Here is a 144,179-nt window from a genome sequence, read left to right as displayed (position 1 = left end):
TTCGAACAAAGGGCACTGTGCATTATTGAGCTTCAGGAAACCAGTGTAAACTCTGCTTGTCTGGTTGGGACCTGATATATACGCTTAGCTCTTACCTTGTTATATCCTTGAGCCAACAATCAGGCTATACATATGTTTAAACATTACACAGTCAGATGCACCCATACGCCATTCATACTCACTTATCTAAAAAAATAAAGACATGGACAACTGAATTATGGGCATGAAGGGGGTAGGCTTTTTATTTATCATTTATAAAGAGGAAGGCCTATTCAAAAACTAATTTAGAAAAAAGTCCCTGACTGTAAACTAAGGTGGCGGGGAGAAGCACGAGTAAGAGCAAAAATATACATAAAATAAAACTTTCAAAAATAAAAATAAAATTAATTAGTATTCAGTTAGTGTTTTATTAGCTTATGAAGCTGTGCTTATTTTTTAAATTTCCTAGGCCAGTGGTTCCCAAACTGTGCAGGGGTGCCTTGGGTTGGGGGTCCATGACCAATTCAAATTATTTATGGTCAATGTAATAAGCAAAACTAGTGTTTGTGGCTTCCAATCATAAACAAATATGTGAAAAGTGAATCCAGTCCCCCACCACATAACTGAGCCTAAGGATGTCATCTTAACATGATTTGTTTAATTTAATATTTTGGTACTTGTGGAGTATCACGGCTCCCACGATGGCCATCGCATGGGAAAAAATTGCGATTTTTAACAGAAAAGCATCCAAATGCATTGAAATTAGTATCAAACATGTTCAATGGCCCCCAAATGTAATTTTTGAGGCTGTACCACCCCCACTATCAACGTGAACCCGAAGCGTGGCGAGCACAGCGGTACGCATCCTACGACCTTTTCATACCCCCACTATCCACGTCGGCGTGGAGTTGAGAATAGAAAGTGTGGCGAGCGCAGCCCAAAGCGTGGCGAGCGCAACGAGCCCAGCGAGGGGACACGGATACCTTCACAGGTATACGCGTCCCCTCGCGGGCTTCACAGGTGTCCGCGTCCGCTCGCTGCGCTCGCCACGCTTCGGGCTCGGTGGCTTGCTACACTTTCTATTCTCAACTCCACGCTGACCTGGATAGTGGGGGTATGAAAAGGTCGTAGGAAGCGTACCGCCGCCCCTCGCGGGCTCGCTGCGCTCGCCACGCTTCGGGTTCGCGTTGATAGTGGGGGTGGTACAGCCTCAAAAATGACATTTGGGGGCCAATGAACATGTTTGATACTAATTTCAATGCATTTGGATGCTTTTCTGTTAAAAAACTCATGCGATCAAATTGCATGCGATGCGATCAAATTGCATGCGATGCGATCGCATGCGATGCGATCGCATGCGATTTTGTAAAAACTGCAAAAATCGCATCCCATCGCATTCCATCGCATGCCACTATATATGGCATGCGATGGCATGCGATGGGAGCCGTGATAATTCACAAGTACCAATATTTTTTTCTAAAGTACTCAATAGGAATATTTTGGGCTAGGGGTTCTACACATTTTTTTTCTGATACTCTAGGGTGCCGTGATTTGAAAAAGTTTGCGAACCACTGTCCTAGGCATTTGCAGTGTGGTGCATCATGGGTTTCCTAGTACCGGACTGGCATCACTCGCCAGCCTGAACATGTGACTTCCCAGAAGCTACACAAACACAGGGGGCACTTCTTTTAAGGTAAGAAACGACACTGTTCTGTTGGTTTTCTCACATGTTTCACCTTGAAATGTCACCTATTCTGATGAAAAGGCTTGCAGCATTGAAACATTGACGTCTGTTTACATGGCTTTATAATCACTGTTTGCCTAATATACATTACTACTGAAGACCATAGAGTGGTGCCTACTTCTTTTTATGGAACAGTATAAAGGTTGGAACTATATTTATTTATAGGGCAGCACAGATGGTATAATGGTTAGCATTACTGCCTCACAGATGGAATCGATTCCCACCATGGCCCTAACTGTGCGGGGTTTGTACAGTAAATTCTCCCCGTGCTTGCGTGGGTTTCCTTCTGTTACTCCGGTTTCCTCGCACGATACAAAAATACACAGGTAGGGTAATTGGCTCCCCACAAACAAATTAACCCAAGAATATATACGTGTGCACATATACATGTGGTAAGGGAATATAGTTTGTAAGCAGAGGTGGATTAAGAGAGTAGGGGGCCAATAAAAATGGAAACATTTAAACGTAACAGTTTTATTCAGGGTATATAATAGGAAAATTTGAATCCACATTACATTCAGGACATTCTTAATATTTCATGAAGCTAATACAGTTTTTCACATTAAAATAACATTCAGGATTAATCTCTGATTTCAGACGGAATGCAGATAGTGGACCTCATACCCTATGTGTTTCATCCTAAGGACTTCATCAGGGGTGTGTTCAAAATAGATATTGAATTGGGGTTCCACCTAATATGTATTCATTCATATGGCATTAGGTTTCCCCATTATATATTTACTGGCATAAAGTATGTCCACTTTGTATAAACAATCAAGATAACTTGCAGTAAACTGCATCCCACAATGACTGAGTAATCTACAGGGGATAATAGTTAAAAGAGCAATTTAAAAGATAAAACCAGGATAACTTGTAAAAATCTGCATACAGTGATGCTTGGCTGTTCTTATGGGAGAAATACAGCTTTGAACAATTAAATTAATAAGGTAAATCCAATGATTCACCTTCAGATGTGTCTCCTCCAAATCAGATAAATCAGCTTTTACAAATTCAAAACTGAATTAAACACCAAGACACAAGGGTCTAGTTCAGTATATAGTAAATGCCTCATCAGCATACATAGCCTTTAATTGCAGTGCAGCAGGTCTCTCTCAGCTACATTACTCATCTTTTGTCATTGCACAGTTATTGCACAATTCATGTGTGCATTATCCTTATCGAAGAGGAAGTCGCTCACAGTCAATATTATAAAGCACAATAAATCATAGAGATGTCACTACAAGCACATGTTATTGTTCCAGAAATCCCTAATTGATGGCAAGTTCATGTGGAAATAGTTTCCTAATACATTTTGCATCTTCACTTATGACTAATGACTTAGCTGGACTAGCTTCGATTGCAGTCTAGAGGTGGCCATACACTTATGCGATATGACACGTTTGGACACAATTTCAATGCGTTGGGATGATGAATCATGTGACAAGTCTAATCTCGCATCTCATTTACATTTCTGATCTGATGCACAGTCCATTGTCACTGCTGCAATAAGGATACATCGTATCTTGGGATCGTGAATGGGGTTGCATGCGATACATCATAGGTAAAACAACATACGATGTATTACATGCGATCTAGCGTCCGGGGGGTCAGGCTCCCAGACCGGGCTCTCAGGTATTGTATGTGAGGCTGCATGCAATATCTTTGCCTAGTCTATTGGGGCCTTAATGGGCTGATTCTGAATCACATGCCAAAGGCTGGCTATAAGATGAGATAGCGCAGTGGTACTCTGTTTTTTCTGAGAACCTTTTCTCTACTTAGGGGCCGATTCAGACCTGTTTGTTCAGGTCCAAATTTGGCCCCGTATCCAAAGGTGGGGGATTTTACATGCGCTTATGCAATAAGGTGCAAACCCCCATTTCAGGTATGAATCGGACCCTTAAATGTTTCTGTACTGTATTATGTTCGATAGGCAAACGCAGGTGGGGTTTCTGGTTCCCCGGAAACCCCTCTCCTCCTGGCAAGTGCCTTGAAATGATGACAACAATAGTACTGGTATATAATATGATCGATAGAGCTTCCACCACATCATGCGAAGTAGAAGATTTTGGATTACCCCCCTCTAAAAATCCTGCATTTGCCACTGTGTTCATCTGTTGCCTTTGGGTAAATTTACTAAGATGGGGGTTCTGGTGAAGATGGGATGTTGCCCGTAGTAACCAATTCGACTTCTTATTTATGTAGCACCTTGTAGCACCTTGTAAAAGATAATAGATATTAAATGATTGGTTGCTATGGGCAACAACCCATCTTCAATAGCATTCCCATTTTAGTATATGTCTTCCATTGGAGTCCTACTGAACAAAAAACACTATATAAATACAAGAAGTAGTAGCAGTAGTAGTAGTAGTAGTGGTAGTAGTAGTGGTAGTAGTAGTAGTAGCAGTAGTAATAGTAGAAGTAGTAGTAGTAGTAGTAGTAGTAGTAGTAGTAGTAGTAGTAGTAGTAGTGGTAGTAGTAGAAGTAGTAGTAGTAGTAGTAGTAGTAGTAGTAGTAGTAGTAGTAGTAGTAGTAGTAGTAGCAGAAGTAGTGGTAGTAGTAGAAGTAGTATTAGTATTAGTAGTAGTAGTAGTAGTAGTAGAGGTAGTGGTAGTTGTAGTAGTAGTAGTAGTAGTAGTAGTAGTAGTAGTAGTAGTAGCAGAAGTAGTGGTAGTAGTAGAAGTAGTAGTAGTAGTAGTAGTAGTAGTAGTAGTAGTAGTAGTAGAAGTAGTGGTAGTAGTAGTAGCAGTAGTAGTAGTAGTAGTAGTAGTAGTAGTAATAGTAGTAAAAGTAGTAGTAGTAGTAGTAGTAGTACACAATCTGTTTTGCATCAACGTAGAGAATTCTCTCTGTGCTTGCGTGGGCTTTCTCTGGGTACTCCAGTTTCCTACCACAAACCAAAAATATACTGGTACAGTAAATGACCCAACAAAAATGAACACTAGAATATCTGTGTGTGCGTGTACATGTGGTAGGGAATATAAACTACCACATGTACATGATTATTCAGAGTGCTTCCCTTTTTCCACATTTTGGAAAACCTTAGTTTTCCCTCAAAATTCTACACACAATACCCCATAATGACAACGTGAAAAAAGTTTTGGGTAGATTTTTGCAAATTTATTATAAATAAAAAACTAAGAAATCACATGTACTTAAGTATTCACAGCCTTTTTGCTCAATACAAATTGCGTAATAAAGCAGAAAGTTCACTTTATTGCAAGTCTCTGAGTGCCGCTTGTCCATATTGGAAGTGTCTGCAATTGGGCTGTTTAAGCCCCCCTTGAGGGCACCGGAGCCAGTGGGTCTGGGGAGACGCCAGAGGGCCGAGGCCACATTGCTGCATATATATATATATATGACCATGTTCCTAAACCACAGAGGGGTGGTGATCGTGATCTAATGCTCAAAAAGAGGGAAGCACGATGGATCTTTGATCTAGATACAATATCCCCTAGAGGGTTAAATGTATACAATCAGCTCGCCATCTTTTTGAAATAAATGCCAACTCATTTTGAACCCCTAGTCCTGTTTTTTAATTTTTATGATTATTTTTACCATTTTTCTCAGATTTGATTTTTTGAGTCAAGTGTCTCTGGGCTGTTCACAATTTATTTTGTTATTTTTGTAATATTTGTTGATGTAGTATTGAGATAAGAGGATGTAATCCTGCAATTTACAGAAATTTTATGTTTATACAGGAGTGTATGGATCGTCTTGTATCATGCTACTTTATGGATAACAGATATCATTCTTAATATCAGTTATAGTTTATTATATTTTAATATAACTTACAAACTCCCTTGTTAAAAATTATATATATTTGAAAACTTCTATATAAAAATGTATAATTTTTCCATAAAAACCAAAAATTTAGAAGTGTACATTAATGATGGTAACAGCCGTGCCTGGAAGGCCCGACAATGGCCCTTATTCTGATCGGTGCGTACTTTCCCGACTTCTCACGGAGCGGTCCGCACGCCACGCTATGCGGACATCGTCCGTAGAAACGCCCATTGAGCCCCCGCATTCGGACGGACTCACTCTTTAAGAAGAGGGCGTGTGTACGGACGACATATAAACCCTGCGTGTGCGGAGGACACGTACAGATTCTGCACGGCTTTACCGCGTAAGCACGGTCTAACCGCGTCTGAACGTATGGGAAGCAGCCCGTACGCACCGATGCGGAGTATTTACGCACAAATCAACACTATTCTCATAAGACCCAAATCTGTGCCATTACCCGCTTATGCAATTAGCAAACCTCATTCAAAAGGGAATGTTTTTAATGGTCATCTATTATTTCTCTAATTGATCATTAAACACTTTACTCCCACTTTACATTAACCCTTTCATCATGCTAAGTGCACCACGTTTTTTCATGCCCCTTTACGCCCATGTGTTATCTATGAATATGTATATACATTTTGCACCTTATATAACTAAACACCATTATTTAAAGATATATATATTTATAGTTATATTTATACTGTAAAATAAAATAATAACACACATACCACTTCGAACTGTCAACACAAATATTTATTATAAATTTACAACAGAGTAAAAAACCAAAAAAATTCAAACAAGCAGGTCACACACAGCCTCCACCTCTGCGACCATCACAATAAGGAGCTGCCGCAGCCTGAGTAGGGCCCCTCTTAATCTGTCGGCTTGCCTCTGTGGATCTGTGGGCATGTTAAAGGGGGAACAACATTAATTATGCTATTCAGGTTGACCTTGTACAGTCAATCTTAAGTACCTACAGCATGAGAATTCATACATAAAAACAATTACATAGCCAATACTATTTGTATTGGTAAAAATAAAAATAGCCCCCCCCCACACACACACACACACTGGCTTACACTAATGAATATGTGACTGAAAAATCTCCTGCCTTAACACTCACCTTAACACTCACCAATCTACTCCAAAGCTACATCCAATACAACATGCCACATTTTGCCATACATATATACCTGCATGTCACTGCTTAATAGCTGAACTGCATGATAGATAGAAACATGGATGGATGGATGGATGGATGGATACATGGATGGATGGATGGATGGATGGATACATAGATACATGGATGGATGGATACCACATTTAAAGGCTAGCCTAGTCCCTCTACCCCTTACTTCCGGATTCATAGTCACATTGCCAGATAGGTGAAGCTGCTGCACTAAGCTGCTTCCTTACACCAAACAAATAGAAAGGCCCTCCATAAACCAAAACACATCACCTACCTGAGGCTCTAGATTCCACCTTTGCAGCTTGGGCCTATAACCCCTAAGTGTGTCTGTTGTAACCCACTTTAGTTTATTAAATAATAATAGAGTAAAACACACTAGATTCACCAGTGGTACCTAACAAATAGTACTACCACCAATTATTAATGATGCCTTATGTTTACCTACCAATTACTGCTTCCTCCACCACCTCGCATGGCTCTTCCTCTTCCACCATCTCCTCGGCCACCTCCTCCTCTGGCACTTCTGTGGCCTCCTCTTCGCCCACTTCTGGGGCCTCCGCCTCTGCCATTTCTATGGCCTCCTCCTCGGCCACTTCTGCGGCCTCCTCCTCGGCCACTTCTGCGGCCTCCTCCTCGGCCACTTCTGCGGCCTCCTAATCACCCACTTCTGCGGCCTCCTCCTCTCCCACTTCTATGGCCTCCTCCTCGGCCACTTCTTCAGGGGGGGCCTCCTCCTCCTGGGCCTCTTCACGGGCCCGTCTTGCACGGTCACGTGCTGTAAGGGAAATCAAAATGCAGAGTGTTAAATAAGTCACATGAATTGTTCATTCATCCTGCATTCCAAAAAATGACATATTACACACACATTACAGCATGTCTAACATGAGGTACCACACAGATAGAGTATGTCATGGTTAACTCATGATGAACCAGGTTACCTTATTGTGACAAAAAAGGTCATGTAAGCATTAATGTACAATTGACCATTTAATGTGTAAACACTTACAGCGTGCAATGCTGGCCCTTATTTGCTGGAGCTTTTCGGGCTCCCGGCGCCTCAGATCAGACCATCGCCGCTCCAGCTGGGCGATGGTCCTGCGCACCTGTGTGCGCGCGAATATGCGCCTGCGGGCAGCCGCATACGCCAGGCGCTTCTGCCTATTTGTTATGAAGGGCCCCGCACGCCCCAGCCTGGTCTCCATAACGGAGACCAGTGCCCTCAGCTCCGCGGCAGAGAAGGGTGCTGCTCTCCCATAGGCCGCCATTTTAGCAATGGCACAATCCATACAATCATGTCCTGTCATTGGTTGATCAGAGTGATATTTGGTATTAACTTTATTGTTCATTTTGTCAGTAACAGCGTGTATGCGCCAGGACAGACGGCTATCCCATTGCATCGCTGTACCTGTGCATAGTTTAGCAGACCATGCCATTACTTACTATCTCCTAAACAGACACTGTACAATAAGATGGTAACCCATTATATATAATCTATTACATTCACCAAACATGGGTATAAGCAACAAGTGAAATAGTCTGCATCACTAGCCGCTTACACCTAACTCCACAAGGTACTAAACAGCTTTTTTATAGTGAAAGCTATGCAGCTGAAACATAGCAAATAGTGCCAGACCTTTTCCCAAAATTAGGCCATGCTGCCATGTGTAAACTTACCTTCTACTGGGCCATACTAGAGAGGTGGAATGAAAAGTAGCTAGCATCAAGGCTAAATTTGGAGATCTTTCACATGTGATTTGGATGCTAGCACTGATTACTTGTGCCTAAGTGGTGGACTGGATTTACATATGGAATGGGTATTGTCAGTTGTACTACATACCAAACAAGTGCACAGTACAGATGTACATTCACATATACATTTCATGTTTGACCTCAGTTTTATTTGGTCATTGGTGTTCAAATCTGCATTTACCTACTAAATCAGACTTACTCAGTTTGCCAGGTTTTTTTTAAATATTTTTGCGCAGCAAGGGGCGTGGCCTATGCGCCGCACGGTTGACGCTGCCGTACGGAACGCGGCCGTACGGAACGCGGCCGTACGGAACGCAGGGTGTCGCTGATGTACGCCAATTACAGAAATACTATATAAAGGTGTGTTTGCCAAATGCAATGTTGTCGCACACATGTCTGCATCTCTATCTTAAGAAGAGCAGGAGTTGCAAGACCTATTTGCTCAGATGGACTCCAGCACTACCTATGTCCCCATCAACCCAGAACAGCCATTGGTGGAAGAGCAGACAGATGGCCCATCGACATCAGGCCAATCGGCAGCTGGCCCATCTTCAGCATCAGCAGAATCATTGGGAACACAGCAGGTGGCTTCCCAACAGAGTAGCCTGGCCAGCACTTCAAGTACAGCGACCGGTGGCCATGGCCGTGGCCAAGCCAGTGGCAGTGGCGGTGCCAGTGGTCGTGGCCGTGGCCGAAATCGGGCAACAGAGGAACCACCCACCAGAAATTTGGCATTCGAAGCGCAGGGGCTTGCCATCCTGGTGCCCCGGGCACGGGATTGGATCGAGTGTCCACAGGACAAGTTGACACACACAAGGAGATGGAAGATCTGGGAGGACATAACGGCGGAGATTAATACGGTGGCTCCACAAGTTCGTGAGGCGGAGCACGTTAAGAAGAGGCAAGTTCATGTGTGTTACATTTGAGCAGTACAAGTCCAGTAATGTTTACATTAGATATTAGATGGAGTTGGTCAATGGGCGGTGACGTTGCTTGGAGCCACAGACATGTTTGCCATGTCATTGAATTGATAGTTATTGTAGGGTGAGTGTGAGTGTATCTTCTAAGGCTTGGTTTTCAAAATTAATATAATATAAGTTTGGTGTCATGAGGCACATGTTGTATTATGTTTCAGATTGCAATGGGTGCTACAGCAAACATGAGGAGTGACATGTATTAATATGTACACTTTGATTCCAGGTGGCACGACTTCAAAACGAACCTCAAAAAGAAATTGACCCAGCGGTGGGAACACAGCCACACCTCTGGGGCTGGCCCCATGCCTGGAAAGCTGAAGCTCACCCCCCTGGAAGAGATGGCCGAGTGCTGCATTGCAGTGGAGGAGGTCCGGGGGGTGAGCACCATGGACAGCGAGTCCCCAGCGGAAGTCATGGCTTCTTTGCTTGAAGGTAATTATTTGCCATGCCATAAGTAGCTGCTTCTAATTTTTCATGGAATGTGTGGTAATTGGAATGTTCTCTTTCACCAGCATCCCCACCGCTTGGTCAAGAATCTCTTGAGGAGGTTGAGGAGTCTGTGCCACCTGGCCCCAGTAGCAGGCCCGTGCAGCAGCAGCAGCCAATGTCCGCGGCTGAATTGGCCACATGGGGGCATGTGCTTGGCTTCAGCAGCAGGGAGAGTCGGCATCAGAGCGGGTGCGTAGGACCGAGGAGGTGTTGCAGGGTTTGATCAGCAGCCAGCAGGCTATCGCTGGGAGCCTGCAGGCTATTGCTGAGGAACAGCAGGCCATGGCTGGCACCCAGCAGTCAATTGCTGCTAGCCTGCAGGTGCTGTGTGATCAAGCCCTGCGGCAAAATGAACTCCTCCTCCACCATAATGATCTTATGGTGGAGCTAGTTGCCAGCAATAGGGTCCTAATGTCACCCATTTCTGGTGCATTACCACCATCAGCACTCCCTGCTGCCAGAGGGGGAAGACAATCCACCCCCTCCCCAGCATGTGCTCCACCTGGGCCACCATCTGACCGTGGCCGTGGCCGTGGCAGAAGAGCTGCTGCACGCGGCAAGGAGCCTGCCAGGGCCAAACGTGCCCGCAAATGAACTTGTGTCCGCATTAATCTCCACCGTTATGTCTTCCCAAATCTTTCATTGAGCTGTGTGTGTCAGCTTCCTGTGTCCAATTCCGTGCCGAGGGTACCCACATTTGCCCTTGCTTCGAATGTCATTTTTGGTTCTCCTGTTGCCCTGTTTCGGCTACCATGACTGTGTGCTGTACTTGAAGTGTTGGTGCTATACTTTTGTTGTGAAGCCACCTGATGTGTTCCTAATGATTCTGCTGTGGCTATGTATGTCTATAATACATGTATTTATTATATATTATTTACTTTTATTGCTGGTATGCTACCTTTTATTTTGTGCCGGTTTCTAATTTATTTTATAAGTTCATGTAATAAATGTTTTTTTGTTTCCCTTCAAATGTGTGGTTTAATTGATACATGTAGAAGTGACATGTGTATTTGTATTATTAATATTAAGTTGTGTCCATTATTTGCAGTGTAAAAGTGTGTGAAAAATGCAGCATATATGTGTGTGTTTAGTAATGTTCCATTTAAGCTGCAATGGTTCCAATTGAAGCAGTGACAAGTGTGTAATTAACAAGTAATGAGTAAAGTAGATGATTGTATTGTGTTCAGCTGACATTGGTTGAGGTGCGTCCGTCCTGATTAGGCGTTCCGATTGCCTAGCGCATGACCGAGTGGTGTCCGCAAAGCAATACTTGCTTATGAACACCGCATATTTCTTCCCTTTTTGTTCGCGTGCATTCGGTGTGCTGTCCGAATGCACGCCCACCAAAATAAGTGCACTCCCCCGTGTCCGCCCATGTTTCCGCCCAGTTTAGCCCACTTTGAAAGTACGCCCCTGTGTCATTCCGAATGACGCCCATAATACGCCCATATTTTCCGAGTGTTTGCGCTGCACATTTCTGTACGGGATTATTGAGTACAAGTACGGAGACCATGCGTGGCACATGCGCATAGCGTTCCCCAAGCATGCACAGACGGCTAAAAAACGCCATCCGAAAGTATACGGGAAAGTACGCACCAACCAGAATAAGGCCCAATGTTTGGAAGGCTAATCAGGATGGGCTTTTCCAATATAAAAAGTTTTTGTTTGTTGTATTTCTTTATATATTTATATTTCCTGCATATTTGTATTTGGTATGAAACTTTAGTATTTAGTTAATTTTTGCACATAAATGTCTTTATTTACTTTAACTGCAGATGGAGTCCTGCCACCTAGGTCAACTTATATACTTATTCCCACTTTGTACATACAATAACACATTTAAGTGCAATGGAACGTATATAAGATGGCCGCCGTTTGCGTGGAACGCACAAGTACAGAGCACAACACGGAGTACAGTATATTACTTTTGTTAAAGTACATACATTAATCCCCCAACATGGAGTAAGTTTTACTACTCCAATGTTCTAATTACTCCAGGGTGCCAGAGAGCTGATGCGTGTCCCGATCCCGGAAGTCTATTCGGGGCGCCGGGTGGAACATGCGAAGCATGCGGCAATGGGGGGAGGGGGCACGGGGGGCCGTCCATCCGGCCGGACGGGCGGGGAGGGGGGAGCGCCCCCCCCCCCTATTAACGGCGGGGGGGCGCCTCAAACAAAGCTACGCCGCTGATTTGTTGTACGGATTTGTATAAAAAAAATCCAGACTGAAGAGGTGGATTTATTGGTCCTCTGCCCAGGCATGACGATAGGCATTTTCATCCCATGGACAAAAACTGTTTCTCCCCTGGTGCCTCATTTAAGTAAACTACCTCAGCATCCTCCTTGTCAACTTCCTCCCCAGCGCCAGCTACATCAATATCCTCCTCTCGCCCTACAATATTGACACCGTCATTATCTAAATCAGGAACTTCTCTGTGGGTGATCCATCCAGCATATGCAGAGGGAGTTCTGAAAATGGTGGAAGTAGCCACCAGCAGAGAGATATTATATATACTGCAGTAGATGCACCAGTATATTGGTATTATATATATGGTAGTAGATTAGATGCACCAGCAGAGAGGTATTATATATATTTATGGCAGTAGATGCTCCAGCAGAGATATATTATATACAGTATAGGGCAGTAGATGCACCAGTAGACTGGTATTATTTATACGGTAGTAGAGTAGATGCACCAGCAGAAAGGTATTATATATACAGCAGTAGATGCACCAGGTGCACTGCAGGTGGGGCATACAGTATGTAACATGTGCACAGAGAGTTACATTTGGGTGGTGTGTGTTTAAACTGAAAGATACATTGCAATGTAAAAATAAAGCAGCCATTATTTACTCTGCACAGAAACCAAATAAATCACCTAAATGTTACTCTCTGTACCTGTTACATCAGCCCCCCTGCAGTGCAGCATGGTTTTGTTAAAAGAAGAAGTTTGCTTTTGCAAATCAACCAGAATCACCCCCGTTTTGGAATCCAAGCAAGGTAGGAAATCCCAAGGCGATGTTTGGATTACCTCAGGAACTGAAACATGTGTCAGCTCGGTGTCTAGAGCAAGCACATCCCTGGAAGACTATTGACTTTGATCTTTCATTGACCTAAATCCACTAGGTGTCAGTTACTACTGTAAATATAATTTTTATAACCATTTAATTTTTAATTGATGTTTATTGCTATATTTTTTACTGTTTATTTTTACTATTTTTTATCCAAACCTGACAGATATATCTAATGTACTAGGAAGACCGACCAAAGTCACTTGCTGTTGTATGCTGATGTTTTCTTGTGTGTTTAACCTAGGGATGTGCACCGGCCACTTTTCGGGTTTTGGGTTTTGGGTTCTGATTACCTTGAGGTTTTGGGTTCTAATGGGTTTTGTCAAAACACCTCCTAAGTGTTTTGTGTTTGGATTTTTGGGGTTTTGGGTTCTGATTTTTTGTTAAAAAAACATAAAAACTGCTAAAATCTAAGAATTTTGTATTTTATTTTTTGCTTCTACGCTATATTAACCTCAATAACATTTATTTCCACTCATTTCCAGTCTATTCTGAACAGCTCACACCTTACAATATTGTTTTTAGGGCAAAAGGTTGCACCGAGGTAGCTGGATAACTATGATTAGCCACACAAGTGTGCGGCACAAACACTAGACTGATATGGCTCACTTAGCATCCCCACTAGGCTGATACTGCACACCTAGAATTACCCCTGGACTGATATGGCACAGGTAGCATCTTCCCTGGACTGATACGGCACATTTAGCATCACCCCTGGACTGATATGGCACACTTAGCATCCCCCCTAGTCTGAGACGGCACACCTAGCATCACCCCTGGACTGATATGGCACGCTTAGCATCACCCCGGGACTAATACAGCACACTTGGCAGCACCCCATGAATTATACTGCAGACTTGGCTCACCCCAGGAATTATTTGGCAGACTTGGCTCACCCCTGGACTGATATGGCACACTTAGCATCACCCCTGGACTGAGACAGCACACTTAGCATCACCCCTGGACTAACACAGCACACTTGGCAGCATCCCTTAAATTATACGGCAGACTTGGCTTACCCCAGGAATTATATGGCACAGATGGTGGCACCCCTGACCTGATACAGCTCACATGGAATTATACGGCACAGATGGCGGCACCCCTGGACTGATACGGCACACATGGCGGCAGGCATGGAATTATACGGCAGACAAATTCCTGCAGTAAAAATAAAAATTTGTATTCTTTTAATTATAAAAAAGAGCAGCACACCTTACTTAGCAACACCCCATGAATTATACAGCACTCTTGGCTCACCCTTGGACTACAGCGCATTTAACAGCCCTTGCAGTAAAAAAAAAAACACCTTATTTTTATTTTCATTAAAAAAAAGGGCAGCTCCCCTTGTCTGATATGTGACACATGGGGCACCCCTGGAATTATACGGCACACATGCGGGCACCCCAGGACTGATACAGGACACATGGGGGTACCCATGGAATTATATGGCACATATGCGGGCACCCCTGGACTGATACAGGGCACAAGGGGGCACCCATAGAATTGTACGGCACACATGCGGGCACCCCTGGACTGATACAGCACAAATGTGTGAAGAGAGATTAGGGGGAGGAGCTGAGTGTCACAGCTGCCTGACATACTATATAAGTAGTGAGAGGACTCATTAGAGCTTGCTTATTGAGAGAGAAGCTTGCAGACTAAAGTGAAGCTTGAATACTTAAGTGACTTGTGAGTTGGAAACAGAAGCAGGTGAGTTAGATCACAGAAAAAGGTGAGTTTGAGCACAAAAGCCTAAACACATATTATTGTTAATACCATACAACTGATACAATGTTTGGCCGGGTGCAGTGCAGTGGATGTAATGCATTTGTTTTGAGGGAGACATTCTGGAGACTTGGCTACTGTCAAATCTGCAAACAATTTTCTTTGCTGCAGGAGGAGATAGCTAAACTGCATGCTGAGCTACGTAGGATGTCTGTGTCCTTGCAACCACCACTGCCTCAGAGAGCCCCCAGAAGACATTCTGCCTGGACTGCTGTGGGCTCTGAAAGGAAAAGACTTACAGAGGGCATCAGACACATTCCCCAAGTGGTCACACTGCAAAACTCATATGCTGCTCTTGCAGGGTTGGAATGTATGACTAACATAGGCAATAAAGAACAGGAAGATATGAGGACTTCTACCTCTACTAACTGTAGGACCAGGAAAATTTCACCTCCAAAAAGGACTGCACTTCTTTTGGGAGATTCCATCATTAGAGGAGTTAATCTGGGAAATGCTACTCAAGTAGAGAAACAAGTAAGGTGCTTACCTGGAGCCACAGCTCCAAGAGATAAAGAACGCATGCTAAGAATTGTAAAGGCAGCTAGAAAAGATGGGGAGGTGGATGTCATCGTCCACCTAGGCACAAATGACCTGGTTAATGCTGAAGTCATGGTCGTAAAAGATGAATTTAGAAAGTTAGGAACTGCTCTAAAACAGGTGGCAACCACTGTAACTTTTTCAGAAGTATTGCCAGTACACCAAGGGGAAGATAGAACTCTGAGAATCAGAAACTTCAATGTTTGGCTAAGGAATTGGTGCAATGAGGAGAGATTTGGATATTTAGGTCAAAGTCAAGCTACCTGGCAAGACAGAGCCTTATATAAAAGTGATGGCCTGCACCCATCTTCAAGGGGAACGAGAATATTAAGTGAGATGTTTGGAAGCTTCATAAGCAACTATTTAAACTAGCAGAGGGGGGCAGTGAACCAAATGAAGAAATCTGCTCCCCCAACCTAGAGGTATTGTCTCAGCAGGAAAATGGAACAGGAAGCCTATCCACTGCAACAAAAGATAGTACCAATCAAAACCGAATAGATATAGGCAGAAAGATGAACATAGCTAGCAGCAGGAGAAGCACAAACACAACTTTAAGAGCTATGTGTGCAAATGCTAGAAGCTTAGGAAATAAAATCCCAGAACTAATTGCAATAATGACAAGGGATGAACTGGATATTGTGGCTATTACAGAGACATGGTGCAATGAAAATCATGACTGGGACATAGCTATACCAGGATATACTTTATTTAGGAAGGACAGAATGGGAAGAATTGGGGGAGGGGTTGCAATATATGTGAAAAAAAGTATAAAGACTACCTTAATACAAAGTATTGAAGAAAAAACTGAGGCCCTTTGGGTGACCATAGAAACAGGGGAGAAGGCGATTTTTCGTATAGGGGTGATCTACAGACCACCAGGTCAGGAAGAGGAACTTGACAAGAGCCTATTGCAGGACATCAATAAAATGGCATTAAAAGGAGAGGTGATAATCATGGGAGACTTTAATTTACCTGATGTAAACTGGGAGCTGCCTGTTGCAAGTTCCACCAGAAGTAGGGACATGCTGAATTCCTTGCAAGGAGCATCCCTCCAGCAATTGGTGAGGGAGCCCACTCGTAAGGACGCAATATTAGACTTAATACTTACAAATGGTGACAGAATATCTGACATAAATGTGGGTGAAAACCTGGGATCCAGTGACCATCAAGCAGTATGGTTCAAAATAAAGACAGAGACTGACTCATCGCACACAAAAACAAAGGTGTTAGATTTTAGGAAGGCTGATTTTGTAGAGATGGGAAACTCTGTAAGGGATTCTTTGGCAGAGTGGAGGAACTTGGAAGGAGTGCAGGATAAGTGGGAAAAATTAAAAAGTGCAACAGCAAAAGCAACAGAACTTTGTGTCAAAAGAGTTAGGAAAAACACACGAAAAAGGAAGCCATTGTGGTTTGCAAAAGAAGTAGCAAGTATTGTGAAAGCAAAAAAGTTGGCCTTTAAGAAATTTAAGAAGACGCAGAAGAATGAGGACAAAGAGGTGTATCTTGTTAGACAGAAGGAGGCTAAGAAGGTAATCAGATGTGCAAAAGCACAGGCTGAAGAGAAAATGGCCCAATCAGTGGGTAAAGGGGGGAAAACTTTTTTTAGGTATATAAGTGAAAGGAGAAAAACAAAAAGTGGAATAATAAGACTAAAGACAGAGAGTGGAAGTTTTCTTGAGGGGGACAATGTAATAGCAGATAATATTAATAATTATTTCTGCTCAGTATTCACTGCTGAAAGAGAGGGGAAGGGGCCACAATTAAGTTGCAAGTATAGTCAGAAAACTGAGGGAGAAACAAGTACATTTACAGAGAAGAAAGTCCTCACAGAACTCTCAAAACTGAAAGTGGATAAATCAATGGGGCCAGATGGGATACATCCAAGGATACTAAAATAGCTCAAAGGGGAGCTGGTAAAAACCAATAACAGAATTATTCAACCAGTCACTAGCTACTGGAGTAATCCCAGAGGACTGGAAAACAGCGAATGTAGTCCCACTGCACAAAAGTGGAAGCAAAGAAGAGGTAAGCAACTATCGACCAGTGAGCCTTACATCAGTAGTAGGGAAATTGATGGAAACACTCTTAAAAGAAAGAGTTGTAGAATATCTCAAAACCAGCAATTTACAGGATCCAAAACAGCATGGGTTTACTGGGGGAAGATCATGTCAAACAAATCTTATTGACTTTTTTGACTGGGTGACTAAAGTAATAGATCAAGGTGGGGCTGTAGATGTAGCTTATCTAGACTTTAGTAAGGCTTTTGACACTGTCCCACATCGCAGACTGTTAAATAAACTTGAAAGCTTGGGATTGGATTCTAAGATAGTTGAATGGATAAGAGCATGGTTGCAGGACAGAAAACAGAGAGTTGTAGTAAACGGAGTACAGTCAAAGGAGGGAAAGGTTACAAGTGGAGTACCCCAGGGATCTGTACTTGGACCAGTGCTTTTTAATATCTTTATTGGTGATATTGCAAATGGAATTGAGGGTAAAATGTGCCTTTTTGCAGATGACACAAAGGTATGCAACAGGGTAGACACACCAGGAGGGGTAAAACAAATGATTGATGATCTAGGTAGATTAGAGGAATGGTCAAGAGCATGGCAACTACAGTTTAATGCCAAAAAATGCAAAATCATGCACTTGGGTTGCAAAAATCCAAAGACTAAATATAGTATAAATGGCACTATAATGGAAACTACTGAGGAAGAGAGGGATCTAGGTGTCACTATTTCAGGGGACTTAAAGGCAGGTAGGCAATGTAACAAAGAGAAAGGTTTTGTGAGAACCCAGCGCTGGATGAGGTGCAGCTGTGTACTATGGAGAGGGTTAACGCCCTAACCCAATTTGAGACATATACAATACAGAGAATTTTCCAAAGTACTAGCGCAGTAGTGAATAATTTTCTTATCACTTGGGATCTTCTATTTTCTGTATCAGATCCTTTCTGGTGTCTAATGGAAACTGACTTACAGTGAAATTCTAGCAGGTGTACCCGTAGCAGTTTCTTTAAGGACACTTCAATTTCTCAGGAGAACATACAGCATGAAATAAACTTACATGAGCTTCCATTCACGCGTGCACATCAAGGTTTCTTTGTCTTAGGATGATGACGGACCCAAATTGCAGGTAAAGTATTTATTTGCACAACAATCCAGGTATTCCAACATGAAAAAAAGGTAAAAAAATAGTCTCAAGCAGGTGGGTGGATCACTGACGGCTGTTATCCTCTGTCCTGGGTATGCTGCAGACAATGCCGGACGGGAGAGGAGAAGCTTGTGTACGCCGCTGCAGGTCTGTCCTCACGCTGCTTGTAGGATGCGGCCAATCAACGCGTTTCGGATAGTAGTCTATCCTAAAAGGATAGACTACTATCCGAAACGCGTTGATTGGCCGCATCCTACAAGCAGCGTGAGGACAGACCTGCAGCGGCGTACACAAGCTTCTCCTCTCCCGTCCGGCATTGTCTGCAGCATACCCAGGACAGAGGATAACAGCCGTCAGTGATCCACCCACCTGCTTGAGACTATTTTTTTACCTTTTTTTCATGTTGGAATACCTAGATTGTTGTGCAAATAAATACTTTACCTGCAATTTGGGTCCGTCATCATCCTAAGACAAAGAAACCTTGATGTGCACGCGTGAATGGAAGCTCATGTAAGTTTATTTCATGCTGTATGTTCTCCTGAGAAATTGAAGTGTCCTTAAAGAAACTGCTATGGGTACACCTGCTAGAATTTCACTGTAAGTCAGTTTCCATTAGACACCAGAAAGGATCTGATACAGAAAATAGAAGATCCCAAGTGATAAGAAAATTATTCACTACTGCGCTAGTACTTTGGAAAATTCTCTGTATTGTATAGGCAATGTAACAAAGCAATGAAGAAGGCAAGTCAGATGCTTGGTTGCATAGGGAGAGGTATTAGCAGTAGAAAGAAAGAAGTAATAATGCCACTGTATAGGTCATTGGTACGACCTCATCTAGAGTATTGTGTTCAGTTCTGGAGGCCATATCTCCAGAAGGATATAAATACATTAGAGACTGTACAAAGAAGGGCAACTAAAATGGTGCATGGCCTACATCACAAAACGTACCAGGAAAGACTAAAAGATCTTAATATGTATACTTTAGAGCAGAGAAGGGAAAGGGGGGACATGATAGAAACTTTCAAATATATCAAGGGTTTTAACAAGGTACAGGTGGGAGACATTCTTCACAGGAAGAGGAGCAGCAGAACACGAGGACATGCACTGAAACTAGAGGGAGGAAGATTCAGGGGAAATTTGAGGAAGAATTACTTCACAGAAAGAGTAGTAGATAAGTGGAATAGCCTCCCATCAGAGGTGGTAGAGGCAAATACAGTAGTACAATTTAAACATGCTTGGGATAGGCATATTGATATCCTTACAAAAAAATAAGGATCAAATATGGTTTGAGGTAACATGTTTAAAAAAGGGGCAGACTAGATGGGCCAAGTGGTTCTTATCTGCCGTCAAAAAAAAAAAAAAAAAAATTCTAAATGTGGGCACCCCTGGACAAATACAGCACACATGTGGGCACCCCTGGATGGATACAGTACAAATGTGGGCACCCTGGACTGATGCAGCACACATGCGGGCACCCTGGACTGATGCAGCACACATGCGGGCACCCTGGACTTATACTGTGCACTGGCAGCAGTCATTTAAAAAAAAATTTTTTTTTTGCTTAATTAAAATACTGTAGCCCCCTCTGTAGCACTAGCAGCAGCCCCCTGTGCATAAATCATCCCCCCAACATTTCATCCCCCCAGCATGTTTCCCCAGCAGCTCAGCTCAGCAGACACCACGGACACATCCGTGCTGTCTGAAATCACCAGCCTGTCTGAAAATGGCGCCGACCGCCGGGAACTATATATCCCTAGGTCTCGCGAGAATCCGACAGCGGGAAGATGATGTCCGGCCTCGTTTTGAACTCAGAAAAATGGCGGCGACCATCGAACTCCCTGGATCCGGCCTCAGATCAGGTAAGTTCGTGGGGGTTCGGATCTCTAGGTTCCGAACCCGCTCATCTCTAGTTTAACCATACATTTAACAGGTTGCTATGATAAAGTTTATTTGAATACTTATGTAACATGGAGAAGCTTGCAGTACGGGTGGGATGTTGAAAATAAAGTGCATTACTGCACAGACTCCATGTTGGCTCCTAAGGGGAGGCTTCATTTTCTTGCCATGATGGACATTGAGGTTAGTGCTACACATGTGCTGCACCCAGGGCCGGCGCCACCACTAGGCAAGGTTAGGCATTTGCCTAGGGCGCCGGCCACTGGAGGGCGGTAGTGAGCCGGCCAGCAGCAGTAGCAGCAGGAAGCTACTACACACGCTACCGCAGTCCGCAGAGGAGAGGTTTAAAAAGAAGCAAGCTGCCTGCAGGACTACAGCAACAAGTGTGCAGCTATTATGTAAGTAATTATTCGGTCCCCACCCCGTCTCCCCCGCCGGAGCCCGCCCGTGTACTACCTTGCCTAGTCAGTCAGTCGCAAGTCATCAGGCCTGGCTGGCCTGCAGCTGCAGCAGCCAGCGGGAAACTTCGGCGGCGGGCGGCGGCAGCCCCTGCCCCCGCCGGCAAGTCAGCGGCACAGACAGTGAGTGAGCAATGCTGTCTTGTAAATCTCTGGGGGGTGGAGCAGCCGCCGCCGCCCGCCCCCCTCCCCCCGCCCAGCTGCTCGGTGGCACAGTCTGAGCTGTGTCATCCTCTCCCTCTGGATGGTGGCAGTGATTTTTTTTACAAGGTGGTGCAGGGGGGTGTCGGGTGTCACTGGCAGTGATTTTTTTTTTACACGGTGGTGCTTGCTTCCCCCCTCTATGGGGGGGGGGGGTTCATCCTCTGGATGGTGGCAGTAATTATTTTTACAAGGTGCTGCAGGGGGGGGGGGTGTGTTGGGTGTCACTGGCAGTCATTTTTTTTTACACAGTGGTGCTTCCTCCCTCTATTGGGGGGGTCACTGGCAGGTAACAAGAGCAGATGATGTTACTTTCTCCCCGGTGACCCCCCCCCTTCCTCCCTCTATTGGGGGGGGGGGGGCGCGGTATCCTGTAGGTTTGCTTAGGGTTCCTAGATGCCTTGCACCGGCCCTGGCTGCGCCATCTTGACTCATTGCAGCAGTGACATACAGGTAGTGGGAATTTGACATCTGCTTAGCTTCATTAATACCCCTTTTGGACAGAAAATCTACAAAAACCCAGGTATTTCCTGGATACAAAAGCCCAGGTAGAACTAGGCTGAAAGGTGCTGACCCTCTTTCACACAGCAACAAAAACCTGGGTATTTCCCATGTCAACCCCTTTTACACAGAAGCCGGATTTTTCCTGCAAATCTCTGTGTGTCATAAGAAAAGGACAGTTTCAAAGGCACACAGAGATGAGGTCATGAAGAGTGGGAGGTGACTGCTCACTGCATTGCATTAAACAGTTATCCGTAACACACTAACTGTTAACTTATACTATGACACAGTAGAAGGACCAGGGTTGCCGACCCTCCCGCATTTAGCGGGAGTATCCCGCTTTTTGATTCTTTCTCTCGGTCTCCCGGGAATGTATTGGATCCTCCCGGATTTTAGCCTGCATGGCAAAAAAATCAATGAAAGCGCAGCGCCGATGGTAACATCTTAAGTGCGGCTGTCCTATTAAATGACGGCCGGGGACCAGATGTGGTCACCATCATAGCGGCAGCACAGCATGGGGCAGCACAAGCGACAAGCGAGCAGCAGAGGAGACAACAGGACTCAGTAGAAGTAGAGGGCAGGCCGGCAGCGCCGCAGATGACATGGTAAGATAGCGGCTGGCTGCTTCGGCACTTCCCTCCTGCTTCTCTCCCTCTGCTCCCGCTGTTTACTTTAATAGGGCTCAGGCTGTATCTCAAACCCCCGCCCCCCTCACTACAAACCCCATGCTGCCGCTGCTTCATAAAAATTGTTCCCTTCCCCACTGCCTTATAACATTTTTATGAAGCAGTAATGAGGGTGCAGGAGGAGAGGAACAATTATTTTTATAAAGCAGCAGCGTAGAGGGAGGGAAGAAACAAAAAGGATTCCAAGTTTGAAAAATGTACGTAGCGCTAAACTTTCTAAAGTACTATCTGAAATGTACTTTGGATAGCTCCGCCTCATGACCCGCCCCATTTACATGCCGTAAATGGGGTTGGGCCATGGGTGGAGCTATCCAAATTACAATTGAGTGCTTCCACGCCCCCTCTCTCCCGCAAAGCCCAGCTAAGAAGTCGGCAAGTATGAGAAGGACACATGGGTTGTATGTTTGAAAGAGCTTTTTTATTTTGTTCAAAATATGTTTTATGCCTGTTAGTTAACTTTAAATATAACTTTTTTCCAGTTTAAAGACATAAATAACAGATACTCTTTGAAAATATAAAGTGTAAAACATATATGCATTTAACTATTGCAATACATTAGAGTATAGGGGAGACACACCTAGTCTGACTGTCCAGCAGCCCCACCCTTTCAGCCAACACTAAACTGTTTTTTTGGTACTTATGTAGTAACTGGGCTGCCGATTTTGAAATCGGGTCCATCGCATCGCATCGCACCCGACCATATCGCATGCGATGCGATGCGATGCGATGCGATGCGATGGACCCGATTTTTCCATAGGATTCAATGTTAAAATGGACTCTGTCCATTTTAACATAGAATTCAATGGGAAAAGGGGTCCTTTTCATACCCCTACTATCCAAGTGGGCATGGAGTTGGATATAAACCTGTGGCGAGCGTAGCGAGCCACCGAGCCCGAAGCGTGGCGAGCGTAGCGAGCCCCGCGAGGGGACACAGAATACCGTCCCCTCGCGGGGCTCGCTTCGCTCGCCACGCTTCGGGCTCGGTGGCTCGCTACGCTCGCCACAGGTTTATATCCAACTCCATGCCCACTTGGATAGTAGGGGTATGAAAAGGACCCCTTTTTCCCATTGAATTCCATGTTAAAATGGACTCAGTCCATTTTAACATTGAATCCTATGGAAAAATCGGGTCATCGCATCGCATCGCATCGCATGGTCGTATGCGATGCGATGCGATATCGCATCGCATCGCATCTGATTGTATGCCTTAACTTAAGGCATACAATCAAAAAATCGGCAGCCCAGATACTACATAAGTACCGTTTTTTCTTAAATTACGGTGCCATTCGTGCAGCAACACACACACACACACACACACACAAAAACAACAAACAGAGAAATATGTGTGTGGCTCTGTACATAAAGAACAAGGCATATTGGGCCTTTTTCTAGTTCACTCTTTCTGACAAAATCCTTCTTAGATGGACAAAACCATGTGCACTGCACATTTAACATCTGTCCCCCTGCAGTGCACATGGTTTTGTCCATCTAAGAAGGATTTTGGCAGAAAGAGTGAACTAGAATAAGGGCCACTGTGTACACATTTTAGATTATGTTCCCTCACATATCTACAGTATACTGCAGTATATTCTAGCAGCCAAAAAAAATGAAGAACATTTTAACAATATGGTAATATTAGTACAACTGCCTATAGGCATTGCTGATTACAGTGCTAACTGGACTACTAGGATTAGTGCCTTTAGAAAATCTAGACCCTGAATCATCTGCATAATTATGCACATTGCCATATTGCCTACTATATCCTGTGCCATTGAGACTATTATTTATTGGCGTTCTAAACCAATTCTGTCCCCAGTTGTGGCTCACAATTTTCCATGGCTGTGATTATACACAAATGCTAGTAGCATCCCTTCCAATGGTGTACAATAGTGTATCTGCAATGATTAAGATGTCTACTGTCAGCATCTCTGCAGGCTGTAATACCAATCTGATGTCAGTGCACCATCGACCACAAGACCAATGACAGGTTCAGATTCTCCATCTAAATATGATCTTGTAGGATTACGGGGTCTGTGACCACAAATTATTTCACTGACATGTCCTGGACACTCGCATTACACACACATATGTGCATTTCCAACTCTTTATTAACCTTCAGGAATTTTCACAGACGAAAAGTTGAAAAATATTGCTGAACTATGTAAACACTAGCATTGCTTTCCAATTACGTGTCACTCATTTCTCTTCCACCTACATATCTCTCTTTACACTGCACCTGCTCTCTTCCCTCCACAAATGCATGCCGCCTCTCCTGCCAATGTGTTACTTCCTCCCAATCCTGCCTTCAAGATTTTGGCCATTGTGTTCATTCTCACTTCTGTTTCATTCCTGTCTGTCTCAGTGGCGTAACTAGAGCCCCGCAGCCCCCACGGTGGCGGGGAGGCACTTAGTAAGTGAGGGTACCAGGGGGGGCTGCGGGGCTCTAGTTACCCGCTGCCTCCACTTAATGCCGCTGCTGGTACCTGCCGCTGTGCTGCATCAGTCTGCGGTCCCGGCCGGGTCTCCCTGCTATCCCTGCTTCGAAAACTGACACTTAGAAAATGTCTGTCCCCGTACCGCAGACCTTTTTTGAGGATGCTTGAGGAGGCCTAGCATCCTTAAAAACGGTCTGCTGTATTAGGGCAGCCATTTTCTAAGTGTCAGTTTTCATTAGCAGGAGCCGGGAGACCCGGCCGGGACCGCAGATTGATGCAGCACAGCGGCAGGTACCGGCAGAGGTATAAACGGGAGGGGGGGGTAAAGGGGGGGGGGGGGGCAATAAAAAATTTCACTGAGGTAGCTGGGTGACTATGCTAAGCGACAAAAGTGGGCGGAGAACATGTGGCCCATCTAGGAGTGGCACTGCAGCAGCAGACTTAATTTTCAGTTTGAAAAATTAGGCCCCAAAGAGCACATAATGCCAAAATGTGCAAGATGGAATTATCCTTGGGCCCTCCCACCCACACTTATGTTGTGTAAATAGGACATGCACACTGTCTTTAACATACCAATCATTTCAGCAACAGGGTCTGCCATACGACTGTGGCTGAAATTATTGGTTTGTTTGGGCCCTCCACAAAAAAATAAGCAAATCATCTCTCCCTATCTAACTGGCTCTACAGAGGCAAGATGTCATCCTCATGCTCCGATTCCTCACCCCCTTCAGTACGTACATCCTTATTCTCACAGATTATCAATTCATCCATGCTGGAAGCACAATCACAGATACCTCTGTAGTCTCTGGAGGCAATTGCTGGTCTTAATTGATACAGGTTGAGTATCCCTTATCCCAGGGGTTCTCAAAGTTGGCCCTCAGGACCCCACACAGTGCATGTTTTCCAGGTCACCCGGCAGGTGCACAGGTGCGCTCATTACTGACTGACACGTTTTAAAAGATCCACAGGTGGAGCTAATTATTTCACTTGTGATTCTGTGAGGAGATCTGCAAAACACGCACTGTGTGCGGTCCTGAGGACCGACTTTGAGAACCACTGCCTTATCCAAATATCAGTTATTCAAATTATTCTGAAAACCATGCATTCCAGAAAGTGAATGAAAAAAAAAATTCTTGCTAAAAGCACTACTGGGGACATCTGTAACAGCACTACTGAGGACATGATACGTAACTGGCACTAAATACTGTATGTGCAAGAAAATGATTGCTTGCCATTCAAATTCAGTACCTGAGATTGTACACAAATGTTATTTCATGTTTCGAAACCTTGTTTTATACACAAATATAATATATTTGTGTTTATTTCATGTTTTGGTTTGTTTATACGACATAAATGCAAGATACCTCAAGATACATCATTGAAATATAAAAACCTGTAATTGCTGTCACCAATATAATCCTCCACCATTTTTTCAATGGTGACAGCATCTTATGCAGCAACAGTAGACATGTCAGCAATCGTTGGCAGGTCCTTCAGTCCGGAATAGATGTCCAAACATGCTTCTGCCTGCCAGTGGGTTGGGTTGGAAATTTGAGCTGTTTACTCGCAGCCACATGTATGGGAAAAAGGAGGTGCTGTTGCCATGTCACGGTCCACTTCAGATGACAATCTCCTGGCTGCTGTAGACTTGTGCACGCCGGAAACAGAGACACATTATACGCTTTAAACCTTGGATCGAGCACTGTGCCCAGAATGCATTCATCTGACTTTAATAGACTGACCAGCCTCATATCCTGGCAAAGCGTATGAAGGGCTTCATCCACAAGAGCTACATGCTATGCAGAATCACAATGCTTTAGCTCCTCCTTCACTTTCTCCAGCTGCTTCTGCAACAGCCTCATCAGGGGAATGACCTAATTCAAGCTGGCAGTGTTGGAACTGACTTCAAGTGTGGCAAGTTCAAATGGCTGGATAACCTTGCGGGTGCCGGACAGGGTCCCGACAGTCGGGATCCCGACTGTTAAAACACAGATGGCCAGGTTCCCGAAGGCCGTCGGATATTCTCCCTCTTGGGGGTCCACGACCCCCATAGAGGGAGAATAGAATAGGTGGCGAGCGTAGCGATTCACCATGCCTGCAGCGTGGCGAGCGCAGTGCGCTCGCAAGGGGCTTTTTATTGCCCTGGCCACGCTGTCTGAGTCCGGCCAGTCGGTTAATGACTGTCGGGCTCCCAACTGTTGGAACTGCATACCACACCCAAACCTTCCACAACACAGACATCAGCCTCCACTGCACTTGAGTCAGGTGCATCCCCTATGTTATAGGTGGCTGTGTAGGTTTAAATTACCTTTTGCTGCTCCCCCATCCTCTGCAGCGTATAGAGGGTTGAATTCCAGCGCATCACAACCTCTTGTTTGAGATGATGGTAGGCAGATTCAGGAAATTTTTATGTTGCTCCAACCTTCAGCAGACAGTGGCAGAATGGCCAAAGTGTCCCACAATTTTGACTCAAAAAATTAGACGGATTTAAAATAATATTTTATTTTGGGGTTATTTATTATATGCAGGAGGCACAGAAGAGTGTACATGGCAAAGCCTTAAAAAAAATTAGACTGATAAAAATAAATGGTACTTGTTTCCTAACACGGCGCCCAGATTTCCTACATACGGCACCGTAGGAAAATCGCATCTCCTGGGACATTATAACGGCATGCGATGCGATGCGATTTTTTAATGTAACTTTTTTATAGGCTCATTGTACCCCACTATATCGCATCGCATTGCATGTCCCGCAAAATCGCATGCGATCGCTTTTAATTTTATAGGGTGTGCGATGCCATGACATTAAGTATACAATAATATGATTGTATGTCCCAAAAATAGGTTTAACGCACCCCACCCCCCCCCACCCCCGACTATACACGCCAGCCCGAAGTGTGGCGAGCGGCGGCGGAACGCGTCTTCTGACCTTTTCATTTCTCCACTATCCACGTCAGCGTGGAGTTGATTTTATATAGTGTGGCGACCGCAGAAAGCCACCAAGCCCAAAGCGTGGCGAGTCACATGTATTCCGCGTCCGCTCGCCACGTTTCAGGCTCGGTGGCTTGCTGTGCTCGCCACAGTATATAAAATCAACTCCACGCCGACGTGAATAGTGGGATAATGAAAAAGTCGGAGTACGCGTTCCGCTGCCCCTCGAAGGCCTCGCTGCGCTCACCGTGCTTCTGGGTGGCGTGGATAGTGGGGGGGTGCGTTAAACCTATTTCGGGGACATACAATCAAATTATTGTATACGTAATGTCATGGCATCTCACACCCTATAAAATCGCATGCGGCAGATGCAAAGCGATGGCCCGGGGCAGAGAGAGCAGTGAATAAATTACATTGGAAAATCGCATCGCATCTCATCGCACATCGCATGGCCCTAAAATGGCCCATGCGATGCGATGCGATTTTCCTACGCAGAAAACAAGTTCTAGGAAACAAGTTCTAAATAAATATTTATTTTTTTACAGTGTACACTGGACTGTCACAAGACCTATACCTCTGTCGGCTGTACCTCTGGTCTTAATGGCAGTACCACTTGACTTGCAGTACCACTAGACTTAGCAGCAGTACCACTGGACTGGACTTATGCAGCAATATCACTGGACTGGACTTAGTTAGCAGTATCACTGGACATTAATGGCAGTATTACTGGACTGAACTATACAGCACTTTCACTGATCTGGTCCATATACAGCACTATCACTGGACTGGCCTATACAGCACTATCATTGGACTGGCCTATACACAGTGATGTGTATGGTCTGTAGAGTGCTGATATAATCTGTGGTATCCGCAGCCCCAGTGGCGAAACCCGAGTCCCGGCAGCGTCTGAGACGGCCCGCCCTTTGGCGAAACCAGCGTCTGAGATGACCCGCCCCTTCGTGGATTAGCGCTGCAGGAGATGTTGTAGTGTAATGTCCTGTAATGTATTTCAGGTCAGTTCAACCCCCCTCCACCCCTGGGGGGAGGGGAGGAGGCGGTTGACTTCAGCTGCATACACATTACTCCCTGGAAGAGACAAAAGTGCAATGGTACTGTACTGTAGCCAAATCAAGTCCTCTTACTCTACAGTACCAACACTTTATGAACACCTACAGTAGCTGGGGCACAGGTGTACTCGTTACTGACTGACACATTATAAATGATCCACAGGTGGAGCTAATTACTTCACTTACAGTATGATTCTGTGAGGAGACCTGTAAAACATTAACTGTTTTATTTGTCTAGTTTTGTTAAAACTGTTACATTTCATGGTCTAGTTTTAAGAAATATCACTCTACAAAATATTCAAATAAAAGAAAGAAAAAAAAATTGACACCGTAATCGAACACGGGTCTCCAGCATGAAGACCCGTGCAGCTACCCACTACACTACGCAACACAGTAATGTGTATGGTCTGTAGAGTGCTGATATAATCTGTGGCATCCGCAGCCCCAGTGGCGAAACCCGAGTCCCGGCAGCGTCTGATACGGTCCTTTAATGAATTAGCGCTGTAATGTGATGTAATGTACTGTACTGTATTTCAGGTCAAGTCGACCCCCTCCACCCCTGGAAAGCGAGGAGGCGATTGACTTCAGCTGCATACACATTATGCACAGTACCAACAGTTCAAAATATTCAGCATCGGCTACGTGAACGTGAAGCTAAATGCTTGTAAAGGATCATGACACTACACAGCCCTTTTGCGCGCTCCGATGTTCACGAGCGACTCATTTGCACGAGCGTCTCATTTCCTATGAGCGTCTCATCGCGCACGAGCGTCTCATACTGTAAGTGCGTTCCGTACGGCGAATGGCGGGTTTTTATTGGCACATTGCAGTATACCACTCTGACTCTAGCTTGATGGAGCATTAGCCACCCAGTGGTGGCGGATTGTATTGCATGGCGTGCACCCACGTCCCTTGGCAGACGCCGGCGCAAGAAGAATTATTATTATTATTATTATTAATATAATTTTATTTATAAGGCGCCACAAGTGTTTCGCAGCGCCGTACAAAGGAACAGGGTACAGGGAAACAAACCTTGGCATAACATTGAATAAATAACAAAAATACAGTACAAATAAAGAGCGCCACAGATCAATACACATTACAGCTTGGATATAAGTAGTGAGGACTCAATCAACATACAACTAGAGGCTTGAGGCCAATGATGGAGAGGAGTATGCAGACGAAGATGGTCACTGAGTGTTGGAGTAAAGGAGAGCTGTGAGTGAAATGTGAAGAGAAGTGGGCTTTGACAACAGGAGGGAAGAGGGCCCTACTCGGAGGAGCTTACAATCTAGTAGGAAGGGGAGACAGACAGATTACAAGAGGTGCAAGCGAGGGGGTGGTGGTTAGATAGCAGGATGTAAACAGGAAACAGGCAAGGGGTCGGAGAACCAGCTGGTTTATGCAGTGGAAGGGTACGCTTTGATGAAGAATATAGAAGCACCAGAACCTCCGCCATGGCGGCCTGGCGGCAAGGATGGGACCTGCCCCATCTGTAGCACAGCACTATCACTGGACTGGCCTATACAGCACATCACTATCACTGGACTGGCCGATATACACTACAGCACTGAGTGATGTCTATCACTGGACTGGACAACAGCAGTATCACTGTATAATAGTAGTAAAAACTACTAAGTATCAGCAGGACAGCAAGCGAGCAGGCATACGGGCAGGCAGGCAGCCAGAATACATGCTGCCTATTCACTCTCATAGACTAGAGTGAAGATGTCGTCTGGCTGCCCGCACCTTTACAGGGTCCGGAGACCGACGCTCTGAATCTGGACGGGAATACCCGAACATGATCGGAGAGTGAGTTCAGATTTTGGGTGATTCCCCCAATCCGAACTCGCAAATCCTAGGGAAAATCATTCAAAATCACTCACCATGAAATGGTTTTACCGCTGTTTGTCAAGACTTACTCAATGCTGTGATGGCCGTGAGGAGATGGAGGCCACTGCTGACATCAGCCACTCTGCCTGGCAACGCCTTTGTTTTCCAGGGCACTCCCATAAAATGCCAGGCACCTGTTACTCAACTTTCAAACGGCCAGCGATGGCCAATCAACGCAGTCTTTGTTTGCATGGATGGATCATGCATGCACATGCATGGCCATTCGATAATCACTCGGGCTGCAAATTCACAGTCCAGCGATCAGTTCTGAATCAGGCTCAGTGGGACAACTGCAATTAAAAAAAAGTTAATAATGTACCAATGTTTCTTTTGGGGGTTACAGGGTCGAGTCTCCTAATTCCAAAAGGGTGGGGATCAGATATTTATAGATTTTTTGGATTTGTTTGCAGTGGTATGGTGTGGTCCATGGTACCATCAGCCTCCGTAGGCAGTCTGGCATGTACTGCATGGCTCTGGTTGGGTTTATGTGTACTTCGACATGTATTGACATGTATTGCATTGTGTGTTGTAGTGGGTCCAGTTTGCATTGTGTCTGGAGGGGTGGAGGAGTATTTCACGAAGAGGAGTATTTCACGAAAATAAAATGGCTACATGCCACTCCTACACTGGCAGTTATTGGCCACTAGTGACTTCATGATGTCACTAGTGCCCTAAAATATTCTGGCTTTTGGTATAAGCGATACTCAACTTGCACTATAAATATGTTTAGTTCTCCTTTAAACAATCTTTTAAAAATTAGCTATCAGGTGTGGTAAACTAAACATGAAATGCAAACTCACAATTAGTGCCAATACAAATTGTACAGTTCTCTTATTTTGTTTATTTTGCTAAATTCTATCTGGAATGTAAATCTGCAATCTGACAAAGTATTCATGTAGTAAGAAATGTGTAATATTGTTATATCATGCTGCCAAATGACTACATAGAAGTGTGCAATGTGGTTGGATCGTGTTGTTGGACAGCTTGGCAGCATAACAGGATCACATGGTGTCGGCTGATAACAGCAAACATTACAGGATTTTTGGGCTTATAAATAAAGTTCTACCTGCACTATTTATACTAAAATAACTTACCACATACTGTAGGCGATAAAGTTCTGATTGCTGTAGGACATTTTAAAGGGCAAAACAACAAGTCTGTGGGCCAGACTAAGCTTGAAAAGTGAAAAAATGGAGAGTGAAAAACAGCCAGCCAATCAGCTCATAACTGCCATGTCCCAGACTGTATTTGAAAAATGACAGGTAGGAGCTGATTGGTTGGTGGCTTATCACTCTCCATTTGATCACTTTTCAGGGCTTAGTACATCTCGCCCAAAATGTCTCATAAATTGACTAATAACAGTGAGCAATAGTCTACACTAATGTTTGCCAAACTCAGTCCTCAAGGGACTATAACAGTCCTGTTTTTTAGGAATATACTTGATAGTATAGTCAAACTGAGTTAAGTACTAATTAAGTCACCTGTGGCTAAGCATGAATATCCTTAAATCCTGGCCTGTTGGGGTGTCTTGAGGACCGCGTTTGGGAACCACTGGCTTATACGCAATTAAATAACAAATGTAAATGAACAAATGGAAGTTACTTATGTGTAAATTATTAGTAGTTCAATAACAAGCAGATGTTTGTTTAATGGATCTTTCAACTTTAATTAATTAAAGAGCATTTTGGATAATGGATACTCAACCTGTATTTGCATTCTGTATGTATCAGTCCATTTTGCTTCATATACCTATCAGTAATTTTTAGGTCATGTGTATGTATGTACTAGTGGAATGTCATAATGCATATCATATTTAAAATATTTTTTTAAATATACTTACCTCAGCCCCTGATGGTTATACTTACCTCAGCCCCTGATGGTTCTGCAGCATCCACAGTGTCCCCGGACATCCACACCGGCCTTCAGGATCCTCTTCAGCAGTCCCAGGGGTGCATTTTGCGAGGTTACAGGCATGCCGGTGACGTCACCGGCGCACCCGCGCATTCGATCCTGAAGCCCGCCGTGGATGCCGGGGATGTGGTAAGTATGAAAAAAGGGACAAGGGTGGGGGGGGGGGTACAAAATATTCTGAAAAACCACGTTTTTTGGATATACAGATAAGGGATACTCAACCTGTATATACAGTAGCTTTACAAATAGTGAATATTAAATAGAGGACAAGCATAATTTATGTCGCTCCCATGTTTGGCAAGTAACTTCATTTGTTTGTCCAGCAGAACAAGTGCATAACTGTAGATGTAAAAATGTGTGATGGTTTGATCTGTAAATGCATTTTAGACTAAGAAAAGAATAGCAATAATAGGATACAAAGGTTGTGTTTGCATAGTTCTTTTCTTGGATTTCTTATCAGCAATGCAGGTATATAGTAGTGTGCTTTTATAGGGAAGGAGGAGCTGAAGTGCCAGATATATAAGGGGTTATACACGCAGTACATGTGTTTCTGCTGTCCGTTTTGTGCATTCTGTTCAGGTCCATATTCACCTGCTCCCTAGTAGAAGCCAACCATGTCCTACAACACAGTCACATACAAAAGGCTGGCCTCTGTAGATCGAGCACCAACTTTAAGTGGAGGAAACTACAGCAAAGTAGTTTCCACCAGATATGCCGGCAGTGTCTACGGTGGTGCTGGTGGATATGGCACTAAAATTTCAAGCAGCTCAGGTTATGGTGGTGGCTTGGGTAGTAGCCTCAGTAAACTTCAAATTAGCACCAATAATGATGTCCTACTCAACGGAAATGAGAAACAGACAATGCAGAACCTGAATGACCGTCTTGCTTCGTACCTGGAGAAAGTACGATCTCTGGAGACCTCCAATGCTCAGATAGAAATCCAGATCAAGGATTGGTACAGTAAGAATTCTGGCAGTGTGGAGCGTGACTATCAAAACTACTACAAACTAATTGAAGAACTGAAGGACCAGGTGAGTCACTGATGTTTAATGTCATTAAGTTCCTAAAACCATTTTTTTTTTTTAAATCTACAATTAATAATTTACTTTACAATTAAATGTAAACACTAGCCACCCACTTAGTCTTTATGTATGTAGACAACAATAGATACATTTCATGTAACAAAGGCAGTCTTTTCATGTTGTATTGGTTTTGGCAGAACCCTACTCAGTTACAGGATAAACAATATGAATAATTACTTCATGCATTAACAGTATTTCAGCACAGTGGTGACTAAGAATAACTGAAATTTGTAATAATTCTCCTTTTATAGGAACAGCTTAGAACTGGAAAGTTCCAATCCAGTTTTCCACATAAACTTTTTTTCATTAACATAAGTGTAGCGAGTGCTCTTCACTTCTCATATCTGATTTGTATAAAACTGTAATAGACCCAACATCTTAAACACTTGTGAATATGGGCAATGTCTTATAAAAGAGTGCACAGGACTATTTTCTCCATGTATTACTGAAAACAATAATAATTGTACCTACAGTATTCATCATACAGTATGTTGTAGGAGAGTGCAAAATCTACAGCCACTTTGTGTCTGAAAAAAAGAATGCATTTATTAAGTTTTATTACCCGAGTATAGCTGAACATGAGGAGCTGTTATCTAAGTATGAAGACCTGGTTCTGACTTGGGAATAAAGTAAGATAAAGTTAAAAAAAAAAAGCAAAAAACTCTACAGTAGTTAACACTGTGCTGCACTGCAGATGAGGTAGATGTAACATGTGCAGAGTGACTTAGATATGAGAGAGGAATGTACAGACTCAAATTTAAGGGGTAAATTGTGCAGAATTTCCAACCAACCTATCAGCTCCTACCTGTCATTTTTTTAAACACAGCCTGTGACATGGCAGGGAGGAGCTGATTGGCTAATGGTTTATCACTCTCCATTTTATCACTTGTCAAGCTTAGTACATCTTGCCCAGTAAGACATCATTGTACACGTTGCTGTTCCTAGTGTCTTTCCTGGAATAGTCTCTTGGGGCGAGATGTACTAAGCCTTGAAAAGTGATAAAATGGAGAGTGATAAACCACAAATCAGCTCCTACCTGCCATTTTTCAAACACAGCCTGTGACATGGCAGGTAGAAGCTGATTGGCTAGAGCTTTATCACTCTCCATTTTATCACTTTTCAAGCTTAGTACATCTGGCCCTTAATGTCAATGTACAAAGGGTGTGGCTGTATACGGACAATTTACCTGCACTAAACCTCATTTCCTCCCACTAACCATTTCTCATCTTGTATAATGTGAAAACAAACCCAGAACATTCTCCTTCCAGTGTCAGTTATTGTTTTATATAATACCTACAAAAGCAGCTATTATATAAATATATTTATTCCATTCTGCACATACTGTATACAAAAGTAATGTTATTTCCAAAGGACCAGGCTGTTTATATTTATTAAATATTCATGTGAGGAAAATGTTGCAACGGGTTATAAATAGAGATAATATCACTGATGACAAGTTTCCAATTGACACTGTGTAAATATCCCGATATGACTTATTTATAAATGTAAAAAATACTATTTCTCTTTTACCAGAAGCGGATTACTGCTTCAGTATAGGTACCTACAGACGCCACCCCGCACCATGGATAGTGGTGCACATGTGTTAGAGACGCTTGCACGCCCCATTCCAAGAAATGGACGAATGTAATTAAAATCAGTTAAATTAGCTAAGGTGCTAATACATTATTTTGACCTATCTTAGCACAGGACTATATATGAACAAATGAAGGATACTGAAGTGAAGAGATGAATGAAATAAATGAGGAACTAGAGTTGAGATGGCTCAGTGTAATATAATTAACTATAGCCACCAATCAGCAGCTGTTCTGGCTATATCCCAGAAAATCAGGACATTACGAATGAAATCGGAAATTGAACCACCAGTATTCAGTTTTACGTCACAGTATGATAACAAAACTGTTGTACACTATAATACCCCTAATCCAACCTTTACACCATAAGCTATTTACATTGATGATTATTAGGGTAACTTTAAGTACAATCATTTCCTTTGCAAGGTCCTGTGGGATTACTATTTTCACAACATATACTGGGCCAGATGCACTAAGCTTCAAAAGTGATAAAATGGAGAGTGATAAACAGCCAGCCAATCAGCTCCTACCTGCCATGTCACTGAATGTGTTTAAAAAATATCAGGCAGGAGCTGATTGGTTGGTTGTTTAGCCCTCTCCATTTTATCACTTTTGAAGCTTATACATCTAGGCCAGTAAACGCATAATCACTGTTGCCCACGAGTCCTTTGAACTGAATTGGCAGGTTGTAATAGCACAGGCATATAAATGTGTCCTTAAACATCTAGGGGGAAACTTGCTAAGATAAGAGTGCTAGTTCACATTAGATGTTGCTATGGGCAACAACAGTGGCAGTTGCAGAGTTGCAGAGCTGCAGCACAATCCAAAATTCAGTTAGGGGAGTCCCACCAACTACCTCCACAAACACCACAGTCCAGGACTCACTGGGAGGTGTGGCTCCCCTATTTGAATTTTGGACAGTGGTGCAGTCCCTCCTTTGCAACTGACACTGGCAATTAAGTCCAGGAACAGAGCAACTTGTCCCTGGAATGGGTCATATTGGGAGGTATGGGCAACCAATCAAATAATATCTATTATCTTCTAGTAGGTGCAAAATAAATAAGAAGTAGATTCTGATTGGTTGCCTATAGCAACATCCCATGTGAAATAGATCACCCATCTTATTAAACCCCCCCCCCCCCCCCCCCCCCCCGTATCCAAATGTGCAGAGGGATGCTTAAAGCAATTTAGTGGCTCCAAGAGGTGAAGCGTACCATCTATTTCTTTGCATTTTTTTAAATCTTTTTTTGTATAGCAGACACAGCAAAACACAACTCACAGTGTGCTAGAATGCTGGGCTGTGACTTTAACTGCCCAGAAATTAATTTTAAACATGTACAAAACATGACCAGGGCTATTCAATTGGATTCCAAAATTCCCCCGCTAGCTTTGCTTCTGCCCCTTAAAGTATCGTTTTAACATGGCATTAACGGGCACTTGCCCAAATATGCAATTTGGCATAAAAAAGCAAACATTTTTGCTACAAATAAGATTATTATACTATATTATAAAATACTGTGATGTTGAAAATGAGTTTTCTGCAATTGCATCCTTAATTATCTTACTTTCAACACAAGAATTTTATACAGTAAGTCTATTTAAGCCAAGCAATAGTTCATATTCACTTACATCCCTCTTACTACTTACAGTACGGATTCATTATGTAGACAACAACATTGTCGTCAGTCAGTAATTCTACAAAGTCAAAATGTTGACACATGAAATGGTGATCCAGTCAAAATGGTGACACATGAAATGACTAAACAGTCAACAATATACATTTTCGGTTATGGGGTTAGAGATATGGGTTACAATGATGGTTATTTGTTAGACTGTAAAATAGGTATCAACACGAAGGTCTTGTTGATATTTTACCAGTGTTAATATTTTTCATGTCAATATTGCGTGCTTGTTGACATTTTTTATAGTATACAATTATTTCATGCTAAGATCATTTCAGCTCGCTACCACCAGGGAAAAAAGCCCATATGAGCCCTCATAATGGACATTTTGCGTTGTACCCATATGCCACAATGGGCATGTACAAAAAAAAGATTAATTGAATATCGTCTCCCCCTGGCTTACCTCCTGGACCCGGTAAGTAAACTCCTCCTCTCCCTAGCAACGCAGCCGGACATCCTTTTGGCTGCAGGGGGGAGGAGGAGGCACCGGGGACAGCCTGCTTAGGAGGAGGTGCCCAGGGATGTGACTCCCGCATATCATACCACAGGTATCACGGGGGCCTCTGACACTGCACTGCGATGCTAGTCGCATATGTTAATACATATGCACTAGCATCGCTTTGGTCAGGCGGCGAGGGGCAGCGATGTATTTTAATACATCCCGCCCTTACTCTGTAGACATATTGGGGGAAATTTACTAAAGGAAATTTGTAAAATATAGGTGTATTTGTATCCAGAAATACACTTAGGGGGTTATTCTAGTTCATTCTTTCTGACAAAATCCTTCTTAGATGGACAAAACCATGTGCACTGCGGGTGGGGCAGATGTAACATGTGCAGAGAGAATTAGATTTGGGTGGGGTTTTACTTCAAAGTGAGAGCTATATTGCAGTGTAAAATCATGCAGTCAGTATTTTCCCTGCACAGAAACAAAATAATTCACCCAAATCTAATTCTCTCTGCACATGTTACATCTGCCCCCCTGCAGTGCACATGGTTTTGTCTATGTAAGAAGGATTTTGTCAGAAAGAATGAACTAGAATAAACCCCTTAGTTTTGACATTTACTATCCCCAAAATACGGCAATTCATATTCGTATTGATAGCACATCAATATGAATACGAATTGCCGTATTTTGGGGATAGTAAATGTCAAAACTAAGTGTATTTCTGGATACAAATACACCTATATTTTACAAATTTCCTTTAGTAAATTTCCCCCATTGTACCTGTTGACATTATGATGTCTAGATAGTTAATTTTTCCATTTTGAATGTTGACAAAACATACAGTATCCCTCATTTATGTGCCGAAAGAGGGGAACAAGCTGCGCAATGGGTACCTAGACACAGGTGCAGGAGTTAGGGAGAATTGTACTTCTCCAGGCTGCACCGCCAGCAGCAGCTACATATAATAGCGACCACTGTGGTTCGGAATCCCAACTGTCGGAGTGTCATACCACACCCGTTTCATAAGGCGTACTTTATTTTTTGTATCAATGTTTTCTATTTCCTCCTCCATTTCAAGGTAGATAGATGAATAGATACAAAAGATAGATAGGCAGACAGGCAGATTGATTGATCGATAGATAATTTTTCAGAAATTAGCTATAATCAATGAGTTCTAGTCTTATCGCTGCAAAGTTAAAAAGGGGAATTTATGTATAATTCATGAGAATATAAGTAACCAGAGAGTTTTGTTATCTATAGCACTTGATCTATGATCTTGTGCATTTGCATGTTCAAAACACTCTTTGGAACTGGGTTCTTATAATCTAAATAATAATTTACAGTAGTGAGTTCATTATACCACATATAATTCATTGATAAATAGGTCCACCCTTATAAAGACTGAATAAAAAAAAGTTAGTTGTACAGTAATTGAAATATTACCAGCAAAAACATACTGTAAAAAGCAGTGATGAAGTTACAGTATGAAAGACTTGCATGGTTCCACTCTAGTATACCATTTTTGCTACCAGTGGTGATGCGACGAGGGGCAGATCTATCAAAGTTTAGAGAAAGAGGAAGTGGTGAGAAAAGTACCAACCAATCAGCACAAAACTGTCATTTTAAAGTCTGTGTTTGAAAAAAAATTAGACTGTATAGTATACAACTGGCGCTTCGCCCTGTTTGCCCAAAATATAGATGTATATACCAAATGGTAGACAATTATTATATACCGATATACACACAGATAGAAAATTCACAGGATGATTATCTATAGTATATCTCCCATGTGTACAGGGTTCGAGCAGCGTGTAAGAGAGGAATTGCCTATTCCTAATGTATAGACAAAGAGATAGGGGTATATATACATGCGCTGGAAACAATGTAAAGATGGAGCCGCCTTGTCTTTGCAGGGGATGACGGCAGAATCGCCAGCCACCATCCCCCGCCAGCCGCCATCTGTGCGCGCGTCCCCTTCCGACGGCGCTTCCTCCGGGTCCCCGCCGCCTCCCCTAACCCTGTCCGTCTCCCTGAAGCGGAAACTGAGACGCATGTGCGTGTAAGACACACGTGCGTCTCAGTCAGATGGAGCACGGGCTGCTGGCGGATCGTCAGCGGAGACAGTCTGGCGATTCGCCAGCAAGAGGGAGCCCGGCTCCATCTGTATGTAAAAAAATTGTAAGAATTTATTAACCACTTAGATTGCACTGGCCAGTGCTATTCAACATTAAAAATCACACCTACAATATAGATGGAAACACATTTTTGGCTGTCCAACAGTTGGTTGTGAGTTCTAGCCAATATGAAACTCTCTATGGTAGTAATATCTGGGGATTTTTAGTCACCAAGAGTCGTTCTAAATGTCCAATGTCTGGCCAGACCAAGAGGAAAAAATGAAAAAAAGTCCAAAAAAATGCAATAAAAAGAGTAAAAAGATTAAAAAGTATATAAAATGGGGGAATGGAGTCCCGGACTGCTGCTGACCTACTGCTAGTGCAGTGGTAAATTGAGGATGTAAAGTACTTGCTTTTTAAGGGCAGGCAGATGTGGGATCCTTTTCTGGAGCTCCAGAAGGTATGGTGAGGATATTTAAAAGCTGTATGACGCGTTTCTCCACCTCCTATAAGGTGTCAGCAGCTTCATCAGATATCATATGCATAGAGGGTCGACAGTAATTAGGTCGACAGTCAATAGGTTGATATACCGTTCCTGGGGACATCATTATTGCGTATGCCCAAATCACCAGAACAACGAGAGTATATTTAATGGTACTAGGGGTGTTACCCTGGATCCAGAAGCCTGTGTGAACTGTACACCTTGCTCCAGTTTTAGATATGTCAATGGGCCTTATTCAGACCTGCTTGTTGGGCTGTGAGTGTTCTGAGCCCAGCAAGCAGCAAGATTCCACTACGCCGAACTCATGCCCCACCAACCTCCCACTCCCCTGTGCACTGCTGCAAATGCTTATATAGCCATGCACACGAGGGGAGGGGGGGGGGGAATCATTTACCATCAAAAGATTCCCGCCCCTGCTGCAGCGCCTGCTTCAGCTTTGCAAAGACCTTGGGGAGAAGGAGGCTGCTGATGACATCAGAGGCCCTTCTTCCCAATGGCTGGGGAACACATAAATTTTATGGAAAATGCCATTGGCATGCCCCCAAACATCCGCAGGGTGTCAATATCTCCTCGAGCAGCGAGCAAAGGCTAGCCTTCGCTCATTACACGATTTCGCAGCTCAGTTAATGGGTTTGAATCAGACACAGGCCCTTATTCAGATCTAATCGATGTACAAATTTGTTCTCAAAATGGGCAAAACCAAGTGCACTGCAGATGTAACATCAGTGGCAAATGCAGGATTTTCATGGGGGGGAAACAGCATAAAAATATTTACCTTTACAAAGCTCCTAGAGGTGGACCGAAACGTTGATCCTTTACCCTGCCGTGTTGCCTGATTAAAAATATCTGCCCTGAATTAAGACTGGTGAGTGACTCCACTTTGCAAACTATTTTATATATATATATATATATATATATATATATATACATACATACATACATACATACATACATACACACACAGGATATGACTGTTGAGGGGGATTACACTGGGCTTTTACTCTTATTTTACATGCATATACACATACACACATAGCATACCTACACACATACATATTTACACACATACAAATGCATACACACAGTACACAATTTATAAATACAGACACCCCACCTCAATAACACAAAAACATCCCCCTCCCTGCCCCTGCACAGCCACATGCTGTTTACCTGCCCCTATCCCCCTCCCTCCGGTACAGAAAGCGACCTTTCTTTTAGAACTGTAGCCAGGGATCAGCCACTGCCCCCGGCATTCATCCTGCCTCCGGCTCCTGCAGGACCCGGCATAGCAGGCCACTGACTGCATCACGTACCTGCGACCCCCATGGCGCCGGCTCCCCCTTCCTTGCCTGCCGCTGCCGCCGCCGATGTCCCGCCGTTGCTTCCATGGGACACTCAGAAGCCTGCCTCTGCCAATGCCGACATTACGCTGCTGCTTCCACTGGACACTCAGAAGCAGCAGCGGGCAGGAGGTCAGCAGCCCACTAAAAAAAAAAAAACTTGGCCTGTCTGGGGGGTTTCTTTGCAACCAGAAACCCCCTCTGCGTGCGCCACTGAACATGTATAGAGAGAGTTAGATTTGTCTAAATTATTTTGTTTCTGTGCTAAATACTGGCTGCATTATTTTTACACTGCAGTTTAGATTTCAGTTTCAACACACCTAACCCAAATGTAACTCTCTCTGCACATGTTACATGTGCCCTATCTGCAGTGCATATGGTTATGTCCATCCTGAGAACAAATTGTACTGCGATCAGATCTGAATAAGGGCCACAATGTGTACAGATCAAAAACATGCAAGATTTTTTAGCAGTATTAACTTGCATGCAACTCAGCATTAGGGCCAGATGTATCAAGCTTCAAAAAGTGATAAAGCCGGGAGTGATAAATAATCAGCCAATCAGCTCCTGACTGTCATTATTCAGACCCAGTCTATAACATAAAAGTTAGGAGCTGATTGGCTGGCGGGTTTATCACTCTCCATTTGATCACTTTTTGAAGCTTGATACATCTGGCCCTTAGTCTCCTAGTAGTGCACTTGGAAAATAACTCCATATACAGTATGTTCAAATGTGTTGACTGTCGACATGAATTTACAATCTGCAATGAAAGCATAACTTTGACACACAGACATTTGAAAAATAATAGGCAGTCAAAATTGCAAAGTGTTTGGTCACCGTGAAATAGCTGCCATACGGATGTGCCTGTTTAACGTATATGACACCAGGCAGAAATGTATTGGTTAAAGTATAACTTCTCTTCCTCCACACCCAACAGTCACACACCTTGTTCTTTAGAGTTATTTTACCATATATGGACATGAAACACCACAGTGTTGCTGAAACCAATTTGACATACAGTGAAGTACTGTATACACTATGTAACTTACAAGAATATTTACCTTAACGTATGACATCATTTACCAGGCACACAGTGGCCTGCTCCTTCTTTACTTAGTTGTATTCCATTTGAAACTTGCATGAGATTTTGCAGTATGTCTTTTGTTCTTTTATTCATTTATTCTGTGAGGTAAAATTACTGTTCCAATTAAGTTCCAAGTAATATCAGTAAAGGTAGATACATCAATTCTTTAGTTTATTCACTATGGTTGTGTGAAAAGAAATGGACCAACCTTCTCTTTAAAAATGTCAACTGTACTCTGTAATGACATGTTTTTCTATACACCATACAATACCGTACATTGAATAGGGAATAACACTTAAATGACTGATATCTCCCATATAGAATGACATACTGCAGATGTAGTTACTGACATTGCATGACAAACACAAAAATTGGAAAAATGAAGATTTTGCACTTTGATATATGATCAAACACAGACAAATAATAAGACGTCAGAATACAAAGAGCTGAATGATTAAGGGAGGGAGCCATCACTGTGAAAAGAGCATTGTATGAGGAAACCTTAGTAATATTAGAGAAGTATTAGCGCACCCTTCCACACCTCAGCCCAGATCAGACATAAATAACTAAAAGAAAACTTAACAAAGAAATCATTGTCATTAGTCAATCCATTGATAAGTTATGTTCTATAACTGGTGTCTGCCAGCTTTTTAAGTGTTAGGCAAATATAATTTATTTCTGGCAAGGGAATTTGTTCTGTTATTAGGGCACGCTCACTTGCTTCCTACAGTAAGGGAGACACTTTCTCTTTAATCAATAAACCGCTTTCTAATTAAACAAATAATTACGCTTCTGTTTACTTCTGAAGCAAAGCTCTAAGATGCCGACTAATATTAAGAGCTGGAAAACCTACTGACGCCTATTAATGAAACGTATGGTTCACAGTTGCCTAATTTTTATCTAGAAAATAGATTCATACTTTTAGTCTGTTTTAGCATTATCTTGCACCTTCACATAGGCATTTTTCTCATTTTGAAATTTTTGCTTTCTCTTAATGGGTGGTATTCAATTGTTATATTGCGCCCATGTACAGTGATGGAAGATCATGGGGCGATATTTAATTTATCTAGCTTTTGTGTATATTGCGCTCATTATAGTCAGGTTTAGCCACGCACTTGTGTATTTCAGCCAGCTGTTCCATTCGTCAGTTTTAGAACCACAGAGTCTTCCTATTAGAAAATGAATGATGTCTATGAGGAACACATCCTCATTGTACTTATTGCAGGTGGCAGCTGTGGAACTTCTAAAACATGGGTCTTCAAACGGCGGCCCTCCAGATGTTGTGAAACTACAAATCCCAGCATGCCTTGCCACAGTTTTAACACTTCCTTATAGCAAAACTGTGGCAAGGCATGCTGGGATTTGTAGTTTCACAACATCTGAGGGGACGCAGTTTGAAGACCCATGTTCTAAAATGTGAGCTCCACACTTTCACTTGAGGGTCTGAAAAGCTAGGGTACCAAGTAGCCTTAGACCAGCCCTGATTTCAGCTTACAACCCCAGGGGATAGCACGCTGAAATGCTGGTTAAAAACAATTGAATACCACCCAATATGATGTATTTTGCAGATACACCTACTGGCTTTAAGCTTATTACAATCTTATACTTTCTGGCTTATTGCTATATAAATATGAATATGTATATAAAAAAAAACATAAATGACAATAATCAGAATATATATTGTGAAAAGAAGACAGACTTTTTAAATATAAAACAGTGGCGTAACTACTGTAAGGCAGCCCCAGCTGCCGCTAGGGGGAGCAAGCCACAGTGGGGTCTGTGTGGGCGCCAGAACCCGCTCGATGCACTGATATACTGCTGCTTGCCGTTGCCCACTGGCTGAGCAACGGAGGCCAGTTAGCCACAGTGCGGGTGCGGCCATGGCAGAGATGACAAATCCCTCCACTGATTCAATTGACTGTACACAGAGCTGGCTATTAGCTACTGTGTACAGGATGGGCGGGCGGACGGGCGTGCTAGGGCAGCCTGGGGTGCGTCGGAGCCAAGGGAAGCAGAGGTGTATGCTGGTCTCTCTTTCTCTATCCTGCTTCAGCTTCTCCGTTATGCACATCACACGCTGGAGAGGAGTCCGGGTGAGGGGGGGGGGGGCACAAATTTTTTGGCAGGGAGGAGCAAAATTTATAGTTACAGCACTGATATAAAATATATAAAATGTTGCACAATCAGCGGGGACGCCAATGATACTAAGGTTGATAAGTACGGTACATTTTAGGATTCCTAGACCACTTAAAATGTAGCATGTAAGATAAAAACATATACTGTATAACATTTTGGAAGAAAAGCAAAAAGCATTTAAAAATGTTATGATTTCACAGATTGTTGCTTACCCCTACACAGATTAGCTCAAGCAGGGGTAAGCAACTACCGTTCTCGAAAGCTACCAACAGTTGGCGTTTACCAGGCCACCTAAATGGTACACAGGTGCACTCATTACTGTAACATTTTGAAAGATCCATAGGTGGTGCTAATTACTTCACTAGTGATTCTGCGAGGAGACATGGAAAATGTTCACTGTTGGTAGCTCTCGAGGACTGGAGTTGCATAGGGATGTTTTTACAACAGAGTAGGTCCCTGGACAAAGCAATGAACAGAGGCCCATACCGGTGGCAGCTGTGTTATCCTGGGGGGGGGGGGGGGGGGGGGGGGAATACTATCGCCGTTGGCTTAGGTTGGGGGAGTTGGTACAAACAGCATTGTATAAGATGTCAAGGGGGGCTGTTGGCAGTGCCCTTCCACTTGGCTGTCCCAAATGGATCTTTCTGGGTCCTTCGGCTCCCAGCTCCCATTGGCAGATACAGAATAGTCCTCCTTGGAATCCTGGGACTCTTGGGGCCCATGGAGCTCACTGGAAGAGATTTATTTATTTATTTACAGCTTCTTATGTAGAGCAGCAGATTCCGTTGCGCTTTACAATTGTAGACAATGATAAAACAAACTGGGTAACATACAGATTTGAAAGTAGGAGGGCCCTGCTGCAAGCTTACAATCTATAGATTGTAGGGATGGCTTCCTGTACAATTTGGGGGTATAATGGCATTCTGCTTACATGGAACCAATAGCAAGGCAAATTTACATTTCCCATTTTACTAATGTTAATAACAGTATCCGACATACAGATGCGGGTTGTGTGACTGAAACAAAAGCTGTTAAGCCATTGACACTTTGACATAAATAGCCTATCTTTACAATACAAAAACAAAGTTTTACCATTAACTGGGTTTTCTTTTTTTCCAGATTCTGAATTCCTCCCTGGACAATGCACGGATCCTGTTGCAGATAGACAATGCTAAGTTGGCAGCAGAGGACTTCAGACTCAAGTAAGCACGCCACCTACAGAATAGTATGTGGTCATTAGATCGACAGTGAAAAGGTCGACCACTATTGGTCGACAGTTTAAAGGTCAACAAATGAAAAGGGTTGACATGCATAAGGTGGACCTGGTCAAAAGGTAGACACAAGCAAAAGGTCACCATGAAAACGGTCGACATGTAAATTGATCGACATGAGTTTTTCATGATTTTTCTTAAAGCGATACGTTCATACTTTACCATCCAGGTGGGTATAGAGAAAGAATATAATAGTGTGCCAAGAGCAACAAGGCACCATGCCTATAGCATGGAAACCGCAGCGAGCCATCTGAGGGGCAGGTTACACTTATATGGTGTCCATGTCAACCTACGTCAACATAGAATCCAAAAAAGTGAAAAACCCATGTCGACCTTTTCCCATGTCGACCTTTTATTTGTGTTAACCTGACAATACCAACCTAATGCTTGTCGACGTGTTTTATGTGTCAACCTTTTGACTGTTGACCAATAGTGGTCAACCATTTGATTGTCAACTTAGACACTGACGACCTAATGACCCACGCCCTTACAGGAAATGATGTGTACATATGCTACTGTTACCCAGCATGATTATATTCAGTACTGCTAAGTAACCCATTACGTCATAATCCATTACTGTAATTATCTGAGGATATTCTCAGTAAAAAATTGCTCCTCTGGAACAAATACATATAAGACATACCCAGAACAGTGAATAAATGCATATATAAGCATATACGTTTCCATGTAGCATTATCTTCAGAGTAGTTATTTTAAATAATTTATGGATTGGTTACACAATTTGCAATAAACGGATGTGTGCTCCCAACTGACACAATACAGATGACGTTATATTATAGTTGCACAAACAGCTCAGATGTAGCTACAGGTTAAAGACCTGCAGTAGCTAGACCGTGCCCTATGGAGCCTGCAAACTAATCTTAACTCATAAAAGAAAACACCTACAAAGTACTCAGACCATTCATCTGATGACGTGTCTTATTTTCTGTGTGTCACAAACTCTGTGGCTGCTCCTTCTTGTACAGTACATGTCTGTCTGCTTCGAGTATCCCTGATCCAAAATATTTGGGGCCAGAAGAATTTTGGATAATGGATTATTCTGTATTTCAGAATATTTTTATACTTCAATAAGGTATTTTGAGGTAGCTTGCATTTATGTTTTTTAAACACATCAAACACATGAAATACGCGCAAAATATATTTTACTTGTGCATAGGTTTCAAAACATGAAACAAAGTTTGCGTACTTGTGTACACATATTTAGTGCCAGTTACATATCATGTCCTCAGTAGTGCCAGTTACAGTTGTCCCCAGTAGCGTCAGTTACATATCATGTCCCCAGTTGTGCCATTTGCATATCATGTCCTCAGTAGTGCCAGTTTCAGATGTCCCCAGTAGTGCCAGTTACATATCATGTCCTCAGTAGTGCCAGTTACATATCATGTCCTCAGTAGTGCCAGTTACATATCATGTCCTCAGTAGTGCCAGTTTCAGATGTTGCCAGTAGTGCCAGTTACATATCATGTCCCCAGTAGTGGCAGTTACATATAATGTCCTTAATAGTGCTGTTACAGATGCCCCCAGTAGTGCTTTTAGCAAGATAAACTATTTTTTGTTCACACAATTTTGAGGTCTGGCACTCCCAATAAAATATCCACTTGGGCAGGTGCCCTCACAGGGGGAATGATATATAGGCCCTTATTCAAATCTGATCGCAGTACAAATTTGTTCTCAAAATGGGCAAAACCATGTGCACTGCAGGTGGGGCAGATGTAACGTGCAGAGAGAGTTAGATTTGGCTGCGGTGTGTTGAAACTAAAATCTAAGTTGCAGTGTAAAAATAATGCAGCCAGTATTTACCCTGCACAGAAACAAAATAACTCACACAAATCTAACTCTCTCTGCACATGTTACATCTGCCCCACCTGCAGTGCACATGGTTTTGCCCATTTTGAGAACAAATTTGGGTACTTATGTAGTATCTGGGCTGCCGATTTTTTGATTGTATGCCTTAAGTTAAGGCATACAATCAGATGCGATGCGATGCGATATCGCATCGCATCGCATACGACCATGCGATGCGATGCGATATCGCATCGCATCGCATACGACCATGCGATGCGATGCGATGCGATGCGATGACCCGATTTTTCCATAGGATTCAATGTTAAAATGGACTGAGTCCATTTTAACATGGAATTCAATGGGAAAAAGGGGTCCTTTTCATACCCCTACTATCCAAGTGGGCATGGAGTTGGATATAAACCTGTGGCGAGCGTAGCGAGCCACCGAGCCCGAAGCGTGGCGAGCGAAGCGAGCCCCGCGAGGGGACGGTATTCTGTGTCCCCTCGCGGGGCTCGCTACGCTCGCCACGCTTCGGGCTCGGTGGCTCGCTACGCTCGCCACAGGTTTATATCCAACTCCATGCCCACTTGGATAGTAGGGGTATGAAAAGGACCCCTTTTCCCATTGAATTCTATGTTAAAATGGACAGAGTCCATTTTAACATTGAATCCTATGGAAAAATCGGGTCCATCGCATCGCATCGCATCGCATCGCATGCGATATGGTCGGGTGCGATGCGATGCGATGGACCCGATTTCAAAATCGGCAGCCCAGTTACTACATAAGTACCCAAATTTGTACTGCGATCAGATTTGAATAAGGGCCATAGTGCAGAGATGCGGCACTTGGTCTCTTTGAATAATACAACGTTAAGCAGAAATTGCTGGTTAAGACAACTTTTCATTTGTTTATTCAACTGTTTTCATGTCACAAATAAAGCAAACAAAATGACATACCTATATAGAAGTGAATCACCCATGTGCAGCGTTCAGCAGCAGCTGGGCGTGCGGTGTCCGGCAGCGTCAACTACTGATGACGTCACCATCCCGGCCAGGCTCCCTCTGCTGTTAGTGTACCATCACCATGACAACAAACTGGCAAACAACTGTGGAGCAAGAAATGCATTAATTTGAATGTATATATCATGCTATAAACAATATATCGTGCTTAAAACAATATATTCGGCAGGCAAAGGCATAAAGAATACTTTCATTAAAAAACCAATACCTCTCCTGAAATAAATACATATATATATGCATTTAACGGAAACAAGCATTTATTTATTAACAATTTCTTATATAGCGCATACATATTCCGCAGCGCTTTTACAGAGTATATATGAACATTCACATCAGTCCCTGCCCCAGTGGAGCTTACAATCTATATTCCCTACCACATGTACATGCACACAGACACATTCATTCTAGTGTAAATTTAGTTGGGAACCAATTAACCTACCAGTATATTTTTGGATTGTGGGTGGAACCAAAGTACCCAGAGGAAACCCACGCAAGTACGTGGAGAATATACAAACTCCGCACAGTTAGAGCCATGTTGGGGATTGAACCCATGACCTCAGTGCTGTGAGGCAGTAATGCTAACCATTACACCGTCCCAAGCATAAGAAAGGATTTAAAACTCCTACAGATATATAATAAAATGAAATGTCCTGTTAGAAGTTTAGTTGCTTAACTAATTATTTAATCTCATGATACTGTATAGAAAATGTTTTTTTTTTTTTTTGGTACTTATGTAGTATCTGGGCTGCCGATTTTTTGATTGTATGCCTTAAGTTAAGGCATACAATCAGATGCGATGCGATGCGATATCGCATCGCATCGCATCGCATCGCATCCGATATCGGATGCGATGACCCGATTTTTCCATAGGAATCAATGTTAAAATGATTCCTATGGAAAAATGGGTCCTTTTCATACCCCTACTATCCAAGTGGGCATGGAGTTGGATATAAACCTGTGGCGAGCGTAGCGAGCCACCGAGCCCGAAGCGTGGCGAGCGAAGCGAGCCCCGCGAGGGGACGGTATTCGTCCCCTCGCGGGGCTCGCTTCGCTCGCCACGCTTCGGGCTCGGTGGCTCGCTACGCTCGCCACAGGTTTATATCCAACTCCATGCCCACTTGGATAGTAGGGGTATGAAAAGGACCCATTTTTCCCATTGAATTCCATGTTAAAATGGACTCAGTCCATTTTAACATTGATTCCTATGGAAAAATCGGGTCATCGCATCGCATCGCATCGCATGGTCGCATGCGATGCGATGCGATCTCCCGATCCGACCCGATTTAGAAATCGGCAGCCCAGATACTACATAAGTACCTTTTTTTTTTTTTTAAATAATGTATTATAGATTTGAAACTGAACTGAGCCTGAGGATGGGTGTGGAACAAGACATTATGGGACTGCGTAAAGTAATTGATGATCTTAGCCTGGCCAAAGCAGACCTTGAGGTGCAGATTGAGTCCTTGCAAGAGGAGCTGGCCTATATCAAGAAGAACCATGCTGATGTGAGTTTACCAGAACATACAGTAAATTATACAGTGAAAACTATGAACTTTGTCTTGGTAAAACAAATTGCAGACATTATGCGGGTTGGGATCATTTGGTCTACACTGCAGCATGATGGTCGAAAGTCATTAGGTCGACACCATTAGGTCAACATGAGAAAAGGTTGAAATGGGTCTAGGTCGACATGGGAAAAGGTCAACATGTTCCTAGGTCAAAGGGTCATTAGTTCGACAGGTCATTAGTTCGACAATGTTTAGGTCGACAGTCAAAAGGTCGACATGGGGTTTTTAACTTTTTTTAACCTGGATGTCAACACAGTCGACATGGATGTCAACACAGTCGACATGCGCTCGCAGTGCGTCGGGCACAATATTTTATTTTCCCACCACGCCCTAGTGGATGGGTGGATGATAGGGTATGAAATACCGCCTGTCGGCACATGTCGGCTCAAAAAAAACCAGTGAAAAGCCCCATGTCGGCCTTTTGACTGTTGACCTAGACAATGTCGAACTAATGACCTGTCCAACTAACGACCTGTCGAACGAATGACCTTTTGACTTAGAACCATGTCAACCTTTTCCTATGTCGACCTAGACCCATTTGACCTTTTCCCATGTTGACATAATGGTGTCGACCTAGTGACTGTCGACCATCATGCTGTAGACCAAATGACCGCATCCCCATTATGCTACATAAGTGATCTCACTTACTGAGTGTCATTACAATATATGTCAAAAGCAGTCGCAGAACTCCCAGAGACATTGGAGTTTCCTACTGCTGGGCAACAAGCCCTGAAGGGGTACCTCCATCTTTGGCATGTACAGCAGCATTTGAGTTACTGCTGTCCTTCCCTGCAGTTCGGAAGCAGCACACCTGATGCAGCACTGGTCATCTGTAGCTGGGTCGGGAGCAGCCTTCGGTGGTCGCTGACGCCAACATAGAGCCTGCTGCTACCCATTCCCTGGCTTGTAGTGCCACAGGGGGTCTGTGTGTATGGCTTAACGTCCTGCTGGTAGTGCCACCGGAGTCTGTGGGGATATTTTTCTGAGCTCTCTGGTTCTCTGCTCTGGCTATCCTGGTCAACAGAAAGGACGTAGGTAAAACTTTGTTTGTCTCCGGACGACTTGGGAAAACCCAGGGCATAAGACATCCGAGACATTGAGACATTCCAAGATGAGTAGCATATTATATTTTTCATTACTTTTTGGATCTAGTGGTGCATAAACACTGAAATTGAAGGACAATGTCAGCATTCTCGACCTATGGGAACGACCAATCGTTCAGTGCATCGTTAGCGATGCGCATACCCGACGATCGTTAACGATGGTCTATGATCTTCCTGCATGCGGGAAGATCATAGACCAATCTTTTGTGTATCAAATCGTTCCATGTGTGCGCACGATGAACAATTAGATTCACTCCTGAATGATGTCAGATTGCTTCCGGCCTTTAGTCGCATCACAGACACCTCAAATAGCTGCCCAGTGTGCTAGAGACATTAGGCTGTGACAGTAACCACATAGGAGTTGGGCTTGCACATATATAAAGTTACAGATGAAACGCAATGGAATATGCCATGCACTCCCAGCATTTCATTGGGCACGCCTCCCGTTGTTTGTGGGCACACGCATGAAACGCAGGGGATCCACCCCAAGATGCTCATCCCCTGTTACTCAGGCTGTGAGCGCCTTGCAGATACAGAAATTTGCAGAAGGTGTTTGCAGCCAGGCCCTGCACATGGGAATTTTGGAAAATGTGCATGTGCAGTCCTCAAACCATCAGACAGCAGCTGAATTTTGACCTGTCGAACAGGCTGCATACAGATGTATAAATGTTGCACACCACATTGATCAGTGTATGCTCAAATTGTAATTTTGATGGTTCTATATTGTATACAGTATTTATGTGAATAAGGCACTCTGCTTGGCTTCGTGCCTTCTGCGTGGCTTCTGTCGAGAACCTGGTACACCAGAGGCCATTTGACACAATTGTACTGTAGCAATAGTAAAAAAAAGGACATATCTATATACTAAAAAATGAAAACTGCCAGAACAATCATGGATTTTTGTGTATTTGATTTGTATTGATGATGATAATGATGAGGATATGGGGTGGGGGGGAATCTATCAATAAAAAATACAGACGGCTCTAAAGTTAGAAACTGTTCTGCATATTATTGCCCCTAGATTTATTTCTGTATATCTGTGTACAGGAGGTTGGAGTTCTTCGCCAGCAAGTTGGAGGCACAGTCAGCGTAGAGTTGGATGCAGCCCCCTCTCTGGATCTAGCCAAGGTCTTGGCTGACATGCGAGTCCAATGTGAAACAGTAGTAGAAAAGATAAGGCAAGATGCCAGGGAACAATATGAAAGCCAGGTATGTATGCTGCACAGGCAGTAAGAATATGTGTGATCCTGAATAAAGGCCAAACTTCAACTATGAATGCATATTTTATTTTTCAATTGTCAAGCAAAATCAGCTTTTACAATACATAAAATCAGGGCTGTAATATGGCAACATTTATGGGGAATATAGCAATGCAGGCCCATTCTTCTGTGAGCCCTGATGCTAAACTTAAAAAAAGTCCTTGATCTGCATTTCTGTGCCTTGAGAAGGTGGGCAGACATTGTTGTGTCCCCTTAACGTTTGGAATCTATAACAGCTGAACCCCTACAGTGGAACAATTCAATGTACAAATAATTTACTGTATCAACTGACCCCTGAAAATAAATGATATATCTAGCTATAGTAAGAGGTACATATTTCAGATTATCAGCATTGCGCAGTTGGATAACCTATGCTAAACAATCCTTTATATTCTACTTAATGATGGCCATTAATAATAATAATAGGGCTTTCATTTCATAGGGTTGCATCAGCACTGGTTTTACCTATCATGTTGACCATAAATAATTATATTTGGTTTAGGACCACCAAAACAAGGATACACCGGATGTGTCTCATGGCACCTTAGAGTGCAGCCGGTTTGGGAACCACTGTCCTATAGCATAATGCAAGTTCCTTTATCATTCTAAATAGTATGCTGAACTGAGATACAACAGACTTACCGGTTCTATGTAACTACAGCTTACTCCAGGCCTGGTCGACCGGTGGCTCTCCAGCTGTTATTAAACTTCAGAACCCAGCATTCCTTTCCGCAGTTTTGCTATTAGGGAATTCTAACACTGTGGCAAGACAACAGCTGGAGAGCCGCAAGTTGGCTAGGCCTGGCTTACATGCTGCGCACAAAGAGACCCAGTACTGTAGGTTTGTATGGAAGAGCTGAATATAGAAAACTTTATGTCTACAAACATCTTAATACAAGTATACAAAATATAGTTATTCAATTTGCATGCGCAATATTTTTGTTTCTTTTTCTAGGTCGAAGTGATAACCACGGATATAACCAGGAATACGTCTGAGCTGGAACAACACAGAAGTGTACTTATAGAGCTACAACGCACCACACAAGGGCTGGAAATAGAGCTACAAGCAGAACAGAGCAAGGTAATATGTCACAATCAACATAACAACCATTGTCATTACTTCTAATATAAGTAATATACGGCAATAAGATCATATTAAAATATAGTGAATTGTTTCCAAAATGATTGTATAATTATGTTAAAATGTACTTATGTTGTACTACATTGTTTTCTATTGCTATCTTCATTGTGTGTACTAGTCAAGGGTCTTTTGGATGGACAGTACATAGTACTTCCAATAAAACCTAGTCCATCCTACTTTATAACACATCTGATGTATCTGTTTTTACCTGCAGAAAAATGCATTAAGCGCCACCCTTGAAAATATAAACGCTCAGTATGCTACAAAGCTGAACCAGATACAGGGATTTATAAGCAACATTGAAGCCCAGCTGCAGCAGATTCGATTGGACATAGGGCGTCAGACACAAGAGTACGAGGTTCTCCTGAACATCAAGATACGCCTGGAAATGGAGATAGAGACTTACCGTCGTCTACTAGAGGGGGAAGAGGCAATGTGAGTAAAGGTTTTTGTATGTAAAAACTAAACCAACCATTTCTAGCTATAGAGTAACTTTATTCCAAAGCACCACACATACAGCATGATTCAAGCTTGTTCAGAAGGGGCTGAATTTGTCCCCGTTCCAATGGTGGGGGGTCTGCTCATGCATGCATATCCCCTATGTGAATGTCTCCGGCGAGTATCACACTCAATGAGGCGTTCCCATGGGTAGGGGAGGGAGAAGGGCTGGGGGCGGCATCAGGGGAGGAATGCCCAACATTTTATAGGCGTCCCCATGAAAACACTGGACGTTCCCCTGGGAATGCAGGCAGTCCAATGCTTGCTCAGGGCGGGTTGGCTGACAGCACATGACGTCAGCATCCACCTCCTTTTTGGCGGTCTCTGACGGTAATAAAAGTAAATTCTGACTGACTTTTATAACCGAAGGGGAGAGAAATCTTTAGATGGTTGACGACCATTGAATTAATTCTCTCCCCTTGGACCACATGTGAGGGGATGTTCTTAGACACATTCCCTCACATGCTATCGAGGGGATGCCGGAGACGCTGGCGGCTGGGGGGGAGTTTGGCAGGGTGACACTGACCTGTTCGTTAGGCTGTGTAAATTGGGTTCAATATTCCCAGGACATACAGTATAAGGCCAGATGTATCAAACTTCAAAAACTGATGGAGTGGAGAGTGATAAACAACCAGCCAATCAGCTCTTGATTGTCATTTTTCAAACCCAGCCTGTAACATGGCAGTTTTTATGTGCACTACATAGGGTTACACTGGGCAAAATAGGCAATGCCTGGACAAGATGAGACATAGGGGGAAATTTACTAAAGGAAATTTGTAAAAAATAGGTGTATTTGTATCCAGAAATACACTTATTTTTTACATTTTCTATCCTGAAAATACGGCAATTCGTATTCGTATTGATAGCACATTTTTTTACAAATTTCCTTTAGTAAATTTCCCCCATAATGAGGGAGATAAAAAGTACTAGGCAATATCCTTGCTAAATCAGCAGAACCATGCATTGTTTATTCTGTCAAAGGATTACCGGGTGAAGCAGCCATGTTAGGGGCACTACATTGAGTAGCCAGGTAAGTATGGGTGCAAGATGGTTGAAATTCTTTTGAGATGATAGGGATTACTCCAGTAATCTTCAAAGAAGTTATATTTATTAATATACTTCAAGCAATAAACCAATTCAGTTTTTTTATGCAGTCACACTGGAATCCAAGCTGCTTAAGGCAAATTGGTTAGCTCAGCGCTGTTCAACAAAATGCTCTAAAATGACAGAAAATAGTATACCGAAACTAAATGATTATTTTGTAAAGCACAAAATAAGCAGGATTGTATTAGCAGAACAAATACATTTGTTACAAAATCATTACCAATACATTACAATGTCACATCACTCAAAAGTAAACATCTTCTCCAAATGTTTAACTCTTGCTCAATATAAATGTCTAGCTAATTTAACCAATTTGCTACCACACAATGCAAAACATTATTTTCAGTTCAGTGTACAGTAACTATACAGTATGTTTGCAGGGTAACAATTGAAGAGTCAATTAAAGTGACACTATCTTACATCCATTATGGGTCTCAATGGTAACTGCCAGTGTGCAGCACTTTTTTTTTCTTTGAGTCTAAGGGGGATAGCCTATTGTGCCTGATGCTGCCTGGTCATTATCGTGGTATCCAATTAGAGCCCATTTTTATCATCCGAAAATGGACCCGCCATCGGGCAAAAACTCAAGGGATTGGGAATAAGTCCTCAATCATCCAGCCGTACAGAGCATTGTCACAGTTGGGGAGTGTCCCAGAGGGAATGCCACCTCCCTCCATTTGTAATAGCTGCCTCCCGCCTGCCTCTAAAGGCCACCTCTGAGATAGTCCAATCCATGTGAAAGAAGGATCTGCCCTCTTCACTACAGTATAAAACATTGTGTGGTCAACCAGCACTCAAATAACAGAGTGTAGCTTTCAAATAAAAAGAGGAAATCCCTCCCCACCTCCCAAGAATTGCAGAATAATAGAATCCTTGATGTGTGGTGCTTCTTTGATGTTCATACTGTATATTCATGAAGAGAAACAAAGAATATTTCATGGTGTAGTATGATCTATATGATTAAACATTCCCCCTCAGGTGAGAGCACTCCTCTATAGACTGTGCAAAAATACAGGATAGTCCTACACACCTCATGGTTAGCATTGCACACCTTATTCACCCCTCTGGGGACTACGTTACCTTTTAATTATCCTCATAACAGAGATTTTGATCACTTGATATTAAACTTAGAAGGTAATGTGTTGGAGCAACAACCCAAGCAAGATATTTTCATACAGAAAACATCTTAATATCCCATCTTGCACAGCGGTTACCTTTTTATGTTCCCCACAAATGAGGATTAATCCACATAAATAGTATCCATGGAGGACAAACAGCTTATGTCTAGTTTTGTTTTTAGAAAAGTCCCAGGTGTAATGGAATGGCGAAATAGAATGTCTCTGCTTTATGCAGATGGACCATGCCAACTTCCATACAGATATATATGGGATGCAGTTAAAATCCCGGCGGTCGGGATCCCGGCATTCAGAATCCCGACGCCGGAATCCCGACCGCCGAAATCCCGACACATTCTCCCTCCGTGGGTGTCCACGACACCCCTGGAGGGAGAATAAATTAGTGTGCCGAGCGCAGCGAGGCACCGGGCCCGCTGCGTGGCGAGCGCAGCGAGCCCGCAAGGGGGGGCGATCCACGTCCCCCCCTTGTCGGGATATGGCTGTCGGGATTCCGGCTTCGGGATTCTGAACGCCGGGATCCCGACCGCCGGGATTCAGTACTGAATCCATATATATATATGCAGTAATAGTGTGTACACGTGGTGATTTTGACTATATACTGTAATTATAATCGACTCGCCATTGAATGTTCTTTTGCAACATGATGCAGATTCGATATTGATGCGTGCTCCCGTGTAGTGTAAATTGAATAGAAAAGTAGACTTGCCAGGCAATAATGGTATAATGGTGTGTACACATGGTGAGATCTGGTTTTCAATTTCATTTGGTCTATTTGATTTGTACTACTTGATTTCTCTACTGCTTTTCGATTTTCACTTTTTTGACCGATTTTTGCTATATAGTCTTGCCTGGCAAGTCTACTTTTCTATTTGATTTACAATACAGAGGAGCACGCATCGGGATCGAATTTGCTTCGAATGTAGCAAAACACATTTGATGGCCATATGATTTCGATTTGATGTCGATTCTATATGAACTACTGTATATACGGTAGTCAAAATCGAAGGGAAATCTAAAAGTAGTAGAGAAATCGAATAGTACAAATCAAATTGGCCAAATCAAGTTAAAAACCATGTCTCACCGTGTGTACACACCATTAAGCGTTAGATATCTTTTTGCAAAATAATAATAAATAATAATTTTGTACCTTACATGTACAGTTTTTTGCTTATTTATCGGTTCTTGCCTCTAAGCAGAAGGGTTGAAGGCAGACCAAATTGCATAACTCCCATACTTTCTATTAGCTGTGACTGAATAGATCAGCCCCAGCCCCAGCCTTCCCATTCTATTTATTGCATTCCACCTGCTAGGAAGAAGTTACACTAGAGGCTATTTTTCTACATTATCATGGGTAAGAAATAAGAATGGTATAGGTGTCATTTACTATAAGTCCTTGTATTTGATGAGCAGTACACAAATGCTTTTAGTTATATCTCCAGATATTTTACATATTACTATTTTTCATTTATTTTACAGGACACTGGAATTAGAAGAGAAGCTAAGAGGTAATATAATCAGAATTTATATGAATTTCCTCAAAGTAAACATGAAATAAAAATGTGCATAAATCAATTCCATTAGGAGGCCACCATAAAATTGGTAATCTAGCTCAAAAAAATATAATTAGAAAATGTTGCCTGGATTATGGGGGTTATTCTGATTCACTCGGAAAGGCACAATCACTCTCTAATGAAAAAATGAACTGCAGGTGGGGCTGATGTAACATGTGCAGATAGAGTTAGATTTGGGTGTGGGGTGTACTTCAAACTGATATCTATATTGCAGTGTAAAAATAAATCAGCCAGTACCCTGCACAGAAAGAATAAAACACCCAAATCGAACTCTCTCTGCACATGTTACATCAGCCCCACCAGCAGTACACATGGTTTTGTCCATTAGAGAGTGATTGTGCCTTTCCGAGTAAATCAGAATAACCCCCTATATGTAAATTGCACCAATACATAAGGCGCACATTATACAATTCTGCTCAAATAGAACCAAAGTTTAAAAATACAAAAATATAATTTCAAGCCACTGTATTTAATACCATTATCTATGTTTGTTTAGTTTTATTTCAAGCAAGGAGGTATAATGTATGAAATGTTTGTGAAGGGCTTAAATAGTACAGACTACATTTTGTAGCTTGTTGGGCCTGTTCCTTAGCCACCTCCATAAGACTTGTACTCAGGGCAGTAGAGAGCCTGGTCAAGCCCAGGTACTTTTCAGGGGGCCCAATTCTAAAAGACGTGGCCATCCACCCGTAGAATAAAATAGCATAGTAAGCACCTCTCTGGCCATACTACAGCCCAGCATACAGCAGAATGTGCTGGGTTGAGAAGAGTTGTTGCAATGGTTACAGCCAGACAATGCACTAATACAGAATGCTGGACCTCAAACTCTTCCTCTCATTCCAGAACAAAACAGAAGCAGAAAGATAAAGACTATTGTAGAAGAAATGATTGATGGAAAAGTTGTAACTACTGAAGTGAAAGAGATCGAAGAGAAGCTACCAAGTATATTCCAATAAAAATGATAAAGTCATGCAAATGCAATATTGAAAAGAAGACATATTTTTGATGAAGTTTTCCAAATAAAATGTCTTAAACCAACTGTCTGATTTTTTTTTTTTTTGTATGATAAGGAATTTGATACATACAGTAAGAGGTATTTTACTAAAGTTTCTAAAAATGAAAAGAGGGGATGTTGCCAATAGCAACCAATCAGATTCTGTCTATCAATTCTCTATGGCATCCTGCAAAGTGATAGACAGAATCTGATTGGTTGCTATGGGCAAGATCACCTCTTTTCATTTTTAGAAACTTTAGTAAATTTTTTCCATACTGTCAACATTGAGGGGAAACATAATAAAAAATCTAAATTAAAGAAGTTGACATTTTACAAAGTTTGATACATTTTCCCAATTGTCCTACATTATTTTGTTAATCTTATATATTACTAGTTATTTACATAGCGTGCACATGTTATTCAGCACTTTACAGAGAATATTTTAACATTCACATCAGTCCCTGCCCCAGTGGAGCTTACACTCTAATATTCCCTATATTTTGTTGAGATTTAATTAACCTACCAGTATATTTTTGGATTCTGGTAGGAAACTGAAATACCCGGGTGTAACGCTGCGGAGGTGGGAAAGTTTAAAGTTAGGCTTTGGGGAAGGAGGTTTAGGGATAGGAACTTAGAAGAGGGATTAGGGTTAGGCAGAGTGGGAGGGCCTTAGGTTTTGGATGGTGGGGTATAAGGGTTAGAATTAGACACTAGCAGGGAGGGTAAGGGTCAGACTAGACTGTGAGGGGGAGGATTATGGTTAGGCTGCTGGAAAGAAAGGTTAAGGGGGCAGGGGAGGGGTAAAGAAAACCGAGGGCTGATTAAGAAAGAGGTGACATAAACCACAGAAGGAGTCTGAGCTTCCAGCACTTTAGGTTGTGTGTTGCTAGGGTGTTATGACAAGATCAGTGATAGCTAATTAGGGATCAAGGGAGAATTTCTTTGAGCTAGGAATAGGCAGGAAGTCAGGTGACCTTCCTCTCTGGTCGGAATTTCCCCACCCTCCCTCCCTAACTTTCTATTTCTTGGCGGTGGTAAAGAACGGTCCTTGTTTAAATGAATATCGTATGAAGATAGTGGGTGCGCTGTCCCGACATTGATATGTCGCTAGCCCATGCCCTTTGGACAGGGGATGGGCTGCACCATCCGCACGGGTTGTGATCTTACCCCTCTCTCTTTTCTATGACCGTTCTTTAGGGCCGCCACCCTTTATAGTCAAGTTATAGCTGTCAATTAATACATTTGACATCATATTTTGAAACGCCAGCACTTGTGTGTGTCTCGTTATTTTAGTGTTAAGTTAGTTTTAATGTTTTAGATAAGTTTATTAAAGTGTGGGGCATAAAGATTGCAGATTGTGGGTTTATTATACTTTCCTGACCCTTGTTGGGATTCCCCCCTTTGGGATGCCAGCGGCAGTATTCTGACCATCGGCATCCTGACCATCGGTCATCCATATGTATGCTATTGTATATCATAATGCGAGTGGGGGGTTCTATTTTGCAAAGTGTGTACTGACAGCCCTACAATGCATTGTGCCCTAATGTCACCTAGGGCCCTACTATGGTTCATAAAATAAAGTTACTATACTAAACATTACTATAGGGCATAACTTAACTAAGTCACTACCATGCTTTAGAGAATAAATGAGAGCCCTATATGGGGCATAAAATTAACAGCTGCTGTGAACAGATGTCTCACTAAAAGCAATGGCAGACTGCTCTTTTAAAATTTCGCCATGGGGCTCACAAAGTTCTTCCTATGCCCCTGATAATGATGTTTAGTTTTTAATCCAATGGTTATGTCTAAAAATCACGTGATTTGCAGTAATCTGCAAGTGTTTATTACTGCACACAGCAGGATTCAATCTTATGCAACACAGAGATGATCAAACAGTGCTGTGTGTTTTGAAATGGCCTACAATTGCAAACCTAACCTAACCTAACCTGATAAATACCGTGGCTCCCTCCTATCTATAACAAGGTAATGTCCAGGCAATTTCTAACAGTCATCATGCTTTATTGAAAACACTGAGCATGGTGCACTGAAGACCGAGCTCTATTTACTACATTAATAGATACCAATGCTCACCAGCCTACGTACAAGAGAAGTAATTTAAAATTCCAATGTGTTAAATAATTTATTAAGGTTAAGCTTCAGCGACCATGAGGGGTGGTCAAAGTTTAGCAAAGATTAAACACAGTGTCATGGGAGCATCAGCTTCAGGATGATCTCATACATTCCATTATTACTGAGTGAGTTCTGTAGCTAAAGAATAAACCAGGCATTCCCAAAGCAGACCATTGACCTACAGGGTATGAATTTGGAGGTTGCTGATACCTGCCAGCTTATCACTCTTTAAACATCGGTGTTTTTACTATTTAAATATAGCATCAGCCTTTTGTAAAATTCAGTATCATTGCCTAATATATAGCATATAAAAGACAGAAACTGAGTCCAGTTTTTAGTTGATCTTCACAATGTACAGTCACGTTACTGTCAAGAGGGTGAACGCTATCAAAACTGGCCATGTACAAACCGGCAGCCTTAGTGGTGGAAGCTATTTGAAAGTATCAGCAGGGGGCTATGCCTCCTCTGTTTATGGTGGAGCAGGAGGTCTGGGCACCAGAATTTCTTCTACTTCACAAAATGTAGTCGTCTCAGGGAGGCCCATGAAACAATTGGGCATCGGGAATGAGAAGGAGACCATGCAGAACTTGAACGAACGCTTGGCCACCTACATAGACAAAGTACACTCTTTGGAGAAGGCTAATGCCCAGCTAGAGGTACAAATCAAGGAGTGGTACACCAAAAATTCTGGAACCCTGGAAAGAGATGACAACCATTACTTTCAAATGATTGACGATCTGAGAAAACAGGTAATAAGTTATTTCTTAATCAAAATATTACTGAATAAAAAAAACCAAACTTATGTTTTGTTCTTATAATATGTACTGAATATGTTTAAAAAAAAAAAAACTTAATATGCATATTTTTCACCAGATTTATATTATCCCCCAATCTTTTTTTAAATGTTTATTCAATTAGACACTTTGGATTATAATTCTGGGCTTCTGCTACAAGATAGTAATATGCGTGCATGAAGAGGTAACAATATCATCCCAAATTATTGCAAATATGATGATAAATTAGACAAATGTCAACACAAACGAAGAAGAAATGACATAGCTGTCTTTTGATTCTTCCTTAATTTGTAAAGCGGAGAACTAGTCAAACACAGTGCAGTGATGCATACTGTAGAATGTAAGTAGACATGCGTCAAAAAAGTTGCTAAATCCTAGTGGAAGAAAGGACCTTGATAACTAACCACATGGTATGCGACACCATGGGGAGGAGCAAGGTCAGTGAGCTTGAACCAGGGCCGGACTGGCCATCTGGCACTTCTGGCAAATGCCAGAAGGGCCGATAGCCTTGTGGGCTGATTTAGTGCAGCCCAGTGGCGGAACAATAGAGGGTGCAGGGGATCTGCACCCTCTTGATTTTTTATTTTTTAACATGTGCCTCCTACCTCAGCACTGCTGGCAAAAGTAAGCCGGGCTGCAGTCCCCCAGCGCTTCTGACAGCTGTAAGCTGACCTGAAGAACACCCACCCCCTGTGCTGCTGGCAGCGGAAAACTTAAATGGAGTCTGCTGTGTGCCCACTACCAGCACTGCCAGAGTGGAGATGCTTGCATCCCGCATCCCCCACTCCTGCACCTGCGCCCGCCCCCCACACGCTGATCGGGAGCCGGAGACTGCCACATGTGAAGAGACCCGTCGCATCAAGCAGCCTCTCAGTACACTACTGGCTGCTTGGCACTGGCACAGCCACGATGAGTTTCTTATCCCCCTCAAGCTGCACCACGCCAACATGGAGGGCAGGAGAGTCAGCAGTGATGACAGCAGCTGCACCCTCCAAGCAGCAGCCAGAACTGTAATGTGCTTGGGCCAGGTCAGTGCTGCAATCCCCCATCCCCAACTCAGTGTTCCATTATCTAACTAACAATCCCCTATATTGCTGCCTACCCCTCCTCCCCCTCACCATCCCAGTGTCTACCACCCTGCCACCTTGCCCTCCCCTTTCCTTCCCCAATGGGTCAACTGCCCCATTACATGGGCCCAATCTATCCCACAGCCAGTACAGTAACAGTGCCCCTTCCTTTCCAGGCTAGTGATTGCCCCTCCCATTTTACTGCCCCTCTTCTCATCCAGGCCTGTGAATTATGTGTAATGGACATTACTGGGGGTATAATATGTGCATTACTTGTGTGTCATAATATGTAAAAATGGGCAACACAGTGTGTGTCAATGTGTAATGGGCATAACAGTGTGTTACATAATGTGTAATGGGCATTACAGTGTGTTCCATAATGTGTAATGCCTCATTTTTGTGATGCCATGCCGCATCTCCTTGAGGCCAGAACCCCTTTTTGCAGTGCAAGGGTTCCGCCTGCTGCAGGTGCGCCTGTGTGCTCAAAATACCAGGGCCGTTTTCTGGTCCCAGTGCGGCCCTGGCTTGCACTACTATCTACGCCACCATCTATTCCCTTTAGTAACAAGGTGGCTAATTAAGCGGAGCGAACCACTGTGCCCGAAGCACAAGAGATGTGAGCCTTTGAGAGTATTATAAATGTGAGCTCCTATGTTCAGACCTTAGAATGTAAGCTCTCCCCTCATGTGCTTTTTCTAAGAATATATCTGTACTACTTTTGGTACTCTTTACCTAGCACGGCACCCGCGATTGGCATCGCGGTCATCGGGGGTAAAAAATCGCGGGCATCGCGGCCATCGCATGCACTGATTTCCGCGATTTCCCATAGGGATCAATGTTAAAAGTGTCAATGGACGCGATTTTTGTGTTCAATGCCTCAATACCCGCGATTTGTCCATAGGAAACAATGTTAAATGGGCCACAGAGCCCTAATAGTCCCCCTGAAGTCTGAAATGGCCCCCACAATTGTTAACGCCACCCCACGATCAATGTGAACCCGAAGCGTGGCGAGCGCAGCGAGCCCGCGAGGGGCGGCGGTACGCGTCCTCCGACCTTTTCATACCCCCACTATCCACGTCGGCGTGGAGAATAGAATAGTGTGGCGAGCGCAGCAAGCCACCGAGCCCGAAGCGTGGCGAGCGGACGCGGACACCTGTGAAGCCCGCGAAGGGACGCGTTTACCTGTGAAGGTATCCGCGTCCCCTCGCGGGGCTCGCTGCGCTCGCCACACTATTCTATTCTCAACTCCACGCCGACGTGGATAGTGGGGGTATGAAAAGGTCGGAGGACGCGTGCCGCCGCCCCTCGCGGGCTCGCTGCGCTCGCCACGCTTCGGGTTCACGTTGATCGTGGGGTGGCGTTAACAATTGTGGGGGCCATTTCAGACTTCAGGGGGACTATTTGGGCTCTGTGGCCCATTTAACATTGTTTCCTATGGAAAAATCGCGGGCATTGAGGCATTGAACACTAAAATCGCGTCCATTGACACTTTTAACATTGTTCCCTATGGGAAATCGCGGGCATCGCGGCGCACCCGTTTTTTAGTGCATGCGATGGCCGCGATGCCCGCGATGGGCGCCGTGCTAGGTAAAGAGTACCCTACTTTTATAACTGCATCAATGGCCACTGCTGCTGTCTTTTATGTACATGTCCTAATTTGCATATGTACTGTAAATCATTATTTTCTTCGAGTTTTTTTTGCTCATCTATGTATTGTCAGCCACTGCGGAACACTTGTGGCGCCATATAAATAAATAAATAATAATAATAATAATAATAATAAATACTCCTCCTCCTGTTGTGATGTGTTATTGTTATATCAGGGGTCCTTTCTCAAAACTTGAATATAAACTTAACCATTAACTAAGGCACCTATCTATAGCCTTAGGTGCTCATTCATTTGTGAGTGTTATCTGCCTTATTCTTCTCTGCTCTGGACTCCCTTCTCTCTTGCATCTTCAGCCAGAGGTATTTGAACAGAGGAGGTGGCCCATGTGCAGACTCTGTGTGGGGCCCCTCTTTACGGTGCATTAAACTTTTGTGTTGTGCAGGAGCAGAGGTCTATTGAATAATTGAGCCCACCATGTTCTGGAGAGAGAATTCTTACTGTGCATGTGTGGTGGTCAATGCACCCATTATAGAAACGCCAATATCTTCAACCTTCATGTCCTGCCAAGCTGTCTCCCTCTATAATGCCTTACCTTTACATTCTATTGATTCTACTGTCCAAGCTGTAACAAAAAAATCATCAATTAATCTTCCTCCCAACCCCAACACTCATAGTTTTGCTAAGCAATAGTAATGTTCATTCTAGCACTCTCCATCTTTGAAAACCCATGCAGTTCCTGTTCCCTGCCTGGGGTGTTGCTGCCTGTGAAGCACTACAGCAGACAGCGACACCCCAGGCAGGGAAGAGGAACTGCATGGGGTTTCAAAGATGGCAGGTGCTAGAATGATTACTAGCAATAGTTTAGAAAGCTATGCTCTCACACCATATTTATCCATTTCAAATTCACACTATCCCCCTACTGCTTTGCCCATCCCAACAGTCCTTTTTAAAGGTTTTATTACAGAGGTGGGAAATGAGCAGCCCTCCAGCTGCTGTACAACTACACATGCTCTGTGCTGACCTCCCAATCTGCATTCACCTTCACTGCTTTCCTAACTCCCTTTAAATTCAGTTTAGACCCCTAAACCTCTCAAAGAAAGCTCTTAATAACTCTGTGCCCTCCTACATTATCTGACTACTGCTTCTGCTCCCCCTAATAACTTCCTCTTACATCTGCATCCAAGACTGCACCTGAATCAATTCCCCCTTCTGGTACACACTCCCTCACCAGGAAATACTTTTTGCCAATCTCCCCATCTTCCAACATTCACTCTTCCCTTATCGTCTGATCTTATCTTCTCCCCTGTTCAGTACCCTTATCATGTTCAATGTCAAGGCAATAGGTCATTAGGGTCAAAATGTTGTAATGAAAAATGTTGACACATGACAAGGTCAATATGAGTTTTATTAATGTTTTTTTTTTTTTTTTTAACTGGCTTGCTCTTACTTCACCATTCATGCAAGCATAAAGGGAGAATACAATAGCATACCAAGCGTAGCAAGGCACTGAGCCCAAAGCATGATGAGCAATATGAGCCATGCATGAGTATAAGTTACATTTATGTCAACAGTTGTCAACATTGACACAAAAAATGTGACAAACTCATGTCAACAATTTCACGTGTCTAACTTTCCCATGTCGACATTTTGACCCTATCGACATATTACATGTCAGCCTTTTTATCCTGTTGACCTTTTGACTCTGTCGACATGTCAACCTTTTTGGGGTGAACCTGACTATCTAGACGGTGTCTGTCTAATAATCAACTCCCTTCCAAACAGTTCAGCAATATTGCTTAATTTGCTTATGTAATATAGAACACTTGTAATGAGTTATAATGTTTTACAGTTATAAGTAAACTGGTAAAATGCTATTTGGGAAATGAAGCTTTGGAATCTTGCTTATGTTCCCAAATCTGTTCATTTGACAGTTTTATAAACTCATTATTCTTAATAAATGTGTTTATTGGACATACTGTACTGTAGTGCTCTTGTAAAGGTAATTTCCCCCAGCTGTCATAAGTTAAACTACAGTAAGTTTTGACAAATGTTACGTAATGGGTAAATAAGTGCTTGTGTGAAAAATGAAAACAATTACAAGAGGCATGAAAGGTAGAAGTATGTGGTGACGAGATCTGTTCTTATGATTTAAATGATCTAAAAAGGAAAGTGATCAAAATATAACTTTTTATGAAAAACTCCATTGCCCAGATTTGTACTGTACAGCAAATTCATTATGCAGCCAATTCACCCTTTCCAGGAACAAAGACAGATTCTAAAATGCTTTCCCTGGTTTTGTGTCCCCGGAAACATCCTGATTGTGTCATTTTGGTGAAATGCATGGAATTTTAGAATGTTGAGTGCAGTTCTTGCCATATATTCTTATTCTCTATGTTTAACAGTATAATGTAAGCTTGTAATAATTATAAAATGCTAAAAAGCAAAAACATTATAAAACGACTCCCTAAACCCGTCATTGTTGGGTATGTATTGTGCCAAGATATTTTTGATACTTGATATTTTGTATACATGCTTAAGGTGGCCATACGCTGCTCCAGCTTGTCTGAGGCACATGTCTGACCTGAATTTCCCAAGAAGAGTGATTCCATCCAATTTGCGTTTATTGTGAAATTTTAGCATGTGATTTATCGCATGTGAAAGACTACCGGGGAGCTGCCGGGGGAGTTCAAGGGAAATTGGATGCGATACATTACGGGTGCTAAAAGCACCCGCAATGTGCACCGACAGCTGCTCATCCGATTTATCTTATGTGCAGCACGTCCGACCTCCGACTCCAAACTGATGTACACAGGACCTTTCATTGGATCAGATGGGTTTTCACACGTGCAATTTGACCATTTTTCACCCAATCTTTCGGAATCAGGTTAACAACAGGATTGCCTACCCTCCCGGAATGGCAGGGAGACTTCCGAAAATCAGGTCCCCCTCCCAGCCCCCCGGAAAGGTGGGCAACCCTCCCAGATTCTGAGGGACCCCTGCTCCACCCCCCTGATCGCGCCACGCCATTTAAATACTGCAATCCAAGGGTCTCAGAGGATGGGGCAGGGCTAAAATTTTTATAATTGCATTATTTTAGCCCCATCCCCTCTGCGGAGATCTTCAACTCAGGTTATTTTACATCATGGGGCTTAATGACATCCCGCTCAAGCCCCACCCCCCAAAGTGCTGCTGGAAGTCGGCAACCCTGGTTAAACAGGCCACATTGCATCAGTGTATGGGCACCTTTAGTTTAATCAATTTAGAAGCATGTATAGTGTGTCATTTCCTAAATAATATGGCGACATGAATAGCAAGGTTTTTAAATCCCGGATGCATCTACAGTATCTAAAGCAGGCATTGAGAAATCATTTGCAGTCAACATTTCGTGAAAATCTAATTAATAACTGCATGTGTTTCAAAGCTGAAATAATTTAGAATTGAATGGTTGTTCCCTAATGATTACAGTATGTTTCTTTTCCAGATTTTGAATGCCACTATGGAAAATACCAGCATATTGCTGCAGATAGATAATACTAGGTTGGCAAGTAGTGACTTCAAAATAAAGTAAGGAACAAAGTGATCTTGTATAAAATGTATCTTAGTTGATTTCAAGGTTTTAAATTAAAGTCCTCCTACCCATTACTTTTGCCCTAAAGGAATGGTAAATGTTCGGGTGAGATGGCAAACTCGCTTTGCTTTAAGTTATTCTTCCCAAATTCTTCTCTAGATTTGAACAAGAGCAGGCAGCTCGAGCCTCAGCAGAAAAAGACATATTTGATCTGCGGAAGGTCATTGACCATCACACCATCTTAAAGACAGAAATAGAGGCCCAGATAGAGAACCTTCAAGAGGAATTAATTTATCTCAAGAGAAACCACACTGAGGTGAGTATAGATATAACAGGGATTCTCCTAATAAAGTAGAACAATGTAATTTCTCAGTAACTTATACCATCCAATCATGTTTTTAGCCACAATAAATCAATATGAGTTTATTGCTGATTGGTACATCTTAGCAACTCAACATGAACATAAATATTTTTTTTATTTACTTACTTATTAATCCCTGCCCAGGAGATAGATGAGCTGAGTAAACGATCAAATGGTTCCATAGATGTGGCGGTAGACGTTGCTCCCTCTGCGGATCTTGGAAAAGTCATGGAGGAGATGAGAACACAGTATGAGCAGCTGGTGGAGAAATATCGTTTGGAAGCCAAATATCTGTTTGAGAAAAAAGTGAGTTTTTGTCTGTAAAGACCTTGTTGTAAGTTTACACGTGACTTTCAAAACAAAGTAGGTTAAATATTGCATTGGTCTAACAGAATGACATATTGGTGTACTAAGTGATTGATATAAAGATATAATTTCATTCAGCCAATGTAACACAATAAAAAAGTAGGCAGATCTGTGTAAGGGTGTTTATACATTAGGTAGTATATACAATATCATTACATGTATATGCTTTATGTGTACCATGTGGCATAATGTGTATATTATTCAAATTATAAAATATGTTATACCAATGTACACATCCTTATGTGAAGGTTGTGTATGATATATTATAGTGTTCATTCTAGCACCCTAGATCTTTCAAAATCAGTGCAGTTCCTCTTCCCTGCCTAGGATGCCACTCTCTGCTGTGGTGCTTCTAGCACAGTGTGGTCTGTATTTCAGCACTGATACACACAACAGACCAGTACTAGAAGCAGGACAACAGAGAGCAACACCACAGGAAGGGAAGAGGAACAGCACTTGTTTTGAATTATGCACAGTGCTAGAATGAACACTATATTAATAAATTTAAAATTAATAAATATATTAAATAGGTAGCCCATGCAAAAATTTCACATGCAAATAAAATACAATTAATTTTATAGCAAGGTTGATGGGGTGTAGTAGGATGAAAGAAGAACCGGTTCATTTGTTGCTATTTCAAGTAGCCAAGCAAATAATCTTAGCCATGGGGTGTCAATGCATCCAGGGAAAGAACTCTAGGGCCAAAAGTCCATTTTTAACTTCGTGTTTTAAACAAACAATACAATTCTAAATTAACAATTCGTCAGAAACAGAGAACCTCATTTATCGATTTATTTTAAGTATGAAGGGTTCGTCACCAAAACACCTTCTAGAAATAATATATATGATTGCTGTGTACTCTATGGAAGGTATTCAATCCCCGTCGCTATTTCTAATGGGAGAAATAGCAGCAGGCATCTATTCAATGTCTTTCCTAACAGCATTGAAGAGGCAGATTGACAGAATGGGCCTGATTTTAAAAGCGATCTAGCCCGTTTTCCAGAGAACGGCTGTGGATTGTCGAGCTCATAGCCGTATTTCGACAATCCATGGCCATTTACACAGCCACGTACCCTTTTCGCAGATTGTTCGGCAGGACGTTAAATCCCGCCTGCCAATAAACACGTGAGTGGGCCGCAAACGGGCCAGGGTCACACCTGCCGAGACGTCCCGACAGTCGTGACCTGGATTGAATACTCCCCTATGGTTTTTTTTATATGCTGCATAAGCCACATTCGGTATATGGGGACAACAGGAACAGCCTAGAAGAGAAATCCATTGCATTTGTGGAATTGTTGCACATGTTTTGATCGACAAGTTGACATCTAAGCATGTATTGGGAATTACTGTAACACAGATTTGTAGTAGGGCTGAGCAGGTTTGGTTTTGGATATACTCGGATCCAAAACTGCATTTGAGTTTGCTGCAGGTACAGGATCCTGGCCATACGCAGACATTTCATTTAAGCAGCAATCATTTGCAAGGCATGGTCTTGCGTGAGTTTGGCTGGCATCCTGCACTGCCTATTACATCCCGCCAATTGTATTTTGAATCCTCTCATCCATGAAGGTTTGATTCAAAAATAAAAAAAAATAAAGCAAATGTAATATTGTTTGGAAAATGTGTTTTCATTTCAGGTGGAGGAATACAATATGGAGGTGCATAGTAACACAAGCGAATTGGAAAAGTATAGGAAGGAATTGACAGAATCCATACAAAGTGCGCAAAAGCTGGAGATAGAATCCCAGGCTGAACTCAGCAAGGTCAGTAGTAAACTTTGTGCTTGGTGTATCCCAGCTGATGCGTATGCTCAGTGCTGGATTTATGTAAATGGTTTGGTGGAGTTATGTTGGTGGATGGTGTATTGTAGTAATATAGTTGCACTCATTTATACACTGGGTCTTGGAAGCCGATTCAGACCTGTTCAGCCAGGTTTATGCAGCCAAAGACTACACCTATATCAGCTCTCCCAGGAAAATGAGGTCCCTCGATACTCGGATGCCCCCAGGTCTTAACAAGGACAAGGCTGCTATTAGAAGCTGGGCAAGGCAAGGAAAGCAGGACTGAAGTCAGGCAGGGACACAGGAGGAAGGACCAAACACACAAGACGAACAGTAAAAGTAAGCAGGCTACTGTGTGCGACTGGCACCGGACCACTGTGGCGGATACTACACACTGCATCACTGTACTGTAGATGTAGCATATATGCACAGGGAAGTGGATCGCATGAAGTGCAGCGTACATTGTTGCTAGTAGTATCTGAGTACATTGCTGAGGGAAAATACAGGTGACTGGCAGACGGAAAAATGGACCCAACTGCAGAGCTGAGCTGGTATAATACATACAGACACGTACAGCCAGAATGCAGGAATAACCGCGAATAGCGATTACTACTGGTAACCCTGGCTGTGGAGCAGATCCGATACAGACAGGCAAATAGAGAGGAGTTGCCACTAATAGCCACACAAATAACTAAACACAGAGACTGTGCTGAGGAGCAGATCCAGTAGCAGTCAGAACACAAAATGAAGCTCTTATACAGAATCAGTTCTAGACAGACAGGTACACACACAGTTAGGGTCATCAGGCTTTGTCGCGATACAAGATCACATAGGCTTGGACAATATGCACCCAGACAGGACCAAGGTTTGTCAGGATATAACCAGCATTAAGTTAAGAAGGACTGGGTATTATAGGGAGCAAGACCCAAAAACCCTGGGAAAGGACAAGCCTCCTGATTTGCACCTGGACAACCAAACACATAAAGGTAATGTCCTAATTATGTAGCCGCTGAGACTGGAAAGACAACACATACAGGATTCAAACGGCAGTTACACGGACCCACCAAAGGCAGCTGGTAACAGTGACTCACTACAGCTGGCCAGACAGAGACGGCGAGTAACAATTTGCAACGTGAAAGGGGTATCAATGATGCGGTGCTAGCCTTCTACTCTGCCTCCCTTCAGTGAATGATAGCTAGGAGGAGCAAGAGGATTCTAATTGGTTTGGAGGAATCTTGCGGTGGTACATGACTACTATAAGTGCTTGCAAACAATGGCCATAAACAATGACTTATTGAATCAAACACATGCGCAGATACATCTGTGTACATCCTACATCTGCAATCTCCCTGAAACTACTTTTAGTTGCCAAGTATGCTCCCCAGGCACTTCTATAATTCCCTGTTATCGATGACAGTAGTCAATTATTTTGCTAATTATTCAACCACATCATGGATGTTTATGCAAATATTTGAAATTATCAAATTATTTAGGCTCTAGTTGTGTACACATGATCATTGTTATTTTTTTTTTTTTAACATACTACCATATTTAAAGATGTTCCCCATTGTGTATGATTCATTGCACAGAATCAAGAACATGTTGTCTAAATTCAACTTTAATGCACTAATATACAATTATGATTTAACATGGTATATTAATGCTAATTCCTTTCTTTCCAATGACATTACTGTCTGCTTCTATTTGTCCTTTTAAATAACTGACAGCCTATTGTTGTATTGGCAGAAGAACGCAGCAGATGTCACTTTGGAGAACGTAAGCACCCAATACGCCATGCAGTTGGCAGAACTGCAAGACAATATTAATAACCTAGAGACGCTTCTTCAGCACACACGAAAAGATGTCAGTTACCAGATCTCTGAATTTAGTATCCTGCTGAGCTTAAAGTCCCGGCTGGAGGCGGAGATTGCAACCTACCGCAGTCTCCTGGATGGAGAAGCTAAGTAGGTAATGCATTGTCAAATTATCTTACAGAATTGATTGATCTCTTGATTTGATTTGAATTGATTGATTGATTGATATTCTTAGGAATAATCTGAGTACTCATGCACTATTGCTGCAAGTAGCAAGTCATCACTACCCGAGAGAGGGGGGGATATTGATATAGAGATATTACCATGGAGGGGGCACCTGCACTTTACATTATAAGGACTATTAAGTGTATAAATGGTTCAAAAGCTAGTAGATGTAGTTTCACTTGCTGCCAACAGATTGCAGTGTTTTGGAGTCACAGGGACACTACACATACATGCGGGCCACAGCGCACCCCCATTTTTACCCCTGTGGTATTTATAGCAAGCGCTTTGTGAGCTGCTGGACATGAACCCTGTCCTTCTGTCTCATTAACTAGAAGCCGTGTGCACATACACAGTGTGTATTGCTGCTATGCAGAGCAGCGAAGGGCAGGGGGAGACTCTTAACTGCCCCCCCCCCCCCCCTTTACCATGAGACACTGCCGGCCCTGGGGATGCGGGACCATTTGTCTACAACAAGAAGATAGACAGCCATTAGGTCGACACCATTAGTTCGACAACTCAATAGGTCGACATGCTTTTAGGTCGACATACCATTAGGTCGACATACCATTAGGTCGACATGTCAATAGGTCGACATGCCATTAGGTCAACACTGCCATTAGGTCGACGGTGTCTAGGTCGACAGTCACAAGGTCGACATGGTTTTTTTTCACTTTTTTTACCCAAATGTCGACACAGCCGACATGGACACAGTTTGAAGTGAACCGCAGCCCCTCGCATCGCTTGCTTCGCTCGCAATGCTACGGGCACGGTGCCTCGCTGCGCTCGGCACACTATTATAATCTAACTCCACGCCCTAGTGGATGGTAGGCAATGAAATACCGCCTGTCGGCACATGTCGGCTCAAAAAGCAGTGAAAAAAACCATGTTGACCTTTTGACTGTCGACCTAGACACTGTCGACCTAATGGCAGTGTAGACCTAATGGCATGTCGACCTTTTGACATGTTGACCTAATGGTATGTCAACCTAATGGTATGTCGACCTAAAAGCATGTCGACCTATTGAGTCGTCGAACTAATGGTGTCGACCTAATGGCTATCTATCTTCTTGTTGTAGACAAATAGTCCGGATACCGGCCCTGGGTGGTACAAGAAAGTGATATGCTAGCGCTTTAGATACCAGTTGTATCGAGGGGGCTGCCGAGCTGGAGTGGTCCAGACTCCTAAATAGCAATTTAATAGGATAGTAGCTCTGCGCTCACCCTCCAGTGTGGAGAAGAGTAAAGGTGCAATGCACAGCTATTCCACTGCAAATGAGAGATGTGACACGCTGGGTTAATATTAATATCTATTTATTGTAAAATAGTGCTGTGCTGTCATACAGATGAATAACCAGTATGCCTGTGGCTCGTACTTGAGAGCAGTTTGCAATTGCACTGATGCTGGGCAGTAGTGTAGATAGCACAGGAAAAGGGGGTGGGTGGCAGGATCACCCCCCAAAACAAACGGGACGGTCCCTCGAAATTTGGCACAGTTGGAAGGTATGCATGTACATATAGTATAAAGTAATTTAAAATATTTAATACCACATGTATCCCAATGTTTTGACAATGAAAACCTCAGTTCAAAGGGACAAAAATAAATTAAAAAATATTTTACTGCAAGTACAGTATATTTGATAATCAATTTTCAGCAATGTCAGGTCTGTCTTTTACAGTATGTCTCCAAGCTTTATGTAATTTCCATGAAATGAGTTTTGTAAGGACATGGGGATTAGTGTGCCATGACTCACAATTACACCACTGCATCTTTGTAACCATGATGTCATGTTTGTTGTAAAGCAGGATTAGGAACAAGTGTGAATGACATTGCTCTGACTGCTCCTACTGTAGACCTGTTCTCACTGTAAACAAACCTTTTTATTTTGCAGCTCAATATCCAAATGAAGATACACTGAAAGATTAATGAAAGACATACAAAAACTGGCATGTGTAAATAAAGCTATACAGCATTGCTGGTCTGTTTTTTGGTTATGGCATTCTTAAATTATAAAATGTTTTCTGAAACCATAGAAATACAGTACTGTCATAGATAGACACACTTGGCACGGCCAATTTGTCTTTTACTACACACACAGCTAACTACTGTTTAAGCTTGCATCTTGGACATGGCATTAAAGATGAGTGGGTTTGGTTCTTAGAGAATGGTGTTCATTTCCCTTGATGTTGATACTTCCTGTGCCTTGCATAAAACACTATACATTTTATTTCTGTGAGAAATTGTGTTTATTTCCCTGGCTGTGGAAACTACCTGTGGTTTATCCTATCCACATTTGCATATTACTCCTAAAAGTATTATTCAGCTGCCATAATGGAATAACCTGCGTTACGTCTCCAGCTCTAGGTGTTTTATGTTATTGTGCAGGAATTACATTACAACGGTACCAAATGTTTTAAAAATAATAACACTTCTTAAAAAAAAAAAACTATCAAAATGTCTAAATTTAAAAAACAAACAAACATAGGGAAACAGGCCTGTTGGGGCACAGGGGTTAATCCCTGGTGTGCAGTAATGCCTCGGATCCATGCCCTCTACAAAAATTTTTTGTAAATCAATTGACCATCATATTCAGTACAATTGAGGTGTTTGGAGGGGTGCTTGCAATGGTCCAGGCTATAGCTGGCCATACACTACTAGACCATGTCCTTTTTCCAGGGTTTGGGAGCAAATTGTTGTTTCTCATTTTCTCACTTACTGTATATTTATTTAGTAACAGTTTCTTATATAGTGCAGCATATTCCGTATGTATGAATGAATTGTTAATACAACCAACTAGATTGAAATGTATTGTTATATTGAAATTGGTCTAGTGTATGGCTTGCTTTGCACTAGTGCAAGGATAAGAAAAACTCTGGGCCAGATTCTCTAAGCTTCAAAAGTGATAAAATGGAGAGTGATAAACAGCCAGCCAATCAGCTCCTACCTGCCATGCCACAGACTGTGTTTGAAAAATATCAGACAGGAGCTGATTGGCTGGCTGTTTATCACTCTTAATTTTATCACTTTTGAAGCTTAGATAATCTGTCCCTTTAATTGTTTGAAAGACGTACTTTATTTTCTGTATCAATATTGTCTAGGAAAATTGAAAACATTTTAGAACTATTTCCTCCTCTAATTCTAGACAGACAGACAGACAGACAGACATAATGCTGATCTCAGGATGTTTTTTTTTTTTTTTTAAAGTGAAAACTAATACACTGAGCAAAGACCAATGGGAAAAAAAGCACTTAAACCTGTTTCATAGAGCTAAATAAGTACTGAGATAACCATTACACCTTTGTACACCAATAGGTAAGGATTATGTATATCTGTCCTAATCCTTACATCTGTCAACACTAGATCTCCAATACTTTTAATTGTCAGGAATACATCTTTTTAAAACAATATAACAACATACTGTAATATGAGCAAAGCACATCAAGTTTCAAGGATCTCCCCATGGCTAGTAGGGTAGCGTGCCAAAATCTCTGTATAACAGGAAATGGAAAGTGACAGCTAATATCTTCAATTTCGCTGAACATTATTGTTTACTGTACACCAAGACAACACCCAAGAATCATAACATTTTGCTTAATCTGGAACCAAAACACAAGCAATGGTTCTACTAACAATGGCCAGGAGAAACTATGGGGCCTAGTAGAAATTAAACAGGTGGGGCCACCCCACCTCCTTGATCAATGCTATGATGCACTCCCCTTCCGTAGGGGTAGTGGTGCACTTTAAACTGTGTCCATGTCGACTGTGTTGACATTCAGGTAAAAAAGTGAAAACCCCCATGTAGACCTTTTGAGTGTCGACCTACACATTGTTGATCTAATGACCTGTCGAACTAACGACCTTTCGACCCATAACCATGTCGACATTTTCCCATGTCTACCTAATGAGGTCAACCTAATGACTATTGACCATCATGCTGTAGACCAAATGATCCCAACCCGCAGAGGGTGACAGGGAGAGAAAGAGGGAGACATGAATAGGAAGAGGGAGAGAGGGAGACTAAGAAGGAGACAAGGAGAGAGCAATTACAAGTGAGCAGAGATGAGGGTATAGATCAGTGGTTCCCAACCCTGGTCCTCAAGTACCCCCAACAGTGCACGTTTTCCAGGTCACCCAGCAGGTGCACAGATTATTCAGGCACAGTTTAAAAGATCCACAGGTGGAGCTAATTATTTCACTGATTCTGTGTGGAGACCTGGAAAACGTGCACTGTTGGGGGTACTTGAGGACCAGGGTTGGGAACCACTGGTATAGATCAGTGGTAGCCAACCCTAGCCCTCGAGAGCTACCAACAGTTCACATTTTCCAGACAACCTAGCTTCTGCACAGCTGCACTTATTAATCACTGACACATTTTAAAAGATACACAGATGGAGCTAATTAGCTCACTTGTGATTCTGTGAGGAGACCTGCAAAACATGCACTGTTGGTAGCTCTCGAGGACTAGGGTCGGCAACCCCAGTTATAGATGGTTGCTGGGAAGGAGGGAGCTGTAGTTGAAGTGCAAGAGATGAAGGCTGTGAGAACAGGAGGGAATAGGGATGCTCATTTTATAGTTATTTGCTATAGTCACTGCTGACACAGTCCCCCTAGCCTGGACTCTCAGAATGTGTGATAACAAATAAAAGTGTTCATTTTGTATATTGAGCTACAGCTTTTCTGTTGTGTCCTAGATGATGAAAAAAAGGAGAGCATAAGTTGTTTTAAGGAAATTAACTAATTATAATAAAAAAAAATTTGGTTCTCAACCTGATTTCAAAGACCACAGGTGTCTGTAGTATACTGCAAATAAGCAGGCTTTTATCATTAGCATTAAAGAGCAATGCATACTAGCGATGAGGGTGCGAGGGGCACTAATAATTACCTATGCTTGATGTCACTGTACCAGAGACTGCCCTTTACTCTCAAGTGCACATGCACCACCTTCCCAAATATCACTCGGAAGATGGCAATGGTCAAGTGTAAATGATCTGCTCCCTACAGCAAGGTGAGATGCTGTTGAGACTCACCTCCTCCTCCCCAAAAGAAAAAAAATCTGGGTACTCTTTACCTAGAAGGGCGCCCACGATTTTGATCATAGGCATCGCAGGTAAAAAAAATCGCGTCGGTCGCATCGCATGCGACCAAAAAATCGCATGCGATGCGACCGACGCGATTACTGCGATTTTACATAGGGAACAATGTTAAATGGGTCAATTGACCCGATTTAACATAGGGAACAATGTTAAATGGCCCACAGACCCCAAATAGCCACCCTGGGCACCCCCAATTGTTAACGCCACCCCACGATCAACGTGAACCTGAAGCGTGGCGAGCGCAATGAGTCCGCAAGGGGCGGCGGTACGCGTCCTCCGACCTTTTCATACCACTATCCACGTCGGCGGGGAGTTGAGAATAGAAAGTGTGGCGAGCGCAGCGAGCCACCGAGCCAGAAGCGTGGCGAGCGCAGCGAGCCCCGCGAGGGGACGCGGATACCTGTGAAGGTATCCGCGTCCCTGCGCGGGGCTCTCTGCGCTCGCCACGCTTCGGGCTCGGTGGCTCGCTGCGCTCGCCACACTTTCTATTCTCAACTCCACGCCGACGTGGATAGTGGGGGTATGAAAAGGTCGGAGGACGCGTACCACCGCTCGCCACGCTTCGGGTTCACGTTGATCGTGGGGTGGCGTTAACAATTGGGGGGGGGGGGCAGGGTGGCTATTTGTGGTCTGTGGGCCATTTAACATTGTTCCCTATGTTAAATCGGGTCAATTGACCCATTTAACATTGTTCCCTATGTAAAATTGCGGTAATCGCGTCGGTCGCATCGCATGCGATTTTTTGGTCGCATGCGATGCGACCGACGCGACTTCCAGGTACTTGTTTCCTATCTGGGCGCCCACGATTTTAATCGCGGGCATCGGGGGTAAAATCGGGGCCATCGCGGGCATCGCGGCCGATAAAAAATCGGGTGCGATGGGCCAGACGCGATGCCCGCGATTTTCCCATAGAGAACAATGTTAAATGCCTCAATTTACCCGCGATGACCGCGATTTACCATAGGAAACAATGTTAAATGGATCAATTTCCCCAAATTATCATAGGGAACAATGGGAAATGTGGCAAAAACACCCCTGAACATAAAAATGTCCCCCCAAAAGTAGTTGGCGCCACCCCGCCATCAACGTGAACCCGAAGCGTGGCGAGCGCAGCGAGCCCGCGAGGGGCGGCGGTACGCGTCCTCCGACCTTTTCATGCCCTACTATCCACTAGGGCGTGGAGTGAGAATAGAATAGTGTGGCGAGCGCAGCGAGCCACCGAGCCCGAAGCGTGGCGAGCGCAGCGAGCCCCGCGAGGGGACGCGGATACCTTCACAGGTAAACGCGTCCCTTCGCGGGCTTCCCAGGTGTCCGCGACGCCATGGACACCTGGGAAGCCTGCGAGGGGACGCGTATAACTGTGAAGGTATCCGCGTCCCCTCGCGGGGCTCGCTGTGCTCGCCACGCTTCGGGCTCGGTGGCTCGCTGCGCTCGCCACACTATTCTATTCTCACTCCACGCCCTAGTGGATAGTAGGGCATGAAAAGGTCGGAGGACGCGTACCGCCGCCCCTCGCGGGCTCGCTGCGCTCGCCACGCTTCGGGTTCACGTTGATGGCGGGGTGGCGTCAACTACTTTTGGGGGGACATTTTTATGTTCAGGGGTGTTTTTGCCACATTTCCCATTGTTCCCTATGATAATTTGGGGAAATTGATCCATTTAACATTGTTTCCTATGGTAAATCGCGGTCATCGCGGGTAAATTGAGGCATTTAACATTGTTCCCTATGGGAAAATCGCGGGCATCGCGTCTGGCCCATCGCATGTCATTATAATGACATGCGATGTACCCGCGATGCCCGCGATGGGTGCCCAGATAGGAAACAAGTACCATTTTAAAACGCATTTCTATGTAAAATCGCGGGCATCGCATCGGTCGCATCGCATGCCATTATAATGGCATGCAATGTACATGCGATGCCCGCGATGGGCGCCCCTCTAAGTAAAGAGTACCAAAATCTGAATGCCCCCCCCCCCCTCCTGTGGACTATGTATGGCAGCTACATATATTTATGGGGACATGGCCACACCCTTACATTACTTGGACCTGGTGCTGCTCTCTGTGGCCCTGACAATACGTCATCCAAGATTTGTGAGTCAAACACAATTTAAGATCATTTTTAACAAATATATAGTAAGTTGTAACTGATGATTCAACAGAGAATTTTTTTTTTTTTTTGGAGACTTTTACATCAATGGAACACATCAATGTTCTGGACAGATTCCAGCATTTTCCTACCTGGCTGAGGAGGCTAATTTACATGTTACTTTCTGTAATAGAGTATGTTGCTTCACACAAACCAGTAACTAGAAACCTATTTCATAAATAAGGGCAACGTTATACAACAAGTATGCTTTAACACTGGAATACCAAATCTATAGACCTCTGGCATCATTTACAGTAAGAACAAGTAAAACTATATGTGTCATTCTCCCAGTATTCTGCTTCTTTCTATCGTACTAATGTTTCTTTTAACTGTCTACAAAGATAGATTTTGGGGCTGCTAATATTTCAAGTGCAAGATTTTATTATGCGTCTGATATATAAATTGGTTTTCATTGCATATTTAGGCTTATTATTTTATCTTATTATATATCTAATGCATAGCTCAGGTGACTTTGTTGACATTTTATGAAAAGTTCTCTGAATGCCACTTCCAGAATAACTTAAAGTGTCTGGTCATTTTGTGTGACACAACACCATACCTCCCAACTTTGAACGAGCCGGAGGCGGGACACAGCTGATGCGCGGCAAAGGCGCGCTGAAATTTTCGGGGGCGTGGCTTAATTTCGGCCGCGTGGGACAGCGGGACAGGCCCTGATAATCGGGACTGTCCCGCTAAAATCGGGACTGTTGGAAGGTATGCAACACTGTGCAGTACAACATAAACACAGGAAGATCTTTGTACATGCAAATACCTCTGTGTTGTGCATCATGATGGTATCCTGCATGATTGTACTTTATATATTATATATCCAATGTTCTGGTGCAGTTCTTTAGATACAAGTGCATAATCTGGCCAAAACAGTTTGTGAATCATCATGATGGGATTTGTGGAACATTAGAAAGGCAACTTGACCAATTAGGTCTACTGTAAAAGGAGATACAGATGACCGGCAGTGGGAATGCCAGCGAGAAGAGTATCAATGCCAACATTCTTTAGCAAGGAATTCCTTCAGTGGTCTGGCAAGTATACCAACCATCTCCTTGCCCTTCCCTAACCCCCCCCCCAACACACACACACACACACAAAGCCTATCTCTAACCCTCCACGCTAGTGCCTAACCCTAACCTCCATGAATCAAAACTTCATACCCTGCTGCCTTAACCTAACCACCCCCACAACCTAACCCTAACCCACACTTCTAAGTTTTCCCCTAGTGCTTATATCTAATCCCTCGCCCGACCCCATGCTGCCGCTCTTCACATGTTTGGGGTTCCAGCAGTCAGGCTTCCATATTGATGTCGACATTCCAGGGACTGTCTCCCGATAAAATTCAGGGTGCCAGCATTGGTATTGTGACTGCTGGCATCCTATATGCTGGGATTTTGATGCATCCGAGTTTATACAGAGCTGTCTTAACAGCACTGTAGGCCTACTGGGGGCCCTACCCAACCATTCACGGGTGCCAAATAAAAGAAACAACAGCAACTTGTTCCTCCAGGAGTCCTGCACCATCTATCATCATGCATCTATACAGGGAATGGCTGTCAGCACTGTTATTAGTGAATAGCTCCAGCCCTCAACCATTGCTTGGAGCTCCTAGATAGTACGCCTATACCATATGTTAGGATGACCAGTCTATAAGGGGTAACATTAGTAAAGCTCTTTAAAGTAGACATGTGGTGGTGTTGCCCATAGCAATAAATCATATTCTATCATTTTGTAGCATGCAATAGATATAGGATAGCTAAAATCTTGGTTGCTGTGGTCAAAACCACCAATTTAGGAAATCTACCCTACAGTAAGTCCTTGAACTTATAGGAAATGCAGTTACTGTACATGTCCAGAAAAGATTTTACCAAGTTCTTTCTGGCTCTCGATAAGCACAACAAATACATACATAACACTGGTGAGCCTTGTCTGTCAAGCATATCATAGACTAACATACAGCATATTCATATTTATGCCTCAAGCTTCCTACACTAAACAGCACCAGACAGTTCATAGACTTGGTTCACATTATTATTGTCTATCTCATGTGTGTTCATGGCTGTCTGATTCTGAATAGAAGATCATTTCATCAAGTCCAAAACTGGTTTTCTGTCAGCTTTATAGAAAGCTGCAATAACTTAGAACCTCGCCCATTATAGCGATAAATCATCACTCTTAGGACGTTTTGTGGCTTCACATACCAGGAGACTAAATTGTTCAACATATTGCCCCCACCCAAGCACAATATCATTATCTCTTTTACTTCTGTGGAAACTTCATTTCACAATTTGAAATCACAATAAGAAGGAATGACAGAGAAAGGTGATGAAGCAGTAAAGGAATGGCAGATGTACAGTGTTGCAACCACACCCTGGCTGCACAAATTATGATTAATTATTGCTACATTGCTAAATACATATCCGATTCCATACCCTGTTTCCTATTGTAACAGAACCGTGGATTTAAATATTTCTTTTTCTGTTTAATGAATATTTCAAGTGTTCTAAATGGGTTTGAAATAAGAACAATTTCCGTAATGTCAGCTCATGTCCTGGAGACACTTACACAGCAAACAGCTAAGCAATGCTCACGGATGAAATGAAATTGTGAAAGAAAGTTTGTCTTGGATCAGCCGTTTAACTATTACTTGCTGAGCCTCAGTGCCAAATTCCAGCTCATGACTCAAGTTATCATGTAAGAGATGATCAATGGGCAGTAAAAAAGCATGAATAACAGCATAGATTATATGACATATACTAGTACATGTATATTACATCAGCATAATACTAGTAATAATATTAATAATAATATATTAATAGGGCCAACTAATTTTGCAGTGAGTGTGGTTCATACAGAATAGTCCTGTTACTATAGACAACCCCACATCCAACATCACCTTGCAGCGTGTCTTTGGATTGTGAGGAGATTCTGTAGTGCTCAGACAAAGCCTATGCAAACAGTGGAAGAATACAATACTGTACAGAACATAAAGCACCCAGCCAGTACGAGACCCAGACACTGAAAGTGACAATCCTGACCTCTGCGCTACAATGCCTCACTTTAATCCACCCTCTGCACCTGTATAAACAACCAAAGTTATAATTTGGATAACATATCATAGCCAGGGCAGTGCTGACTAGTTGGGGAATATACAGGTGGACTTTACATTCCTACACTGCAAAATATTGCTTGTGACATACAAGACTTTATTATCAGGAGCACTAAACCAGATGGAGTGAATAAGAGAACGATATTTCATCCGCAACAGAGTGTTGGTCAGGCAGGGTAGACTATAATTAAAATACACAACTAATAAACTGTCTGTTCTCTGGCCCTAAGGCATGAGTTCTAAAGCCACAAAAAGCACAGGATTTTAGTTAAGCCAGTATATAAGAGGTGAAGTATTCTTGTAAAAGTTAGATGTCACCCCGCCTCTGTTCTGTTGTCCTGGACTACAAAATGCTCCAGGCACCTTTCTAAAGAGATGCCTGTTCCATCTGTTGTTTTAAACAGGTGGGCACAGGATGCTTAGCAGGTAAACAGACCATTAAAAATGCCTAAATAGAAAAAGAAGAATGTGCACAATGAGCATCCAGAGACACACCCACTCTGATCGTATAAAGGTGAGACAGACAGTGCTCAGCACAGTCTCTTGCATCCTCTCTGCAACAGGGTGATACTGCTTCTTATTAAGCAATCCTCTAATTTCCATCAACACTGTTAGTGGTGCGTGTCTGTACACCATGTCTAACTCAAGCAGTTTTCAGATTAGATCTTCCAGCCAACGGGTGCAGAGTGGCAGTAGAGGCAGTAGCTATGGAGGATTCAGCAGTGGCTCCTTGTCTGGAGTTGGCTTTGGAGGAGGATTGTCATCCCAAAGTGCCATATTCAGCTATGGTGGCTATGGTGTTGGTGGGAGTGATGGACTCCTGCTTGGCGGGGAAAAACAGACCATGCAGAATCTCAACGACCGTCTGGCCTCCTATCTGGATAAAGTGCGAGCACTAGAGTCAGCCAACTCCGAGCTGGAGAAAAAAATTAAAATATGGTACGAACAGCATAATGCACTCAACAACAACCAAAACCGAGACTACTCCAAATACTTCCAAATCATCGAAGACCTGAAGAATAAGGCAAGTTACTACTATTTTTATCTCCACATATAGTAGGGCAAATTGTATATTTCTGAATCACTAAGGTGCAAAAATAAATGATCGTCTGCAGTGTAAATTGTAAATTTATCTCAATCTATAGGTGAGATGTACTAAACCTTTAAAATTGATGCTCCTGCCTGTCATTTTTTCGAACTCAGCCTGTGACATAGGCAGTTAGAAGCTGATTGGCTGGTGTTTATCTTTCTCTCCATTGTATCACTTTTCAAGATTAGTACATCTGGCCCTATTTTCTGAATGGTAATTCTGGCAAATGTACACACACACACACATATGTAATGTTTCTTTCTTTGGGGAAGATGTACTATGTCTTGGAGAGTGATAAAGTGGAGAGAGATAAGGTACAAACCACTTAGATCCTGTTATTTTTCAAACACAGCCTGTAACATGACAATAAGTAGGGGGTTTTCTGGTACTTTATTTCTCTCCACTTTATGACTCTAAACATCATAGTGCATATCACTCTTTATAATGAATAGTACAATAAAATACTAGCCTAGAGATTGAGTATGCCTCATCCGAAATGCTTGGGACCAGGGCAAAGGAATTATTCCATATTTCAGAATATTTTTAGTTTCATACTCACCTGGTTCAGAGACTTTCCTGGCGTCTGGCTTCAGAGGCATCCCTGGTACCAATGATGAATTATGGGGTGCACGGATGACTTCATGACATCACCCGTGCACCCCTGCAATGCTTCATTGGGACTGATATTGCTGAATAGCCGGGAGGGCAGCAGACATGGAATCGATGGAAGGTAATTGCAGAATGGGAAAGGGGGTTTTAGAAACAAAAATACATTCTGGTTTTCTAAATAGTTCAGATAATAGATATTATTTATTTATTAACAGTTTCTTATATAGCGCAGCGTATTCCGTTGCGCTTTACAAAAGGAGACAGTGATACAACAAACAGGGTATTTACAGACAGTCAAAAGGTAGGAGGGCCCTGCTCGCAAGCTTATATAGGATATGCAGATATGGGATACTCAGCCTGTACCACCAAATTTAATAGTAACCACCTCTGGTGAAAATTTGTTTGCCTATAAATCAGAAGGTACTATGGAAATGTTTTAAAAGATTACTAGAGACAAATTAAATATAATGAAAACTCAAATACGTGTTAAAGCTAATTGATGATTTTCTATACAGAGAGACATTATGGAATAATTAGTGACAGAAACTTGATAGACAAATGCTCTCCCTAAAATTGGATGTCTGTAAATTGGATGTAAAAAAATTGTCCTATGTTATTACTGTGTATTGCAGGGATGACACATGATAGACTGCATTGTGGGGCAGAGATACTACATCTACTGTTCTCAATTGCTCAGAACGCATTGAAGCAGGATATTCTATATTGACATACAACTGCCATGCTGCTGCCCCAGGCTCTCCGTCTTAGAGACTGTTTCTATGTCTGAAGCTTTTTGTAATGAAAACATGATCCCATAGAAAGCAAACAATACATGTGTTTGTGTGTTATGAGAAACAGTATCATAGGGACGACCTAATAACTGACAGTAATCATAGAATATAATATAATTAGTCCAAGCACAGACAAACATAATAAACATAATTAAAAAAAAGAACCTCCCTTTTAACTATGTTCTTATTTTGATGGTTTATAATATAAACATAAAGGCTCTCAAACCTTAAATCCATGATGACATGATGTACTGTAGAGGCAACCCCGAAAACTGGTGTGATGGTAAAATTGTGGTTTCCCAACCAGATTCAAATTGTTGAGGTTTTTCTCAGTTGCAGGTTACAAAATAATTACAAACATCTGATTTAAAGCAATGGGCAACACCACAATGTTTTTATCTTACTGATCTTCATAAATGTCCCCACTGTTTCTTTATTGTTATTTGTACACTTTTCTACAACATGACAAAGTTAAACTGTTTCATTCCATTTGGGTGATATTCATGTGACCCCAAATTTATCACTGGCTTTTCCGAAACATATTTTAACACTTTGTTTTTACTATGCCTTAACTAAGTCAAATATATTTGTGACTCTTATAGCTACAGTAATTGCTTTTGTGTATAGTGCTTTAATCCCTTTCTATTGTTCAGAGTCAAGTTATTCAATTGGGATAGTCTAGAAATACTAAGATTTGTGAATGACTGGCACATCAACCCAGTCAAATTGTGTTATGGAACATATTTACATGAAAGCTGATCAAGTACTTTGCATGGCAAATCTTTGTGTCCTACAGATTATCGCTGGAAGTACAGACAATGCTAGAGTGGTCCTCCAGGTAGACAATGCCAGGCTGGCTACTGATGACTTCAGAATGAAGTGAGTATGACTTAATTCATAAGAGGAATGTTACTTTGAACGTATCATCCCATATGGTAATTTCCATTAAACATACTGGGTCTGACTCTGGTTGGCATCGGCTCACCCACGTACCCATGGATACGCCAAGGGACTCCCATAAAACACTGGGCGTTCCCATGGCCCAGCACCGATAGTATTAGGTTTCAATTGAAATTAGTCAGTTTTCAGTTCTCAAAACCAAAAACCATCCTTTTGGCACAATCTTTCCAAAACACAAGACTCTGACATATAGAGCTCTTAGAAAACCCTGCGGCTTCCACTAACTATACTCTATGGGGTAAATTTACTAAAATGGGAGTTCTATTGAAGATTGGTTACCCATAGCAACAAATAAGATTATATCTATTATTTTCTAGAAGATACTATATAAAAAGAAGTACAATCTGATTGGTTGCTATGGACAACATCCCAACCTATGAGTTCTCAGTTGTCTTAATCTTTCTCTTCTCATCATGACACTGCCGACGTCACATCAAGCACCATCTTCCCTACCATATAATCACATGAAGTGAGGACTTGATGTATGTGGACAGGACTCAGCATTTATATATTCTAGACTGCTCTAAAAATGACAATGCTGTGATTAGTTGCAAGCAGTTTTACATCTCTTCTCTTAAAAACTATGTACATCTATAGAGGAGCTGTAATACAATAAGACCAGGACCTAGTAAATTGCAGCGTTGTTCATGTCATAATCGATTCATCCAAATTTGTATTGAATTGAGTGGGTGTGTTTTTACTTAGGATGCCTCCTGCATCTTTTGCATTATTTTGCACAGCCTCTGCATGCAAAGATTCATCCACCACTAAATCACCCCAAAGTCAAATAAGCATTCCCTCATTTGACATAATTTAATTAGAGAGAAACCTACTGTAGGCTAGGAATGCCAATTCCAGAATTTGAATAGGATCCTGGAATTTAGGGCATTTTCAGATGGGATTTGAACCCTGGGATTGGAGGCTTTAATCCCAGGGTTTTGGGATTAAAATGTGCATGTGCATTTGATCCCTTTCTGGTGAGCAGTGCTAGGCTCAGTTGCTGCCCAACAACTGGGTTGTGCGGCCGCACAGCATGTTGTTAGAGGAAACGCTGTGCAGCCACGCACTGGCATGCCATGTCTACCCACTACACTGAGTCCCCCTGGTGTCATCTTGCCTCCTCCCTGCCAGCCCCCACACAACAGCGGCTGAGAAAAGATGGTGCGCTGAGCGCTGCCATGGCAGGGACCATCAACTGCCCAAAGTCTCCCTGCTCCTCCTCTCCTGTGGCCATGGCAGAGGGAACCATGCACCAGGTAAAAAGATACAGCAGCCAGCTCCAGAGGCAGCCCCAGCCCTTGCACTGACTCAGAAAGCCAATCCTGGGATCCTGAGAATCCTGGGATTTAAAGTTTTTCGATCCCCAATCCCAGGATTTTTAAAATGGCCTGATATTGGCCTCCCTACTGTAGGGGATACTTCTGAGTCAGGTGCAAAGTAGCTGTATCTGTATGATTCCTCAGAATCTTTTACTAATACAAGTGTCTGTAGGGATAATGTGATGTCTGTGCTCTGCCCACTATTTCTCCATTAACAGCAGCAACCATCCTCATTATTACTGCAGCAGCCACATGCTAGGTACAGGATATCCACTCGAATCAGTCCTTCCTTCTTTGTAAATACAACTCAGAATAGCATGAAACTCTATCTACATGTCCTTCCCATGACAATTCCACAGGATGACATAGTTACATGCATTTCAAATTCCCAGTTTCCAGTCTAGAAATGCCTAGAAAATGCAAATATACTTATATCTGGCTGTGAGTCGGCTGTATATATGAATGTGTATGTGCACTATGCTAAAACTCACTATTTACAATCATGTTAAGGTGTGTCTGACTCATTATCTTCCCCTAGTTCTCTAACACAACTCATTAAGGGCCAGATGCACTAAGCCTTGAAAAGTGATAAAAAGGAGAGTGATAAATCACCAGCCAATCAGCTCCTACCAGACATTTTTCAAACAAAGTCTGTGACATGGCAGATAGAAGCTGATTGGCTGACTGTTTATCACTCTCCATTTTATCACTTTTGAAGCTTAGTGCATCTGGCCCTAAATGCCTCTGTATAGAGCAAAGTACTCATAATTTCATCATTGCCATTTTAAGTAAAATATAATTAAAGTATTATATGATAACTTATTTTATTTCAGGTATGAGAATGAACTGGCCTTACGCCAGAGTGTGGAGTCTGACATCAATGGTCTCCGACGTGTACTGGATGAACTGACCCTCTCAAGATCTGACCTTGAATTGCAACTGGAGTCCCTGACTGAAGAGCTTGCATTCCTCAAAAAGAACCATCTGGAGGTAACATGCAATATTACATGTTGTAAATAGAGCATGTCCATCCTTTATGGAGGCCTAGAACATATGAGAACCATGTATTGTTGTAGTTTTTCCACTGTACTAAGCATATTTACACACCTGTTATTGATAAATATTTATGTTTCACCTGATTAGGAAATGAATACCTACAAAGGGGGATCTGGCCAAGTGAATGTTGAAATGGATGCTGCCCCTGGTGTGGATCTTACCAAACTTTTAAATAGCATGAGAGCAGAGTACGAAACACTGGCTGAGCAGAACCGCAAGGAAGCTGAAGACTGGTTCCTGAAGAAGGTAAACTGTCTGTAAATTATCATGTTCACATTTCTGAATTATTGTTTTAAGAGGATAATCTTAAGCTTCTATCTTTATTATGTAATTACAGAGCAGTGAGTTGAAAAAGGAAATTTCCGTTGGCGTGCAAGAAGTCCAAACTAGCCGCTCTGAGATAACAGACCTGAAGCGCACATTGCAAAGTCTTGAGATTGAATTACAGGCTCAGATCTCCATGGTAAGTGTTAGACAATGTTATGCATCTTTATTTCTCAAGAGGTCAAATTACCATGACTGTTGAGCACCACAATATCCAACTTCCACAGGGTTTTAAAACACACCGAATAGCCATAATTGTTATTTAAAGCATTCATCACTTCTTTAACATGAATGCTTTATTTCATTTGACCAATACATACAGTAGAGGGAATTTATTATTGGTTCACCTGACAATGAGTAAGAGGTGTCTGATACTCATAAATAACTTAAATGTGATTACTATCACTGATAGCCTTGCACATTTCAGGATGAGTTTTATAGTATTTGCAACAGACTAAAATATTTATATGGGTATACAGATGAATTATTATGGATGGTATTTAAATTAAATGAACAGAAAATGTATTATATGCAGCTTACACAGCTGTCCTTACAACATAGGTCTGGGAACCTATAAAAGATTATTGGAAATTTAGGTTTAGAAATTCATCAAATATGTATTGATTGGTCGATTCAACTCTACACAAGTATTAAAAAATAAATATAAACATTTAAATAAATCGCAATATGTGTCACACCATTCTTTAAGTAGAACCTACATGCAAGTGTATTTAAGCTGTATAAATGAGCATAATGTATATTCACTGGTTCGTAGTATGGAACTTGCACCATCCTTCTCTGAATACATTATGCACAGGATAAACCAGCTGTAAATGTATTTCCAAGATGCATCTAAGCATAAGCTTATTCTGGCCCTTGGTCCCTCCTTGGGCAAAGACCACTACTTAGAATAGAGTATCCAGCTGCTGAATAGCCCCATGTGTTTGAGGAATAATGAGAATGCCACTGTTCAAGATGCCACTTTGCGTACCAGCTTCTGGTTTGTTTATAGTATTTCTACAGTATATTCAGAAATTGGAGAAAAAAATGTTTTATTTAATCTTTTTTCCACATTGGTCTCATTTGTAGAAAAACTCGCTTGAGGGAACATTATCAGAGACAGAAGGTCGTTACTGCGCTCAGCTCAATCAGCTCCAGCTTCAGATTTCCAGCATTGAAGAACAGTTGCAACAGGTCAGATCTGATATGGAAAGACAGAAGGCAGAATATCTCCGTCTTATGGACATCAAGACCAGGCTGGAGATGGAGATTGAGACCTACAGACGCCTGCTGGAAGGAGAACTAGGGTAATCTTAACGTGTCCTCCACAAATGTATTGGAGAGGATAGTATGAGAAAACGACTTTAATAACCATGGTTATAATAATGCACAATTTAACAGAACAGAAATTTGACAAAACTATTCTTAAAGCAAATTTCTAAATTAAAATCTGAGAAAGATAAATATATTGGTGTGACAATTTATAATGTGGTTTTAATTATCTTAAGTAAAATCATGACAATAACTCCATATAATTATCAATTTAATCAGAAACTGACCTACTGGATCAAACCACGAGTAGCCAGTTTAATTGGGCAAAGACTATAAACTACTACTTCTTCTACTACAACTACTTTTAGTATTATTACTAATACTAATAATAATAATAATAATTTGAGTTACAATTTTTATATTCATAGGAGTTTCAATGCTCAGCCACCCAAGTCGCAAGCATCATCAATAGATTCAAAGAAAGGTAAGTTCTGATTTGGTACATAAACCTAACCTGCATTCAACTGAAGCTAGAGTAACATACAGTACTGCATTTAACCCTTTGAGTGCCAACGTTGCAGTGAGAGATGTGCAAAATATCTGCTAAAAATGCCAGGACCGTAGTCAAAGAATATGAATAACTTTAGTTATTGCCGGCAAATGATCTGAAGTCAATTAATTGAAATTTAGGTAAAACTTGTGCATCTCTCTCACAGCAATGTTGGCACTCAAAGGTTTAAGCTACATTGTATTAGCAGTACACAGTACAGTACAGTATGGTAGAAAAAAATGCATCATAATGGTGAAAACAATTGCAAAAGGCATCATTGAAGAAATCAAAGATAATGAATGCAAGAAGAATGGATGTCACACACACATATGGGTTTCATAATTATGAAATGATTCAATAAAGTGCAAGAATTTTACTACTAGATTGCAAAAAAGAAAACACTCAATTTAAATGTGCGCTGAAACAATACTGTGTTTAATGTAATGATACTACAGATACGGCAGAATCAATGTATGATTTATCACTTTTTTGAATTTATCCTCATTTTATAGTTCACTACAATGTACTGACAATGTCACATATATTTGTTTTCTGCACATTTCTTTGGCAGCATTGCCTATCAATATGAATAAATGCATAGCAAATCAGTATACTCTAATATAGGGCCAGATTCTCTAAGCTTCAAAAGTGATAAAATAGAGAGTGATAAACAGCCAGCCAATCAGCTCCTGCCTGACATTTTTCAAACACAGTCTGTGACATGGCAGGTAGGAGCTGATTGGCTGGCTGTTTTTCACTCTCCATTTTATCACTTTTGAAGCTTAGAGAATCTAGCCCTTAGTGTGTTTGTTAAAATGCATCACAGTCAAGAAAGGGAGTCAATTATAGCACATTACCAAGATGGTTACAGAAACTACAGCCATTCATAGAACATGAAAGAAACTAGGCAGCGGTAATTAATGTAATGATGACATTCAGAGGACTGTCACTAAAATCCCCACCTACACAAACTGTAATCCTATTAACAATAAAGAAAAAATCATTTAGATGGGAGTGATGCAGAAGTATGAGGATGAAAGGTTTGCTACTGTAATGTACGTGTAGAAAATGATAGACACTCCATTGTTTGAACAATATAATGTGCTTGCTGCTGAGGGAATTGTAACTGAAAAGCATAGTCCCGTGTGCTGGGCACAAACTTTGCGATATGTGTACCCAGAAACATTGTGGTGGTAATGGACCCAGCAGGTGAGCCGGCATCAGCAATTGTATACACACTTGCCAATGCCAGCAGTGACGGAGTGGAAGCTGTGGCAATGCTGCAGAAGGCCTCACTTAGGATAACCTCTAACCCCTTGGATGTACAGACAACAGAGAACGAGATTGCGTACACATTAGACCAGTGGTAGCCAACCCTAGCCCTCGAGAGCTACCAACAGTTCACATTTTCCAGACAACCTAGCTGCTGCACAGCTGCACTCATTAATCACTGACACCTTTTAAAATATACACAGATGGAGCTAATTAGCTCACTTGTGTTTCTGTAAGGAGACCTGCAAAACATGCACTGTTGGTAGCTCTCGAGGACTAGGGTTGGCTACCCCAGCATTAGACCATATGATGTGTTTGCCATTCCGACATGTCGCAATCGGTAATAATTGTTCATATTTTCAACTAGTATGCACCCATTTAAAAAAAAGAATGGGCCTAATTCAGATCTGATTGCAGGGCCAAGTTGATCTCAAAATGGGCAAACCATGTGCACTACAGGTGGGGCACATCTGGGGTAACATGTTCAGATAGAGTTAGATTTGTGCAAGTTATTTTGTTTCTGTGCAGGGTAAATGCCGGCTGCTTTATTTTGGTATTAACACATCACACACATATCTAACTCTCTCTGCACATGTTACATTTGCCCCCACATGCAGTGCACATGGTTTTGCTCATTTTGAGAACAAAGTCTGAATTAGGCCCATTGACATGTTTGAAATTGAATCAATAGTGGATTCAATCTAAACCACCACCTTAGTTGAAAATTGTCTACGTCTCAAATTAACTTTGAAGTGTACCCATGATAGATATAACACTACATTGATTTGGAACAAAGTTCCTGTTTGAAATTTCAGAAGAATCCTCTTATGTTGATTGAAACACTTAGTAGGTTATTTATCATGCACAAAACTGATTGAATTCGGTTGACAGACATAGCTTTTTATGCCAAAGTGCATGAATTTGCTGGAGGCATTTTCAAAAAAGCCACAATGTTCCATATACGATGGTGAAGACATTGCTCTACTTAATTTCCCATGCAAAAGCAAAATATTAATTTGCAGATGTAAAATTGCTAAAATACTGTAGACTAGAGGGGTATAGAGTGCATACTTTTGTATGTGTTTTATCATTGAGTACAAAGCCAATTTCCTTCTGCAAAAACGCTAGCATTTTGCTAATAGCATGTCATTTGGGATGCACTGTGCATCATTTTTTACATCAGCTGAGATGTGCATTTATACAGTAGGCGTGTGTATCCAGTCTATATTTTTAATATACATTCTCCATCATTTCCACTTTGTACTTTATTACAGCTAGCTGATAGCTAGCTACTGTAAGTCACAGACATATACTACACGCAGCATGACTTCAGGAACTCTATATATGCATTATTTATTACAAGAAAAACATACGTAACATGAATTCACAATGGCAAAGGCTCATCTTATATCTATGCTGATGAATTTCATAATATGATTTCAATTTTAAACTTATTTCAATTTCCCAAATATTTTTAGATCCGTTAAAAACAAGGGTTGTGAAAACAATCATTGAAGAAGTGGTTGATGGGAAAGTTGTGTCCACCCAGATGAATGAAGTTCAAGAAAAGATGGAATAAGGAGCAGACTGACAACACAGGCACTGGCAACTTAATACAGAATAAGATCATATGATATCACATGCAAATATCAATGCCATTGTATAACACAGAGTGAAGAAAAGCATACATTGAAATTAGCTTGCATAAGAGCCGGTGGTGTAAAATTACTTAATGGTATACACCACCTAATAATAATGAGAATGCAGTTCATGGTAAATGCCTGTGAACAAAGAAGGTGCTTTTCATTCAGATCCTCCATCGATAAGGAAATGGAAAGAAAAAGGTTGACAAAGAAAGGGCAGAAACTGTGCAATTAATGAAAACTAAAGATGTTAGTCAACATGTATGCCTGTGTTAGTTTGACTTAATAAAGAATTTTTAACTCATTGAGAGAGAACTTTATATTCATTTTATGAATCAAGAAGATCCTATACTATTTATCAACGCTGTGAGGTTGAACAGTTCATTCCTATAGAAGAAAAAACTTAACACACCAGTAGGCTTACAACTATATTAATGATTATATGTGTAGAAGTTAGCAAAATAAATATAGTTTGACATATGCCAAAGTGTTTATACACACACTTACATACACATAATTATCTAAATTGTATACTGTATATTGCATATGTAAAGAATTTATAATTATTATAATTTATTTTTTATAAAAATGCGCATGCTATCTTAAACTGTTATGAAACATGAGAAATCAATTTTTTACAACTAGGCAACAAATACAGTACACAGACAATACAAACTAAAAGCCCTACACACCAAATTCATGTAAGTACTGTACCAATGACAAAAGTATCTATCGAATTCAGCTTTGAAAATTAACCCTTTAGAAAATGCCTCAGAAAACAAGCAATGAAATGGTGCGAAAATTGATACATTAAGCACAAATATTAAACACTATTAGGGGGAAATGTAATACATTCATTTTTTCATATCGGAGGTTTTGAATCTGTTCCTAACTGCCATGGTACAGGCTGAGTTTGAAAAATGACAGTTATGAGCTTATTGGTTGGTATTTCTTCACTGAATAATTCAATATAGTGATTTGTGTCGGTTTCAAAAATACTAAACTATAAATTAACTAAATTTTTATATTGCTATTGAAAACTCAATTTAATTGCCCTTCATATTGTTTTAGTGCAGTTAATGTGATAAGTTCTTGTCTACAATCTTCCTCTTTTTTTGATTTATGGAATACATTTGGGAAAAATGAAAAACCCATAAGGAAAAATACGTTTCTGAGGTAGATCTACCAATACCAAGAGGTCTATTAAGCATCCCTTAATTTCTACAAAGTTGTTGAAAATTCAAAGAATATATTCTGCTTACCTTTCAGTCCTGGTCTGGCCTTATGGAAATCTAAATCATGAAATATTCAGCGCTTGATATTGGGAACATGCCCCATCTTCAGATAGTGTTTGCTCCTTCTTATGAAAAACAAGTTCAGGGTTACGAAGAGGGAATAGATTGCATGTGAATTTGTATCCACCAATGCTACTCACTGCGATTTGTACACTTAATTATTGGAGGCTATCTGGTCACTAATAATTAACTATAAATAGGCTCACAAAAGAGTTAACATTTGGCAAATCCACCAGTCTAGAGTGGTCCCAAATGGACTGGGTCTAATGTTGAGAAGAACTGGTCAATAACAGATGTTATGTTTTGTTTTTTAATAAAAATAATTTATTTACTTTTGATTTGCAAGAAAATTCACACAGTATGAGTTTTATTCTATAGCTCCTCTCACAAGAATCTGGGCCCTTATTCTGATCGGTGCGGATATTCCCGCATTCTTACGGAGCGGTCCGCACGCCACGGTGTTCTGCCGCGTGCGGCCATCGTCCGTAGAAACGCCCACGGGTCCTCTGCATTCGGACGGACTCACTCTTTAAGAACAGGGCGTGTTTACGGACGACATACAAACCATGCGTGTGCGGGAGAAACACTCCGATTCTGCACGGTATTACAGAGTATTACAGAGTATGCTCGGGAATACCGCATCCGAACGGGAGCCAAGCGGTGCTACCGCCCGTAAGCGGAGTATTTACGCCAAACAACCCACTATTATGTATCTTCTGCAATACATCACATGACCCACTTATTCAATTACCTATCCTCATAAAAAACTTCTTATTTGGAATTGGAATCAATTAGATGCCAATATATCCTTACAAGCATGCCTAACACATGCATTGCACACATTAACCCTTACAGCAATTGAAGCAGCAATGGTTTCAATTAAAGCACTGACAAGCGTCCTATTAGTGAGTAATGAGTAAAGGAGTCGATTCTATTGGGTTCAGGTGTTAATGCTTGTAGTCATTAGGCGTACGTTCGCCTACCGCATGAACGAGTGGTGTCCGCAAAGCAATAGTACACTTGTGGACACCGCACATTTCTTCCCTTTTTGATCGCGTGCATTCGGAGTGGTATCCGAATGTACGCCCCCCAACATAAGTGTACTCCCCCGTGTCCGCCCATGTTTCCGCCCCGTTTTGCCCACTTTGAAACTACGCCCATGTGTCATTCCGCATGACGCCCATAATACGCCCATATTTCCCGACTGATTGCGGGGAACAGTTTTGTACGGGATTTGCCCGAACAGGTACGGAGTCAAGGCGTGGCACATGCGCGTTGCGTTCTCCACGCATGCGCAGACGCCGTAAAGACGCGATCCGAAAGTATGCGGTAAAGTACGCGTCAATCAGAATAAGGGCCCTAATTTTGATAGTTTGTGATTTTCTAATAACCACTGGTTCATCTGCAATTTTACAGTAAACCTTGTAGTAACAACCAATATCATTCTAAAGGCAACCACTGAACCCAAAATTCACCAACATAATGCACCTCCTATGAACAAATAACCACATGAAACCTGAAACACAACACTCAAACCCCAAACAAAATTATATCCAATGCACATACTGTACAGGCAAGTCAAAAGTACAATTTCAGAAACCAGACATACTGTAGTAGTGTCAGATGTACTAAGCCCTGCAATTATGAAGTATAGAGTAACAGCCTACCTACCAACCAACCAGCTCCAAACTTCCATTTGAAACACAGCCTATGGCATGGCAGTTATGAGCTGATTGGCTACTACTTGGCTGATTGGCTACTACTCCTACTATTACTCTCCGCTTTGTCACTTTTCAAGGCTGTCCTTTAAATTTAATATAAAAGAAGAAGAACAAACACATACAAAAAGCTAACAAATCAAAATACATAGACACTCACACAACCATACAACAAATCAAAAGAGAATCAAATCCACTTGACAGGAAATAAAGTAAAATTGACCACCTACTAGCCATAGGAATATCCACAAGCACAAAAGCTTAAGCTACAGTATGTAAAAATGGCTGGCATAAACACATACATAGACTTTGGGGAATTCTGCTAGCAATGGCATTTCCATACTAATATACCATTCCTCTGTTCTACAAAATGGTGATGGTAGTAAAAAAAAAAAAAAAGGGGTCAGATACTCAACTAAAGTAACAATTTGATACGATATTTACACTTGGTGTTCATATACCGTAATTGTTTAATTAATTTCTGAAATGATGCCATTGATTTCTTTTTGATTCTAGGATATATCTATAATAATTAAAATTGACTCATAAAACGGATGTTGGTACTGCGCACTGCTACTGTAAGTACACATAGACTAAGAAAAAGTCCTTTATAAACAGATACTGTGATTACTGGAGCCATGATTAGCGGGCGCGGGAGAGCTTCTGATGCTCTGTGTTTGAATTGCAATGTACAGTATCTGGAACACTTCAGTTTAAGGAGCCGAATCAGAGATCAGCTTCTTCCTGGTCATGGTCAGCCCCACCCTTCGCTGTGACCACTAATAACCTAAAAACCTAATTACTATAATACTAATATCAAAACAAAAATATGGCAATCCAGACAGGAAACAAAATTGCTGCGGTAAGCGGAGATACAGATTATTAGATGATGCTCTTTATAAATAAACACCACTGACTTTTCTGGATTATTCAGACATGCTGAAGGTGTGGTTTTGGACTGGGAACTCCAAAACCTAGTGACCATGACTCATTGATAATTCCGGGATAAATATTTTATATGCTATGTAAAGATCAATTTTGCTAAAGGTTTATGAGCAGTCTTACTGGCAACCTAACCATAAGAAAAATATTTTCCCACATCTACAGTATTGTATGCTGCCAAACTATAAGACATCAAGTATCAAAATATAATTATAAAGATACATAGGGTAGAATAAATGCTTTTCTCAATAAATAATTAACTAAAAAATTTATATTATAGCCCAGTAAAGTACCCAGAAGTTCAAACAAAAGAGGAGAAAAGGGGTACCAGAATGAGAACCACAGTACCGATGGGAAATTAAGGTGTGAAACCACTCCCTCAATGTTTGGAAGTATATTGCACCCACCAATCCTGACTGAATATTTACAGCTGTCCATGAACAACAAAGAGGAGCTGTCTGAAGCTATAATTGCTGCTTTGAACTGAGATAGTGAAATAAATGTAGTAAATGTGATAAGATATATCAGGTGCAAAATTATGTAGAAAAAATGATTTAATGAACAAATAAGACAAGATAAAAACAGAAGTAGGATTCTTACCCCTAAGGGTACCGTATGTGGAGCCTGCAAGGACGGTGGTAGGCAGGGATGCAGTCCGGAAGTGCACCCTGCCAGGCTCCAAAATAGGTTGCATGGGTAAGTCCCAAAGATAGGTTGTAGAATCACTGCCAATGCGTTTCGAGCATCTAATGCTCTTCTTCCTGGGCACAGTGAGATAGTGAAATGTTTAGAGTGAAGTGAGATGTGTGCTAGGTGCAATTTGAGCCATACAATTTGTGTTCCTGACCCGGCGTGTGGCTCTGTGCAGAGTGACGTGGTCAGACCTGCTTTAGCTATACAGCTGGGCAGTGCACTGCTTTCTCTGCCCGGTTGTCAGAGCAGACTGTAGCAGCATTTCACCCTCCCCTTGACAATGACCAATTTCAGCACTTCTTGGCAATGAGCAATTTCAGTCCCCCTTCGAAATGAGCAATTTCAGTCCCCCTTGGCATTGAGCATGAAGCCCCTGGCAATGAGCATGTAGGTAAGTGGCACTTATGTGTCAAACTTGTAATGTGTGTTAAGGTTTGTTATATAGTATGTAATGGGCATCATGTGTGGCACAATTTGTAACTGGCATAACGACATGAGGCACAATGTGTAATGGGTACTACGAAGTTCGCTAAAATGTGCAATGGGCACCTAAGCAAAACTAGCCATGGTCTCTTTAAGCTGGTGAAGGCTCTAAAAATAAAGGAAAAAAAGTACATAAGGTTCCTCTATATTTAAAGAACCAGCATAGGTCCTGATCCCAAAAATATGGGGAATAAAAATTTTTTAGGAGTCCCCAGTATTTTTAAACCAGCACGAGCATCACTAGTCATTAAGGTAATGTCACAGCCATGGAACACTTTTATATATATAGGACCCTGAAGCCATGGATGCCCCCCAGGCATCCAAGGGTATAGGCTGAAGTCTATGGTTATTCACGACAACCCTCGGTGGTGGGTGCTGATTTGATAGCATTATAACATATATTGTTTGTTTGGTTGGTCTGTGGATTTACAAGTTGCAGTAAACCTTCCTTACATTATGGTATTTGGAGAACCACAAGTACCAGTATACAGGACATTTAAGGGCCTGCTGCACTTGTACTTCTACAACTGAGCAAATATAAAAAAAAACAAATACACAAGGACAGTATAACATTAATGAACATACATGCACACATTTACACATATACTTACCTATGTTGGCATGTGGGCATTAGTCCACTTGTCCAGTAGAAATCCAATAGGGACCTGTTTAAAAAAGAATACTCACGTAAATCCAGTGTAGATCGGTCCTCTTCAGTCCCTGTAGGCATCCATGGGGCTAAAATAAAAACCGCATGACCCGCACCAATTCGGACTGTTTCCACATGCTGCTCCTCCACACAAATAATGGGGATTACTCTGACTTATGTCAATTGGAATACCCTGAGCCAATCACCTTAGAGCTCCTCTGAGCTCCGTTGGTGATTGGCTCTCTGCATCCCATAGGATTCAATCTAATGAAAATAATATTGAGTTCTGTGATGGGAATCAGCAATTCAGCCAACCGCAAAGTAAATTGAGGTAACCACAAAGGTAATTAGGGTCTCCCTTGTGATTACCTTCAATTATCTTTGCTTCAGGATCGGCCGTGTTTGGCTGACGGTAAACTCAACAAAAAAATGTGAATGACTTCATCATAGGAAAATATGAATCCTGAGAACTCAGCAGCTTAGTAAATAAGCTGCATTCTCATAAACAAAAAAAAAAATCACTATTTTCCAATCTTTGCACTTCTGCGCATGCACATCGGCCACAGCGTGCATGCTTGAACCTCAAACTGCTGTCACATCCTGAAAGGATATCATCACATTTTGAGTGTCGACAGGGTGGGGGGCAGTGATGTGACATAACATTCAGGCACTGCAAGCTTTAAAATGGCAGCCATGTGCCTTCGTCAGTTGCAACTAGCCCAGTTTCTACCACTTGGCTAGTTGCATAAAATGTATATTATACCTTACTAATTGTTTATATATCTTAAGACCCATGCAAATTAGGCGATCCAATATAGGTGCCGGCATTGGTAAGTTCATAAAATTTGCTGATGCTGCAGCATGGCCCTCGTTAGTACCTCCCTCATTTGCAATGCACAAAAAAGGGAGGGGGTCGTTAACAATGTGTGGGTCAATAATATTGAGTTGACACACTAGATAAAAAAGGCTGATTTTCCTGTCATCTGATTCATTCTGTCAGTCCCTCCATTAGTTGCCTACTGTATATTCTATCATATTCAATATAAAAAATGTCTACCCACATACAAAGTCAATAACCTGACTACACCAACAAATGTTTTCTTTGCTTACCCTAAATATATCTCCACCCGACCTCTCCACTGTGCAGCTCTCATTCACACTTATTATAAGTTCCCATTCACAATTGCAGGACTTTTGTCGGGCAGTACCCTCCCGATGGAATGACCTTCCAAGCACATTAAGACTCTCCTCTAGCCTTCAAACTTTCAAGCGTTCCCTGAAAACACACCTCTTCAGGTGAGCTTATAATATTCCAGAACCGCCACATAACCTCCAGTAGCATTCATATCTAATTGCATCCCATCAGGACTGTCATGCAATCTGGTGGGACTGCCATGCTATAGATTCCTATCCTTATGTATCCCTCCTATTATCCCTATTGTAAGCTTGCAAGCATGGCCCTCCTACCTCTATATCGGTCTGTTACTACGCAGTTTATTTTATTACTGTTTGTAATTGTAAAGCGCAACAGAAAATGCTCTGCTATATAAGAAACTGTACCTAAATAAAAGATATATAAGGGCCCTTCTGATCGATATATTTTACTTTCTCATCTAGTGTGTACGGGGCTTTATGTTATTTCTTGTTTCAATAAAAGTGCAATTAAAAAAATTAAATAACATCGTCATAAATATTGGAGCACTATTAGGAATGTGCAAATCTTATGACTTTTAGAACAGCATGTGTAGTGCAATTTTGAAGTACAGAATAACATATTAATGAAGAATAAAACATTAGAATTTAGGGCCTTATTCTAATTCACTCTTTCTGACAAAATCCTTCTTAGATGGACAAAACCATGTGCACTGCAGGGGGGCAGATGTAAAATGTGCAGAGAGAGAGTTAGATTTGGGTGAGTTATTTTGTTTCTGTGCAGGGTAAATACTGACTGCTTTATTTTTACACTGCAATATAGATCGCACTCTGAAGTAAAACCCCACCCAAATCTAATTCTCTCTTCACAAGTAACATCTGCCCCACCTGCAGTGCACATGGTTTTGTCCATCTAAGAAGGATTTTGTCAGAAAGAGTGAACTAGAATAAGGCCCTTAATTACAAAGAAGCACATACGAGCATCCAAACTAAAAATAAACATAGCTATATTGGTGATAAAGTAAACTTCAGTACCATGTGTTTTGTATTTACAGAATATTAACCATTTATAATACCAATTCACAAAGGCAAACTGCAGTGTTCACAGTTATGACCCAGTCTTTTTTTTTTAGGTCTAGTTGTGGATTATCAAAGACTCAATACAAATAAATATTTTGGAAGGGAGTTTAAGGACCTTGTGACCAAGTAAAAGACAATAAATTGTAACCCATGTAAATGTGACCACCTGTTAGTACAATATATTTAATAGGATAACATTTACATAATTTTTGTATGTGATGCAAATTGTTCAGGGTTCCTGAGGATACATTTCCCTGGAGGTAAAACTTAATTTGAAGTCCTATTTTTCTGATATTTGCATTGTGTATAAATGAGAACATGACATACTTCAAGTGCTTATGACGATGTTCTATATGCTCTTAAGAGCTACTTAGACGTGCTTGCACAGGTAAATCAGTATGGAGGCTATGACTCATTCATTGTGTGTGCTCACCATTAGGGCAGGTGGAGAAACACATAAGTTGCCTCTTCCGCAGGATCTAGAAATGTCTGCACACCAGGGATGTACTATGCCATGGGCGGACCCCTAGGCTTTCAGGTATTTTGGTTTCCCTCCAGCACTTCAATCATTCACCCCACTACAGCTGACATTTGAGAAGCAGAGCTTATGCCATCATTTACACTGTCAGTATTCAAGCGGACACAAATATCCAGTAATTAAAGGCTGATGTCCTTTGTTCTCAATACATAATCATTCTTCCTTTTAGTCTCTAGCACTAGTGCGTTATTGGCACACTGCTTTCCCCCTCCCCACACACTTATCGTAATTGTCTCAAAACAAACTTCAGCTGACTACAAGTGTGCTGACTACAAGTGTACCTGCTACAGTTCAGAATGAAAAGTGTCCACTGGAGCCCTATGGTGCAAGTAACAGTTCCTCTGCAAAAAAAAATAATACTTGCTGGGTCTTTAATCCCTGCAGAACCCCTGGGCTTTAACCTATTAAGCCTAGTGGATAATGTGGCCCTGCTACACATTTTTGACATCTCTATGGAGTTGACAATATTAGATCAACAGTCAGTCATGAGCGACATAACATGATGGATGTAATTCAGATATATTGCCAACTGTTTGCATTGCTCTGGGCTCAGGCAGGTGTTGTAATTATATGACAAAAAGTATACAAAATGTAAATAAAAAGGTTGATCAGGTGTGTGAAAATAGAAAAGATTTAAGGGCAAGATGTATCAAGCTTCAAAAAGTCATAAAGTGGAGAGTGCCAATCAGCTCCTACCTGTTATTTTTCAAACCTAGCCTGTGGCATGGCAGGTAGGAGCTGATTGGCTGGCTGTTTATCACTCTCTATTTTATCACTTTTGAATCTTGATACATCTGACCCTTCATAACAATATTAAGACATGTTAAAAAGCATTTAAGTTGCGACCAGACAAATGAATAAAATAATAATAGTCACAAATATCGATCTTTGTGTCCTCATCCACAGGTTGAAATCAGGCTTTGTAGGAGGTGGCGTGCCTCCAGATGAATTATTTGCCTCACGGTGGAGATGGTAATGGGAGGATTGGAAGAAAGAGGATTGGAAGAAAGTGGAAATAAAAAAGGCAGAAGTGGCCTCCTTATCCCAGATTTCAATCAAGCGATTCTCTGGTGGGGTGCAGATTGCAAAGGGGTGTCTGGTTTGCGTGCTAACACCTACGCGTTTCACTGCTATCTGCAGCTTTTTCAAAAAGCTGCAGATAGCAGCGAAACCCGTAGGTGTCAGCCCGCCACATGGGCATGCCCATAAGCAACAATGGACTACCACCATCTCAGATGAGATGCTGGCGGATATTGATACATCAGGCAGCATTGCGTTCCCCATAGAAACCTATGGAGGATGCAACTGGCATCAGGGCAGGAGGGATCGGAGATCCATGATACATATGAGGGTACTTAATATTTGTGGCTAACCCCTGAAAACTGGTGTTTCCAGGGAATTAGACGGAAACATTTTATAGCAAATGGACCCCTCTATAGTACAGCAGTGGCTCATTAAAACTGTATGTAACAGGCGTTGTGTAATACAATGAAGGGCTGTCTATTGGATGTTTACACACCCGTCTGAGTGTGGGAGCCGGACGGCTCCCCGACAGTCGGTATTCCGACAGTCATTACTCCGACGTCGGAATCCCGACTGCTCCCTCGTCCACAACCCCCACAGAGGGAGAATAAAATAGGTGGCGAGCTGCGCCCGCCACCGTGCCCGCAGCGTGACGAGCGCAGCAAGCCCGCAAGGGGCTTCATTGCGCTCCCCACACTGTGCAGTCGGGATTCCGACGTCTGACTAATGACCGTCAGAATCCCGACCGTCGGGTTTTTATACCACACCCCTGAGTGCTGATACTGACTCTGTAAAGAAGAGGAGTGTCAGCTAGTAGAAACCCCCTCCCTCCATTAGCAGCCCACTCACTCAATTTAACTGCCGCCTCTGTCCCACCTCCTTTGGTGAAGAGTTGCCCCTCTGCTTGAGCAGAGGAAATGGATTTGGTCCCCACAGTGTTAAATTCAGCCTTCAGTTGCCAAAACTTGTAGTGCTGGGTCTCTGCTACTCTGCAATTCTGTATCACCACACCACAGTCCAGTTCACAAAGATGGGGCTATACACACACCTACAGTAAGCTGCTTTTTGTTTTTCCAGATAAAATCAACCCAAATGACAATAGAACATATTTTATTATCATAAAATGTGTTTACTTAATATTACTTTAAATATATATAGTACATCCAGATTGCGCACAACAGTGCATTTGTATGGGTGAACCATGTTGGAGTCCATTTTATGCCCAGATTCTCAAAATCACCCAAAGTATTTCATCCCTGGGGAGTTTTTCAGGGGTGTCTATAAAGGACAAATAAGTATCTCCAATGAGCACATTATTCAACATAGTCAAAATGATCACTGTGAACAAGAATCAGGGGCAAACACAGGAATTTTAGGGGGGGGGGGTGTATATATATATATATATATATATATATATTTGGTACTTATATGTTAGTTGGGCACCCACTATAGTTAGTACACTCAAACCACCACTATACATGTTGGCATGGAGTTGATTTTATATAGTGTGGCGAGCGCAGCCAGTGGCGTAGGGAGGGCGGAGCCACCGGAGCACACACTCCGGGCGCAGTTTGATGAGGTGGAGTCCTGCTGCCCTGCAATAATTAATTTCACACACACAGGGCAGCGTGTGCCGGCGGCTGCCCTGCCTGACGCCTGCCCCTGTCTGCCCTGCTCACCTGGTCCCGGCCTGCCGCCGCAAAAACGATGGGGTCACGTCACGTGACTCCCTGCTCCAGTCCCTAACCAAGCTGCTGCTGCTCGGGCCAGCTCCCGGGCGGGCGCTGAGCAGCAAAAATAAGGAAGACTCCTCCCAGTCTCCTGCCTCAACACAGAATGTCTGTGCTGTGCTCCTCAAGGTAGATTTTTTTTTAAATAAAGATAAAGAATTAAGGAAATAATCATGGGGTCTGGGGGTTTGGTGGGGTCCGGGGGGGGGGGGGGGAGGGGAGGGGATCTCTCTGGTTTCTGCTGCCACCCTGCTCTTCTCAAGGTGGATTTTAGTTTTTTACTAAAGATAAATAATTATGGGAATAATCATGGGGTTTGGGGGATTTGTGGGGGAGGGGGTGAATCTCTCATATGTGTCTTATATAGCGCAGCAGATTCCGTTACAACGTCTTATATAGCGCAGCAGATTCCGTTACAGCGTCTTATATAGCGCAGGAGATTCCTTTACAGCGTCTTATATAGCGCAGCAGATTCCGTTACAGCGTCTTATATAGCGCAGCAGATTCCGTTACAGAGTCTTATATAGCGCAGCAGATTCCGTTACAGCGTCTTATATAGCGCAGCAGATTCCGTTACAGCGTCTTAATTAGCGCAGCAGATTCCGTTACAGCATCTTATATAGCGCAGCAGATTCCGTTACAGTGTCTTATATAGCGCAGCAGATTCCGTTACAGCGTCTTATATAGCGCAGCAGATTCCGTTACAGCATCTTATATAGCGCAGCAGATTCCGTTACAGCGTCTTATATAGAGCAGCAGATTCCGTTACAGCGTCTTATATAGCGCAGCAGAATCCGTTACAGCGTCTTATATAGCGCAGCAGATTCTGTTGCAACGTCTTATATAGCGCAGCAGATTCCGTTGCAGCGTATTATATAGCGCAGCAGATTCCGTTACAGCGTCTTATATAGCGCAGCAGATTCCGTTACAGCGTCTTATATAGCGTAGCAGATTCCGTTACAGCGTCTTATATAGCGCAACAGATTCCGTTACAGCGTCTTATATAGCGCAGCAGATTCCGTTACAGCGTCTTATATAGCGCAGCAGATTCCGTTACAGCGTCTTATATAGCGCAGCAGATTCTGCCACAGTGTCATATATTTCAAATGTAACATGCCAACACATGTTAGCCACGCCCCCAATTCATTACGGGGGGGGGGGGGGGGCGAAATATGACCTTGCTCCGGGCACCATGGCACCTAGCTACACCGCTGAGCGCAGCGAGCCATCGAGCCCGAAGCGTGGTGAGCGTAGCGAGCCCTGTGAGGGGACGTGGAAAACTAAGCAAATACCTTAGTGGGCGCCCAACTAACATATAAGTACCTTATTTTATATATACACACACATAAATTTATATATGGCATACATATGGAGGTTCGGCAGTGGGGATGCCAGTGTTCTGAATCCTGATGCCGGCATCCTGAAGGAGGGAATCCCTACAGGGTTCAGCTAAGTGTACTTACCTTTCCCCCTGCCCCCCCCCTTAAGCCTCCCTCTTCACAGCCTAAAACTCCCATTGCAGCATAGCCTTAACCCTCCCAGCAAGTACCTAGGTGTAAAGGTGCTCATACACTGCCTGCGACGTCTCGCAGCAGTGTACAGACACCCGACAGAGTGACCTTCCCGGCGGCAGGGACACATGCGATCCGTTGTGATGGATCGCATGCGCCCCTGCTTCCCGTCCACCTCGCCACCTGGAGGAACGGGTGGTCGGACGGCCTGCCGGTCCGACCACCTGCTCGGGTCTGATGCACACGGGACCGCGCATCGGACCCGACGGCATGTTAGGAGAAGGCGATTTGGTCCGATTTAACAGGCCGATTGGTCGCAATCGGACGAAATCGGACCAAATCGCCTCAATGTATGGGGGCCTTAAGTCCTACCCTGCAGCCTAACCCCACCCGAGCCCTTAGTGGCAGCCCCGCCCCCCACCCTCCCCTGCCCTCAGTGGCAGGCAGCACCCACCCCTTCCTAGCCTTTAATGGCAGCACCCCTCTTCCCACCAGCCCTCAGTGGCAGTAACCCCCTCCCCAGCCCTCAGTGGCAGTAACCACCTGCGTGCACCACTGCCATCTGTACGCTGGTAATCTGGCACAGTACACCAGCAATAAACATGACTTTTTACTGGTACAATAAATACAGTTTAACTGCTGTCTCTTTAGAGACTTGTGAAGACAAATGGGTCACGTTAATCATAGATTTCTCCAGTGATGTCTTTCTTAAATAGCATGATGTAGTCAATTACTTTTTGCTTCCTACATATTGTAGAGCATTTATTATTTATTGGTATACATTCTACAGTAGTTCAATATATAAATATTATTTATGACACCAGCTAGTGTAAATACATACATAAGCTCCCCGGGGCATGCTCCCGATAAGCATTTACACTTTTGTGTGTCAGTTTGCATACACCACATTACTTACATACAATAAAAGGTAACAAGACAACTTTTCATACAAATACGTTTTAACTATCAATTTTTCTGTCATTATTGAAATGACAAATTGTTGCTATGGTATTTTTAAAATGACAAAAATGTGTTTTCCTCATGAAAACTATTGCATTACATACAGCAAAGATCACTCAAAGCGTATGTCCCAGTGTATGTGTAGGTGGTAGTCTACGTTTCAGTTGGACAAAGGGTATTCTGTGTTCTAGGGAGGTGATACTCTATATTCCAGTGGTGGTGGTGGTGGGGGGGGGCTATGCACCATGAAAGGGGGTGGGATGGAGGAGGATTTGGACTATAAAACTGAATGAGCAAAACAAGAAACAATGACCTACCGTACAATGTAGGGCAAACACATGGTACTGTATATCAACATTAATTTAGTGAAATGTTGTTGGCAACATATAAGTAACATCAATTACAGATATAGCGTATTTAATGCTGGCCATACATTATAATCACCTGCATACAATGCATATATTATGCAGGTCGTATGATCTATCAAACAAGCAATCCTATGCACTATGAAACACATACTATCTGCTTACAACCCCAAGCCATCCCAACTGATCATATGTGCAGTACATATGATCAGTTTAGTGACCTCTAGACCCATGGAACCACGCATCGCAGCTAAAAAGCTCATGATGTGCACACAATCGATCACACAACCCATCAAAATCACATGTTCGGCCTGATGATAGATTGAACGAGCATTCATATATGCTATAAAACACATATGATCTGCTTACGACCGAAAGTCTACATACAGCCCGAGATGTCAGCGATGTGTGCTGAGCGAGCTGACAGCGCCAGTCTTCTCAGGTGGAGAACACTGGCGATCAGCGATATTTGTGCTCATTGACCACAAATCTCATCCAGTGATAGCGACATGCGGAGACACGCATTGTTGTCGCTATAGCCCCTACACACACATACCGATGTAGCTGCATTTTCTAAGCGACTTAGCCAAACTTAGCTTTAACTCAAATGTTTATATAGCTCCAATAAGGTGCATCAGAAATTCTACAATGCTCACTATTGCCAATTAATTTATATTACCTTTTACTACTTTTATTACTATCTTATCTGCTCATAGATCACAGGTCAGGTTAGGTTAGGAGATAACAGACAACTCCCCAGCTCACTGTAGTGAGATCAAGAAGAGGTGGCACAGTATGTCATTCATTCTAAATGTTCTTGATGTTACTAATATATATATAACATTTGTGGTAATAACATATCAATAATAATCTATCTGATAACAACCTAACAACAGAGAATAATGAAACAAAAAACATAATAATGAATCATGCTAATCTCTGCTAGCATATGCCAGGATTTTAAAAAGCATCTTGAGAGACAAACTTCAGCCAATCCTCCATCATGCCAGGCGGATTGGTGTTGCGCCCTGTGACTTTTGGACCTGCCGCCTTTCACTGCATTGCTATTTGTTTATGTCCAGTGTTGTCTTTCCTCTGATATATTTATATTTGCTTCAAAATATATTTAGTTATTTTTATCATGTTTTGCATTGTTTACGCTAATGCTATTATTTTTTTGTCTTTTTATTAATATTAGTATTTTTTTTATTTTAATGCATGGCTGTGACATTCTCCTAGAGACATGTGCATGTGGAGTACAGAATACACTGGAAAAATTATGCGACATGTCTTCCTTATGTTTTGCACTTTTAAAAGTTTGAATCTATCGCCATGACAAGTCTGTGGTAAAACGTTACCATCATCTAATTAATGATCAGCCCCCCCAGGTAGAATCCGCCACTGTGTGAAGCCAGATGTACTTATTATTTCTCTACTACACAATTTTTAACAGCATTTGGTCCCTGAACTCACGAATTAGGCATTGTCCATTTAGGTACTTGGACAACAATAATGTAGATCTGTGCTATTTTGTTATGGGTTCACCTAGGCCCCTTTCACATCAAACCTTGGACCCGGGATATTGCCGAGATGCTGATGCAATGACCCAGGTCGAGGTGCATTTGAAAGCACCAAACCTTATAACCCAGGTCAGGCAACCCGCCAATTTGACCTGGATTTAATCTGATTGCGTCGGACCCAGGATCGTGATCCCGGCTCTGAACCATGCTTGCGATCTGAAAGTTTTAGAGAAGAAAGGGTCTAATTCAGTATGGATCACAAAGGAAAATCTTTCTCTTATGGACAAGTCCATATTGTACTGGAGGTGGATAGATTTGGGTGGGCTTTGTGTCCAAATTAAAGTCTAAATTGCATCCAGAATTTACCGTGCACGGAAAAAAATAAATGTATTTTCTCACCTTGCACTGCAACATTGGGCCTTATTCTAGTTCACTCTTTCTGACAAAATCCTTCTTAGATAGACAAAACCATGTGCACTGCAGGGGGCAGATGTAAAATGTGCAGAGAGAATTAGATTTGATTGAATTATTTTGTTTCTGTGCAGGGAAAATACTGACTGCATGATTTTACACTGCAATTTAGATCTCACTTTGAAATAAAACCCGACCCAAATCTAATTCTCTCTGCTTAAGTAACATCTGCCCCACCTGCAGTGCACATGCTTTTGTCCATCTAAGAAGGATTTTGTCAGAAAGAGTGAACTAGAATAAGGCCCATTGTTTGTTCCAATTACAAAGTTACTTCCTTTTTTTTTTTTCTTTACTTCCAAACCAAAGTCAATGGAAGTTTAGTTAAATATTGCATCCAAAAAAGAACAGTCGCTGTGAGTGGCGCCAACATGGATATTTTGAGGATCTCTCACAGCAACGTGGTTACTCAAAGGGTTAATAGACTAATTGCATGGCATTTTCATACCAATTTTGACAAATTACTTTGGCACTCTAAGGTTAAAGCTGCACTTTACAATTGTACATGTTCAATTTTGGAGTGTGTCCTGTGTAAAACCAATGCGAGGTACAGTATGCCTGTAAAACTGATATGTATTCAGCTCTGCATCGGCCACCTTGTGTACAAACTGCTGTTTTGCAAAATAACATCATTGCAAGGGAGGATGCAATTGATGGAACTAAAGTAACTTGATTACATTGCTGGATTGGGAATTTACAGATCGGCAGATAGTTCCTTTTATTCTCTTTAATTCCCATCAAGAAAATATTAATATAAAATAATACTTTCTTCGGGATGAGAAAACAGAATGACACAGGTGAAAAAACTTTTAGTATGGTGTCAGTGATTTTTTATTTGTTGGGTTTTACTGCCCCCTTCAGGACACACATGATACTTTTATAAAATATAAAATGTTCAAATCTCTTTTCCAATCCGCAGCTCAACAGTGACATCATGAGATAGCAGTGTATAATGGTACATTTTCAACACACTCTTCACATAAAGATGTTGGAAGGCCCAAATGACATAGCAATATCTCAGCAGCAGTGGGCACCCTAGACGCATGCATAGAAGAAAGAAGAAACACTACTGAATATTATATTATTATATATTTATTAACAGTTTCTTATATAGGGCACACATATACCGCAGCGCTTTACAGAGTATAGTTGAACATTAATATCAGTCCCTGCCCCAGTGGAGCTTACAATCTATATTCCCTACCACACGTACACGTACACACAGACATTCTAGGGTTAATTCTTGGTTGGAAGCCAATTAACCTACCAGTATATTTTTGGATTGTGAGAGGAAACCGGAGATTTTCAATACCTTTATATACAGTAGGATTAATATCATATTGAATTTGTTACTGGTCTTTCATATTGTGCCCAGGGGAAACACCTTCCCCCCTAAATCTGCCCCTGGTCTAAGGGCCTGATTTAGAGATGCCAAGGCAGAAAAAGTTTTGTATGTATGCTTGCAGTCCCCCTGCCCGGGATCTGTGCAACAGTTTGCCATTTAATTTGTTTACATCCGCTGGGTCTGCGGGTTTATTCACCATTTGGATGGCATCACCACCTCCGGATCTAATCTGCCAATCCATTTGGACTTTCCTCTAACCTGTTTATGCCCCGGGCTATTGATTATGCTTTTATTATTCTGTAAAAGTGTAAGTGCACATCTTTATTAAAATTATATGTTTTTAAAGTTACACACTATTTGCACTTTCTTTTTATTTCATATCTGAACATTGGAGGAAGAGTCTATCAATAAGGACGAGTCATTTGAACATTCCATCAATGGAGGACTATTAGTGGTGACTTTTTATCTCATTCATACACCCTGGATAGCCACCACTATATCATTCTTTTGGGAACCTTATTAGTGCTTTGGATCAATTTTATTATCGTTTAGTATATCTGTTTTTTTTTCCATCTGCGCATGCGTATCTTTTGCATTGCGCATGTGCGGCGACCTCACACCGCTCACGGACGGGTCTCTCCGTGCGAAAAACCTGTCCGCAAGAACACGGTCATTGTGGGCGGCATGTGGGCATTTTTATGGGAGTGGCCGGAATAATGAGGAAAACTGGGCGTAAACATGGGCGTACACGGGGGTGTGCACACAAAATGCACGGTGCCACAACCGCCTCGATCGGAAAATGCACCGTGCATTTTGGCCCAAAAACAGATGGACGCCAAAGATAGCTCCAGACCACCGCTAGAGATCCCGTATGAGAGCTTACGCCTGGGTCTGCTAATTAACACTGATTACTAGACAAACACATACACCTGAATGTAATAAGCAATGCTGCAGGCTATTAAGTGAAAACCATTATTTCACTACCTGCAAGCCACACACAGCCCTCAAACACATTGGAATCTTATCTTTCTACACTTCTCTACATGTAAAGGTTGGTTTAATTTTAGCTAATATTCATTCTATGACCTGGTTATATATGTCAAGGTAGTTATTTTATAACCATCTACACCCATTCAGAAAGTGTTTTTGTATACCTTAAAAAGCAGGACACTCAATTCACAGGAGTCGACATGTGTCAACTTTTAATACAAACATACCAGTATTTTATTATGAAAAAGACACATAAACCACTTCTAAGAGCAACAAGGATGTTTTTGGACTCAATTTCTACTTGCAATGGTGGAGCAATTTCCTAAGGCCATGGCCACTATTTTGCACACAATCTATATATTTTTGCCCAACAACATACATTATGCACTTTCATATCTGCTATGAATTTTATGTAGCACACTCTGTATGTAAGATGCCACCAAGCACATTATTGCAATCACATATCTCTAACAAATGATCCCAACATCTGCCTATCACACTCTAAAGCGGGCATGTCCAACCTGCAGCTCTCCAGATGTTGTGAAACTACACATCCCAGCATGCCTTGCAATAGTTTTAGCATTCCCTAATAGTAATACTATGGCAAGGCATGCTGGGATGTGTAGTTTCACAACATCTGGAGGGCCGCAGGTTGGACATGCCTGCTCTAAAGTCTTATTTTGAACAATATTAGAACATGTTTGCATGTGGCGTACGCTCAGATATACGGAAGGTGTCCGGGGGAAAACAGATGAGATCCGTCCGTGCACTGTGGCGTACGCTCTGATGTACGCCAGGTATTGGTGGCTAAGAGGGAGATTTGTCCGTACACGGTGGCGTACGCTCAAGTGTACGCCACTCCCCATTGTCGTGTCTGTGACCGTCCGTGTGTGGCTGTTCTGTGGGCGGACTTACGCTCACCGTGAGCGTACGGTGTGACGGACCGTACGTACGTTTCACCGTACCAACCAGAATAACCCGCATAGTAACTTACAGTTATGATCTGTAGTATTAAACGCTGTGGCATATTTTACAGAAGTGTGTATTCTGATTAACACACATATGTATATTTTACAAATATGGTTTAGAGAAAGTAAACATATAGACTAATGGTGTGTACAGACGGTAAGATATGGCTTCCGATGTTGCAGATATAGTGAACATCGGAAGCCATATTGCATGCTGATCGCATGCTTTTTTAGGGCTTGCAAGCCCGATGCGCTGCCGATGCGCGCTCCCGTGTGAGTGCAAATCGGCAGTGAAATATAGAGGGCAGGCACGACTATATAGTGCAAATCTGCACTATATAGTCTAAATTGTGCCACTCTAGCATGCCGTGAGATGCGAGTCCCGATGCGATCTGATCGTATCAGGACTCGCATTGCACAGCATATCGCCCCCGTGTGTACACACCATAAATATTGGGCTATCCAGAGGGGGCCGATGGCAGCTAGAGGCACAAAGGCTATACTGTCAATACTGAAAATGAGAAAAAAAATATATATAAAATTCTGCTACTCATCAATGTTCTTAGACATGACGAAGTAAATGAAATGCATAGGGTACAGACACTTATTAGGGCCTCATTAATGACCGGATGGTAGTCTATAAAGGAAATCATCCATAGAAGGAACAGTCGATAATAAAAAATAGATTAGTGCTGGTTATACACACATGGGTTAAGGACATATTACACTAAAAAGATGTGTTATGTTGAGTGAATGGTTATGGGGATAAAGTATATATGGCAATGGGATGCATACTTAGTTGGTGGGTTCATTATGGAAAGCTGATTGTGGAAGGAAAGACACAAATAAATGAATATATATGGTGAATAATAGTGATAGATAGTGGCCATCTCTCTGCAGATAATTGTAGATAGGATACAGGTTCAAATGACATTATTTATACGTTTTTTATCAATAATTATTTTTATATTTTTTTCTTCATTAATTGTTTACGAATATTTTACTTGCTTATTTGCATATATCATTAATCATTTGTTTCTGATGTCATACATACCCATTAAATGTCATTAATTTTAATATAAAGTTGGTATACCTCATATTTCTATTTAGCGCAGTTATACCCTTCCTGAACATTTCTTTTTACCATTGGGAGTGACTGCCCATATATTTTAACTGCCGCTTGGTAAAAGCACACTCATTTCAAAGGGCCTCTTTTTGATATCTTGATATCTACTCTGTGTAGGCAATAATGTAGCCAAGCAGAACTGGCAGATGTGGAGGACACTGTACAGAATGCTGATCAGTTGCACACCCAGGGGACAGACGAAGCATTGGGAAGTTGCAGGGGTCGACCCCAGACGCGTAACTCTTGGAGGCAATGGAGTCATCTGCTGCCGGTCTCTTTATCCCAAGGGGGGCACCTCTTCTCCCCTACTATCAGGACCATAAACATCAAACTCTGTTTACTCTAAACTTAAATTTTGCCAAGTGTCACACCCTGTATTAGAACCCATGAGTTTAAGTTCTACTTGAATCATATACGTACATACATATACACAACTACATGCATATAGTTATGTAAGGTGGTGTGTGGTGTGTGTGCAGAGTGGGGGAACCAATACTTATCTTGCCTCCGGGCAACTGGGACGAACTTACGCCATTGATGGACCCTAATGACAGATGCGCCTCCTTGGTTAAGCGTCAGACTGCGAGGGATCAGAAGGGCTTAGCAGGCAACTGTATTGGGGTGATCGCAGCAGACGATGATCTGGGGTCCCCTTCACCTGGTTTGCCCCCCGACATTTGATAGTCTATATCCGGTAGTTACGCTACTGCCGCATAGTAATGTGTTTTTGCCAAATTTTATTTCATGCATTTTCTGTTCTTTAAATACATACATTCTTATAAATTAATGTAAAGGCATAGTAAAGGTAAAAGGTAGGACAAGCTGTGCCTGAATTATTTTTAAAAGACTAAAAAATATATATAATGTTATGGATAATTAGTAAGCAGTCATTCAGTGGTCCTTAAGCAAAGAAAATGTTCCACCAATCAATGTATGCAGGTTTTATCTCTGGTCATAGAAATTTGGAAATCACATTTGTAATCAAAACAAGAAAAACTATTAAATGTATCTGGAACTAAAAGTTAAATGCTGTAAATCAAACACCTCTCCACCACAGTTTGATTAATTATTATATACCTGTAGCTAGCAGCAGGTGTCGCTGTTTCTCAAATTATCCTATAATGATGAAGCCAAACAGATTAGTAAAATTGCTGTAATTGTTTCCAGACTGAGGGACTGATTCAGACCTGATTGCACAGTTGCAAGAGTGAAATCCCGCCCTGTGCAAGCCTGCAAATTGCTTTGCAAGGCTTGCTAAAATATTGCAGACCTGTGACTAGCTTCAAATCCATTGCCAAGCCGCTGACCAACTACTGATTTTTCCACTGTGTACTTGCAGTACATAGCTGAGGACGTATACAGCGCTTGTGGTACAAACAGGCTGTTTGGGGCCAGAGTTGGCATCACAGGACGTTCCCCTGTGCGCGCCTCCATTTCCCTGACACACCAAGAAAACGGCCAATTACCACCCCCAAACATTGGCTTCCTGTCAACCACCTTACGAACAGTCAGCAATTAAAAAAAGTAGCTGGTTTTCATCGCAGGACAGCCTTACGCATGCGTACACATGCGCAGTCTATTGATAAACGCCAGCGATGGGAATTTGTCTAAATCAGGCCCTGACATTTGCACTAGGACATGCCAATACAAAAGGATTGTTTTGTTTCAAAGTATAAAATATTAGAGTTCTGCTTTTGCTTCGATACTTGAAACAAAATTTATAAATTCACATTTAATGGAATTCATTGTTGGGCGATAATCATTTTAGTGTAGGTAGAAAGTTGGGCACATTCCCTCCAGCTGAAGAATTTTAACAGTTGTAGGAATATGTTCTGTCTATCTGCTTCTGCTCCTGGCACTGTGTGATATGCATGTATAGCAGCACTTTCCAGTTCTGCAGATAACATACAGACTGAGGCAGCCTCTTTTTGAATCCAAAATGGCAAATGTAAAAATGGTTTCAAATCTGCCCTCTTGTATTCAAAAAGAGGCTGTTTTCTTTCCCTTGGAGCCAGCAGAAGTTTAGTGAGGAGACTACAGAAGGCAAGGCAGCAGCAGTACCATTAGGTAAGTCAGGCTTGCCTACCCTCCCGGAATTGCCGGGAGGCTCTCGAAAATCGGGTCAGCTATCCTGCCGCTTTTGCCTGGCAGCCCCCGCACCCCTCTAGCCTTTCAGTCATCAGCCCCGTCCCCGCCCGCAGACCTGAAGATCCGGCTGTCCTCTCCGGGGCTTCTCCCCGAGAGGCTTCTCAAAAAATTAGCAAGTACAGTATGAGATAAGTATATTTCTTGCAGATACCCTTAAGAGGATGACTCTTGTAGGACAAAATGAACAGGCATTAATAATTATTAATTTTAAAAGATATTTTCTGAAACTAGTTAACATGCATATGGTCAAACGCAAGGGGCCGCGGAACACTTATTGGGGTATCATTTTCTAAAAACCTACAATTTGACACCCAAAACACATAATTTTTGTCTGCATATGAAAAATATGTCATCCATTTCTGTGATGATCTTTTCATTCTGTCAACCTTTCTCACACATCAACCTTGTGCAAGTCGACCATTGGGGGTGGACCTATACTCTAGACTTTTTGAACCACACCCCAATGCAGGATAATGAGATGGTATTGTAGTGATTAGTATTGAGTCCAAGCTGCTAGCAACACTGTAAGTTATCTGTGAGCTTTCGGGGTGTGACCAGGGCAGCCAAGAGGAATGCCGGGCCCCGTAAAATTTTGGGGGAGTGGCCTAATTGCGGTAGGCCATGCCATCAAAATGTTTAGAGGTGGGTGAAAAAACGCTCTAGTCAAGGGGGGGGGGGGGGAGTGGTTGCCCCCATCCCCTCAACAGCAGCACACACCTACAGCATATGCTGACAGCAGGCTCAGCATGAGCTTTCACGCTGTTAGTGAGATGCTAATGCTCAGCCTGCTGTCAGCACACCACATGCTGTAGAGGTGTGTGCTGCCCGGGTCCCGGCATAGGCGTGCGCAGCCCGTTTGGTACTCTTTACCTAGAACGGCGCCCGCGATTAGAATCGCGGGCGTCGGGGGTAAAAAATCGCGGGCATCGCGGGCATCGTGGGTACATAAAAAACGGGTGCGACGCGATGCCCGCGATGCCCGCGATTTTCCCATAGGGATCAATGTTAAAAGTCAGATTGGTCGCGATTTTAGTGTTAAATGCCTCAATGCCCGCGATTTTTACATAGGAAACAATGTTAAATGGGCCACAGAGCCCTAATAGTCCCCCTGAAGTCTTAAATGGCCCCCACAATTTTTAACGCCACCCCACGATCAACGTGAACCCGAAGCGTGGCGAGCGCAGCGAGCCCGCGAGGGGCGGCGGTACGCGTCCTCCGACCTTTTCATACCCCCACTATCCACGTCGGCGTGGAGTTGAGAATAGAATAGTGTGGCGAGCGCAGCGAGCCACCGAGCCCGAAGCGTGGCGAGCGCAGCGAGCCCCGCGAGGGGACGCGGATACCTTCACAGTTATACGCGTCCCCTCGCGGGCTTTACAGGTGTCCGTGGCGACGCGGACACCTGTGAAGCCCGCGAGGGGACGCGTTTACCTGTGAAGGTATCCGCTGCGCTCGCCACGCTTCGGGCTCGGTGGCTCGCTGCGCTCGCCACACTATTCTATTCTCAACTCCACGCCGACGTGGATAGTGGGGGTATGAAAAGGTCAGAGGACGCGTACCGCCGCCCCTCGCGGGCTCGCTGCGCTCGCCACGCTTCGGGTTGACGTTGATCGTGGGGTGCCGTTAAAAATTGTGGGGGCCATTTCACACTTCAGGGGGACTATTAGGGCTCTGTGGCCCATTTAACATTGTTTCCTATGGAAAAATCGCGGGCATTGAGGCATTGAACACTAAAATCGCGTCCAATCTGACTTTTAACATTGGTCCCTATGGGAAATCGCGGCCATCGCGGGCATCGCATCGCACCCGTTTTTTAGTGCATTCGTTGGTCGCGATGGTCGCGATGGGCGCCGTTCTAGGTGAAGAGTACCGCCCGTTTTATTAGGGGGTGCACCACACTTGTACCCAAGTACCCAGGGGCAAATGCCCGCCCCCACACATAGGGGGTTATTCAGGTTGATTCGCAAGGCTGCCATCAAACCCCGCCCGGCGAACGCCCGCCCCCCCCCCCTCATCTCCCCAGCAAAGTGCGGCTTCGCCCGCACAGCAGGGAATGGATGTTTTGCATAAACATCCATTTGCATTGCTCGGGTGTCCGCCCACATCATTCGATGGTCACCGACCATCGAATGATGTTTAGCGTGCACGCCTATATAAGTGACTTTTAAGTTACTTACATTTGCGTGCATGCTGGCGTGATATGGGCGGGCAGCTGACATTCGGTGATGTCAGCTACCTGCCCCACACACCCGCGTCACTGCCTCATTACCATGAGAACACCCAGCGTTCTCATGGAAACGCCCATGGAACGCTGGGCGTTCCCATATGGTAATGGGGCAGACCGGCGTCCCCGCCCATCTCCGCCCCCCCCCCCCCCCATGCAGCCGAGTGCATCTGAATAAGGCCCATAGTATACACACACATACATACAGAGCCCCCCCACACATAGTATACATATGCACAGCCTTTGCACACCCACATACACACACAGTACACAGAGTCCCCTCCCACACACGTAGTGCACATATACACAGCCCCCCTATGCACACATAGTATACTTACAACAAGCTGATAAACACACCTTTATGACATAACAAAAAAGCAGCCAGCATTATTAAAGACCAATATACCTTCCCCCTTCCCCTCTAAAACAAAGTCATAGCCTCATATAACATACAATCCCCCTTTTCCAGCTTACCTGCAGCACATTCAAACACCAGGAAGTCCTCTCCTCACTCCTCACCCGGCCACTCGTCCAGCACTGTTTCAGTAAGGCCTGAGAGGAGCTGTCTGTGCACTTCAGCTCCCCCTACAGGCAGCCGGCTCCCGGGAAAAAAAATTATATTCTGTGATGTAGGACCTTGTTGCAATCGTGCAGCAAGGTCCTGTCATTAGGAGGTGCCTGTGCACCCCCGGCACCCCCCCTGCGCACGCCTATGGGTCCGGGTAAGGCTGGGCCCGGGTAATTAGTACCCTCTCCCCCCCTCTCGGCGGCACTGGATGTGACCCCTTTCATTAGGTACAGACAACAAGTGACATATAAAACTCACCCCTAATATACCAGAAGTCAGGACCGGCTCCCCCCCGCACGCTGACGCCGCTGTGTCCTGCGCACACAGGAAGTGCAAGTCATGGCAGTTCCGGTTCGGAAGAGAATCCGTTGCCTAGCAATCAGACAGCTTGCGTCTCACCATTGCTGTGTGGGAGACACTCACATCCGGAAGACACATCCATGCAACTAAATCTCTCTGGCCCATTGTGAAAACTGATGCCGATTTGCCGGGATTTCATACATCTTGTCCCATGGCAGCATTCAAACGTGGCCCCAAACTGGCCCCAATCTGGGAGATAGGTTGGTTAAGACAATGATTACAGGTATGGGTATCCCTACAGTACCTAACATCACCTTTAAAGCTGCAGAATTCACTGTTTTACTCACCTTGACAAAGGGGCGTTTGGGCCCCGAAACGTGCAATATATTTTTGAAAAAAAAAAAACCCTTGGAGTGCCGCTTATTCTTTCCTGCATTATCTTCATCATTTGGAGGGCACAGAGGTATCTATACGCAGAGGGGAGAATGCCGGACCGTCTACTAACCAGTATATTCTTTCCTGCATTATATATATATATATATATATATATATATATAGAGAGAGAGAGAGACAATGGAAGAAGGGCACTCAGGGACTGGTATTGCTGGTGAACGTAGGACAACTTTTATTGTCTGAAGGTCTACGTTTCGGGGTCTCCCCCGTCGTCAGGACAAAACAAGGACAACCTTCATTGTTTTGTCCTGACGACGAGGGAGACCCCGAAACGTAGACCTTCAGACAATAAAAGTTGTCCTACGTTCACCAGCAATACCAGTCCCTGAGTGCCCTTCTTCCATTGTCTCTGTCTACACGGGCTGTGAGGCCCCTAGAGTGGCACCAGGGCAAGCTAATTGTTTGGACTTACTCTAAGTCCTGGGTGCCAGATCCTCTCCTGGATATATATATATATATATATATATATATATATATATACAGAGAGAGAGAGAGAGAGAGAGAGAGAGAGATGTACCACCACACTCACCATTCCTAAGAATGGGGTGCAAACAGCACCCATACTTCCCAGGTTGGGGTGCAGTGGCCTGTGACCACACACTCTAGTAAATACAAATACAAGGGGCCCAGCACTCACCATAATAAACTAACTCACCTTAACATACAAATCATACAAATCATAGTTCATGAATTGATCAATGCATTTAAGCTTGCAGCCCATCGCCAAGGGACCCCATTTCACTGCAAGTCCTACACTAACAATTGGTCTCTCAAGAACCTGGCAACTACTGACACATCATAGCTAAAATGAACATGTGTTTTTTCTTGGTTTAAAGCTCACCTGCCAACTACCTTATGGCTTTTAAAGATGAGGCAGTCACCTAAAGCTGTGTACACACGGGGGCGATAGGGGCTGAAATCGCTGGAAATATGGTCGCAGGTGACCATATTGCCAGTGATGGTAGTGTGCCCCTGCGATAAATCGCCGGGTGCACGCTCCCATTTTCAGCTTTGTTATAATCACTGGTCGCAGGAGCTTACGTGTGTACGGGGCTTTACGGGGCTTTACACACCTGATTAGTATTAAAGGGGCAGCTGTCACAGGTTTCAGATGAATGAGCTTATCTAGGGTGCATGAGAAAGCTATGATCACCTATTGAACACGAATAATTGGAACACAAGTCTTATACAACACATATTATGAAATGCATGCTTAATTAAGCATCTGAATACTGCTACTCCAGTACACACCTGGGTGAAGCCATATGATTTGGCTTGGACATAATTAGCAATATACTGAGGATGACAGTCTGACATGTTCAGGTATATAAAAATAGAATTATACTGTTGGTAGGGAGATATCATTTTGCAGTGCAGTAAATAACACATAGGGATAATTAACGCACACAAATAGATGACTGCACTTACTAAGAATACTACTGACGCTGATTTAAATGCATCAAAGGGGTGCGGCTCACTATTGTGGAGCTGCATAAATGACTAAAGAGCATCACAGCTACATTTCTATCTCAAGTTAAATCAAATGGAAAGAGCTATTTATAAGTTATCTATAAGCTACCTGGCTATTATTGTAATGTTTCTGAAGAGATATGAGCTTACATTAAAGCAATAATACCCCTTTCACATCGCTATCCCTGGTCACACCTGGGATTTTGTACACGGCTGTGTGACACAGCTGAAACCCCTTATAGACTGACAACCTGACCCAGTTTATTACCAGGTTAGTGACGTCACCACCGATGCTACCTGATGAGATCATCTACAACCATCTGCTCTTCCTATGGTGTGAAACACCTTTACCTAGCTCCCCACAGGTGTTGGCAAACATACATTACCTACATGGGAAGTCCAGAAACAGAGCATTTTCTCCCGCATGGAGAGGGTCAGGTAGGCAATTATGTACCCAAGGTTGTACACCAGGCTTATTTAAACGGGTGCCGGACAGTCCCGACGGCCACCGGCTAATCTCCCTCGTGGGGGTCCACGACCCCTATAGAGGGAGAAAAGAATAGGTGGCAAGCGTAGCGAACCACCATGCCCGCAGCGTGGCGAGCGCAGCGAGCCCGCAAGGGGCTTTTTTGAGCTTGCCCCACTGTCTGAGGTGCTATCACAGTGCACAATATACTGGGTTGCTGAGCGTTCACGTGCAACAATCCAGGATATTAATGGCAGTGTGAAAGGGGTATTAATGTGCCTATTACAAACACTGCATTACAAACATTAATATACATCACCGCCCTTCACTTGCCAGCCGCCGCGATGCTGCCACATACGTAGTAACATATGCGGCCAGCATCAGGTTGCGGTGACGGAGACCCCCGCGATACCTGTGATGTGGTCTGCGGGGGTCTCCGTCACATCCCGGCGGCTGGCAGTGTCCCTCTGCGTCTCCTCCTCCCCCCTGCAGCCGGATGTCCTGCCGGTTGTGACACCTGCTGGGGGAGGAGGAGATCAAAGGAGGGGGGGAGGGGGGGGCGCCATGCGGAAACGGGGCGGACAGGTAATGGTACATAGGAAAATGCGGTAAAACCCCAGTTTTACCGCATTTTCCCTTTAGTACATCCCGCCCTAAGTGTTTTGTGTTTGGACTTTTTGGGTTTTGGGTTCTGATTTTTTGTTAAAAAAAGCATAAAAACTGCTAAAATGGCAGAATTTATTTATTTTTTGCTTCTACGCTATATTAACCTCAATAACATTCATTTCCACTCATTTCCAGTCTATTCTGAACACCTCACAATATTGTTTTTAGGGCAAAAGGTTGCACTGAGGTAGCTGGATAACTATGCTATGCCACACAAGTGTGCGGCACAAACACGTGGCTCATGTAAGAGTGGCACTGCAGCGGTAGATACGGCAGTACTAGGCACCAGACAGGTAGATAAGGTAGTACTAGGCACAAGACAGCACATACGTCAGCAATACTAGTATGTGCGCCAGCAGAATGTATAATAGTTAATTTTATTATTATGTACTGCTTGGCACTCAGTGGCACACGTAAGTGCACCAACAGCATGGAATTATTTTTTACAGTCCCATGCAGCACAAGTATTATTTTTTAATTAAATTATATATAGCAGCCTAGTATGTAGTTGTACTACTAGGTAGGTACACTTATGCAGTAACACTGCCAGTGGCAACAGAGGACAGAGTAAATAATACTGGCAACCTCTATTCACAGTATTCAGTGCAGGCAGCACCAGTGGACTATATATAATTAAATTAATTAAGTATTAATAATAATATAGCAGCCTAGTAGGTAGAGAAACTAAACTACTAGGTAGGTAGGCAGTAGCACTACCAGTGGTCACCACAAAAGGTAGTTACACACCACCAGTAGCTTTATGCAGTGCACCAGCAGAATTTATAATAATTCATTTTATTATATTAGGTACTGCTTGGCAGTGGCACTCAGTGGCACACGTCAGTGCACCAGCAACATGGAATTATTTTTTTACAGTCACACGAAGCACAGGTATTATTTTTTTATAAAATTATATATAGCAGCCTAGTATGTACTAGGTAGGTACACTTAGGCAGTAGCACTGCCAGTGGCAACAGTGGACTGAGTAACTTAATAAAACTGGCAGATTCAGTGCAGGCAGCACCAGTGGACTATGTATATAATATAATTAATTATTAATATAATATATAATATATTACAGCACAGCACCAGAGGTAGGCCCCAGCACAGAGGAGACAGTAGTACTACAAGTACACAGTTAGACTGTCCTCCTTGCTAGGGAGATCCCACCCTAAGCAGAGAGGAGAACAGAGTACACAGCAGCACTGAGGGAGACAGCCCCAGCGAATAAAATAATTACAGCACAGCACACCAGAGGTAGACCTAGGGTGACCAACTCATCCCTTTAATCCGGGACACATATTAATTACACAGGTTCTGTGGTTGGCTTTCACCTGGTTTTAAACTGCCACACCTCAAGACTCCATTTCACCTGGTTTTAAACTGCCACAGAACCTGTGTAATTAATATGTGTCCCAGATTAAAGGGATGAGTTGGTCACCCTAGGTAGACCACACAGAGGAGACAGTAGTACTACAAGTACACAGTTAGACTACACAGCAGCACTGAGAGACAGCCCCAGCGAATAAAAAATATTGCGTTCAAGGTCAAGCTCAAGTTTAAGCCCCAGCAGCAGCACCAACACACCCTCTCCCAACCCACTACTAGACTGGAGTGAAGATGGCGGGCACAGCAGCCGCTATTTAAAGCCTCGCGAAATCCAGCGCCGGGCGATGACGTTCTGCCCACGTGGACGGACCCGAGTCAGGCGGGAATCTCTGAGCGCTGCTCGGAACCGGGCTCGGAATGATGACGTCCGTGGGGGCTCAGATCTCTGGAATCTGAGTCTGCACATCTCTATCTGTTCAGACTGCTATCATACTGTAATTAAATTTATATAAGCATATAGGCAAAATCCAAACATATATATTGGCAGAAGCTTAATCAGTTTATTGATATCATTCAGATAAGTGAAAGGGAGGGGTAATACTGCGTATGAAAAAACACATGGTTTGCTGAGCACACTGAATGATATCAATACCCAGATTCAAAACCACAAGATAGTAGAATTCAGATATCTTGGTTACATATATTAGAAAATACATGGGTAAGCCCATACCCTCCAACATGGCCCATTCCATTAGGTACAAAACGCTCTGTTTCTGGACTTCTCTGCCAGTGGCAGTTGCAGATGTGAGCCTGCAGCACAGTCCAATATTTAAAAAATGGGAGCCACACCTAATGCCACTCCAAACATCACTGTCCTGAACTCACTGACAGTTGATGTGACCCCTCTTTGAATTTTGGACTGTGCTGGAGTCCAACCTCTGTAACTGCCATTAGCAGGGAAGTCCAGGAACAGAGCATTTTGTACCTAATGGAATGGGTCATGTTGGAAGATATGTGAGCCCCCAAGCCATTTGTCAAGTCTTCTTTGAGTATTGGCAATGGAAAATTGACAGTTTAAAAAAAATCTATTATATGCTATTAATGCTGTACACTGTAACTTGAGCATACTTGCCTACCTGACCCTCTCCATGAAGGAGAAAATACTCTGTTCCTGGACTTCCCTTGTAATGTTTGATTGCCATCACCTGTGGTGAAACACCTTTCTTATCAATTACCTAGCTCACCACAGGTTGTGTACAATCTCGTTCTGGTGTATGGTGGCCATATCAATCACGATGAGGATGGACACATTAGAGCAGGGATGGGGAAACTTCTACCCTCCAGCTGTTGTGGAACTATACATCCCAGCATGCCTTGTTACAGTTTTGCTATGTGGTGATGCTACAACTGTTGCAGGGCATGCTGGGATGTGTAGTTCAACAACAGCTGTAGGGCCGAAGGTTCCCCATCCCTGCAGTAGAGTGATGTTTTTCTACTACACTTGCATCTAAGATAGCCTGATTCATGATTGTAAGGAATTGCACTTCAAAGGAAGTAACTATGCAATTCGCTGTCATTAAAATGAAAATGTATCAGGAGTCTATAGGAGTAGATTCTTTCTGTTTGCATTGGCGAGTACCCTGAACAACTTCTGCAAAGCATCAAAGTAGATACAGCCAGTGGGAATCTGTGTACAAACACCATAGGCTGCCTCATTAGCATAAATTGCACTATGTACAAGAACTGCTCTGGTCCACCTTAGAATTAGATCCAAGTTTGTAAAGGTGACCACATCAAAAGACACACACAGCCATCGCTGCATCCGACTCAGGTCAATATTAGCATTTTATGTTATGGGGCGAAAATAAAGGAGATGATGGAAGGCGGTCACCTGACTTCACTCACTGTTCTAGGTATAGACAGTACCACGTTATGCGTCCCAGATGAAGAATAGTCATGTGCCATGTAATTGCTGTTCAGGTACTGGAACCCTTTTGGGCTGCAGTGTCCCCGCATGTATGTCATGTGTCCTTTTCATGTATGCACCAATGGATTGCCTCACAAGAAACTGATCTCAGCCTCCCAAATATTGCTCTTATGGGCCCCCCAATATGAGTGCCCTGGGTCCCCCCCATAGCCTTATTGCTGCTCTACTGTGCGATGCTTGGGTGTGGTTGCTTGTAATGAATGCGAACAGGGAGCAGAGAGGCACCAACAACTATAGTGTTTTGCTCCAGGCTCCTGGTATGACCTTAGGCCTCTGAGTATGTTAAAAGCATTCTCCTGTGATAGTTACATTTTTGGAGGGGGGAGGGCACAAAAGGCTCTTATTGCCGAGGGCTCCACTATTTCTAGAACAGGCCTTCTCCAACCACATATTTCAGTATAATAATTACATCTGCTAAAGCTCAATAATCTGAAAAGCTATTTAAGTTACAGGGAAGAAGACTCATTATGAACTTCTGTAAAACAGGTCTACAGAGATGCAATCTGCTCTCTTGGAGATCTGTTTTCTAGGTAAAGGTAAACACTCAATGTTGTTAAGGTATAAACAGCCTTTACAACTAGTGTACAGATTTATGTTCAAACTTATTAGAAAATGTTGATTCACAATATTTTTGATATATCAGGCTAAATTTAATAGGGTGTGAGAATCAGAAAGATTTTGGGAGAGTTTTCCCATTTTTTTTAAAATGAAAATCAACTGCGTGGCAAAATCAACCTGGTTTTGCCGTGTAAATGATTGCCGCTTTTAAAAAAAATAGGAAAACTCTCCCCCAAATTTCTCACTTTCTGATTCTCACGCCCTATTACATTTGGCCCATAATGTTTGAAAGGAAAATATATGATAACAAATAAACGTGAAAATTGTGAACTAATACATACTGCCAGATATATTAAGCTTAAAAAAGTGATAAAATGGAGAGGGATAAACAGACAGCCAATCAGCAACTAACTGCCAAATTACTGAAGAGAGAGGGATCTAGGTGTCACTATTTCAGGGGCCTTAAACCCCATTATTACTGCAGGCAAATTCCCGGGTCTAGCATGTAGACCCGGAAATTTGCCTTTTAACACAGTTTTTTTTGCAGTGTGAACGGGTCACATAACCAGATCTCATACACGGGTAAAACCCTTCTTTTTACCCGTGTTTGAGATCCAGGTATGGAGACACGGGTTGACCCGTCTAACTGCATAAAAACTTAAGTTAAAAGGAAAATTACCGGGTAGAACTTCTTCACACGGAAATTTGCCTTGCGTGAGAAAGGGGGTCCGTCCCTGCAGTCCCCTGCATTTTAATGCTGGGTAAAAGCCTTGTATTTCTCACTCACAGTGAGAACACGGTATTAAAGGCAGGCAGGCAATATGACAAAGCAATGAAGAAGGCAAGTCAGATGCTTGGTTGCATAGGGAGAAGAATCAGCAATAGAAAGAAGTAAAAATGACACTGTATAGGTCATTGGTACAACCTCATCTAAAGTGCTGTGTTCAGTTCTGGAGGCCATATTTCCATAGGATATAAATACATTAGAGACTGTACAAAGAAGGGCAACTAAAATGGTGCATGGCCTACATCACAAAATGTACCAGGAAAGACTAAAATATTTTAATATGTATTGTTTAGAGCAGAGAATGGAAAGGGGGGGACATGATAGAAACTTTCAAACATATCAAGGGTTTTAACAAGGTACAAGAGGGAGACATTCTTCACAGGAAGAGGAGCAACAGAACACGAGGACATGCACTGAAACTAGAGGGAGGAAGATTCAGGGGAAATTTGAGGAAGAATTACTTCACAGAAAGAGTAGTGGATAGGTGGAGTAGCCTCCCATCAGAGGTGGTAGAGGCAAATACAGTAGAACAGCTTAAACATGCTTGGGATAGCATAATGATATCCTTACAAAAAAAAATAAGGATAAAAATATGGTTTGAGGTAAAATGTTTAAAAAAGAGGCAGATTAGATGGGCCAAAGGGTTCTTATCTGCCATCAATTTCTATGTTTCTATGCCATGTTACAGGCTGGGTTTCAAAAGTGAGAGGAAGGAGTTGAGGCTGGTTGTTCAGGTAAACACCCCCCCCCCCCCTAAAAATAAAAATTATATAATTAAAAAAATAAAAATAAACACAGCAGGATTACATTTTGCAAGGGTGGAATTAGAATACACGGTGGGACATTAGAATGCAAGTTGGTACCTGCAAGCGGTTTTCACAGCAAATTTGAATAGCAAATAGCATTTTCCTTTAAAGCCACAATTTGTTTGTGCACCCCTTATTGAGCAGAGATAAAACACAGGATAATGTTTATCTTAAGGTAAAAATATCATGACATATGAGGCAATCAGTAACCCCTGCACTTAAGTGCACATCAGGAAATTGCACACAACTGCGTGACCACTAAGGGCTCAAGCCATGGTTGCGTTCTGAAAAAAGCCTGAGTTATGGTGGGTGGATAGTGACACAAAGTTAGGCAGGCGTAGTCCAGACAATGCTGATGTTTTTTACTAATATTTTCGGGGTGGTTCATGGCAGCTGTGTGACACTACAGCTAGTCTGCACAAGTAGGCGGCTAAAATAATTATGTGAACATATCACATTTTTTAGATGCTTTCGCATTTCTGCAATATTATTGAAAATATTTTACAATTGAATCGTATGGAGAGACTCAGCATGCTGGGAGGCCACGCCCAACATGTTAGAGAAAGTGGTTGCAGTTTTGCTTTTTTTCCCCATAAAATTGCAACTAAAATTGGCTCATAGGGGGCTAGATTCAAAAGTGATAAAATGCAGAGTGATAAACAGCCAGCCAATTAGCTCCTACCTGCCATGTCAGAGGCTGTATTTTAAAAATGTCAGACAGGAGCTGATTGGCTCTCTGTTTATCACTCTCCATTTTATCACTTTTGAAGCTTAGAGAATCTGGCCCAGGGCCTTATGCTGGTTCACTCTTAGCGGAAAATTCCTTCTCAAATGGACAAAACCATGTGCACTGCAGGTGGGGCAGATGTAACATCTGCAGAGAGATTTAGATTTGGGTGAGTTGTATTGTTTTTACAGGGAAAATACTGATTGCTTTACAGTATTTCTACAGGGTTTATTATAGAAATATAATAAACCCCACCAAATCTAATTCTATCTCCACATGTTATATCTGCTCCGGCTGCAGTGCACATGGTTTTGTCCACTTGAGAAGGAATTTCCCTCTAAGAGTGAACCAGAATAAGGCCCATAGTGCATAACCAAACCCCTAACAATGAACCTTCATGCGCTTGGAGGGAGGAAATTAACTTAGATCCCCGAATATTTCCGATTCTGTTTACGAACGGGTTAGTCCGGGATCGACCGAGATTGGGACAAAAATACGACTTGAGAATATGGCTAAGCTGCTAAATTCTCAGGATTTGTGTTTTCTGATGATGACGCGATTTTTATTTGGCGGACGAGTTTCTCGGCAACCAAATATGGACGAGCATTAAGCCTCAACAGATCACTCAGATCCGTGCGAACCTCTCTGTGTAAAAAGTAGAAAAATGAATAAACAATTTTTTTTTTTTAACGGTGTGGGGTCCCCCTCCACAAGCATAACCAGCACCGGGCTCCTTGAGCCTGTACTGGTTACAAAAATATGAGGGTAAAAAATAGGGTTCCCTCGTTATAACCAGCCAGAGGTGTCATGCCACAGATGGGGGATACTTTGATACAAGTTCACCCAGCCAACACATTACCCCCCTCATTAATTATTTATTTTTACAGAGAGAAGCCTGCACAGAGTGAGTGGTCTGTGCAGGCTTCAGCTAAATATGTATGAAAAATGTGTTGCATTTCCCATATGTATTTTCTGCTGAATCCATAGTTGAATGCAGCAGTATGAATGTTAGCAAACGAGCCGACCACCATAGAACTCATGTCCATATATGGCCAAGTTCTATCGCTGGTGTACTCATTTGTTCACCAGAATTTGGCTGAAAATGCTTTTCATAAAAACGGCATTCCTACCCTTTTGATCTTAGTAAATTTACCTCATGGTGTTTATAAATAGTGTAATTTGACCAATGAAAACATGTTATTTTTTATGTGAATTTATCTAGAAAGGACAAAATATGTGATTTGAGACAGGCATGTAACGGTAGAAGTTTGGAGTATTCAATTGAATACCGCTATTTCATGGATGAATCAATGGAGCCGTGCACAGCCTATACGGTGTGGAGCTCCCCCAGAGACCACTCCTGATATGCTGAGGGAAGCCCCATTGACTAACATCAATGGGGCTTCCCTCAATCTCGGGAAGGAGTCATGAGTGTCAACACACTTGTGGATCCTGAGTCCATTTGGTGTCAGCTTTTTGCGGTTTGTTATTTTTTAACACCCTGGATTCCAACTTGGACCGAATAGGACTGATCTATGCCAGACATATGGTAAGTATTTTTTTGTTTTTTTCATAGGTACCCATTTGTATTTTCTACCGGAGAAGAGGATTGAAGCTATGGGACCAAAATAGGTAAGTACGAATGTAGGTAGTGTGTAATACAGTTGTTCTTTATTTGGAGTGTTGGTCAGTTATTTTGGTATTGGTTCTGTAATAGATCTACATGTCCCAGCAGGCCCATTAATGCCCCGCATGCTGGGACTTGTGATTCTCCAAATTCCAGCATGCGGGGAGGCTTGCTAGGCCTTGTAGTTCTACAACAAAACCTTATCTTTACACATGTTTTTAACCCTTTCCTTTTCATCAGCCTGGGATCCACCACCCAGGGGCTCCATGGACAGCCCTGGGGGTCAGCACAAACTGGGGGTGCCCTGGAGGGGGGCGGGCGCTCTATTGAGGGTCCCAACTCCCCCAGGGATCTGACCAGGGCTGACCAGCCAGCGTTTCCTGTTTTGGGTGGGGAAACTTGTATCAAAAGTTTCCCCTGGCAGTGGCATGACACCACTGGCTGTTGGAGCCCAGTGCTGGTTATAAAAATATGGAGGAACCCTAATTTTTTTCTTTCTTTTTTTCTTTTTTTTTTTTCCACCGTATTTTTGTAACCAGGACTAGTCCAAGAGCTCAGGGCTGGTTTCTTGAATACTGGGGTAGCCCATTTTATTTTTCCCTGGTATTTAGGAGACAAGGACTGGCTCAAAGAACTGTGGTTATACACGTCAATTGTTAAATTTGCTATTTTTACACAGAGTAGCCCACATGAATCTAAGTGATCCGTGCAGACTTCATCTAAATACAGATGGAAAATATGTCACATTTTCTATTCGTATTTTCTGCTGAATTTGTAGCCAGATTCAGCAGTACAAATTTAAGTAAATGAGCTGATCAAGATAGAACGCATGGCCATATACAGTACATCCAAGTTCTATTGATGGTGTACTCATTCATACAACAGAATTCAGCTGAAGTTGCTGTTCATAAAAATGGCAAATCAGCTGAATTCAGCTGATACTAAATGAACCATACATGGTTTAACAGACGTATTTTAGAATAGGTGCATTCATACCCATTTGATCTTAGTAAATTTACCTCAAGGTGTTTATAAATAGTATAATTTGGCCAATAAAAACATGTTATTTTTTATGTTAATTTGTCTAAAAAGGACAAAATATATTATTTGTGCATATAAAGGTAATAGTTTGGAATTTTTAATTGAATACCACTATTTCATGGATGTGTACTTTACACTGTCGCAATGTACAGTATGCAAGCATTACTTGCTTTTGCAAATTCACAGCTTATTGAATTGACCCCTAAGTGTTTAAACAGAATCCATGCATTGTAATTGTACTCAATTTGGTACTTATATGTTAGTTGGGTGCCCACTATAGTTAGTACGCTCATAACCCCACCAAGCCCGAAGTGGCAAGCGTAGCGAGCCCCGCGACTATCTATGCTTCCTATTTAACTACAGGTACAACTCCGATTTTCCGGGACCTGATGGTCCCTAACCTCTTTTAATCCGAACACATCAGGTGCCGGGGGCAGTTAGGATTTGGGAGGGTTTAGAGGGCAGTGGGAGGGAGGAAGTCGCGCTGCGGGTATGAAAAGCGTTATGCTAACATTGGGAGTACTGCTGCCGTGTGTGGCAGGGGGGGAGAAGCGGCGCTGATGACTGACATAGGCAGTCACGATGGGAGTCGGACTGCAAGAGAGAGCCGTGGAGGTTAAAACAGGTGCGGGGGTGCGTGGGGGAGTTGGGATTTGAAGGGAGACACCAGGTGCAGGGGACGCGGAAAAGGAAGCAAATAGCTTAGTGGGCGCCCAACTAACATATAAGTCCCTTATGTAATTCCTATTTTACACAGGGATCACACAAGATTATGTAATAAAAATTGATAATCATGTGTGATAAATGGCATTTATTATGATTGAGAATGCACAATGTTTTTATTGGATGAAAATCTATCTAAATACTGTATATCTTAATTAAAATACACGTTTTACCAATAGTATTAATTTTTGGAGAGGAACATATTACAATACATGAAAAGATAGTTTAACCCTTTGAGTGCCAAGTGAATTTGTCAAAATTGGTGTGAAAATTGCAACAAACATTTTTATTCATCATAATGACCTGTAATGTTTACCTTATATAAGGAAATAGAATCTTTTTTTACACAACATTTTTTTATTTGAATTTATATAACAAATGTGAGTGACGCTGGCATTTTTAGCGGATATTTTGCACATCGCTCACAGATATGTTGGCATTCAAAGGGTTAAGGAACATATTTTGTTACTATTGTTCGAAATTCAATTGTTATATTCTTAACAAAAAATGCAGGTTAATATAATCTGCAAATCCTTAGCTTTTCGATTCAATTCTTATTATGGAGATTCCATTATCTAATGGATTGTCCGTAATCAGTTGTGCTGGCGGTTCCACAGCAAAATAAAATATTAATGAGGAAAATGAATGGCTTGCCAAATGTCATCTGAAAAATGAAAGATTAAGAAAAAAGAAAAGCTGAATAAATAACTGCAACAGAAGGATTTTAATACAATAAGATAATTGCACTGAACAATGCAGTTTAAGTCCATCTGTTTGTAAATTTAATTTAATGAATAACCAGTTTATGCAGTTGAATAGTTTTTTTTATGCCTAGAGCAACTGTGAGGGCTGGGCCACCAGTGTGATGAGTACTGTATGAGATAATGTTACATATTGTGTTATATATGCGTCTAATATAATCAACAGTACATCATGTTACACATTGTGTTATATATGCGTCTAGTATAATCTACAGTACATCATGTATTCCAGAAATAAAGCCACATGCATCAAGATTACATTTTGGGAAAAGAGATAGGAGAATATGCAGGTTTGCATCTGTTTATTTGATGGCAAACAGATTTAACAGGACACTCATAAAGTACACACAGCAGCGGCTCAAACTTAAGTTTGCAGGAGGGCTGTGGCTGCAAGCCTAAAGGCCAGATTCTCTAAGCTTCAAAAGTGATAAAATGGAGAGTGATAAACAGCCAGCAAATCAACTCCTACCTGCCATGTCACAGACTGTGTTTGAAAAATGTCAGACAGGAGCTGATTGGCTGGCTGTTTATCACTCTCCATTTTATCACTTTTGAAGCTTAGAGGATCTGGCCCTTAGTCTGACATTACGCAGTTACAAGGGGGCATTCTAAAACATACACAGTCCTTGGCCCCGTCACTGGAAACATTGGGAACACCAGCCGCCAATTTCCCTGCCTCTCCACACGAAACGCCTCTGCCTGTCAATCAGACAGAAGCGTTAGCTTTTCTGAGATGCGATCACAGACTTTTTATGTCTGTGTCCATATGCAATTGCATCCACCACTTCACTTCCCAGCAGCCTTCCTCGCCGTTTCCTGCTCCTCACCCGACAACCTGAAGTTAGCGATCCAACCTGCATTTTTCAGATTATTAGGACCCATTCTACCCATATGCATTGCATATGACACAGACAGAAAAAGAGAGAGGGAGAAAAAGAGAGAGAACACATTACTTCTGCGGCTGCCTCTATTTACCCAGCATAACACACAGCAGTATGTGTGTTGGGCTGGGGAGAGAGGCTGCTGCTGCAGCAGTGTCCTCTCACCCCGTTGCCACGGTCTATAATGGGGAAGGGGAGCAGTGGGACCTGGGCCCTCCCAGGCCCGGAACAGGGTAAAGAGTACCCTCTATTGCAGTAGTGTAAACAACGCAGTGGCTAGGATAGACATGGAGTGACTTAAACTGAATAGCTGGGTGGGACCAAGACGTAGCATGTGACATGGTCAGCCAATGGCTAGGGCTCTGAGTTTGTTAGCTTTTAGGTTAATACAGCAGGAGTGGGGAGGAGTCTCCCTCTTCTCCTGGAAAATTCTGTGAGGACACATCTCTGTCTCCTCCATTGTGTTTTCAGCTTGAGCTGTCTGAGGTGAATTGTGAGTAAAATCTTACCTAGAGTATGCCCCGTGCTGCTGCCAGACGCCCCAGGCGGGTTGTGAGACCACCCGCCCGTTTTGCAGAGGCTGAGGGGGCTGATGCAGCTGAGGCGCCAGCGGCGGTCGACGGACGCGCCCCGGCCTCTGCCGGTGGCCTGGGAGTGAGGCGCGGGGCTGCTGCTGCACCCGCGGCAGTGGCTTCGGTGTACTCTAATCCCGGCCGCAGGGCAGGCCTGAGGGGGTCCGCAAGAGGCGGGCGCGCGTCCGTTCGCGCCCAGCCAGGCGCGAGGGTGCCCAGCTCTCAGCAACCAGAGGCACCTGGTCACGGAAGGGGGCTCGCGGCCGCCCGTCCTGGGCTCCGGAGCAGAGGTCGCGCGGCTGCGGCCGTGTCCCGGCGGGGGCTTGATGACGTCAGCACCCCGCCGCGCGGTCGCAGCAACACGCGCGGCAGGGGTACTGCACGCGGCGGGCGCCGGTCTGCTGACAGCGCCCGTCGCACTGCAGCACCAGAGGCTAATCAGGAGGATCCTCCTGAAGCCTCTGATAACAGCCACAGAGGTCGTGCCCGGCGGCCATTAGACGCCGCCGCCGGTGCGCGATCCAAGATGGCGGCCGGGCCCAGCCGTTCTCGCGGACGGCGGGGGTCAGGCTCAAGGGGCAGTAGGCCTTAAGCACAGGTCCCTGGGACTGCTCATGCTGAGCTAGGGGCTGATCCAGGATATTATGAGGCTGACTATGATTTGTATGATGAGGAGGCAGGGCCCGCCCCAGACCCAGAAACCCCTTTCTACGGCTATAGGCCGTCTTGGGAGGGGGGCAACATGTATCAGAGGGGCGAGCCTGCTGGCACCCCTGTTAGGGGCGCGCACAGGGGGGCGGCTCAAGGCCGCAGCAGCCAACAGGGTTCTGCGGCGGGGCAGGGAAGGGGCAGCAGGGTTAGGCAGGTCCCTGGGACTTTTGACCCGGCCTTGCTGTCCGCTGCCCTTTCTTCAGTGGCAGGGGCACTAGCCCCTCTAGTGGAGGACGAGCCGGAGGGACCCTCAGGTTCACGACCAGGCAGGTGGGGATCTTCAACTAAAGGGCAGCAGATCCCGGGCTGTGCGGAATTTGTCCGGGCTTTTGGCGGGGTTAACACCCCGGCCCCAGGTGGTCGCCGGGTATCCCCCAGGGAACCCAGCGTTCATAGTGCACATAACAGGCGCCAGCGGGCAGGTGGCCTACGCGAGTGGCCCTCCCGGCCCTTGTTCGTTGTTTCCTCAGATGCTGACGAAGCGGAGGGCGACGAAGCCGGCAGAGGCGGAGCCGAAGATGACACAGACGAGGACGATGTTACATGGGCGGCGCAGCCAGAGGACACAGGTGATGAATCTACTGATGGGGGGAAAGCTGATTCTCTGTTGGGCTCTTCAACAGTGGGGTCAGGCTCTACTCGCCATTCCTCCTCCTCTTCTTCCTCCTCGGCAGGAGGCTCAGAAGGGGGTAGCGCGAAGAAGGCGCGTAAGCGTGCGGCCAAATATGCGAAAAAAGAGGCGGGCCGCCAAGCTCTCAGTGGCAAGCGTAAGCGCAGTGCAGCCTTGTCTAGGAGGGAACGAAAACGCAGGAACCTTCCTGGGGTGGTACACTGTGACTACACGGCAGTGGTCAGGGGTCTGCGCGAGAGTTGCAGGGCAAAAATTCAAAAAGGGGAATTTGTGGACCTTTTTAGCCTCACTGATGAGTCTAAGAAGGCCTTCAAGGCAGCCAAAGCAAAAGGTGGCATAGGGGCGGAAGCATTTCGCTCATATGACAACTGGCTTGCAGGTTTCTGTGTATTCGCGGCTTGCTACCTTGAGGATAGGCCCGACGAGCATATGAATATAATTCGTTATATTCATATGGTCCATGACATGTATAGGACAAACGGGGGCGTCGCATGGAGGACATATGATGAACAGTTCAGGCGCAAGCAGGACTGTTTGCATATTATGGATTTTGGCTGCAAGGATGTAGAAGTGTGGATGGGTTTGACTAGGGCCTATGCTGAGACGGTGGAGGCGGCTCGCCCGGTTACCACAGTGCCCGCTGCTCCCGCAGCTCAGCATCGGCCAGCGGGTGAAGTGGTCCCTCACAAGCGCCCCGCTACAGGTGGCAGGCCATTCAACCCTGCCGCAGCAAAAGGGAAGTGCTATGCATTCAACAATTCCTTTTGCAGCCAGGGACAGCGATGCCGGTACAAGCACATATGCATTACTTGTTCCGGCAACCATTCCGCCTCCCATTGCTTTCGAGGTGGCCGCCCCTCTAGAGGGGCGGTTGCTTCAGCAACATCCAGGCCCGCGGCATCCGCAAATGCTAGATAGAGCGGCCACTCCGGTTCGGGTACAAGCCATGGTCCCTTGGCTCAACCGCTACCCGGATAAGGAGGCAGCCAACTTTATTAAAGAGGGTTTTACCTACGGTTTCCGTCTTCCCATTTCGGGGGAAGTGTTGGGGGGTACGTTTAGGAACCTCCAGTCAGCACGTTCGCTGGCTTCTGTTTTGCAAGAAAAAGTGGGCAAGGAGCTACGATTAGGTCGCATGGCCGGGCCTTTTCCGGCCCCTCCCCTACCAAACTTGGTGATTTCACCTGTGGGGGTGGTGCCGAAGAAGACCCCCGGGAAGTATAGGCTCATACAGCACTTGTCTTATCCGGTGGGTTCCTCAGTAAATGACTCCATACCTCCGGAATCTTGCTCAGTGGTGTATCAATCATTCGATGAAGCCCTTGCCATGGTTCGAGGGTACGGGTTCGGGGCACTGTTGGCCAAAATCGATGTAGAGTCGGCCTTCAGGCTTCTCCCCCTGCACCCCGATGCGTTTAGGTACATGGGCTTCCGCATTGGAGACGAGTACTTCATCGACAAGTGCTTGCCGATGGGGTGCTCCGTATCCTGTGCCTTTTTCGAGAGGTTCAGTACCTTCTTGCATTGGTGCGTGGAGAGGTCGGCCAGGGTGAGAGGGATCGCTCACTACCTGGACGATTTCTTATGCGTGGGCCCTGCGGGCTCCAGCCAGTGCTCTTCTTTATTGCACCACGCCCGTTCTGTCTTCCAGCTATTTGGCGTGCCCATTGCGGAAGACAAAACGGAAGGGCCGGTAACCACGTTGTCATTCTTAGGAATTGAAATTGATACCATAAGGGGTCATTGCTGCTTACCTCTGGATAAGGTTAACAAGCTGAAAGAGGCTGTTGCTGACTGCTGCGCGTCAAGGAAGATCACGTTGCGCCAGGCGCAGTCCCTTTTAGGTCAGCTTAATTTTGCATGCAGGGTTATCCCAATGGGCCGCCTGTTCTGCCGCAAACTGGAGAGGGCAACCACCGGGGTATTACGAGCGCACCATTTTGTGCGTTTGTCAGCCGAAATCAGACGGGACCTGTCGGTCTGGTCAGTTTTTCTGGAGGAGTTTAACGGAATTCGCATTTGGCTGACCCCGGTGCTTGACAACTCCAGGTTGCAGCTTTACACCGACGCCGCCGGTTCAACCGGTTTTGGGTGTTTCCTAGAAGGTAGCTGGTGCGCGCAGGCTTGGCCAGCAGCATGGTTTGCAGAGGGGCTTACAAAGGACATGCTGCTGCTCGAGCTGTTTCCAATCATGGTAGCCATGGAGATATGGGGCAAGCGATTAGCGAACCACAGCGTACTCTTTTGGTCTGACAATTTCAGCACTGTGCATGCAATCAATAATCAGAAAGCGAAATCCTTGCTGGTGTTAAGAGTCCTTGCGCAGCTTTTCCTTCAATGTCTCCGCTACAACATTCTGTTCAAAGCCAAGCACGTGCCAGGTACACAGAATGAGGTAGCGGATGCGCTATCACGCTTTCAATGGGATCGTTTTAGGGAACTTGCTCCAGATGCTGATGCTGTCGGGGTCTCGTGCCCACTTTATGTTTGGCAGGTCATCAGGCCGGATTGGAGGGCCTAGCTGAGTTATCCGTGGCGCCTGCTACCCTCAGAACGTACCAGCAAGCGTGGTCGGAATGGGAGGCTTTTTCTGGAAGCGCTGGGCAGCAAGGTAGGCGCGGTCAAAGGCTGTTGCTTTCTTTTGTATGGCAGCTTTACAATGCAGGTAAATCAAGGGCAGTGGCTGCGCGCTACCTTGCAGGAATATCCTTCTTCGCACAACTGAAAGGCGTACAAGACTTTACCAAGTGCTTCCTAGTGCGTAGGGCCATGAAGGGCTGGTCGCGTCTGGCGCCAGCCGCCCCTGATTCTAGGCGCCCCATCCATTTTTCTCTGTTATTATCCCTTTTGAGTAAGGTTGAAGTAGTTGCTGAGTCCGCGTTTGAGACACTGTTATTTACCCTAGCTTTTGCAGTGGCGTTCCACGGAGCTTTTCGGGTATTAGAGTTAGTTTCCCCTGCTAAGGATAAAGTTGCTTCGCTGCTAGTGTCAGATATACGCATAGAGAAGGAGGTTCTGTGGTGTAGGGTTAGAAAGTCAAAAACTGACCAGGCAGCTAAAGGAATGTGGGTGCAGCTGGGCGCGGTGATACCTACATCGGCATGCCCCGTTGCGCTAGCAGAGCGTTATGCTATGGTGAGGCCCAGCATAGGCGAATCTTGGCTGGTGCACTATGACGGCTCTCCGCTCACGAGGTATCAGTTTAGTTAGATGATGCGCAAATGCCTGGCTGAGCTGGGTTTGTGTCCCGAGGAGTTTGGCACCCACTCCTTTAGAATCGGCGCCGCAACTATAGCTGCGGGCTCTGGCTGGTCAGTTAGGGATATTAAAATGCTAGGGCGTTGGCGCTCCGCAACCTACCGGAAATATATTCGCCCCAACCTCATGGTCTAATGTCTGTGCGTATGTATTGAAAGCTGAGTGGCTGCAATCCTGTGTCACCCCTACCCAACTTATTCCTACTCGGGGATTAGCTACGCTCTGTTGTTGGGCCAGCGTCCGGAGTTTTCACGCTTTTTTACCTGACTTGACGGACTGAATTCGGCTTATTCCAATTCGGCTAATTTGGCACCAATTAAGAGTCCCTCAGCAGGTCTTGACGTTTTTTCTCCGGCCGAGTAATCCCCTGTTTTCCTCTACCTATCCATTACCCTTACCTACCGATGTCTGTCTCTTACCCTCTGTATCCAGGAGTGACTTCAATTAGATTTGAAGTAGTTCTATCGCACCAAATTTGTGCACCAACCCAAATTATTTTTTCTTTTGGCAGACCCTCCTAAAATGTACCTGTGAGTAGATTAAACCTGATTAAATTAAGTAGAGCATTATCTAATCACCACTTTAAATAATTTTCCCCATAGGTTTGGGCTACGACAAATTCAAAATATGGATAGTGGGCCACTCCTTCGTGTTCTGGGCGGCCAGACTGGTGTCAACGGGCAGTGGGCCCATCTTTATGTGCTCCAACATGATAAGGTGGTTGGGAGAAAGAGGAATGTCCTGGCGCAAGCTAAGGGCCTTCCTCCTGATGAAGGTGAGATTGTTTGGATTGCCCGAAATATTGGTGATCCATTTGGGTGGAAACGATCTTGGGAAAATGTCCCAGTTGGAGCTGAGAGCATTGATGTTGTGTGACCTGGCTGCTATAAAGGAGGCATGGCCCTCTTGCTTTATAATCTGGTCATTTGTTATCCCTAGGTTGTGTTGGAGGGGTGCCAGGGATTGTAAGGCCATAGACGAGTCCAGAAAGAAATTGAACTCCGCTGTAGCAAAGTGGGTGCTGGGGGTAGGGGGCGCCATTGTCCCGCATGAACGTATTAGGTTTAGGTATCACCAGCTCTACAGGCCCGATGGAGTTCACTTAGTTAAGGAGGGTCTGGTTATGTTCATCGAGGATATTTTGTCGGTTTTAGATTCAATTGTCTAGTTTGGTGGCGGGGCGGGATCACCGGGAGCGGTGCCCCCGCTTTGGCGGGAAAGAACGGCAAGTTAGGAGTTGTTAGGCGTTTGTTGTTTGAAGTTTATGACGTATTTGGTATCTTGTGGTGCGCTTGCCCCTCATTGGCTTAGGCCTTTGCTAGATTACCCGACCGGGGATAGCAAGCCCACCCGGCTGGGTGGGCGGCCAATGTGTGGGTTGAGTGGAGACCGTTGTCCTTTGTTAGGCCAAATTACGTATGTTTGGTTTGGGGGTGGAGATTAATAATAGCCGTTCTTTCTTGGCCACCATTTAAAATAAAATCAAAATAAAATAAAAAACTTAAAAATAAAAATGATAAAAAATTAAAATAAAAAACAAAACAAAAATCTTTAAAAGAATAAAATTTAGTTTAAAAAATTATTTCTTCAATAAATTTCAGCTAACAAATTTCTGCCAAACCATGTCTCCGTGTCTTCATTTCTTTATAGAGTTTAAGATTACATATGTCAACAATAACATGCAAGGGTCACACATCCGCTATTGCAAGGTTTAAAACAACGCAGTGGCTAGGATAGACATGGAGTGACTTAAACTGAATAGCTGGGTGGGACCAAGACGTAGCATGTGACATGGTCAGCCAATGGCTAGGGCTCTGAGTTTGTTAGCTTTTAGGTTAATACAGCAGGAGTGGGGAGGAGTCTCCCTCTTCTCCTGGAAAATTCCCCACCCTCCCGGCCCTCTTTGTTCTGGGGTTTTAGGATAGTGGGGTATTTTAATCGCGTTAGCTGTTAGGCGGGAAAGAACGGCAAGTTAGGAGTTGTTAGGCGTTTGTTGTTTGAAGTTTATGACGTATTTGGTATCTTGTGGTGCGCTTGCCCCTCATTGGCTTAGGCCTTTGCTAGATTACCCGACCGGGGATAGCAAGCCCACCCGGCTGGGTGGGCGGCCAATGTGTGGGTTGAGTGGAGACCGTTGTCCTTTGTTAGGCCAAATTACGTATGTTTGGTTTGGGGGTGGAGATTAATAATAGCCGTTCTTTCTTGGCCACCATTTAAAATAAAATCAAAATAAAATAAAAAACTTAAAAATAAAAATTATAAAAAATTAAAATAAAAAACAAAACAAAAATCTTTAAAAGAATAAAATTTAGTTTAAAAAATTATTTCTTCAATAAATTTTAAGCTAACAAATTTCTGCCAAACCATGTCTCCGTGTCTTCATTTCTTTATAGAGTTTAAGATTACATATGTCAACAATAACATGCAAGGGTCACACATCCGCTATTGCAAGGTTTAATGGCCACCTTAATAGTTAATATGCAAAACAAAGATTTATTAAGCAAAAGAAAAACAAAAAATAATCGGCTTGCATGAAATATAAATCAAAGCAACTTATGATAGAAGATGACTTCTCTGGAATCATTTGCCCAACAAGACAAGATCTAAAGCAATGGCTCCCATGTATTTGGCCGATGCTAGTCTAATGACATTAATAATCAATGACCGGTCTGGGTATCAGCAAAATAAAGCATGTTGAAAATCCCAGACTGAACCCATGTTGTTGCTTTTTCATGACCCCTTCCCCAAGCATTTGCAGAACGGGTAATCGCCCAAAACCTTCCTGATATATGGGCCCCTTATCTGGAGTATGAAATCTGGCAATGCTATGCTATGAATGTGTTAATATAGTATTTCAGAGAATTTCATGCTTTCCAGTGTGTTTCTGGAATTCCCCACATGAGCCTTATGCAAAGACCCTGACGTGTTACTGAATGAAATAAAGCCTCTGGCATTCGAGGACATTCTTTTTACTGTCAGGTAACTTTCAGAACACATTAGCCACATATTTTTAAAAGAAAAGTAGATGAGATAGTATCTTAGTCAATTGGAGGGGATGGGGAAGGAGGAAAAGTTGCAAGACAAAAAAGTGATAAATATATAATAAATAATAATTTCTTAGTTAAAAAAAAGACATACCTTTGCCTTGAGAGGCTTTCATGCCATATATCACTTTCATGTAATGGTGCTGTAAGCGAAGGGGAATGCAAACACATCAGGGCTAAAGGATTGAGAAAATACGAAAGTGACCACAAATCTTCAAAGTGATCAAACAAATTTAGGCCGCAATATAATTAAATCTTTATGTATATCTGACTGCCTGTTTCTGAAATAACTCAGTAATGGAAAGGTGAGTAAGAAAGCCACAAATCCTGCCGAACAGAGACGCCTGTGCTAGTTCCTCCACAAAAAAGGAAAAAGACAAAGCCAAAAAACATATACCCGATTTTTAAACTCGGTCCCCAGGTCACCTAAACAGTACATTTTGGATACCAGGAAAATGTGCGATTTTTTAGACATGTGCGATTTTTTAGACAAGTGCAATTTTTTTAGACATGAAAATGTGTAGTATTTGGACCATTCTCGGCGTCCCCACCATGCAACATTTGCCAGTTCAGCCAGCTTTTGCTATATGGCAAGCTGGTGGACTGAACGAGAGCAGCTCCATCTGTACTTGTCGATATACTGTATTGGTCATATAGCTGATTAAAGTTTATATTGGCTAGAGCAAGGCTTGTGTGTACAGCCGATACCGTATGTCTGTGAATAACGTTTTCAGAGACATATCGTGTTTGCAGTGCAGCATGACAGATGCTGATATATCTTGGAGGTCTATCAGTGCATCTGCCTGCATGTAGGGGAGACCCACCAATTGACCCTTTGCAAGCATCAGGTACTGCCGACAATGACATCACTTCCGGTTCCTGTGGTCGCACACTAAGGGTCTAATTCAGCTTTGCAAATAAAGGAGCACACAAATGCAGGGCCATCTTAACAGCATTGTATGCCCCAGGCAAAGCAATGCATTTTGGGACCATCCACACTCATTTACAGGAAAAAATAATAACATGCTCCTCCAGTGATCCTATGCCATCTCTCCACTTGCTTTCTTACAGTGAATGTCTGTTGGCACTCTGATTGGTGAAGGCATGTGACATCAGCTCTGGTCATACTTGCCTACCTGGCCCTCTCCATGCGGGAGAAAATGCTCTGTTCCTGGACTTCCATTGCCATCACCTTTGGTGAAACACCTTTCTTATCAATTAACCAGCTCATCACAGTTGATGACAATCATACACTACCAGGGTAGTGGTAAGTCCTGGGCTACGCACTGACTGCACACACTGGAAAAATAATTAGATGGTGAGCAGGTTGCTAATGGATTTGCAGATAATTGCCAATCTAGCTAATTGCATGCAGACTTGACAGGGTGGGATTTCACTGTGGCTGGGCAGCATTTACCCAATTGCAAGGATCTGCAATTTAGTACAGCAATCTAGGCTGTATAACCCCCATAGAGGGATATGCTGTGTCTGAGCATGTGCAGCAGCTCCCACACAGCTCCAGATATTGGGTGTGATTCTGGTTGGTTTGCTTCTCTAATGGACAAAACCAGGTGCACTGCAGGTGGGGCAGATGTAAAATGTGCAGAGGGAAATACATTTGGGTGAGGTGTGTTAAACTGAAATCTAAATTGCAGTGTAATGCTGGCCGCACATCAGACCAACTTTCCTCCAACCATCCAACTAGTTGGTTGGACTGAAAATCTGCTGGGGGAGCCGCAGAGGGTATCAGCTGGTCGCAGGAGCAGGCTCCTGCAACTAGCGATCATAAGAGGGCTGCAAACGGCGACCATATTGCCTGCGATATATGCTGAAATCGCCCTCCGTGTGTACACAGCTTTACTCTCTCTGCACGTTGTATCAGCCCCACCTGCAGTGCACATGGTTTTGTCCATTAAAGAAGGAGTTTTCTTTTGCAAACTAATTAGAGTCACCCCAAATATGTATGCAGAGTTCTGGTATCGCGATCAGTTTGTGTTAATGCAGACGTCAGCTGTTGCTGAAGAAAAAAATAACAATGCTTAGAC

The 144,179-nt window shown here is 43.0% G+C and overlaps 3 protein-coding genes across 5 annotated transcripts; all 3 read left to right on the top strand.

The window, feature by feature from the left end:
- Positions 1–33,048: 33,048 nt before the first annotated feature.
- LOC146008212 (keratin, type I cytoskeletal 19-like) lies at positions 33,049–58,846 on the top strand. Its single transcript, XM_083147283.1, has 8 exons — positions 33,049–33,465; positions 45,534–45,616; positions 49,859–50,015; positions 52,229–52,390; positions 53,396–53,521; positions 53,796–54,016; positions 57,796–57,824; positions 58,734–58,846. The coding sequence occupies exons 1-8, from the start codon at positions 33,049–33,051 to the stop codon at positions 58,844–58,846; spliced, it is 1,308 nt and encodes a 435-aa protein (XP_083003409.1).
- A 2,356-nt stretch (positions 58,847–61,202) lies between these two features.
- On the top strand, positions 61,203–74,578 carry LOC146008213 (keratin, type I cytoskeletal 19-like). 3 transcript variants are annotated; one of them, XM_083147284.1, is made up of 7 exons: positions 61,203–61,763; positions 67,966–68,048; positions 68,212–68,368; positions 68,558–68,719; positions 70,417–70,542; positions 72,307–72,524; positions 74,489–74,578. In XM_083147284.1, the coding sequence occupies exons 1-7, from the start codon at positions 61,365–61,367 to the stop codon at positions 74,502–74,504; spliced, it is 1,161 nt and encodes a 386-aa protein (XP_083003410.1). In that variant the 5' UTR covers positions 61,203–61,364; the 3' UTR covers positions 74,505–74,578. The 3 variants fall into 3 exon arrangements, with proteins under 3 accessions (XP_083003410.1, XP_083003411.1, XP_083003413.1); XM_083147285.1 differs by having other exon boundaries at positions 61,205–61,763; positions 72,307–72,528; XM_083147287.1 differs by lacking the exon at positions 61,203–61,763 and adding an exon at positions 62,335–62,836.
- Positions 74,579–80,914: 6,336 nt separating this feature from the next.
- On the top strand, positions 80,915–94,145 carry LOC146008214 (keratin, type I cytoskeletal 12-like). The gene is made up of 8 exons (XM_083147288.1): positions 80,915–83,978; positions 86,241–86,323; positions 88,557–88,713; positions 88,867–89,025; positions 89,117–89,242; positions 90,193–90,410; positions 90,804–90,859; positions 93,676–94,145. The coding sequence occupies exons 1-8, from the start codon at positions 83,589–83,591 to the stop codon at positions 93,774–93,776; spliced, it is 1,290 nt and encodes a 429-aa protein (XP_083003414.1). The 5' UTR covers positions 80,915–83,588; the 3' UTR covers positions 93,777–94,145.
- The last annotated feature ends 50,034 nt before the right edge of the window (positions 94,146–144,179 follow it).

The sequence above is a fragment of the Crinia signifera genome, chromosome 6 (assembly GCF_055691185.1).
Source record: "Crinia signifera chromosome 6, ASM5569118v1, whole genome shotgun sequence".
NCBI classification, from domain to species: domain Eukaryota; kingdom Metazoa; phylum Chordata; class Amphibia; order Anura; family Myobatrachidae; genus Crinia; species Crinia signifera.
Note: the sequence above shows the minus strand (reverse complement) of the source record. Positions and strands in the feature narration are given on the sequence as shown.

What these genes read in the sequence shown, in the direction of transcription:
- LOC146008212 (XM_083147283.1), top strand. Translation starts at nt 33,049, where the DNA reads ATGTCCTACAACACAGTCACATACAAAAGGCTGGCCTCTGTAGATCGA. An exon ending in TCAAGAAGAACCATGCTGAT is followed by an intron (nt 50,016 to 52,228) that starts GTGAGTTTACCA and finishes ATCTGTGTACAG; the next exon opens with GAGGTTGGAGTTCTTCGCCA. An exon ending in GGGAACAATATGAAAGCCAG is followed by an intron (nt 52,391 to 53,395) that starts GTATGTATGCTG and finishes TTCTTTTTCTAG; the next exon opens with GTCGAAGTGATAACCACGGA.
- LOC146008214 (XM_083147288.1), top strand. Translation starts at nt 83,589, where the DNA reads ATGTCTAACTCAAGCAGTTTTCAGATTAGATCTTCCAGCCAACGGGTG. An exon ending in ACTGATGACTTCAGAATGAA is followed by an intron (nt 86,324 to 88,556) that starts GTGAGTATGACT and finishes ATTTTATTTCAG; the next exon opens with GTATGAGAATGAACTGGCCT. An exon ending in TCAAAAAGAACCATCTGGAG is followed by an intron (nt 88,714 to 88,866) that starts GTAACATGCAAT and finishes TCACCTGATTAG; the next exon opens with GAAATGAATACCTACAAAGG.
- LOC146008213 (XM_083147284.1), top strand. Translation starts at nt 61,365, where the DNA reads ATGTACAGTCACGTTACTGTCAAGAGGGTGAACGCTATCAAAACTGGC. An exon ending in TCAAGAGAAACCACACTGAG is followed by an intron (nt 68,369 to 68,557) that starts GTGAGTATAGAT and finishes ATCCCTGCCCAG; the next exon opens with GAGATAGATGAGCTGAGTAA. An exon ending in AATATCTGTTTGAGAAAAAA is followed by an intron (nt 68,720 to 70,416) that starts GTGAGTTTTTGT and finishes TTTTCATTTCAG; the next exon opens with GTGGAGGAATACAATATGGA.